Source organism: Bufo bufo, chromosome 1, assembly GCF_905171765.1.
Source record: "Bufo bufo chromosome 1, aBufBuf1.1, whole genome shotgun sequence".
In the NCBI taxonomy this organism is placed as follows: Eukaryota; Metazoa; Chordata; class Amphibia; order Anura; family Bufonidae; genus Bufo; species Bufo bufo.
In genome coordinates this window covers 709,159,856-709,302,432 of record NC_053389.1, presented here as the reverse complement: position 1 = coordinate 709,302,432, position 142,577 = coordinate 709,159,856, and the positions used below count along the sequence as shown (strand labels likewise).

At 44.1% G+C, this 142,577-nt stretch overlaps 1 protein-coding gene across 2 annotated transcripts; it reads left to right on the top strand.

Moving 5' to 3' along the window:
- The first annotated feature begins 24,935 nt into the window (after window positions 1–24,935).
- On the top strand, window positions 24,936–115,340 carry LOC120985976 (protein FAM169B-like). Of its 2 annotated transcripts, none has more exons than XM_040414221.1 (8): window positions 24,936–24,991; window positions 49,711–49,847; window positions 55,280–55,379; window positions 55,767–55,852; window positions 81,528–81,705; window positions 110,539–110,718; window positions 113,130–113,254; window positions 114,762–115,340. In XM_040414221.1, exons 1-8 carry the CDS (start codon window positions 24,976–24,978, stop codon window positions 114,927–114,929), a joined length of 990 nt encoding a protein of 329 aa, XP_040270155.1. In that variant the 5' UTR covers window positions 24,936–24,975; the 3' UTR covers window positions 114,930–115,340. The 2 variants fall into 2 exon arrangements, with proteins under 2 accessions (XP_040270155.1, XP_040270154.1); XM_040414220.1 differs by lacking the exon at window positions 24,936–24,991 and adding an exon at window positions 46,415–46,521.
- Window positions 115,341–142,577: the final 27,237 nt, after the last annotated feature.

Genomic DNA, 142,577 nt, shown 5'->3' with positions numbered 1-142,577 from the left:
AAAACATTATGGATCTTCCAAGTCTGAGGAAGATCAAGACGGTAGGCAACAGGATTGATGACGGACAAGATTTTGTAAGGCCCAATAAACTTGGGACCCAACTTCCAGGAGGGAACCTTCAATTTGATATTCTTAGTAGACAACCACACCAGATCACCAACATTCAGGTCCGGACCAGGCACACGTCTCTTATCCGCCACACGCTTATAGCTCTCACTCATGCTCTTTAGATTATCCTGAATCTTTTGCCAAATCGATGACAAAGACGAGGAGAATCTGTCCTCATCAGGTAAACCAGAAGACCCCTCTCCAGAGAATGTCCCAAACTGCGGATGAAACCCATATGCACCAAAAAATGGTGACTTATCAGAGGACTCCTGACAACGATTATTTAAAGCAAACCCAGCTGCATGGGCTCCTGCTCAGAAGGGATTGAGAGCGACTGAGACCCCTGTGCACTGAATGAGACCGCCGCACTGTCCTTGGACTGAGTATGACAGGAAGGAGTGATCTCTCCTCTCTCTCTAAGACGCCTGTCAATACGAACGGCCCGAGACATGGCAGAGTCCAAGGAGGTAGGTCTCTCATGAAAGACAAATGCATCTTTCAATCCCTCTGAAAGACCATGGCAAAATTGACTTCGGAGTGCAGCATCATTCCAACCAGTATCAGCTGCCCATCTCCGAAATTCTGAACAATATATCTCTGCGGACTGTTTACCCTGGCATAAAAGACGTAATCTAGACTCAGCCAGAGCAATACGATCCGGATCATCATATATCTGACCCAGGGCTAAAAAAAATTCATCCACTGAACAGAGGGGCCCTGCCCCCACCGGCAGCGAAAAAGCCCAGGACTGAGCGTTATCCCTGAGCAGCGAGATGATGATCCCCACCCTCTGCTCCTCATCACCAGAGGAATGGGGAAGTAGGCGAAAATGGAGTTTGCAAGCCTCTCTAAAACGAACAAAATTCTCACTACCCCCGGAGAACGTATCCGGGAGCGAGATCTTAGGCTCAGAACAAACTCCATGAACGCAAGCTGAACCGGTCACCTGAAACTGCGAAACAGTTTTACGGAGATCTGCTACCTCGAATGAAAGACCCTGCATGTGTTCATTCAAAAGTGAAACCGGATCCATGCTTGAGACGGTTTTGGCGGTTTATAATGTCACGGAAGGTGTACAGCAAACTAGAAGACACAAAAGGAAGATCCGGCTGACTGGATCCAAAACTAAGGAACCAAAGGGATAGCCCTGCAACAGACCTGGCTCTCTCCCTAAACTGCTCAGCCTATGCAAAATTCTCAATGGTAGAAGATCGCATATCCTCGTACCTTGACTGAATAACCCCTGAACACCCTATAATAGTGAGGGGACACGACCACCGGCTCCCTACACTTGATATGGAGGGAGTCAGGGTCTCCTGGGATCCAGCAAACAGGAAAATACAAATGAATAAACAAAACTTATCTGTAGAAGACTCAGTAGTAGCATCCAGCATGCATATACTCCAGGAAGTTGTATAAACCGCAAAGTGATGCAGTATGGGAAGGGATTTAAAGGGATGCAATCAGTGCAACTACATGACAGCTGAGAGAGGCTATCGAGATGAGAAAATGAAAGCAAAACAAAAGGAACCTCAAGGAGGAGGTTCTGAAGGACGTCTGTCAGAGCTTCTCAGATGTCTGGTGGTGACACACGTCTGGCATATAGAATATGTGGAAGAAGTCGTGTGGAGGCTAATATCCAGTCTATCCTGGTGTAATGTTGGTGTGCAGGTGAAAAGTACAGATGTAGCAGGGTTAACACACAAACGCAACTCAAATTTCTTAACTCAAGTGTTATCTTGAAACAAAAGCCATTAAAAAGCAATTGAAGGTGTTTGCTTAACGCATTTAGTTTAGATAACACGTCTCATAAAGCATGTGTGTTAACTCTACTACATCTGGTAAGTGGAGCCACGTTGTGGTCTATTATGCTCCCTCTAACAGTCAGTGATGTCCAGCCCTTGCATAAACTGTCGTACTGTGACTTAGCAGATCATTTATACACCACAGGGGATGACCTGTCTAGTCGGGCATTGAATGTCATGTTAAAATCACTGCACCAGACAATTAATGAGGAGTAGTACTGTTCAAGTAATTTTCCCAGGGTGCAAAAGAAAGACAGGGGCATAAGAGTTAACTAAGCATAAAGGAGTATTGTATAAAGAGTCTACTACAAAAATATATCGCCCATTAGGGTCTATAATTGTGGACTCAATCTGGAAGGGCAAGGAGTTCCTAATAAAAATAGCAACGCCCCTGCTTTTAGTGGGGAATGGCGCATGAGTCAACAGGGTGTATCGGTTATGGAAGTACCTGGGACATGAGGTCGGAGTAAAGTAGGGCTGAAACGATTACTCGATTAAATCGAGTAATTCGACTAAGGCCGGGCGCCTGGAGTGCACAGCGTCGTAGAAACCAGTGACGCTGTGCAATCCGGGTGTCAGGAGGAGCATGGGGGGAGAGCTGATGGCACAATGGGGGGGAGAGCTGATGGCACAATGGGGGGGGAGAGCTGATGGCACAATGGGGGGGAGAGCTGATGGCACAATGGGGGGAGAGCTGATGGCACAATGGGGGCAGAGCTGATGGCACAATGGGGGCAGAGCTGATGGCACAATGGGGGCAGAGCTGATGGCACAATGGGGGAAAGGCTGATGGCTCAATGGGGGCAGAGCTGATGGCACTGGGGGAGCAGAGCTGATGGCACTGGGGTGGGGGGGAGCTGATGGCACTGGGGTGGGGGAGAGCTGATGGCACTGGGTGGGGAGAGCTGACGGCACTTGGTGGGAGAAAGCTGATTGCACTGGGGGATAGTGGAGCTGATGGCACTGGGGGGAACTGATGCACTTGGGCTGATCGCACAGTGGGGAACAAAGGGTGTTGGGGACTAATGGCAGGGGGTCTGATGAGTTTTTATAAAGGAAAACAGTCTATTATTTTTTTCTTATTAAATTACTCGATTAATCGTAAAAAATAATCGATAGAATACTCGATTACTAAAATAATCGTTTACTGCAGCCCTAGAGTAAAGTGAGATTCCTGAATACAGATAATATCGGGATTAAGAGGGTCATTTTGAAGGAAAGGCTTACGTCTCTTTTGTGGAGAATTAAATCCCCTGACATTATGGGATATGATTTTACATATGACTATTAAGTGTCAAGGTAGCGTCCAGAGCATAGCAAAAGAGAAAAAGGGGTGCAATAGGAGGGGAAAAAGAAGAAGACCAGGAGAGCCGATCGAGAGCCATGCAACACTTTCGTAAGAAACGAGTTAGTAACTCGCATACATAAACATAACAGAACCATTTGAACATTAACCCCTTAACCGCTTTACGTCCGCCCATAGGATATAAACGTCCTATGGGTGGACGTCTATTTCTGAAAGCACGTTTTAGAACGTCCTTTCAGAAATAGCAGCTGCACGCTAATCGTGCAGCTGCTGATCGGGTTGCCCGCTGTCAGTGACAGCAGGGCAACCCTAAGACAAGGCAGGGACAGTGCCCAGGTGTCCCTGCCTTCCTGATCGCTGCAGACACAGCGCTCACCGAGCGCTGTGCGCTTCCTGTTCCGGCCCGTCGTGTGCAGGAGCTGTGTGAGGTCTCTCAGAGACCTCGATCAGCCCTGCTCTGAGGCTGTACAGCGCTGGATTGCTGCTGTACAGCCTCTCTAGGGGTGTATTTGTCCTGTAACTGGGGCTACTATGTCAGCCCCAGTTACAGCAGAAATCAACAGTGAAAAAAAAAAAAAAAAAAGTGAAGTAAATGTCCCCCAGAGGTCTTGTATGACCTTATGGGGGACGAAAAGTGTAAAAATAAATAAATAAAAAAAATAGGTTGAAAATAAAAAAATAAAAAAAAGTTTCACATGTAAAAAAAAAAAAGTCCCCAAGTAAGGAATGAAAAAAAAAAGTTAAAAATAGAAAAAATAAAAAAAAGTATACATATTAGGTATTGCCGCGTCCGTAAAAACCGGGTGAACACCGTAAATAAAAAAAATAAAAAAACTGTGTCAAAACAAGCAATTTTTGTCACCTTGCATCACAAAAGGTGCAACACCAAGTGATCAAAAACGCGTATGTCCCACAAAATAGTACCAATAAAACCGTCACCTCATCCCGCAAAAAAAATGAGCCCCTACATAAGAAAATCTCTCAAAAAATAAAAAAAACTATAGCTCTCAGAACATGGACACATTAAAACATAATTTTTTTGTTTCAAAAATGCTATTATTGTGTAAAATAAATGAGAAAAAGTATACATATTAGGTATCGCCACGTCCGTAACAATCTGCTCTATAAAAATGTCACTTGACTGAACCCCTCAGGTGAACGCTGTAAAAATAAATAAATAGAAACTGTGCTAAAACAACCAATTTTTTGTCACCTTGCCCCATAAAGTGTTATAATGAATGATCAAAAAATCATATGTACCCAAAAATAGTACTAATAAAACTGGCACCTTATCCCCTAGTTTCCAAAATGGGGTCACTTCTTGGGAGTTTCTACTGTAAGGGTGCATCAGGGGGCTTCAAATGGGACATGGCATCTAAAAACCATGTGGAGTTTCTTTTCTTCTGCGCCCTGCCATGTGCCCATACAGCAGTTTATGACCACATCTGGGGTGTTTCTGTAAACTGCAGAATCTGGGTAATAAATATTGAGTTTTGTTTGGCTGTTAACCATCGATGTGGTAAAGAAAAAATTTTATTAAAATGGAAAATCTGCCAAAAAAGTGAAATTTAAAAATTTGATCTCCATTTTCCTTTAATTCTTGTGGAACGCCTAAAGGGTTAACAAAGTTTGTAAAATCGGTTTTGAATACCTTGAGGGGTGTAGTTTCTACAATGGGGTCATTTATGGGGGTATCCACTATGTAGGCCCCACAAAGTGACTTCAGACCTGAACTGGTCCTTAAAAAGTGGGTTTTGGCAATTTTCTTAAAAATTTGAAGAATTGCTTCTAAACTTCTAAGCCTTCTAACGTCCTAAAAAAATAAAATGACATTTCCAAAATGATGCCAACATAAAGTAGACATATGGGGAATGTTAAATAATAAATATTTTATGAGGTATCACTTTCTGTTTTAAGAGCAGAGAAATTTAAATTTAGAAAATTGCGAATTTTTCAAATTTTTGGGTAAATTTGGGATTTTTTCATAAATAAAGGTGAAATATTTTGACTCAAATTTATGACTATCATGAAGTACAATGTGTCACGAGAAAACAATCTCTGAATGACTTGGATAAATAAAGGCGTTCCAAAGTTATTACCACATAAAGTGAGATATGTCAGTTTTGCAAAATTTGGCCTGGTCAGGAAGGGGGCAAATGGCCCAGATGGCAGGTGGTTAAGAACCCTGCCATTTTTCACTTTAAAAACCAGGCCATTTTTTGCAACTCTGACATGTGTCACTTTATGTGGTGATAACGTTAAAACGCTTTTACTCGTAAATTTGAGTCAAAATATTTTATTTTTATTTATAAAAAAAAATAATTTACCAAGAATTTGGAAAAATTAGCAATTTTCAAAATTTCTATTTCTCTGCTTTTAAAACAGATAGTGATATCTCCTAAAATAGTTATTACTTTACTTGTATAAAAATAGTATTAATATGGATACTAGCGCTGCAGTCTATTTTGAGGGGAGATGGGAGATCACCAGTACTGTAATGCGATTACAGAGGGGTGTGTCGCTGCAGGGTTCTGGTAAGGGGATAATTGCCAAAAAAAAACAGAAAATAGAACAAACTATTAGGAGAAACAGAAAAGAACCCGCGCTGACTAAGTATCCATTTGGGACAACGAAGTGTATCAGCAATAATGCCTCGTGTGGGATGAGAATACACACTGGCCTATTTTGCCATACACTGCGGAGATGTCGATGTTTAAATGGATCCCAAACTTTTGAATGATTGGAGTTAAACAAAAAACAGGATAGATGTAGAAAAAAAGTCAGCAGTTACTTACTGGTCGGCGTGCTTGAAGGTGGATGTGTTTATGCTGCTGGATTAATTCCCGCTTTGTCCGGTAATATTCTTGCGGTTGTTCACTTTAAATGTCAGTGTCTCTCCTGGTGCTATCTTCTGCTTTCCTCGTGGCACGCGCGTAACCCCGGCTGGTAGTTCGCGCGCGTACTCGGAAGCAATGCTTGGTTGTTGTCCTGGAAACCTAACGTGTGACGTCACACATGAAGCTACGGAAGCTTCACTGGTCCACAATACCTCCGACGCGTTTCGGAATAATCGTATTCCTTCCTCAGGGATAACTGTGGATCCTGCTGCATTGGTTAATATGCATGTTGGTTTCCATGGAAACAGCCATGGAAACAAATGACTGTTTCCATGGAAACCAACATGCATATAAACCAATGCAGCAGGATCCACAGTTATCCCTGAGGATATTACTTTACATTTCCCATATGTCTACTTCATGTTTGGATCATTTTGTAAATTACATTTTCTTTTTAGAATCAAAACCCACTTTTTAAGAACCAGTTCAGGTCTGAAGTCAATTTGTGAGGCTTACATAATAGAAACCACCCATAAATGGCCCCATTTTAGAAACTACACCCCTCAAGGTATTCAAAACAGATTTTTACAAACTTTGTAAAACCCTTTAGATGTTTCACAAGAATTAAATGAAAATGTAGATGAAATTTGAGAATTTAACTTTTTTGGAAGATTTTCCATTTTTTCCAGTAACAAAGCAAGGGTTAACAGCCAAACAAAACTCAATATTTATCATCCTGATGGTGTAGTTTACAGAAACACCCCATATGTGGTCGTAAACTGCTGTACGGACACACGGCAGGGCACAGAAGGAAAGGAACGCCATATAGTTTTTGGATGGCTGATTTCACTGGGATAATTTTAAGTTGCTATGTCACATTTGAAGATCCCCTGATGCACCCCTAGAGTAGAAACTCTAAAAAAATGACCCCATTTTGGAAACTACGGGAAAAGGTGGCAGTTTTGTTGGTACTATTTTAGGGTACATATGATTTTTGGTTGCTCTATATTACACTTTTTGTCAGGCAAGGTAACAAAAAATAGCTGTTTTGGCACAGTTTTTTTATTTTTTTATTTTATTTATTTACAATGTTCATCTGACAGGTTAGATCATGTGGTATTTTTATAGAGCAGGTTGTTATGGATGCGACAATACCAAATATTTTTTTGGTTCTTTGTTTCAGTTTTACATAATAAAGCATTTTTGAAAAAAAATATTTTTAGTGTCTCCATTAGTGATGGCTTTGCGGTTCGCCCGGCGGTCGGTTCACAGCGAGATGTCCACGCACGCCATATTCTTTTGCATTGAGCCAAACTTTGACCCATGACACATCCATCAGGTGGGACAGGACAGCTAATTGAGACATTTTAGCACATGGGCACCCCCGCAACCCTATTACAGAACCCGATATGGCAGCCATTTTACATTATGTGTTTCGCCAGTGTAGGGAGAGGTTGCATTTTGGAGCAGAGACAGGAGCAGAGACAGGAAAGTTAGGAACTTAGGGACACCAAACGCTAGCTAATAGGGCCACATAAGTCCTTCTAAGGACTGGTAACGTTGCGCTATCGATAGGTGTGGTACACAGAGGGGTGTGATATACTTATAATATACTTTCTAACATAGAAAGTATATTTATAGTGCATTTGTATGCATCCAGAAAATACTGATTGAGGGCTGCGATCCATCAGCTTCCACAAAATAGTGATTGAGGTTTGCCATATACCTGTATCTACAAAATACAGATTGCGGGTTTTGATATACCTGCTTTAACTAACAACTGATCGAGGCCTTCGATATATCAGCTTCCACAAAATAGTGATAGAGGTTTTCCATATACCTGCGTCCACAAAATTACTGCTTGAGGGTGATATACCAGATTCAACTAACAACTCATTGAGGCCTGCCATATATCAGCTTCCACAAATACTGTTCTTCTCTAGGGACTTTGGCACAGGGTCATTTTGAAAATGACAGGCAGAGGAAGAGGCAGGCGTTCCGCAGGGGTGCTAGGGGTCGGGCACTTGCCTAAGTGGAAAGTTGGAGAAGGTGCGTGCAATTATATCAAAGGACGCACCAGAGTTGGTTGAGTGGCTCACTCTGCCTTCCGCTTCTGCACCCTCCTCATCCTCTGTATCTGCACCCTCCTCACACTCTGCTGTGTGCACCCCCAAAGACACCACCACCACCATAGCCCCTCGACTCGAGTCAGAGGAATTATTTTCCCATCCATTTCCAGACCTTACCGATGCGCAGCCATTCTTGGCATCGGATGAGGAAGAGGAGGTGGCAATGGCCGCCACCCAGCGGTCTGACGACAGTACCCAGATCAGAGGGAGGGTGGTCTCTGCTGTTGCTGCCTACTCCAAGATCTCTAATGTCAGTGGTGGTGAAGGTGACGATGATGACATGTTGATGGACGTCACGTGGGTGCCCACAAAAGAGGAAGAGGAGGTGAGTTCAGAGGGAGAGACAGAGCAGCAGAATGGGAGGAGAAGGAGAAGAAGCAGGCAGAACTCCCAGGACGCCGGCACATGGCTCAACAGTGTGGGCTTTTTTTAACGTATCAGCTGCTGACAATAGTGTTGCCATCTGCAGCCTGTGCTGTCAACGTATAAGTCGCGGTAAACCCAAAACTCACCTAGGGACGACCGCCTTAAGAAGGCACCTCGCCTCCCATCACTGAGCCCAGTGGGAGCAACGTCATCAGAACCCACAAAGCCACACTCCCGGTGCTCTACGTCCTGCCTCTTCTCCTTCTCCTCTCATTTGTCCTCCACTCCACCTTCCACCGTGCAGTCGTCGCGTTCATCTGGCACAAGGCAGGCTTCCGTGGCCCAAATGTTTGAGCGTTAAAAAATTATGACGCCGTATAATCAATCCCCTTGCCCAACGGCTGACCGCTGACTTGTCGGAACTGCTAGCCCACCAACTACTGCCATATAAATTGGTGGACTTGGAGGCCTTTTGAAAATTTGTGGCCATTGGCACACCGCAATGGAAGGTCCCCGGAAGGAAATATTTCTCCCAGAAGGGCATCCCTGAACTATATGGCCACGTTCAGCGGCAGGTTAATATACAGCTGCAAGAAAAAGGTATGTGAACCCTTTCGAATTATATGAATTTCTGCCCAAATTGGTCATAAAATGTGATCTGATCTTCATCTAAGTCACAACAGTAGACAATCACAGTCTGCTTAAACTAATAACACACACAGAATTCAATGTTACCATGTTTTTATTGAACACACCATGTAAACATTCACAGTGCAGGTGGAAAAAGTATGTGAACCCCTAGACTAATGACATCTCCAAGAGCTATTTGGAGTGAGGTGTCAGCCAACTGGAGTCCAATCAATAAGATGAGATTGGAGGTGTTGGTTACCGCTGCCCTGCTCTGGGTTTGCTTTTCACAAGAAGCATTGCCTGATGTGAATGATGCCTCGCACAAAAGAGCTCTCAAAAGACCTACGATTAAGAATTGTTGACTTGCATAAAGCTGGAAAGGGTTATAAAAGTATCTCCAAAAGGCTTGTTTTTCATCAGTCCACGGTAAGACAAATTGTCTATAAATGGAGAAAGTTCAGCACTGCTGCTACTCTCCCTAGGAGTGGCCGTCCTGTAAAGATGACTGCAAGAGCACAGCGCAGACTGCTCAATGAGGTGAAGAAGAATCCTAGAGTGTCAGCTAAAGACTTACAGGGTTCACATACTTTTTCCACCTGCATTGTGAATGTTTACATGGTGTGTTCAATAAAAAACATGGTAACATTGAATTCTGTGTGTGTTATTAGTTTAAGCAGACTGTGTTTGTCTATTGTTGTGACTTAGATGAAGATCAGATCACATTTTATGACCCAATTTGTGCAGAAATCCATGTCATTCCAAAGGGTTCACATACTTTTTCTTCCAACCGTATCTCTGGCACACAGTGTCGGTGCCAAGATACATCTCACTACAGACACGTGGTCTAGCAAACACGGGCAGGGAAGGTACATAACTTTTACTGCCCACTGGGAGAACCTTCCGACGGCCGTCAAGCATGTAACCCGTGGCACCCGTGTGGATTTGGTGTTACCGCCACAGATTGCATGCAGGTCGGCCTCTTCGTCTCCTCCTCGGCTGACTCCTCCTTTTCCACTGCTACCGCCTCTTCCGCTGCACCCCCCAAGCTCCGCAGAACCTATTCGACGTGCCAGGTGAGACGTTGCCATGCTGTGCTGTGGCTGTTGTGCCTGGAAGCCAAGAGCTTTCAGCTCTGCGGTCACAGGCCGATCAGTGGCTAACCCCGCTCAATTTGACAGTTGGCAAAGTGGTGTGCGACAACGGTGCCAATCTGCTGAGCGCGCTGAAACAGGGCAAAAGGACACATCCTGAACATTGTCGTGCAGCAATTTGTTGCCGTTAACGACTATATGTAAGAACTCTGCAGCAGGACAAGTTCTGGGGAGCTTGGTTTCTTTTCACCGCGCCAGTGGCTGCTAATGCGCGACGCATGCAGACTTCTGTGGCCATTTGATGAGATCACCAAACTGGTCAGTTGCAGCCAGGGCGCCATCAGTGACATCGTACCTTACGCCTTCTTTCTGGAGCGTGCATTGCGTCGTATCATTGATCAAGCCATCTAGGAGCAGGAGCTGGAAGATGAGGAAGTTGCAATGCTGAATGAATTCCCAGGGGGGGCTACTCCATCTGAGACAAGGCAGCAGGAGTCTTAAGATGAGTCAGAGGAGGATTGTGGCTGGGGAGAGGAGGAGGAGCAAGAAGAGCAAGCTTTAAACTTTTTGGGGATCCCTGGTGTTGTCCATGGCTGGGGGGAGGAGACCGAGGACGACATTCTCCTGGGCCATGAGCAGGAGCCAGGGCGCTCCACCGCTTCCAATTTAGTGCAAATGGGGGCCTTCATGCTCCAGTGTTTGAAGAGGGACCCCCGTATAAAAAGCATAATGGACCTGTACTGGGTGGCAACGTAGTTAGACCCCGGTACAAACACAAAATGGCGGACGTTACCATCATCACAGAGGGCTGTCAGAATGCAGCATTTCCAGGCCTTGCTGCGAGAGATGCTGCATTCTGCTGTTGCAGGCACTGGCAGAGGAATTTCCACCCACAGCGAAATAGGTGCGAATACCAATCCTAGCGCGCCTGCAAAAAGAGGGCGGTTTGAAGATGTGTTGGTCGCTTCGGATATTAGATCATTCTTGCAGCCAACCCATCGACAGCCGCCCTCCAGATCCAGCCTCAGGGAACGCCTAGACCGACAGGTTTCCGACTACATCGGGTTAACGGCCGATGTGGACGCTCTGAGAAGATAGTAACCCCTTGACTACTGGGTGCGCAGGCTTGACCTGTAGCTAGAGCCGGCACAATTTGCCATAGAACTTTTGGCTTGCCCCTCGTCGAGTGTCCTGTCCGAAAGGACGTTCAGCGCAGCAGGGGGGATCGTGACCGATAAGCGCACTCGCCTAGTTCACGACTACCTAGTGGACTACCTCACATTTTTTAAAATGAATGAGGCATGGATCTCGGAGGAATTAAACACCTGTGATAACCACGTGTAATTGAATTTCCTCATGCCAGCCCACACAAATCCGCCACCACCCAGGACAAAGAATGGTCCTTGCCTTATGTATATACAGCGGAGAAAAAGGCCTTTTATGTCAGGTGAATGCCTAATTTTTGGGGCCTGTACTGGCCGACAGTTACATATTTATCCTGTGACCGCCTAATGTACCTCCAGCCACAGAATCCAAAGTTCTTTGCTGTCAGGTGAATGCCTATTGCCTAATTTTTGGGGCCTGTACTGGCCGACAGTTAGATTTTTTTAGCTCTAGCAACATAATCACCCCCTTGTCTCCCTCCTCTGCCTCTCATTATGGTGGCGTATGAACCGCATTCACCATAAAGACCTTCTAATGTCACAGGGTCATGTGACTGTGCCCCCTTATACCCTGCATTGTGCCCTCTTACCACACCATATGCAGTGCCCCTAGTCATTCCCTGTACTGTGCCCTTTTATACCCTCTTATCCAGGTCACGGTATGGAGGTGTTATCCGGTCAATGTATGGCGGTGGTATCCAATAACTGGATGGCCATAACTGTATCCCTTTCCCTGCCCATGCCATCCTTTTTTAGACTTGGCATGAACAGGTCTAATATATCTATATTATATAGATTCTAGTGTATTATACTATGCCCTGTATTTCCCAGTAGAAAATGATCCTTGGAAAAACACAGTCCTCATCCCAGACTACCAGGACTAGGTAGCGCTCTGTGAGTGCATGGCGGCCTCCCCTCTCCGCCACGCTGGTCCGCTGTGTACTGGTGCTTATTCTTCTGACACTAGGGCTGGGTTCACATCCTATTTTTGCCATCCATTTAATGCATACCAAAAATGTATGCGTTAACAGATACCTCAGACCAGGCCCGGCGCTACCATAAGGCAGACCAAGCGGCTGTCTTAGGGCGCACCAGGCACAGAGATGGGGTGGGCAGAAAAATGAGCTTTAAAATTAAATAAATAATCAATTCACTTGCGTGCGACCGACGGTGCGACTACTCCGAGTAGTTATTGCACCGCAGCTGCGTGCGTGTGTGCGGCAGTTCACTCACAGAGCAGCACGTGAGTGAGCACGGCTGGTCACGGGGTCAGGGTGTGTGACTAGCGTGGCTCGCGGCGGCGGGCAGCAGCAGGGACTGAAGGAAGCTGGTGGTAAGAGTTTTTGAGAGTTTCCCTTTAAGACGCATAAAAATGGCCCATGATTAAAATACATATTTTTTGTGGGAATTTTTGCCTCTGGTATATTACTGTCCATGTTGTGGGACTATTTGTGTACTTCTAGTAAGTGTTTGCTGGTTGCAAATATGACCTGAAGGTTTTTCAGGTTCACCTACCATTAAAGTGAATGGGGCCCGCCGCGAATGCATGGTCCGAGAACATTTGATCGCGAACGTGCGTTCGGCAATCGTCCCGGCCGATGTTCGTCCATCACTAGTATCCATATCCTGAAAGCCATAGTTTTTTTTTTTTTTAATTGGGCGACTGTCCTATGTAGGGGCTCATTTTTTTCGGTATGAGATGACGGTTTGATTGGTATGATTTTGGGGTGCGTATGACTTTTTGATGGCTTGCGATTACACTTTTTGTGATTATAAGGTGACAAAAAAACTGTTTTTTTTACACCGTTTTTATTTATAATTTTTTTTTACGGTGTTCACTTGAGGGTCTAATTCATGTGATATTTTTTTACAACAGGTACTTATGGACGAGGCAATACTTAATATGTATACTTTATTTATTTAAGTTTTACACAATAACAGCATTTAGATAACAAATAAAGTCATGTTTTAGTGTCTCCATATTCCTAGAGCCATAGTTTTTTTTATTTTTTGGGCGATAGGGGCTAATTTTTTGCGGGATGAGGTGACAGTTAGATTGGTACTATTTTGGGGGGCATACGCCTTTTTGATAGCTTGGTGTTGCACTTTTAGGGATGCAAAGTTACAAAAAAATATATATTTTTTTTTGCACAGTTTTTATTTTATTTTTTTGACGGTGTTCATCTGAGGGGTTAGGTCATGTGATATTTTTATAGAGCCGGTCAATATGGACGCGGTGATACTTAATATGTCTACTTTTCTTTTTTTCCCTATTTAAAAAATATATAATTTTACTTTATTTTGGGAAGAGGGCGATTTTCTTTTTTGCTCGAAACTTTATTTTTTTTGTAAAACTACATTTTTTTAACTTCTTTTTTCACCTTATTTTTTGTCCCACTCTGGGACTTCATTTTTTCGGGGTCTGATCCCCTTTACAATGCATTACATTACTTCTGTATTGTAATGCATTGCCTGTAAGTGTATTACACACTGTAATACACTTACAGCTTCCTGCCTGTGAGATCCAGGGGGCTGGATCTCACCGGCTGTCACGGAAGGCAGCCCCGATGCCTAAGGAAGGAATCGGGCTGCTTTCTCTGCCACCGGGTCCCAGTCACAACAACACGGTTCTGCAGGGTAAACGTCCTCCTTGTAGCAGCGGGGGGGGGGGGGGGGGGGTTCACCTTCTCGTCTGATCATCCAGGACATTAAGCATGCCGGGGGAAGGGGTCCGGAGGTCGTCCAGGAGGTGCCGGTAGAGCAGGAGGGCGCTGTCTACGGACTTGCCACGATCTCGTTGGTCGTTGCGGTTGAGGAGCAGAAGCAGCAGGCTGATCGAATGGTATTCCCTCCCGTTGCAGCATTTCAAAACCTTCCTTGGTTTCTTGGGATCTCTGACCATGTAATCATGGTTTCCAATCTTGCAGGCTACATGGAAAGGAAATCCCCAGCAGTAGCGTGTTTGTGCTCTTTGAAGGGCCATAGTAACTGGTCGCATCGCTCTTCGCTTTTCCAATGTGACCGGGGCCAGATCAGCGAACAGTTGTACGGAAGAGTCAACCCCCGGAAGAGCTTGTAGGTTTGCGGGCCGCCGCTAGAAGTTGGTCACGAATCTCAGGGTAGTGCAGCTTTAATACGATGTCTCGAAGAACATTAGGTTGGACGTCCAAGAGCTCTATGAACACGATCCATCCTAAACATGTTAGAATCCACTTGGGGCAGTAATGCCTGGAATAGATTAAGAACTGTGGGCTGTAGAGCTGTGATTGACTCCAGCATACCTCTGATCCTGAGGTTGGCTCTAAGGATGAGCGAATTGACTTCGGATGAAACATCTGAAGTCGATTTGCATAAAACTTTGTTCCAATACTGTACAGAGCAAGCGCTCCGTACAGTATTAGAATGTATTGGGCACTATATTGCGGGGCTGACAACTTACACCTCCTCCGTCTCCTGAAGAGGGCTCCTAAGCTGGGGACCCGCAAGTGGCCGGCCGGGACTTGGCTGATCATGAGGCGGCCAGGCCGGAAGTAAGCAGGAGGCCGCACTGCTACTGCAGAGAAGGGCCACTCCACACCACTAGGCCTCACCCTGCCAGGGGCTGAAAACGGCGGACCGATGGCACAGGAGGTGCAGTACAGAGCCTCCAGGAGTCGCCACACCAGGAGGGGTCCGACGAGGGTGAGTCGGTGCTTGGATGGGTGAGGATGCGAGTCGCCAGCACTGAGCTCTCAGGAACTGTATCCTGCCGCCATGCCAGCTCGTCACGCCCCTCCTAGGGTGCAATTTTATTTTTCGGGGGCAAAAAAAACCCTTTCTAACTGTAACTTAAGGGTACTTCCATTGTGGAAGTGCTCATTAGCAACAGGAGGTTCAGGGAGACTTGACTATAGTGCCGCTAGAGTTGGCAGTACTTGCTATTCTATGGTCCTCTTCTCCAGCGCTGCCCTGGGTCCTGACATTGTACAGCTTTGGGGCATAGTGTGCGTAGGTGGGCACCATGACCGGACGCTGTGCGAGGTTAGTAGGCAGTGCAGCACTGACGCCAAGAGAGTGTGGATCCAGAGGAGTTAGAAGTGGTCTGAAGTCTACATTTAGGGCAGTGTTCCCCAACTCCAGTCCTCAGGCCCCACCTACCGGTCAGGATTGGAGAATATCTGTCATGCCCTGCTCAGGCTATGTGCGGAGGTCTGCCAGATTAGCAGCACGTGTCTAGCCTTTTCTTTTGTTTTGGAGTCAAGCTAGATCTGCCTCCCTTCAGGTGCACTGGGTGGGGTCGTTGGTTTCAGTTTAAATCACACCCACTCCCAATGTTCCCTGCGGGTTATAGCTTCTGTCTGGCTCTGTGTTTGCAAGGAAGGAAGGATTGGCTGTTCCTGCTCAAAAGATAAGTTGGTTTTTTGTTCTCTTGTGGTTTGCTGTCTAGGCTGTTAGAGAGACGCCTGCCCCTCCAGGTTCGGAGGGAGCAGGTTGCCTCTATTCCCCTTATATCATCTTAGGGATTTTTAGGGTATTCTCAACCCAGGCACGAGGACACGTTATTCCCACCATAAGGGTCTGAACGTGGGCTTAGCAATATAGGGAGAGCTGGTAGAGATTTATCAGGAGGTGACCTTGATCCCCAGCTTCTCCCCTAGAAACTTGTTTGTTTATTTATCTGTGTTTCTATGTCCTGTCCGCCGTGACATTATAACCCGCCAATACTTTGACTGCCATTGCTCAGCGGTTTTTGAGATGGAGTCAATTGATGCGCTGGTTGATCGCATGCTGGGATTGTCCCTGGAGGTTGCGGATCTGCGTAATTCGGTCACACGGTGTCAGAATGCTCTGGCATCAGGTGCAAGTCAAATTATGGGGAGCCTAAAGTCGCGCTCCCTGAAAGATTTGCAGGGGGTGTGGATGACTTTGTCCGCTTTAAAGAATCATGCAAGTTGTATTTTCGGCTGCGTCCATCTTCATCTGGTGATGAAAGTCAGAGGGTTGGTATAATCATTTCTCTGCTAAAAGGGGACGCGCAATCCGGGGCCTTTTCTCTGCCGCCCGGTTCTCTGGCCCTCCGGTCGGTGGAAGAATTTTTTAAAGCCTTGGGATTAATATATAATGATCCAGATCGGGTCTCGATGGCGGAATCTAAATTGTTCAATTTATTACAAAGTGAACATACCGCAGAGGCTTATTGCGTTGAGTTTAGGAGATGGGCTACCGAGTCAGAGTGGAATGACCCCGCGTTACGTAGTCAGTTTTGTCAGGGGTTATCTGAGAGATTGAAAGATGCCCTTGCCTTTCATGAGTACCCGGATACATTGGAGAATGCAATGTCTTTGGCAGTACGGTTAGATAGACGTATTAGAGAGAGGTGTAAGGCTCCCTCCGCGCAAGGGATCCCTTCTGTGAGTGGTTTCGTCTCACCTGCTCCCCAGGGTGATATTACATGTAACTCTGGGGTAGGGGAGGAACCCATGCAGCTGGGTCAGGTATCTTTCCGTTCTGGTCGTAGAGACTTTAGGAGGTTGCATAAACTATGTTATTACTGTGGAAAAAGTGGTTATTTTATTTTTGCTTGTCCTTTCGTTAAACCGCATGTTGATGAGAAAGAATCACCAAGAGGTTTACTTAAAGAAAAAAACATTCCTGACACTTGGTAGTGTGGATGGAGTGGTGGAGCAAGCAGGTATGCAAGCTCCCTGTAGTACTCATTTTCTCCTTCCAGCTATGGTGGCGCTAGACTCAAGAATTTTTTTTGTTGAAGTATTCATTGACTGTGGTGCTGGGGTAAACTTTATTGATTTTCTTTTTCTTCAAAATCTGGGTATAAGTACTTGCACTTTAGAAAGAGAGATTCTGGTTTTCGCAATTGATTCTTCCCCTCTTTCTCAAAGGAGTCTGACTCATATTGCTCATGATATTCTGTTAAGGGTGTGTGATTCACATGTTGAGATTATGTCTTGTTTTGTCATGAAGGACTTACCCGCTCCTATAGTCTTAGGATTACCATGGTTGACAAAACATAACCCAATTATAGATTGGCAAGCAAGACAGATCATTGGTTGGAGTGAGTTTTGTTCAGATAATTGTCTTGGCACATCTATCTCTGTGTCTACTACGGCTCTACCTCTGTACCTCTCAGATTTTGTGGATGTCTTTTCGGAGGGTGGGTGTCACGACCATGGTCATGGTCGTGACTCCTTGAGCCGCATGCAGTTGCCCACGGTCTGGTCTTGTGGTCAATGACAGGTTAAGGCTGTTAGTATGATGCCTCACATGTGGTTGCCGCTGGCAACATGATGTTATTTGGCAGTATAGCAGCCTGAGCTGGTTGCTAGGCAGCTTGTTGTCAAGTGCATGCGGTTGCACCTGGCAACCTGTCTTTGTAGGTGTGCACTTTGTATGTTTGGTGTGCACGGGATTTTAGTTATGTGTGTATTTCCCCTTTAAGTGACACTTACCTTCTTTGGTGTTGGAAGGGTTAATTCCTTTCCTAGTATGTCTGTGTGGGTGTGGCTACTTGGGCTATTTAGCCTCTGCTGGAAGCCTGTAGCTGAGGAGTACTCCAGGCATGTTATGCTGGAGTCATCCTCCTGGTATCCTGATGCCATCTATCCAGTGAGGGCCACCCTTGTAGTCATAAAACTAATGTATTGATGTTATGCTTATGTTTGTGTGGAGTCTCACCTTATTGCAGTTATGGATCTGGTTTCCTGTGTGAGTTATGTTGTGTGCTGTGTCCTTTTGTGTTTTGTGTGGATAGCAGCTTTTGAGCACGGGTTCCAGTCAGTGTGTCTGTGGCAGGTAGGTGTGGAAGTGGTTTCACTCGCCTGCCATATCCATATGCTGTTGATGTTCCCCTTTCCTTGCAGCTTGGCCAGGGAGACTCCTGTTCCTCCGTCTCTAGGAGGAACAGGTCGTCTTACCCTGCTCCTAGTCCAGGGATCTCTTGAGGGCTAGTAGGGACTCGAGGTTCCTGAGTATGAGCCCTCCTACCTTCTGGGTTGGCTCATACAGTTAGGAGTCAGGGTCAGAGTAAGGGACGCTTTAGGAGGTTACCTGCTCCCTAATTCTGTTGTCCAGGCCTAACAGCTTCCTTATCCTTAACATCGCACAGATGAGGGTTTCCCCCACTCTGGTCCGTGACAGTGGGGCTCAGGAATTTCCCCCTCATCGTGACTATGATTGTCCAGTTAATCTCATCCCAGGGGCTAAGTTGCCAAAGTCTCGGCTTTACAATCTTTCTCAACCTAAAAGAGAGGTAATGCGGAAGTATATTGCGGAGAGTTTGGCAAAAGGTCATATTAGGCCATCTAAGTCTCCAGTGGCAGTGGGTTTATTCTTTGTAAAGAAAAAGGATGGATTGCTAAGACCTTGTTTGGATTTCAGGGAATTGAACTGTATTACGGTCCGTGATCCGTATCCCCTTCCTTTGATCTCCGATCTTTTTGATCAGATTGTTGGAGCCAAGGTGTTCTCCAAGTTGGATTTAAGAGGGGCCTACAATCTGATCAGAATCAAGGAAGGGGATGAGTGGAAAACGGCCTTCAATACACGTGAGGGTCATTTCGAGAATCTGGTTATGCCTTTTGGGTTAACGAACGCGCCAGTGGTATTTCAGCGATTCGTCAATGACATTTTCCATCATTTTGTGGGGAGGTTTGTGGTTGTTTACTTGGATGACATTTTAATTTACTCTCCTGATCTGAAGACCCATCAGGATCACGTGAGACAGGTTTTGATGATCCTTCGGGAGAATAAATTATATGCCAAATTGGAGAAATGTGTGTTTTCTGTGCAGGAGATTCCGTTTCTGGGATATCTGCTTTCTGACTCTGGTTTTCGTATATGGACCCCGAAAAGGTCCGGGCGGTTCTGGAATGGGACCGACCGGAGAATCAGAAAGCTTTGATGCGGTTTCTGGGGTTTACTAATTATTATAGATTTTTTTTTTTTTAACTATTCTACCATTGTAAAACCTCTGACCGATATGACTAAGAAGGGCGCCGACGTCTCTGTCTGGTCGGATGAGGCATTGCAGGCCTTTTCGACTATTAAAGAATGTTTTGCGTCTGCTCCCATTCTGGTGCAGCCCGATGTGTCTCAGCCATTCGTGGTGGAGGTTGATGCATCAGAGGTGGGGGTTGGAGCAGTGCTGTCTCAGGGTTCATCTCCTGGCAAATGGGTTCCGTGTGCTTTTTTTCCCCAAGAAGCTCTCGGTCGCCGAGAGGAATTATGATGTAGGAGATAAAGAATTGCTGGCCATCAAATTGGCCTTTGAGGAATGGCGTCACTGGTTGGAGGGGGCGTCTCACCCCGTTACTGTATATACGGATCATAAGAATTTGGCTTACCTGCAATCTACCAAGCGTCTGAACCCTAGACAGGCCAGATGGTCACTGTTTTTTACCAGGTTCAATTTTGTAGTTACTTTTCGCCCGGGGGTTAAAAACGTTAAGGCAGATGCGTTGTCTAACAGTTTTCCTGGGGGATGTGATTCAGAGGATCCTGCTCCGATTTTGGCTGATGGGGTGGTGGTCTCCGCTCTGTATCCCGAATTCGAGATGGAGGTGTTGGGAGCCCAGGAGGGGGCTCCTGGTTCTGTCCCCCAGGGAGGTTGTTTGTTCCTGACGGACTGCGATACAAGGTGTTCAAGGAACATCACGATACTGTCCTTGCTGGACATCCTGGTGGTAAGTCCACCTTTGATCTTGTGTCCCGGAGGTTCTGGTGTCCCGGGTTACGTAAGAGCGTTGAGGATTACGTGGCAGCCTGTGAAACCTGTGCACGGTCAAAGGTTGCTCATACTCGACCTGCTGGTTCACTTCTTTCTTTGTCCATTCCGTCTCGTCCTTGGACGCACTTGTCTATGGACTTTATTACGGATCTGCCGAGTTCCTCTGGGAAGACAGTAATTTTGGTGGTTGTTGACCGTTTCAGTAAAATGGCTCACTTTATATCGTTAGCTAGTCTGCCTAATGCTAAGACTCTTGCGCAGATTTTTGCGTTCTGCTCTCGGCTTGGCATTCAACTTTCGTTCTCTTCGGCTTTTCATCCGCAGTCGAATGGGCAGACAGAGCGTACTAATCAAAACCTGGAGACCTACTTGAGGTGTTTTGTGGCTGAGAATCAGGAGGACTGGTCCTCATTCTTGTCCCTAGCAGAGTTTGCTTTGAATAACCGTAGGCAGGAGTCCACGGGTAAGTCGCCATTTTTTTCATCCTCAGTTTGGTACTTTTTCTGGGACTAATTCCTCTGGGATGCCAGAGGAGGAGAGATTTTCTTCTGCCTTGTCTTCTATCTGGCGGAGGATCCAAGTGAATTTGGAGAAGATGGGTGAGAGGTATAAGCGAATGGCTGACAAGAGCCGTGTGACTGGTCCGGACATGTGTGTGGGTGATCTGGTGTGGTTGTCTACTAAAAATATTAAACTGAGAGTACCATCTTGAAAACTGGGTCCAAGATTTATTGGACCATAAAAAATATCTGCGGTGGTCAAACCAGTGGCGTTTCGGCTGGATCTTCCGCAGACTTGGAGGATCCATGATGTGTTCCATATTTCTTTACTGAAAAAATATGTGAAACTGGTGGAACCATCGCCTTTGCCTCCTCCTCCTGTTCTGGTTGATGGAAATTTAGAGTTTGAGATCTCCAGGGTTCTTGACTCAAGAGTTCTTCGGGGTTCCCTTCAGTACCTGGTACACTGGAGGGGATACGGCCCTGAGGAAAGGATGTGGGTTCCAGCTCGGGATGTTAGTGCCAGCCGTCTGGTGAGGCCTTTTCACAGATCCCACCCGGATAAGGTTGGGCCAGGGTGTCCTGAGGTCACCCGTAGAAGGGGGGGTACTGTCATGCCCTGCTCAGGCTATGTGCGGAGGTCTGCCAGATTAGCAGCACGTGTCTAGCCTTTTGTTTTGTTTTGGAGTCAAGCTAGATCTGCCTCCCTTCAAGTGCACTGGGTGGGGTTGTTGGTTTCAGTTTAAATCACACCCACTCCCTGCGGGTTATAGCTTCTGTCTGGCTCTGTGTTTGCAAGGAAGGAAAGATTGGCTGTTTCTGCTCAAAAGATAAGTTGGTTTTTTGTTCTCTTGTGGTTTGCTGTCTAGGCTGTTAGAGAGACGCCTGCCCCTCCAGGTTTGGAGGGAGCAGGTTGCCTCTATTCCCCTTTCATCATCTTAGGGATTTTTAGGGTATTCTCAGCCCAGGCACGAGGACACGTTATTCCCACCATAAGGGTCTGAACGTGGGCTTAGCAGTATAGGGAGAGCTGGTAGAGATTTATCAGGAGGTGACCTTGATCCCCAGCTTCTCCCCTAGAAACTTGTTTGTTTATTTATCTGTGTTTCTATGTCCTGTCCGCCGTGACAATATCCCACAGAATGAACACCTGTGGTAAGTCCCGATGCATTGACACCAGGGGTGTAGCTATAGGGGATGCAAAGGTAGCAGTTGCTACCGGGCCCAGGAGCCTGAGGAGGCCCAAAGACCCCTGTGCTCAATACTAAGGAAATCCTGAAAACCTGATCGGCTGGTGGGCCCTGAAAACTGGAGGTGAGGACCACTGATTTAGGTTGCTTTCAGACGAGCGAGTGTCAGTTCTGGAATGTATTGGATAACACTGACATAATGCTGTCAGTGTTATCCTATACATTCTCGACATCTAAGGGTTACATAGCATCATAAATCAATATAATGCTATGTGACCCCGGCATTGCTGGGAGGTCAGGGTGGGAGCTGTGCTGCATGACACTCCCTCGCCTGAAAGCGGGGGGACAGAGGGGTGGGGGTTATTAAGTCTGTCCAGGATTACATGAAGAGATGGAAGGATCTGAGCAAGCCTACATCCACATCTGTGGTAATTCCCCAAGATATTTGGAACAATTGCCCTGCTGAGATCCTTCAAAAACTGTGTGCTATTGTATTGTACCTAAGAAGAACTGATGCTGTTTTAAAGGTAAAGGGTGGTCACACCAAATATTGATTTCATTTAAATGTTTCTTATTTATTCACTTTGTGTCTTGTTAATTGATAAAAATAAACTATTAACCCTTCTATATTTGAAAGCATTCTTAGTTTACAGCATTTTGAGCAGAGCTTAAGGGTCACATACAGGTAATTTACAAATTTTGACGCATCTTTTTTTACATAAAATTGTCGCACAACCCCTTCATTGGCCCCTTTTTTAATGCACGTGGGACAATATTTGTTAGACTGTGTTGTTACACCGCTTTCGACACGAGGGAGTGTCGGGAGCCACGGCCAATTTACTAATTTTACATCAGGAAAAAGGCCTAAGGCTCAGTTCAGACCTGAGCGTTTTACAGCGCGTTCCTACGCGCTGTAAAACGCTCAACAAGGAGAAACCAATGCTTCCCTATGGGAATGGTTCTCACCTGGGCGTTTTACAGCGCGTACGATCCCGCTGTAAAACGCCCGACGCTCAAACAAGTACAGGAGCGGTTTTTTGGGCGCTTGTCGCGCGTTCCCGTACATAGACTTTCAGGAACGCGCGACACTGTGTGTACGCTTGTCTCTGTATGCGCGATTGTAAACGCCCGTACAATCGCGCATACAGAGCGCTCCTTTCAGAACGCTCAGGTCTGAACTGAGCCTAAAAGTTGCTGAAAAACGACACAAGCCTGGGCCTGGCGTATATTTTCTAGCAGGTGCACAGGCTACCAAAGATGCGTCTTATTTATAATGAAGAGCATGCCCCATCAAAAATTAGGAGCATCTTCCAGCAGCAACTCTGGCATAAAACGTACAAAAAGACACACAAATTATAATTTTTTTTAAATGACAGTCTTAATAACCCCCGTCCCCCCCATAGTGACTGGGGCGGCTGCAGTTTCCACTGTGGGATAGGCCTCATGCACACGACAGTTGTTTTTTGCGTCCGCAAATTGTGCGTCCGCAAAAAAAACAAAACGTTGTTGAGTTCCGTTCCGCAAAATGGGGTTCCGTTGTTCCGTGATCCATTTCCGTCTGTCTTCCTTTATTTTTGGAGGACCACCAGACATAAAGGAATGTAAAAAAAAGTCTAAGACAGGTTTGCCATGCAAATTATAGGAAAAAAACGGACACGGATACGGATGACAATCTTGTGTGCCTTCGCGTTTTTTAGCGGTCCGATTGACTTGAAAGGGTCCGCGAACCGTTTTCCACAAAAATAATAGGACAGGTTATATTTTTTTGACGGACTGGAACCACGGATCACGTGCAAACGGTGCATTAGCCGAGTTTTCAACGGACCCATTGAAAATCAATGGGTCCGCAGAAAATCACGAAAAACGGTGCAACGGACACGGAATAAAACAACGGTCGTGTGCATGAGGCCTTTTTTGGAGGATCCGTTTTTTTCCACAGATCCCTTGTAACAAATGCCTATCCTTGTCTGGAAATGTGAAAAAAGTAGGACATGCACTATTTTTTTTGCTGAAGGGAAACACGGACAACGGACGCGGAACACAAACGGATGAACTATGAACTATCAGCATTTTTTTGCTGACCCATTGAAATGAATGGGTCCCCATCCTATCCGCAAAAAAAACGCAACGGAGGACGAGAAAAACAACTGCCGTGTGCATGAGGCTATACGCTGAGGATTTTGTCTGATGCATGAACATGCCCTAAGGCTAAATGCACACAATCAGGATTCCGTGTGGAAAATATGCACCATAGGTCATGTACATTGTAGTCTATGAGAATTTGAAATTCTCAATGCACATGATGCAGATTTTTTCCGCACGGATTTTGACCTGTGGTGCGGATTTTTAAATCCGCAGCATGTCAAGTTATTTTATTTTTCCTGACCGGATTTTTTTCATTCACTTAGTAAAATCCGCACGCAGATCCGCACCAATTGATGCTTATTGACCGCACAGATTTGCCTGCAAACACCTGCGGATATCAGTGCGGATTCTCCGCACATGAAAAAGGATTGGTGCGGATCATCATGCGGATTTTACTAAGTGAATGGAAAAAAATCTGTGTGGATTTTCCGCATGCAATCCTGATTGTGTGCATTTAACCTAAAAGTGGTGCAGGAGCTTCAGAAATGACATGCACAGTTGCCAACAGTCCTGGATTTGCGGGGCTGTCCCTTATTTTCAGACACAGTTTCTGCAAATTCGTGGCAACCCAGCCAGTGCCTGGGAGTGGGGGTCTTTTTGCCCCTAATTTACCAACTGTAAAGTGTACGTTCATACTGGCAAATTATAAGTGTACTGTCCCTGCCATTGGCTCTATAGTGCCATGCGTTTTGCCACTTGACCAAACATCCTAATGGCCATGTGCCCTGGTTATCTCCTGCTACACAGGGCATTGCTGAGCACAACCCACTGTACAGCAGCAACTTGAATTCTGGGTTGTGAAACTATAACCCTCAGCAAGTCCCACCACATGATGGCATAGTGAGGGTTGTAGTATTAGGAGGCAGCAGTCCCCGCCTCACGCTGCGGGCAGGGAGCAGCCTCGGCCTATGGCAGCTCCAGCTGAGCGGGGAGGGTCGGGGGAGGCCGCGGACAGGAGGCGGCGCGCTGTGCAGCAGGATGTGATGGAGCAGGCCGGAGGTATAGTGAGCGAGGGGCGGCAGCTGCGCTACCCTTCTAGCTGGCCTATGGCTTTCCTGCTGGGACTTGTGGGATATGTAACTGTGGCCCGGAACCTGTGTCACTCCACCTGCTGCAAAATCGTAATTCCCATCATGGCATGGCAGGCTGGCAGTGCATGCTGGGAGTTGTACTTTTGCAACACCTGAAGTGTCTCAAACTATAGTGGCCAGAGCAACCACTCCATGGTAGGAAATAATCTGGTTGCTATGGGCAACTGCTAGTTTTTGTGTCTGTTCATACTTCCTACCCTGCTGCTTCCTCTGCTTTATGCGGCAGCCTGTGCCCCACACATTTTTGACAGTGCCCTCTCATACCTCCCTATCTTTGAAAAACCCAATATCAGCAGCTCCTGTATTGTGCCACGTCTCTCTATTCACCCACCCAGTGCCCCTGTTCTGCCAAATCTCTATACCCTGCGAAAAGTCTATACTGGAAGTGACGCGGCCGCACAGGAATCAGCTGGAGGAGGGTGTGCGCGGCGCTGCGCAAGCGCACATCCACCGCCTTAGCAAAGAATTATTGCAGCGCCGTGATAGAAGCCCTTCGTACACTGCGCGTGCGCACTTCGGGGTATAGAGATTTTGCAGCGCAAAATGTTTCATCAGATCTCCTTACCCCTGAGTGCGCACAAATCATCAGTTGCAGTTCATCCTTACCGCAGAGATGAGTGCTGGATACCGAGGTCACCACATAGTAGCGCTGAACTGCAACTGATGATTTGTGGGCGCATGCGCACTCAGGGGTAGGGAGATCTGATGAAACATTTTGCGCTGCAAAATCTCTAGACCCCGAAGTGCGCACGCGCGGTGTACGAAGTACTTCTATCGCGGCACTGCAATAATTCTTTTCTAAGCCGGTGGATGTGTGCTTGCGCAGCGCCACGCACACCCTCCTCCAGCTGATTCCTGTGTGACCGCGTCACTTCCGGTGCAGCCGCCTCACTTCCGGTATAGACTTTTCAAAGGTATAGAGATTTGGCAGAACACCCCCACACATTAGTTATGACCCTTAAAGGGCCTCTGTCAGCAGATCTGTACCTATGACACTGGCTGACCTGTTACATGTGCGCTTGGCAGCTGAAGGCATCTGTGTTGGTCCCATGTTAATATGTGCCCGCATTGCTGAGAACAATGGAGTTGTAATATATGCACATGAGACTAGGAGCAATGGGGGCGTTACTGTTACACTTAGAGGCTGTGCTCCATGCCCGCGGCACTTTGATGGACAGGGCCAGGCATTGAAAACATCATCACACCTGGCCCTGTCAATCAAAGTGGAAAGGGCACAGAAGTTGCAAAGAAAGTGGAGCCTTTAGGTGTAACAGCAACGCCCCCATTGCTCCTAGAGGCTCACTTGCATATATTAAAACATTATTTTTCTAATTTTTTTTCAACATGGGACCAACACAGATGTCTTCAGCTGCCAAGCGCACAAGTAACAGGTCAACCAGTGTGATAGGTACAAATCTGCTGACAGAGGCCCTTTTAAGTTCACCCTCACAGTAAAGGCCCATGGTTTGGGTCCGCATACGATCTGTATATTTTGCGGGTCGGATGCGGACCCATTCATGTCAATGGGGCTGCAAATGTCCACATTCACACGTCTGTTCCGTGCTGTCCGCAAAATTATAGAACACGTCCTATTCTTGTCCTCATTACAGACAAGGATAGGACTGTTCTATTAGGGGCCGGGCATTCCATTCCGCAAAATGCAGAACGCACACGTTAGTATCTGTGTTTTGTGGTTTGCAAAACAGCCAACGGTCGTGTGCATGAGCCCTAAGGGAGAGTTCACATCACTGATCCATCAGAAGAACAGAAAAAAAAAAAAAACTGATCCTGTGCAAGTGGACAATGCACGGAAATAAAAGTCCTTGATTTTTCACAGGATGTTTTTTAGTTTATTTTTCTGTTCTGACGGATCAGCAAAACAGAAAAATAACATTGATGTAAACTCTCCTTAAAGGGAACCTGTCATCAACTTTATACTGACCTCACTGAGGGCAGCATAAAGTAGTGATAGAAATGCTGATTTCAGCGGTGTGTCACTTATGAGCTAAAAGTGAGGCTACTTTCACACTTGCGTTCGGGGTTCCGCTTCCGCTTGTGAGCTCCGTTTGAAGGCTCTCACCAGCGGCCCCGAACGGATCCGTACTGCCCCAATGCATTCTGAGTGGATGCGGATCGACTCAGAAGGCATCAGTCTGGCAGCGTTCAGCCTCCGTTCCGCTCAGCAGGCGGACACCCGAACGCAGCTTGCAGCATTCGGGTGTCCGCCTGGCCGTGCGGAGCCAAACGGATCCGTCCAGACTTACAATGTAAGTCAATGGGGACGGATCTGTTTGACGTTGACACAATATGGTGCAATTTCAAACGGATCCGTCCCCCATTGACTTTCAATGTAAAGTCTGGACGGATTTGTCTGACTAACTTTCACGCTTAGAATTTTTTCTGAACTATAATGCAGACGGATCCGTTCTGAACGGATCCTAACGTTTGCATTATAGGAGCAGATCCGTCTGTGCAGACACCAGATGGATCCGCTCTGAACGCAAGTGTGAAAGTAGCCTGAGTGGTTGCTGAGAACCAGCATCATAATCATTGCAGCACAGGCCTTGAAAAGAGTCAACTCTACATGAGAAGAGTCATGGTTATTCATAATCTCCTGCTCTCTCCCCCATCTGCTGATGATTGGCAGTTCTCTCCTAGAGAGATAGGGAGAAAACTAGGTAGGAGACAATCATCAGCAGGTGGGCAGGGAGAGCAGGAATTCATGAATAACCAGGACTCCTCTCAGGTGGCCGTGACATTGGTTCTCGGCAACCACTTACTTTAAACTTTTAACCCCTTACGGACATATGACGTACCTGTATGGCATGTTTCCCGAGTCATGTGTTGTTCCGATCACCGCCGCCCCGGCGGGCGGTGATCGGAACAAGGTGCCTGCTCAAATCATTGCGCGGGGGGGGGGGGGGGGGGTCCCGTGACCTTCCCCCCCGTGTCGGCGATATTCAGACCTGCGGTTTGCGGCTCTTTATGGTGCGGGCGGCGGCAGCAGCAGTGCCATCGAGTCCCCATGGGGCTGTGGGGTGGACCCGATGGCATGGAAGGCAGCGCGATGCCTTCCTGAGGCATCTGCGCTGCCTTCCGGTGAAGAGCCTGTGAGATCCAGAAGTATTGGAATGCATTGTAAAGGAATATACCCCCAAAAGTTCAAGTCCCAAAGTGGGACAAAAAATAAAGTGAAAAAAAAGTTTTGCCCAAAAAAAATTAAAAGTTTCAAGTAAAAATAAACAAAAACGTCATTTTCCCCAAATAAAGTAAAAAAAAATTGGTAAAAAATAGGAAAAAAAAAAAAAGTATACATATTAGGTATTGCCGCGTCGGTATCGACCGGCTCTATAAACATATCACTTGACCTAACCCCTCAGATGAACACCGTAAAAAATAAAAAATAAAAACTGTGCTAAATAAACAATTTTTTGTCACCTTACATCACAAAATGTGTAATAGCAAGCGATCAAAAAGTCACACGCACCCCAAAATAGTGCCAATAAAACCGTCATCTCATCCCGCAAAAATCATACCCTACCCAAGGTACGGCTACTTTCACACTTGCGTTGTTCTTTTCCGGCATAGAGTTCCGTCACAGGGGCTCTATACCGGAAAAGAACTGATCAGGTATGTCCCCATGCATTCTGAATGGAGAGTAATCCGTTCAGTTTGCATCAGGACGTCTTCAGTTCAGTCGTTTTGACTGATCAGGCAAAAGAGAAAACCGTAGCATGCTACGGTTTTATCTCCGGCTAAAAAAACTGAAGACTTGCCTGAATGCCGGATCAGGCATTTTTTCCCATGCGCAGACTGAAAAAAAGGTAAAAAAAATAAATGCCGGATCCGTTTTTGCCGGATGACACCGGAAAGACGGATCCGGCATTTCAATGCATTTTTTCGACTGATCAGGCATTTTTAAGACTGATCAGGATCCTGATCAGTCTTACTAATGCCATCAGTTAGCATACAGTTTGCCTGATCCGGCAGGCAGTTCCGGCGACGGAACTGCTTGCCGGATCTCTCTGCCGCAAGTGTGAAAGTAGCCGTAATCGCCCAAAAAATGATGGCTCTCAGACTATGGAAACACTAAAACATTTTTTTTGCTTCAAAAATGAAATCATTGTGTAAAACTTACATAAATAAAAAAAAAGTATACATATTAGGTATCGCCGCATCTGTGACAACTTGGTCTATAAAAATATCACATGATCTAACCTGTCAGATGAATGTTGTAATTAACAATATAAAAACTGTGCCAAAACAGCTATTTCTTGTTATCTTGCCTCACAAAAAGTGTAATATAGAGCAACCAAAAATCATATGTACCCTAAACTAGTACCAACAATACTGCCACCCTATCCCGTAGTTTCTAAAATGGGGCCACTTTTTTGGAGTTTCTACTCTAGGGGTGCAACAGGGGGGCTTCAAATGGGACATGGTGTCAAAAAAAAACAGTCCAGCAAAATCTGCCTTCCAAAAACCGTATGGCATTCCTTTCCTTCTGCGCCCTGCCGTGTGCCTGTACAGCTGTTTATAACCACATATGGGGTGTTTCTGTAAACTACAGAATCAGGGCCATAAATATTGAGTTTTGTTTGGCTGTTAACCCTTGCTTTGTTACTGGGAAAAATGGATTAAAATGGAAAATTTGCCCAAAAATTTTAATTCTGAAATTTCATCTCCATTTGCCAATAACTCTTGTGGAACACCTAAAGGGTTAACGACGTTTGTAAAATCAGTTTTGAATACCTTGAGGGGTGTAGTTTCTTAGATTGGGTCACTTTTATGGAGTTTCTACTCTAGGGGTGCATCAGGGGGCTTCAAATGGGACATGGTGTAAAAAAAAACAGTCCAGCAAAACCTGCCTTCCAAAAACCGTATGGCATTCCTTTCCTTCTGCGCCCTGCCGTGTGCCCGTACAGCGGTTTAGGACCACATATGAGGTGTTTCTGTAAACTACAGAATCAGGGCCATAAATATTGAGTTTGGTTTGGCTGTTAACCCTTGCTTTGTAACCGGAAAAAAATAATTAAAATGGAAAATCTGCCAAAAAAGTGAAATTTTGAAATTGTATCTCTATTTTCCATTAATTCTTGTGGAACACCTAAAGGGTTAACGACGTTTGTAAAATCAGTTTTGAATACCTTGAGGGGTGTAGTTTATAGAATGGGTGGTTTCTATTATGTAAGCCTCGCAAAATGACTTCAGACCTGAACTGATCCCTAAAAATTGGGTTTTTTAAAATTTCAGAAAAAGTTCAAGATTTGCTTCTAAACTTCTAAGCCTTGTAACATCCCCAAAAAATAAAATATCATTCCCAAAATGATCCAAACATGAAGTATACATATGGGGAATGTAAAGTAATAACTATTTTTGGAGATATTACTATGTATTATAGAAGTAGAGAAATTGAAACTTAGAAATTTGCAAGTTTTTACAAATTTTTTGTAAATTTGGTATTTTTTTATAAATAAAAATGATTTTTTTTTTACTTCATTTTACCAGTGTCATGAAGTACAATATGTGATGAAAAAACAATCTCAGAATGGCCTGGATAAGTCAAAGTTTTTAAAGTTATCAGCACTTAAAGTGACACTGGTCAGATTTACAAAAAATGGCCTGGTCCTTAAGGTGAAATAGGGCAGAGTCCTTAAGGGGTTAAATGACCGACTGCTGAAATCAACCTGCCTGTCTCTACTTTATACCTCCGTTAGTATGGGCAGCATAAAGTTGATGACAGGTACCCTTTAAGAATGACCAATTACAGTGCTCTAGACAAAAAAAAATACCTAGTAGCCATTGGCTCCTGAACTGAAAAATTTAGGAGCCAAATAAAATTTTTAGTCGCCAAATCGAAACCGAATCAACATTTTGGTATCGTGACAGCGACAATCAAATAGCCTGCACCCGACCTCTATGACAGGGAGCTGCGATACGCTGCTGTTAACCCTTCAGCTGCCGCATCTGAGGGGTTAACTGCAGCGGATTGCAGCTCCCTGTCATAGAGGTCGGGTGCCGGCTATTTGATTCCGGCACCCGCCTCCTGTATTTGTATTAACAGGTCAGTTTTCTTCATTAGTGGTGCAGTGGCCACAGCCCCTCCCCTCCTGCTCCTGTCTCTCTTCTTATTGGTGGCGGCGGCAGCACAGGGGGAGGGAGAGACTCCTTCTCCACTGCGCTGCTGAGAAGAACATCGGCAGCAGGGCAGAGAACTATCGTCTCCGGTGCCCAGCCGCTGTATTCAACTGCAGAGCTGCGGCGAGTCTAGTCGCAAATGGCAACAAGACTAAAAAGTCTTGTCGCCATTTGTAAATTCTAAGTCGCATTGGCGACCATTTTGGTCGCCATCTGGAGCCCTGAATTAGTGCCCCCACACACTATTTCTGCCCTCTTAGTGCCAGCTCACACTAGTGCAGCTCACATAGTTTAGAGAGGTTCTCCGGACTTTTACTATTGATGACCTATCCTCAGGATAGGTCATCAATATCAGATCAGTGGAGGTCCGGCACTCCTCCAATCAGCTGTATGAGGAGATGGCGCGTGAGGTGTACATGTGCTCTCTCCCGTCTCTCTTCCTGCTTCCTGATGCTGCTGTCTATGTCAAAGCAGCTGTGAACAGGAAGAACAGCTGATCATACAGCTGAACGGAGGGGGTGCTGGGTGTCGGACCTCCGCCGATCTAATATTGATGACCTATCCTTAGGATACTCACCTCGTCTAATGAACAGCGCACATTTTCCCCGGCCTATGCTCTCTCCTGCTCAGCTCAGTAGGTGCAATAGGGGAGGGCACAGGCCACAAAATGATGGAACCTTGAGCTGACGGCTTGCTTTACCATTGTGTTCAACTGTATCTGCATCTTCAGCTCACAGATACAGTTGAAATTGGGGAATGCTGCACCACTTCCAGGACCAAGAACTGTAAAGTTTGGTGGAGGAGGGATAATGCTTTGCCAGGGATCAGCAACCTTCGGCACTCCAGCTGCTGTGAAACTACAACTCCCAGCATACACACATACTTGGCTGTTCCTTTACCTTGCATAGAAGTGAAAGAGGATTCTGGGAGTTGTAGTTTGAGAACAGCTGGAGTGCCAGAGGTTACTGATCCCTGTGCTATGCCCAATCATTTTGGAAAATGATATGCTTCTATGCTGGTCTCTTCAAACTTGATTGGTTGGGGTGCTGGGAGTCAGAGCCCCACGATCTTATATTGATGATCTATCCTAAAGATAGATAATCAATATGCAAAACCAGACATTTAATTAAGGGCTCATGCATATGAACGTATTTTCTTTCCGTGACCGTTCCGTTTTTTTTTTTTGCGGATCGTATGAGGAACCATTCATTTCAATTGGTTCGCAAAAAAAAACAATTGAAATGAATGGTTCCTAAAAAAAAAAAAAAGTTACTCCATGTGCATTCCGTTTCTGTATGTCCGTTCTGCAAAAAAATAAAATAAAAATAGAACATGTCCTATTATTGTCCGCATTACGGACGTTCTATTAGGGGCCGGCTGTTCCGTTCCGCAAAATACAGAATGCACATGGACGTCATCCGTATATTTTGCAGATCCGTTTTTTGCGGACCACAAAATACATTCAGTCGTGTGCATGAGCCCTAATGCCTCTCTCATCATCATCATCATCTGAGAGGGGCATAAATAGATTCCTGCTCATTAGTGACATGTAGGTACCCGAGTCCTTTTGACTTTTCTTCCATGCCACGTGATGATTTCCCTTCTATCTCATTCAGTTTATTGTGCCTGCACAGGGTTTGTCATAAATTAGGTGCACCCCTTCCAGTCTGTGCACCTGGAGGCAAAACCATGCCAGCCCCTGACTGGAGTAGCGTTCACACCTCTTTTATGCCTGTTTCTAGGAGTAAATGTTAGTAAATTTGCTCGTGCAGATTCTCTGTTCCCGCCAATCCCAGGTGGTGAGGACCGCATTAAAACAATGGCTCTTGTGACTTTTTTACGCCACAATCTGGTGTAACTGTTAGTAAATGATCCCCCCATATGTGGTTCCAATTGCACAAATGCCTGCATGTGTATAGGGCCTCTCTGGTCACTGTGATTTTTTCGCAAAAATGGCATACATACATGACAGGCTTGACCTCCAGTGAAGCTGCAGGAAGTTTATAGGATGGCATGCAGCTTTTTAAGGGTACGTCTACGCCGCAATTTTGGGCACGTCACGTGTTGCTTGCCAGTTTTGTGTCAAAGTATGGCAGTGTATCAGGGCTGCCATAGGAAAGAATTGAGCCGCAGTGCAACTCTCATGTTTTCTGCCACAAAAAATCCAACGTTACTGATTCACGTGTCGCTGTAGCATCAAATATGCAATTCGCACTGTGACCTCATTCACTCCTACACTGTGATCTTTGGCTGCGTGACAGCTGTAGTAGCCACAGTCGCCATGTGGACGTACTCTAAGGCCACCTGCACACGTTCTGGAATATGTCGTTTTTCAGCGTGGATTCCCGTGCATAGTACAGTACCAGCAAAGTATATCAGATTACACAAATCTCCTGACGGATATGCGGCAGAAACGCATAGAACTCCGCACGAAAATTTGTGTTGATCTTATGTACATTCACCGCGCTTGTGCAGGTGGCCTAAGTTTTTTGCATCATTAGGGCATATGCACGCTGTGTGGATTTTATTGCAAAAAAATGCAATAAAAACCGCTCATAAATGTGTACTATTTATCACCTTTTTGGTGTGTCCTATCTGCAGATTTTCTGTGTATTTTAACAACCAAGTTACCCTGTAGAGGACGAGCACCATACATGTATGGCTCTCTGATCGGGTGGGCACAGGAGCTGTGCCTGCCCAATCAGTGCAGGGGCTGTCAGTCCTGCTGTATCTGCCGGCACCGCTGAAAATGCCAATGCTGTCAGATTAACCCCTCTGATTCCGTGGTCTCTGCTGATTATTGCATCTGAGTGGATTTCAGAGGATACTAGCTGCCTCTCTGAACACATGGGCTCCCCGGGCTGCGATGATAGGGAGCCGATGGTTGCCGTGACCGCTTCCAGGCCTGCCAGGTACAGAGGCCTGTGAAGCCAAACCCCCCTAGGCTGGGTCTCATAGGCACACTGTCAGTGTAATACAGCATCTATTGTGCTGCATTGAAACATGGATCAGACCCTTAAATGTTGAAGTCCCATAGTGGGACAAAAAAACAAAAAAAACATAGAAGTTTCAAGTAAAAAAAAAAGTGCCCCGTTCCCCCTCATCACGCCATTTTCAATAAAATAAAATACAGATATATTAGGTATTGACGCGTCTGTAATGACCGGCTCTATAAAAATATCCCACGATCTAACCTGTCCAGTGAACGCCGTTAAAAAAAATAAAAAATAATCCTGCCAAAGCCATTTTTTTTTCACCTTGCCTCACAAAATGTGTTATATCAAGCGATCAGAAGGTCATATGTACCCTAAAATGATACCAGTGAAAACCTCATCTCATCCTGCAAAAAGCAGTGGCAGAGTTGCTGCCTTTTCTTTATCCTGCTTCCCAAAAAGCAAAATAAAGTTATCAAAAAGTTATATGTACCCCAAAATAGAACTAATGATAATGACAACTCATCCTGTAAGAACATAAGCCCTCACACAGCTCCATAGAGAGAAAAAGAAATGTACGTTTCTTAGAAGACGGCTTTACTGGTCCCCATAGGCTATGAGAAAGCAACATGGCACCTGTAAACCAATCCATCTGCGCTGCAAAAGCCAAAGGTGTTTTTTTCCCTCTGAACCCTGCAGCGCACAGCAGTTTACATCCACATTTATGGCATTTCAGTACCTAGTACCCGCCTAACAATTTCAAGGACGTGGTGTGTTTTAGATGGCACCAGCTAGGCACAACATATTGGACACTGAAATACCATATCTGTGTAAAAATTGCAATTTTCACTTTGCACCGTCTGCTGTAAATTATTTTTTTCAAAACACCTGTGGGGTCAAAATGCTATCTACACCCATTATTAAATACTGCAAGGGGTGTGGTTCGCTAAAATGGGATCACTTCTTCTGTTTGTTTTTTAAAAATTTCATCCCAGAACCTCTACAGTTGTCAGCCAGTGCTGTATAAGTCACCAATCTAGGCCTCAAATGCACATGGCGCTGCTTCTCTTCTGAACCCTGTAGTGCGTCCAAGCAGCAGTTTATGACCACATACAGGTGTTGCCATATTCAGGAGAAAATGAGTAACAAATTGTTGGGGCTAAACCAACATTTTACTAGAATTTTTTTTTATTTTTTTTCACTTTCATGGCCAAGGGTTTCTAAATAGGCCAAAGTTCTCACTACACCCTTGAAATATTCCTTGGGGGTTGTAGTTTCCAAAAACTCAGGCACCCAAAAACCATTCCAGTTAAATCTACCCTCCAAATACCATATGGCGCTCCTTCCCTTCTAAGCACTGCGATGCACCCATACAGCAGTTTACGACCAAATATGTAGCGTTGCCATATTCAGAAGAAAATGGCTAACAATTTGTGGGGTGCTGTTTCTCCTGTTACCCCTTGTAAAACTGAAAAGTTTTGGCCTAAAGTGACATTTTCTTGTAAAACATGAAATTTTTCATTTTCACAGCCAAGTGTTTCTAAATTCTTTGAAACGTCTGTTGGGCCATTCGAGTTACTGCACCTTTTGAAATATTTCTTGGGGGGGTCACTTTTTGGGGGTTTCCACTGTAAGGGTAGCTCAGTGTCACGAATCAGCGGGTGTGAACCCACTGTGCCACATGTTCTACCTCCTATAAGGGCGTTGTCTAAGTGAACCCCTCTATCTTCACAGTACCCCTGATGGTGGGGATAGACTTTCCTGAGGGAAACACCAGGTCGCTACCTCTTGAAGTTGATAGGCACACGAGGCAGCTGGTCCAGGCGGACCAGGAGGTACCTGAGAAAGGTACTAGAGGTACAGGCGATGTCAGCAGGCTGAGTCGTTACCAGGAGCAACAGTGCAGGACTGAAGGATGATGCAGAGGCGAATTCAGACAGGCAATAGGTCAGGGCAGGCAATCCAGATCGGCAACAGGAGAGTCAAGGCAAGCAGCCAGGTATCAAACAGGTAGCAGAATCCAGGAACACAAGTATGAATCAGGAACACAGGCACACAAGCCGCTATCAGGAACCTTAGCAGGACACAAGGACCTTGACACTATGGCATCTGGGAAGGGGGCTGAGGCACTTATATATGTGCAGGAGGGCTAGGATTGGTCAGCGAGGTCATGTGATCTAACCCATAAAGCTCAGGAAATGACGCACGCCGGCCCTTAACCACCTCCGGACCGCCTAACGCAGGATCGCGTTCCGGAGGTGGCAGCCCTGCGCAGAGTCACGCATATATGCGTCATCTCGCGATGGGCGAGATTTCCTGTGAACGCGCGCACACAGGCGCGCGCGCTCACAGGAACGGAAGGTAAGAGAGTTGATCTCCAGCCTGCCAGCGGCGATCGTTCGCTGGCAGGCTGGAGATGTGTTTTTTTTAACCCCTAACAGGTATATTAGACGCTGTTTTGATAACAGCGTCTAATATACCTGCTACCTGGTCCTCTGGTGGTCCCCTTTGTTTGGATCGACCACCAGAGGACACAGGTAGCTCAGTAAAGTCCCACCAAGCACCACTACACTACACTACACCCCCCCCCCGTCACTTATTAACCCCTTATTAGCCCCTGATCACCCCTGATCACCCCATATAGACTCCCTGATCACCCCCCTGTCATTGATCACCCCCCTGTCATTGATTACCCCCCTGTAAAGCTCCATTCAGATGTCCGCATGATTTTTACGGATCCACTGATAGATGGATCGGATCCGCAAAACGCATCCGGACGTCTGAATGAAGCCTTACAGGGGCGTGATCAATGACTGTGGTTATCACCCCATATAGACTCCCTGATCACCCCCCCTGTCATTGATTACACCCCTGTCATTGATCAACCCCCTGTAAAGCTCCATTCAGATGTCCGCATGATTTTTACGGATGCACTGATAGATGGATCCGATCCGCAAAACGCATCCGGACGTCTGAATGAAGCCTTACAGGGGCGTGATCAATGACTGTGGTGATCACCCCATATAGACTCCCTGATCACCCCCCTGTAAAGCTCCATTCAGATGTCCGCATGATTTTTACGGATGCACTGATAGATGGATCCGATCCGCAAAACGCATCCGGACGTCTGAATGAAGCCTTACAGGGGCGTGATCAATGACTGTGGTGATCACCCCATATAGACTCCCTGATCACCCCCCTGTCATTGATCACCCCCCTGTAAAGCTCCATTCAGATGTCCGCATGATTTTTACGGATGCACTGATAGATGGATCCGATCCGCAAAACGCATCCGGACGTCTGAATGAAGCCTTACAGGGGCATGATCAATGACTGTGGTGATCACCCCATATAGACTCCCTGATCACCCCCCTGTCATTGATCACCCCCCTGTAAAGCTCCATTCAGATGTCCGCATGATTTTTACGGATCCACTGATAGATGGATCGGATCCGCAAAACGCATCCGGACGTCTGAATGAAGCCTTACAGGGGAGTGATCAATGACTGTGGTGATCACCCCATATAGACTCCCTGATCACCCCCCTGTCATTGATTACCCCCCTGTAAAGCTCCATTCAGATGTCCGCATGATTTTTACGGATGCACTGATAGATGGATCGGATCCGCAAAACGCATCCGGACGTCTGAATGAAGCCTTACAGGGGCGTGATCAATGACTGTGGTGATCACCCCATATAGACTCCCTGATCACCCCCCTGTCATTGATCAACCCCCCTGTCATTGATCACCCCCCCTGTCATTGATCACCCCCCTGTCATTGATCACCCCCCTGTCATTGATCACCCCTCTGTAAGGCTCCATTCAGATATTTTTTTGGCCCAAGTTAGCAGAATTTTTTTTTTTTTTCTTACAAAGTCTCATATTCCACTAACTTGTGTCAAAAAATAAAATCTCACATGAACTCACCATACCCCTCACGGAATCCAAATGCGTAAAATTTTTTAGACATTTATATTCCAGACTTCTTCTCACGCTTTAGGGCCCCTAGAATGCCAGGGCAGTATAAATACCCCACATGTGACCCCATTTCGGAAAGAAGACACCCCCAGGTATTCCGTGAGGGGCATATTGAGTCCATGAAAGATTGAAATTTTTGTCCCAAGTTAGCGGAACGGGAGACTTTGTGAGAAAAAAATTAAAAATATCAATTTCCGCTAACTTGTGCCAAAAAAAAAAAATTTCTATGAACTCGCCATGCCCCTCATTGAATACCTTGGGGTGTCTTCTTTCCAAAATGGGGTCACATGTGGGGTATTTATACTGCTCTGGCATTCTAGGGGCCCCAAAGCGTGAGAAGAAGTCTGGTATCCAAATGTCTAAAAATGCCCTCCTAAAAGGAATTTGGGCACCTTTGCGCATCTAGGCTGCAAAAAAGTGTCACACATCTGGTATCGCCGTACTCAGGAGAAGTTGGGGAATGTGTTTTGGGGTGTCATTTTACATATACCCATGCTGGGTGAGAGAAATATCTTGGTCAAATGCCAACTTTGTATAAAAAAATGGGAAAAGTTGTCTTTTGCCAAGATATTTCTCTCACCCAGCATGGGTATATGTAAAATGACACCCCAAAACACATTCCCCAACTTCTCCTGAATACGGCGATACCACATGTGTGACACTTTTTTGCAGCCTAGGTGGGCAAAGGGGCCCATATTCCAAAGAGCACCTTTAGGATTTCACAGGTCATTTACCTACTTACCACACATTAGGGCCCCTGGAAAATGCCAGGGCAGTATAACTACCCCACAAGTGACCCCATTTTGGAAAGAAGACACCCCAAGGTATTCCGTGAGGGGCATGGCGAGTTCCTAGAATTTTTTATTTTTTGTCACAAGTTAGTGGAAAATGATGATTTTTTTTTTTTTTTTTTCATACAAAGTCTCATATTCCACTAACTTGTGACAAAAAATAAAAAGTTCCATGAACTCACTATGCCCATCAGCGAATACCTTGGGGTCTCTTCTTTCCAAAATGGGGTCACTTGTGGGGTAGTTATACTGCCCTGGCATTCTAGGGGCCCAAATGTGTGGTAAGGAGTTTGAAATCAAATTCTGTAAAAAATGACCTGTGAAATCCGAAAGGTGCTCTTTTGAATATGGGCCCCTTTGCCCACCTAGGCTGCAAAAAAGTGTCACACATCTGGTATCTCCGTAATCGGGAGAAGTTGGGGAATGTGTTTTGGGGTGTCATTTTACATATACCCATGCTGGGTGAGAGAAATATCTTGGCAAAAGACAACTTTTCCCATTTTTTTATACAAAGTTGGCATTTGACCAAGATATTTATCTCACCCAGCATGGGTATATGTAAAAAGACACCCCAAAACACATTCCTCAACTTCTCCTGAATACAGAGATACCAGATGTGTGACACTTTTTTGCAGCCTAGGTGGGCAAAGGGGCCCACATTCCAAAGAGCACCTTTCGGATTTCACAGGTCATTTACCTACTTACCACACATTTGGGCCCCTAGAATGCCAGGGCAGTATAACTACCCCACAAGTGACCCCATTTTGGAAAGAAGAGACCCCAAGGTATTCGCTGATGGGCATAGTGAGTTCATGGAAGTTTTTATTTTTTGTCACAAGTTTGTGGAATATGAGACTTTGTATGAAAAAAAAAAAAAAAAAAAAAAAATCATCATTTTCCACTAACTTGTGACAAAAAATAAAAAATTCTAGGAACTCGCCATGCTCCTCACGGAATACCTTGGGGTGTCTTCTTTCCAAAATGGGGTCACTTGTGGGGTAGTTATACTGCCCTGGTATTCTAGGGGCCCAAATGTGTGGTAAGGAGTTTGAAATCAAATTCAGGAAAAAATGAGGAGTGAAATCCGAAAGGTGCTCTTTGGAATATGGGCCCCTTTGCCCACCTAGGCTGCAAAAAAGTGTCACACATCTGGTATCCCCGTACTCAGGAGAAGTTGAGGAATGTGTTTTGGGGTGTCTTTTTACATATACCCATGCTGGGTGAGATAAATATCTTGGTCAAATGACAACTTTGTATAAAAAAATGGGAAAAGTTGTCTTTTGCCAAGATATTTCTCTCACCCAGCATGGGTATATATAAAATGACACCCCAAAACACATTCCCCACCTTCTCCTGAGTACGGAGATACCAGATGTGTGACACTTTTTTGCAGCCTAGGTGGGCAAAGGGGCCCATATTCCAAAGAGCACCTTTCGGATTTCACTGGTCATTTTTTACAGAATTTGATTTCAAACTCCTTACCACACATTTGGGCCCCTAGAATGCCAGGGCAGTATAACTTCCCCACAAGTGACCCCATTTTGGAAAGAAGAGACCCCAAGGTATTCGCTGATGGGCATAGTGAGTTCATAGAACTTTTTATTTTTTGTCACAAGTTAGTGGAATATGAGACTTTGTAAGAAAAAAAAAAAAAAAAAAAAAAAATCATAATTTTCCGCTAACTTGTGACAAAAAATAAAAAGTTCTATGAACTCACTATGCCCATCAGTGAATACCTTAGTGTGTGTACTTTCAGAAATGGGGTCATTTGTGGGGTGTTTGTACTGTCTGGGCATTATAGAACCTCAGGAAACATGACAGGTGCTCAGAAAGTCAGAGCTGCTTCAAAAAGCGGAAATTCACATTTTTGTACCATAGTTTGTAAACGCTATAACTTTTACCCAAACCATTTTTTTTTTACCCAAACATTTTTTTTTTATCAAAGACATGTAGAACTATAAATTTAGAGCAAAATTTCTATATGGATGTCGTTTTTTTTGCAAAATTTTACAACTGAAAGTGAAAAATGTCATTTTTTTGCAAAAAAATCGTTAAATTTCGATTAATAACAAAAAAAGTAAAAATGTCAGCAGCAATGAAATACCACCAAATGAAAGCTCTATTAGTGAGAAGAAAAGGAGGTAAAATTCATTTGGGTGGTAAGTTGCATGACCGAGCAATAAATGGTGAAAGTAGTGTAGGTCAGAAGTGTAAAAAGTGGCCTGGTCTTTCAGGGTGTTTAAGCACTGGGGGCTGAGGTGGTTAAAGGGATTCTGTCACCTCGTTTTAGGTTATAGAGATGCGGACATGCACGGCTAGATAGCCGCTAGCATGTCCGCAATATACCGATCCTATAGGGCTGTGTCCTTTTATTTAGTTTACATTTTTTATTTTTTGATATGTAAATGAGCCTTGTAAGGTGCCCAAGGGGCTGTACTAACCTTCTTGGAGCCCAGCCACGCCCGCCTGTGAAGGAGCCCAGCACCGCCTGCGTCCTCCGAATCTCCTCCTTTCTTCACAGTTAGATTGCCGTAATCTAACTGTGAAGAAAGGAGGAGATTCGGAGGACACAGGCGGTGCTGGGCTCCTTCACAGGGGGGCGTGGCTGGGCTCCAAGAAGATTAGTACACAGCCCCTTGGACACCTTACAAGGCTCATTTACATATCTCTAAAATCATTTTTTAAACTAAATAAAAGGACACAGCTTTATGGGACAGGTATATTGCGGACATGCTAGTGGCGATCTACCTATGCATGTCCGCATCTCTATAACCTAAAACGAGGTGACAGAATCCCTTTAACCACCTCAGCCCTCCTAGCTTAAACACCCTTAATGACCAGACCACTTTTTACAATTCTGCACTACACTACTTTCACGGTTTATTGCTCGGTCATGCAACTTACCACCCAAATGAATTTTACCTCCTTTTCTTCTCACTAATAGAGCTTTCATTTGGTGGTATTTCATTGCTGCTGACATTTTTACTTTTTTTGTTATTAATCGAAACTTACCGATTTTTTTGCAAAAAAATGACATTTTTCGCTTTCAGTTGTAAAATTTTTCAAATAAAACTACATTTCTATTTAATTTTTTCTCTAAATTTATTGTTCTACATGTCTTTGATAAAAAAAAATGTTTGGGTAAAAAAAAATGGTTTGGGTAAAAGTTTTAGCGTTTCCAAACTATGGTACAAAAATGTGAATTTCCGCTTTTTGAAGCAGCTCTGACTTTCTGAGCACCTGTCATGTTTCCTGAGGTTCTACAATGCCCAGACAGCAGAAACACCCCACAAATGACCCCATTTCGGAAAGTAGACACCCTAAGGTTTTCGCTGATGGGCATAGTGAGTTCATAGAAGTTTTTATTTTTTGTCACAAGTTAGCGGAAAATGATGATTTTTTATTTTATTTCCTTACAAAGTCTCATTTTCCGCTAACTTGTGACAAAAAAAAAAAAATTCTAGGAACTCGCCATGCCCCTCACGGAATACCTTGGGGTGTCTTCTTTCCAAAATGAGGTCACTTGTGGGGTAGTTATACTGCCCTGGCTTTTTAGGGGCCCTAATGCGTGAGAAGTAGTTTGAAATCAAAATGTGTAAAAAATGCCCTGTGAAATCCTAAAGGTGCTCTTTGGAATGTGGGCCCCTTTGCCCACCTAGGCTGCAAAAAAGTGTCACACATGTGGTATCGCCGTACTCAGGAGAAGTTGGGTGATGTGTTTTGGGGTGTCTTTTTACATATACCCATGCTGGGTGAGAGAAATATCTCGGCAAAAGACAACTTTTCCCATTTTTTTATACAAAGTTGGCATTTGACCGAGATATTTATCTCACCCAGCATGGGTATATGTAAAATGACACCCCAAAACACATTGCCCAACTTCTCCTGAGTACGGCGATACCACATTTGTGACACTTTTTTGTAGCCTAGATTCGCAAAGGGGCCCAAATTCCTTTTAGGAGGGCATTTTTAGACATTTGGATCCCAGACTTCTTCTCACGCTTTAGGGCCCCTAAAATGCCAGGGCAGTATAAATACCACACATGTGACCCCATTTTGGAAAGAAGACACCCCAAGGTATTCCGTGAGGGGCATGGCGAGTTCATAGAAGTTTTTTTTTTTTTTTGGCACAAGTTAGCGGAAATTGTTTTTTTTTTTTTTTTCTCACAAAGTCTCCCTTTCCGCTAACTTGTGACAAAAAATAAAATTTTACATGAACTCGCCATGCCCCTCACAAAATACCTTGAGGTGTCTTCTTTCCAAAATGGGGTCACATGTGGGGTATTTATACTGCCCTGGCATTTTAGGGGCCCTAAAGCGTGAGAAGAAGTCTGGAATATAAATGTCTAAAAATTTTTACGCATTTGGATTCTGTGAGGGGTATGGTGAGTTCATGTGAGATTTTATTTTTTGTCACAAGTTAGTGGAATATGAGACTTTGTAAGAAAAAACAAAAAAAAATAATAAATAAAAAAATATAAATTTCCGCTGACTTGTGCCAAAAAAATGTCTGAATGGAGCCTTACAGGGGGGTGATCACCCCCCTGTAAGGCTCCATTCAGAGGTCCGTATGTGTTTTGCGGATCCACGGATCCATGGATCGGATCCGCAAAACGCATACGGACCTCTGAATGGAGCCAGCCTTACAAGGGGGTGATCAATGACAGGGGGTTATCAGGGAGTCTATATGGGGTGATCACCACCCTGTCATTGATCACCCCCCTGTCATTGATCACCCCCCTGTAAGGCTCCATTCAGACGTCCGTATGTGTTTTGCGGATCCGATCCATGGATCAGTGGATCCGCAAAACACATACGGACCTCTGAATGGAGCCAGCCTTACAAGGGGGTGATCAATGACAGGGGGTGATCAGGGAGTCTATATGGGGTGATCACCCCCCTGTAAGGTTCCATTCAGACGTCCGTATGTGTTTTGCGTATCCACGGATCCATGGATCGGATCCGCAAAACACATACGGACGTCTGAATGGAGCCTTACAGGGGGGTGATCAGGGAGTCTATATGGGGTGATCACCCCCCTGTCTTTGATCACCCCCCTGTAAGGCTCCATTCAGACGTCCGTATGTGTTTTGCGGATCCGATCCATGGATCCGTGGATACGCAAAACACATACGGACCTCTGAATGGAGCCAGCCTTACAAGGGGGTGATCAATGACAGGGGGTGATCAGGGAGTCTATGTGGGGTGATCACCTCCCTGTAAGGCTCCATTCAGACGTTCGTATGTGTTTTGCGGATCCGATCCATGGATCCGCAAAACACATACGGACCTCTGAATGGAGCCTGACAGGGGGGTGATCAGGGAGTCTAATATGGGGTGATCAGGGGTTAATAAGGGGTTAATAAGTGACAGGGGGGGGGTGTAGTGTAGTGGTGTTTGGTGCTACTTATTACAGAGCTGCCTGTGTCCTCTGGTGGTCGATCCAAGCAAAAGGGACCACCAGAGGACCAGGTAGCAGGTATATTAGACGCTGTTATCAAAACAGCGTCTAATATACCTTTTAGGGGTTAAAAAAAATCGCATCTACATCCTGCCAGCGGTAACCGCTGGCAGGCTGTAGATCCACTCGCTTACCTTCGGTTCCTGTGAACGCGCGCGAGTGGACGCGCCGGCGCGTCCACCCAGAACAACAGGGCCGCCTCCAGGACGCAATCCTGCGTACGGCGGTCCTGAGGTGGTTAAGGAAGTGCTGCAGGAAGCAAGCAGCAAGCATGCTGTGGCCAGGGCTGAGAGGAAACTGTGGAGCAGATCCCAGAACAGCAGTACCTAGACAGACAGAGCCCAGGACTGCAGCGGTGAATGGGAAGCAGTGGCCGCAGATCACCCCTGAACACGGCGCCCGGGACCACGGCGGTAAGCAGGGGAACAGCGGCGCACAGCACCCGCTGTTACACTCAGTGTCTCTTCATATGAGACATAACAAAAACAATTCCACCAAAATCTGCCCCCCAAAAAACATTTAGCGCTTCTTCCCTTCTGAGCCGTGCCGTGTGTCTATACAGCGGTTTACAACCACATGTGGGGTGTTTATGTAAACTGCAGAATCAGGGTAATAAATATTGAGTTGTTTTGGGGTGTTAACCCTTGCTGTGTTACAGGAAAGATGGATTAAAATGGAAAATCTGTAAAAAAGGGAAATTTTCGAATTTCACATCAATTTTCCTTTAATTCTTGTGGAACACCTACAGGGTTGCCAAAGTTTGTCAAATCAGTTTTTAATAAATTGTGGTGTGTAGTTTATAAAATGGAGTAATTTAACACATAGGGAATGTTGCATAACAACTATTTTATTAGGTATCACTTTCCATCTTAAAAGCAGAGAAATAAAAATTTTGGAAATAGTGAATCTTTCCACATTTTTGTTAAATTTATATTTATTTTTTTAAATAAAGATGAACCGTACCAACTCAAATTTATCACTACCATGAATTACAATGTGTCACAAGAAAATAAATTCAGAATGGATTGGATAAGTAAAAGCATTTCAAAGTTATTACCACATAAAGTGACACATGTCAGATTTGCAAAACTCGTCCTGGTCCTTAAAGGGGTTCTCCAGGGATCATTTAAAATAGCCACCAACAACCTGTCCTAGAATGTTAGCAGGACTAGTTGCCTCCACTTACAGAGCTGCCCGGGGCGGGTGAGGGGATAGAGCCTTACTACACTGCTCTACTATAGATGGTAATGATGTGATCCTTATCTACACAATGATGTGATCCTGCCTACGATATACCATCATGGCTGAGCAGCCTGACAGGAACACTCACCAGTGTGTAGTACTGTATATGCAACTACCAGAGGGTAGTGTGTAGTGAGGCCCTCCTTATCCCTGTAGGCAGCTCTGCAAGTGGAGGCAATCACATGCTAGGACTGGTTGCTGATGGCCATTTTAAATCTTTCCCGGAGAACCCCTTTAAGGTGAAAACTGGCTGTGTCCTGAAGGGGTTAAGCTGCAGTGGATCCGCACAATTGACACGCTGTGGATTTCAAAAGCCGCAAAGCATGTCAATTTCTGTGCATCCAAAATCTGCACCATGTACGTGGGATTGGGAAGATTTCATTAACTTTGCTGGTACTTTATTACGCTGTCCATGTGTAATAGCTGTGCATAATCCGCACCGTGCGCCTGTACCGTAACATCTCTGATCCCTTGTTGTAACCTTGACTTGTGTTCTGGGAAAGATTAGGTAATGGCTTTTGTTTCCTGTTGATCCCAGAAAGTGAGCGGCGATATCTGGTACATGTTATAATGCATTGTACATTTCCCTGTGACAGGGCGGATAAAATAACCAGCAAGTGCCATCTGATTTCTAACACTTCTAACGCCAGACTCTCTTATATTCCATCTCTTTATATAAGTACATTCCTTACGGTGGAGCTGAATTCCGCAGAAACAAATGGAAGGAAGCTGATATCCAAGCGGGACCCTCCAGTCTCCACTCGGGAGGGGGTTGTTTACCAGTTCTTCTCTGTTTAAGATGGGCTCAGTAATGCCCAGAATTCCCTCTGCACAGGGCAGCGCTTCTAAATTTACCCTCCTTGTGGTTATTTGGTATCTCCTGTCCAGTGACCGTAAGATGTTCATTTGCATTCATATTTCACATTCTTTTCCTAATTATTTTACTTTTAACCCTTGGTGGACTTGAATGCATGTATGTTTCCCCGTATCACGTATTTTAGTGTATGGAAGCGAGACACTTAATACCACAGAGATATTTTTCAGACATTAATAATGCATAATTATTAAAAAGGATTACCAGTGTTTAATAAGTGATGTTTAACAACTTTTTACATACTTTGAGGGTCATTTACATAGCGCACTTTGCCTGGTGTAAGCGTAAAAAAGTCATAAACCCCTTTTTGCGACTTTTTTGTAACGCCTGTGCGACAATATTTTGTCGCAAGAGCATTTTTGTGCCGTGCTCACCACTTGGGAGCGGTGGGGGCTGGGACTGTGTCCCCGACAAATTTGCTAATTTTACGCCTGTTTCCATGCGCGAAAGAGGAGTGAAAACGACTCCAGTCAGGGGCTGGAGAAGATTACACTCCAGGTGCACCTAATTTATGACGAGACGCACACCTTGTCCTAAATATGGCGATTCCTCTGGTAGCGCAGGGGGGAAACAAAGACCGATATAAAGTGCCTATGTTTGTAAATGACCCCCATTGTGTTTCAATTCACCACAATTTGCTAAATATCTTCTTGCTGTCAGTGAATGGGAAAATTAACATTTATATCCAAGGGCTAAAAACGTAAATCCTTCTGAAAGCTGAAGGCTGCAGTTGTATCCAGTCTTGACAGTTTTATGCCTTTTATAAAGATTTTCTTAGTTTTTATCTCGAATTTCATGAAACTATGGCAAAAATGTTGGTGTTTCACGAAAGCGCAACATTTATACCAATGCTTTGAGAAAATGGCAGCAAAAACTATGACAACCACAATGTGTGAATATAGCCTACAGTATGGAAAGTAAATAGTCAGGATGCCATGGTGATGCTTTTTATGTACAGTGATACGTTATAGCAAATCAAGGCAGGAGAGGGATTTTCTGATGCAGTTTTTGGCCTAAAACAAGGAGTGGATTCAAAACAGAAGTGAGGTAGTATTTGTCCTTTATGCTAACGTGCTGCCACATGTTGCCGCTGTGGTGCAGGGAAAAAAACATGCTGTTTTGCAACAATATACCTACATTTTTGGTGCATTTTCTTCCAGCAAATGGAAAACACACAGAAAAACTGAATTACATTCATTAGAAAATAGTTACCTTAAAGGGGTTGTCTCACTTCAGCAAATGGCATTTATCATGTAGAGAATATTAACACAAGGCACTTACTAATGTATTGTGATTGTCCATATTGCCTCCTTTGCCGGCTGGATTAATTTTTCCATCACATTTTATACTGCTTGCGACCACCCTTCTATCCAGCATCAGTGGCCATGCTTGCACACTATAGGAAAAAGCACCAGGCTATGTGAGCTCCCACGGTCCCGGCCACCAGAGAGGCTAGTGCTTTTTTCTGTAGTGTGCAAGCACGGCCACCATGGAAACGAGCAGTATATAATGTAATGTAAAAATGAGTCTAGCCAGCAAAGGAAGCAAATATGTACAGTCACAATACATTAGTAAGTGCCTTGTATTAGCTTTCTCTACATAATAAATACCACTTGCTGTAGTGAGACAACCCCTTTAAAGTAATTTAAGTCTGCTGTGTATTTTCTCTTTGCTGGAAGAAAGTGCACCAAAAATGCAGATATATTGTTGCAAAAACCGCATGTCTATTTTGGTGCATTTTCTTTTTTTTTGCCACATCCAAAATGCAGCACAGTCGCAATGTGTAGCAGCACTCTTAGGGCTAATGGCCACAAACGTAAGGGTTCTGTGCCAGTGCTGTGGACTGCAAATAGAGGTCTGCAATGCACAGGCACCGGCCGTGTGCCCTCTGTGCTGCGAACGTGGACACATTGATTTGATGCTGCAAAAGATAGGACATGTCTTATTTTTTGCGGTGCTGAGGCACGGACCTGAAAGCTTACAGAAGTGCTTTGTAGTGTTTCCATAGGCTTCCGATGGACATGCCCTATCTTTGGCCATATCTTTTGGATCCTGGACCCATTCAAGTAAATTCGCAGCATGGCGTGCACACGGCCAGTGTCCGTATATTGCAGACCCGCTTTTTGTGGTCTGCAATACAGGGAGGGAGCCCTTACGTTTGTGGGCATGAGCCCTTACTCTTCTTTTATAATTCACACCTGATTTTGGCTTTAAAAACTGCATGAAAAAAATTGCATGTGAAAACCCAGCCTTTAAAGGCCACTTTAGCATGGTAAGTATTGTTCATCAGTATTTGTAAGCCAGTATCAGGAATGGAACCTACAGAGAAAAGTATATGGCCTCCTGCACACGACTGTGTCTGTTTTGCGGTCCATTATCTTCAGTGGGTCCGAGGTCCACACAGATGATCCTTGTGCTTTTCACGTCCGTACATCCATTTCACAAAAAGACAGAACATGTCCTATACTTGGCTGCAAAACACAGACCAAGGACCCATTGAATTCAGTGGGTCAGCAAAAAAAAAAAATGCGGATTGCACACAGACCGCATCCGTATTTCGTGGATCCGCGATTTGCGGACAGCAAAACTGTTACCGCCGAGGGCATGAGGCCTAATGGAAAGATTTGTATATCTTCTGTGTTTTGGACCCATTGCTGGTTTTGATATATATATATATATATATATATATATATAATAAAAATAAACGCTTGTGTGTTCTGCATTTCATACTTCTCATAGACCTTCAGCTAACATCTTGAACTGCCGTTTTTTTTTTCTGTGAAACATGCACACAAAAAAAAAGCAACTAAAACTGCAGAAAAATGTCACTAAAAAACTAGGAGAGAAAACACCCTTGTAGAGGCGGCAGCAGCCCCTTGTCATGATGCTCCAAGTGTTTATTAGTGATATTTTTTTAACATTCTAGATTTTCATAATGTTCCCCTACTTTAGGAGATTTCCTAGACCATTACAGTGGATTGTTTCAGCAGAGAAAGCACTCTTACAGGGAATTTCAGCTGTTGTCCTCTAAGCCTCTTCATACCCTGCAGTCTGCTTTCTGCTAATGCATTCCAGTGATGAGTGACTACAATAATATTTTATTAGGCAACTGCTATTTTGTTTTTCTTTATGGTACAACAGAATTGCTGCTTTTCTTATAGAAACCTCATGTTGTGTGCTGTATCTAACACAAGCTGTCACTTTGTAGAACGTTGCTCCCCTATTGACAATATAACGTCGTCAGATTTGCGAGGCATCTTGGAGCGTTCAGCCCAGCACTACCTGCATATAAGACAGCATCATGGACCCTCTACTGAATTTTTTTCCTGTCCAGATGGAGAGAAGGTATGTGCGTGGAATAAGTGCATGTGGTTATTTCACTACTTGAATTGGGCCAGTATAGAGGTCTAAGGACTATATGGTCCACCAGTGGTCTTCAGCCTTTCTGTCTAGCCATAACTATGGCTCTCAGCCTGAATTTTCTTGCCTGCATTTTTATGTTGTTTCTTTTACTGATCTGTGTACCTAATTTCCAGTTGTGCAACCTTAAAATAACATGTTTGCCAGTAAAAGGCCCACCCAAACTGTCCAGCTCGTAACATCTACAGGCAGAGACCCCGTTTGAACCTAGATTTTTTTTTCTTTGCTTCCCTGTTTTAAAGTCCCCCCACGTCCCTCACATATTTTCAATGCCTCAACTATATTCCCCTCCTTCAGCCGAGAGCCTCTTCCTAAACTGAGCAGAAATTCTTATGAATCCTCAGCTGTTTTGCATGCTTCCAGCAGTAAAGGCTAAGGAAATACTTGTATTTCATTTGAGCACCCTCCACTGACTTTAACTGGAAAAGCAGAGTAGGAGTTGTCTTTCCATAGATGTAGAAAGTCTTATGTCTGTTCTGTAAAATAAAGACACAGTCAGGTTGTGTGATTTCTAGACACTTTCCAATGATAAAGATTTTTTCTAACTGGACACGTCCTTGCTTACAGGGGTTCTATACTTTTATGACCTTGTACCTGTATCTGAAGCTCTCCACTTAACCCACCTACGACTTGTCATTGTAGAATTAGCTTCATCACTGTGCTCTGTGGACCTCCTAAGGATTGGAGACTCAGCTACCTCAGCAACGACTCCTTTAGGCCTCATGCACACGACCGTTGTGTGCATCCGTGGCCGTTGTGCCGTTTTCATTTTTTTTTTGCGGACCCATTGACTTTCAATGGGTCCGTGGAAAAATCGGAAAATGCACCGTTTTACAGCCGAGACCGTGATCCGTGTATCCTGTCCGTCCAAAAAATATGACCTGTCCTATTTTTTTGACGGACAACGGTTCACGGACCCATTCAAGTCAATGGGTCCGTGAAAGAACACGGATGCACAAAAGATTGGCATCCGTGTCCGTGATCCGTGGCCGTAGGTTACTTTCATACAGACGGATCCGAAGATCCGTCTGCATAAAAGCTTTTTCATAGCTGAGTTTTCACTTGGTGAAAACTCAGAACCGACAGTATATTCTAAGACAGAGGCGTTCCCATGGTGATGGGGACGCTTCAGGTTAGAATATACTAAAAGAACTGTGTACATGACTGCCTCCTGCTGCCTGGCAGGTGCTGCCAGGCAGCAGGGGGCAGCCCCCCCCCTGTAGTTAACACATTGGTGGCCAGTGTGGCCGCCCCCCTCCCCTGTAGTTAACTCATTGGTGGCCAGTGGGCCTTCTCCCCTCCCTCCCCCTCCTAATTAAAATCTCCCCCCTATCATTGGTGGCAGCGGAGAGTACCGATCGGAGTCCCAGTTTAATCGCTGGGGCTCCGATCGGTAACCATGGCAACCAGGACGCTACTGCAGTCCCGGTTGCCATGGTTACTTAGCAATTTGTAGAACCATTATACTTACCTGCGAGCTGCGATGTTTGCGTCCGGCCGGGAGCTCCTCCTACTGGTGACAGGTCATGTCACTTACCAGTAGGAGGAGCTCCCGGCCGGACGCAAACATCGCAGCTCGCAGGTAAGTATAATGGTTCTACAAATTGCTAAGTAACCATGGCAACCGGGACTGCAGTAGCATCCTGGTTGCCATGGTTACCGATCGGAGCCCCAGCGATTAAACTGGGACTCCGATCGGTACTCTCCGCTGCCACCAATGATAGGGGGGAGATTTTAATTAGGAGGGGGAGGGAGGGGAGAAGGCCCACTGGCCACCAACGAGTTAACTACAGGGGAGGGGGGGGGGGGCACTGGCCACCAATGAGTTAACTACAGGAAAGGGGGGGCCCACTGGCCACCAATGAGTTAACTACAGGGGAGGGGGGGGGGGCGGCCACACTGGCCACCAATGTGTTAACTACAGGGGGGGGGGCTGCCCCCTGCTGCCTGGCAGCAACTGCCAGGCAGCAGGGGGCAGTCATGTACACAGTTATTTTAGTATATTCTAACCTGAAGCGTCCCCATCACCATGGGAACGCCTCTGTGTTAGAATATACTGTCGGTTCTGAAACTCAAATCCGACGGTATATTCTAACATAGAGGCGTTCCCATGGTGATGGGGACGCTTCAAGTTAAAATATACCATCGGATTGGAGAAAACTCCGATCCGATGGTATATTAACTCCTGACTTTACATTGAAAGTCAATGGGGGACGGATCCGTTTGAAATTGCACCATATTGTGTCAACGTCAAACGGATCAGTCCACATTGACTTGCATTGTAATTCAGGACGGGTCCGTTTGGCTCCGCACGGCCAGGCGGACACCAAAACGACTTTTTTTTCATGTCCGTGGATCCTCCAAAAATCAAGGAAGACCCACGGACGAAAAAACGGTCACGGATCACGGAAAAACGGAACCCTGTTTTGCGGACCGCAAAAAAATACGGTCGTGTGCATGAGGCCTTAAGTGGAGACCTCATACATTCCAGTATAGCAAAGCATTTATGGATGATGGTTTGGGTGTTGTGGACTCTTTAACTGAAAAATAGTGACCACACACACTGGAAGCAAAATGCTCTACCTAGGACCTTAAAGGGCACATACATATTGGCCTATATGCTCTCACATATGGCGACTAATTTCAGTGCTTATTTATGGCAGGATTTAGGCTAAGGCTACACGACAACATGTGTTGCACGACATTTTGTCGCACCAATGTCGCGCGACAATTTTTATAATGATAGTCTATGGTGTCGCACTGTGACATGCTGCAACTGACACGACAGTAGCAAAAAATACATCCATTTTTCTGCAACTGTCGCGTCACAGTCGCAGCATGTCGCAGTGCGACACCGTAGACTATCATTATAAAAATTGAACATCAATGTTGCGCGACACATGTTCCAGTGTAGTTGTGCCCTATGTGTCGCGCAACTTATTGTCGCCGTGTAGCTCTATCCTTAAAGTATTGAAAACCTGCAGTACAAATTGGCACACTATATAGAAAATGCAAGTCCAAGAGTGCCCCTAAAAACAGCTCCACCCAACAAGCAAACAGCATGCACGGTGAAATGACATATGAGCGACCACCTGGTGGTCACTCATATGTAACGGTCAACTCCCCTCGGTGCTAGGTAATTGAAAATGTCTTCTAAGGTTGAATTACACTGTTAAAATTGTATTTTCCTCCTTCCAGTCATACAGCGTGACATTGTGGCTCTCCAGAAAGTAAAAACAAATGTGTGCATGGCCCCATTGCCCCGTATGGGTCAGTGTGCTATCTGTTTTAAAAAGAGACGAGTACTGTCATGTGAATGAGGACTCGTGTTGTGGTTTTTCTTTTTTGTAATGTACAGTTATACACAAGTTTTTTTTAACAACATGTAGAAAGTCGAATATGACCAACCAGGGCTGGGTCCCCACTCTAAAATGCCCCATATCAGTTGCATGGTCTGCTTCTATGGTACATAAACTCTTGAATAGTCTGTCAAATAATTCTTACATACTCTTAAGAGAATGCCACACAGACTTAACTGGAATCCATTGCTAGTGCTAGTTTTTATGTCTTTGAAAGGTCAAACTGACCTTTTTGTCTGCAGCAAGAGCATGGGGATTCTCACAGGTCTTGCAAGTTCCAGAAATATCTTCAAGCTCCACATGCAAAACAGGATTTGCTCATTGTTTGACCTCTGTACTCCTAGTAGAAAAGGGGTTTCAAAGTCATTGAGTCTATGGATTGGTCTGAGAGATGAGAAAGGAGACTCTTGGCCCAGATGAGAGACTTTACAGTGACATTAGCAGTGAAATGTTATTTGGACCACCCAATATTGAGATCTTGGTAAATACAGGTGAAGCACCAGAGAATTAGGAGGATCATAGTCTGATAAGACAGATGTCCGGACTCTTAGGCCCCTTTCACACGGGCAATAATTCCGCGCGGGTGATATGCGTGAGGTGAACGCATTGCACCCGCACTGAATCCGGACACATTTACTTCAATGTGGCTGTTCACATGAGCGGTGATTTTCATGCATCACTTGTGCGTTGCGTGAAAATCGCAGCAAGCTCTATATTGTGCGTTTTTCAAGGAACTCAGGCCCCATGGAAGTGAATGGGGCTGCGTGAAAATCGCAAGTGCGGATGCGGTGCGATTTTCACGCATGGTTGCTAGGTGACGATGGGGATGGGGACCCAATCTTTATTATTTTCCGTTATAACATGGTTATAAGGGAAAATAATAGAATTCTTAATACATAATGCTAAGTAAATTAGGGATGAAGGGGTTAAAGATATAATTAAAATGTAACTCACGTCATCCACTTGTTCGCGCAGCCCGGCTTGTCTTCTTTCTTCTTCTTTGAGGACCTGGGAGAAAAGGACCTTTGGTGACGTCACTGCGCTCATCACATAGTCCATCACCATGGTGATGGACCATGTGATGAGCACAGTGACGTCACCAAAGGTCATTTTCTCCCAGGTCCTCAAAAAAGAAGAAAGACGACAAGCCGGGCTGGATGAGGTGAGTTTAATATTTTTTATTTTTTTATTTTAACCCCTCCATCCCTAATTTACTTAGCATTCTGTATTAAGAATGCTATTATTTTCCATTATAACCATGTTATAAGGGAAAATAATAAAATCTACAGAATACTTAACCCAAACCCGAACTTTAGTGAAGAAGTCCGGGTTTGGGTCTGGGTACCACATTCTGTTTTTTCTCACGCGCGTGCAAAATGCATTGCACTCGTGTGGAAAAAACTGAAGAACGTAACGCAATTGCATACAAAACTCACCCCACTCGCAGGCAAAATCGCACGATTTTCCCGCGATGCACCCGCATCCTATCCGAACCTCACACGCAACGCCCGTGTGAAAGAGGCCTAACAGCATGAACTTTCAGTACCAAATAGTAACCAGAAATGGTCAAGCAAAGCCAAGGAAGAAACTACTTCACTCAAGATCAGGCAGTAACAGATCATAATTGAGAAATAAAATAATTGGCTTCAATAACCCACCTCCATTGGATGGTGGCAGACACTTTGCCCAGGTGCAGGTGAGAATAGTGACCAGGGCCTGACACTGAAGAAAAGAGAACATGTTATAATCATGTAATTTTCCAGAGGGCAGTAGAGAACTGGCTGTGTCATTGATTTGCTTTTTCCCCAGATGAGTACAGCCACTTGGAGGACTTTGAAACTTCTTGAGATATTAGTCAACAAGTATAGCATGTTGGTTAAAGTTGGTGAGAGATCAATACAGATTCCACCCGAAACTAATTGGCTGGATGAAATTCTCTTTTAACCTTGGAATAGTTGGAATTTCATTAGACTAATTAAAACACTGTTACTTTTGCAGATAAAGGTCAATGGAAACTGTGTTCTTCATGCACCTTTGTATCGTGATGACGACTCTCTGAAAATGCTGCTCTTAATAAACCCAAAGAAAAGAGACTCAGGTGTGGGATAGTTTTGAGTAAGGGCATATACGGAAAGTATGGTAATATGGTGCACACTGACCTGATACAGTGTGGAATAAAGTAGTGAAGGTCTGCCCCGAAACCAACTAGAGTGTTGTTCATGGAATCGGTCAAAGTGGTAGGTGCAGTGTCCTAGAGCCATTGTCCCTCATGGGTGGCTTTACATGGTGATCTTCTTGATTGCTTGGAAGGGTTACTAAAGAATAGGTTATTGCTTTGTAGAGCCTGACAGTGTTCTTACTGTACCAGAAATACTGCACTACTAGCATTAGACGGACTCGTTAACGTAATTTTTTGTTAAAAACATGTCATGTTGTGGATGTCTTTTTTTTATATTTTAACTTATAACTTTTTGTGTCATCCCAGTTTTGGCTGTGTACTTCAATAACAAGTGGTGGTGTGTAGATGATATCTTACAATCATGTGTTCCAGTCCAACAAAGTCTGAAACAGGTGAGTATTTTTTATCAAAAAAACCTTTTTCTCGTCAGAGACTACTACTTATACAGGCACTGCAAGGGAAATGTAGTATAACATTGCGGCCATGCAAATGGATGCAGTGCTTTGAGTGCATCAGAGCAGGAATATGGAATGTGTTTAAATGTGACTCAGTCCGCATATGGTGTGTTTCTTTGTTACCCAAGTGATTTCTTATTTACCGCAGTGAATTGTAATATTATAGTATTTAATTGCACTTGGTTAATGGGGTTTTCCAGGATTATAGCCTTTATTAACAAGCCCCCAGAATGTGTGGTAACTAACGAAAAAATCATACTCACCTGCTCTCCTTTTATTTGTTCCTGCGTCCTAGCTTTGTTCGGCGACCTTCCAGTCCCTGGCCTTTTTACATCTGGCCAGGGTACAAGCGGGGTTAAGTGCAATACTGCCGTCAATGACTGGCAGTGACATGTCCCAAAGTTGCATGTGACCCCCAGTGAAATGCGGCTTGGGGACACCCCACCGATGAGGCCAGTCATTGGCTGCCGTGGCGCACTCAATCATTACCCTGGTCACAAGTAGAGTTGTTGCGATACCAAATTTTTGATTCGGTTTCGATACCATGAAAAAGTATTGCGATACTCGATACCATTCGATACCACGCGAAAAAAATAAACAAAAAAAGCCACGTGCATTCCTCATTTTTAAAAATGGCGAATCGCGCAGTTTTTATTTTATTTTTTCTGTTCCGGCATTCACCACCTAGATTTTTTTTTTATATTTTAATAGTTTGGACTTTTCTGACGTGGCGATGTAATATGTTTATTTATATATTTTATATGTGAAATTGGGAAAAGGGGGGTGATTTATACTTCATATTTTAGTTTTTTTTTTTTTTTCACTTTTTATTTAATAACTATTTCCCCCCTTAGGGGCTAGAACCTGGGATCTTTCATCCCTTTTCCTATTCACCCTGATAGATCTCTATCAGGGTGAATAGGACTCCACACTGTCCCTGCTGCTCTGTGCTTTGTGCACACAGCATCAGGGATGTTACCATGGCAACCAGGGCTTCCTGGCTGCCATGGTAACCGATCGGAGCCCCAGGCTTACACAGCTGGGGCTCCGATCAGAAGCTGCCACTGCACCACCAATGAGGGGGAGTGGAGAGGTCCCTGTGGCCACTGCCACCAATGATTTTAATACTGGAGGGTTGAGAGGGGCCGGCGCACTGTGCCACCAATGATTTTAATGGGATGGGGGGATTGAGGGGGGGGGGGGCACACTGCACCACCAATGATTTTACCCCTTTATACAGGAGGCGGGTACTAGCAGATCAGCGGCAGTTAACTGCCGCTGATCGCAGCTCCCTGTCAGGGGCAGGGTGCCGGCAATGCGATTCTGCTGCCGGCACCCGCCTCCTGTATGTGTTAAAGACTGACTACTGTATATGAGTCCAGACTTTCACTATTAGGCCACACAGAGCGGCGCCCAGCGATGTCTCAGCACTCACCATTTAGTCCTGGGCGCCGCTCCGTTCGCCCGCAGTGCCCCATTACTGTCTCCTCTCCTGCTCCACATGCTGCTGATTACTATCGGAGCGATGGGAGGAGACATCAGCTTCACTAGTGGGCGTTCCTTCTCCCTGGCTGTAGCGCTGTCCAATCGCAGCGCAGGGAAAAGGAACGCCCACTAGTGAAGCTGATGTCTCCTCCCATCGCTCCGATAGTAATCCTATCATTGGTGGCGCAGTGCGCCCGCCCCTCCTCCGCCCCTCTCTTCTCATTGCCGCCCCTCCTCCGCCCCTCTCTTCTCATTGCCGCCCCTCCTCCGCCCCCTCTCTTCTCATTGCCGCCCCTCCTCCGCCCCTCTCTTCTCATTGGTGGCAGCGGCAGCAGCACAGGGGGAGGGAGGACAGCTTCCTTCTCCCCGTGCTGCTGAGAGAGAACATGAGCGCGCCGATAGCAGCGCGCTCATGTTCAGAGATACTAGACTGCGCAGAAGCGCAGCCCAGTATCGAAAAAACGGAAATCCCGGTATCGTATCGATACCGGGACAAAAGTATCGATTGGGTATCGAAATTTCGATACCCGCAACAACCCTAGTCACAAGTAATCAGGCCAGGAACTGGAAGATTGCTGAATGGAGCCAAGTGAGTATGATTTTTTTTCAATAGGTGCTACACTCTCCTGAGGTTAGTTAATGAAGGCCATAAACCTGGAAAGCCTCTTTAAAGAGGACCTTTCACGACTCCTGACATGTCTGTTTTAATAGCTTCATGCATTCCCCATGTAATAACAATCCTGGAGCATCTATTCTTATGGCTCTATATTGTACCATTCCTTTATTATTTTTACTAGAAATTGTGAATGAATTGCAAGCAGTCTGCAGTACGGGTACAGAGGGGTGGGGTTACCTGCCCTCTGTACCCTTACTACAGACTGCTAGCAATTCACAACTTCTAGTAGAAATAATAAAGGAATGGCACAACATAGAGCCATAAGAATAGAGGCTCCAGAATTGTTATTACATGGGGAATGCATGAAACTATTAAAACAAACCTGTCAAGAGTGGTGAAAAGTCCTCTTTAACCGCTTCACGTCCACCCATAGGATATAAACGTCCTATGGGTGGACGTCTATTTCTGAACGGACGTTCCAGAACGTCCGTTCAGAAAGTGCAGCTGCACGCTAATCGTGCAGCTGCTGATCGGGTTGCCCGCTGTCAGTGACAGCAGGGCAACCCTAAGACAAGGCAGGGACAGTGCCCAGGTGTCCCTGCCTTCTAGATCGCTGCAGACACAGCGCTCACCGAGCGCTGTGTCTGCAGAGAAGGAAGCGCTATGCGCTTCCTGTTCCGGCCCGGCGGTCATGTGACCGGAGTGTGCAGGAGCTGTGTGAGGTCTCTCAGAGACCTCGATCAGCCCTGCTGTGAGGCTGTACAGCGCTGGATTGCTGCTGTACAGCCTCTATAGGGGTGTATTTGTCCTGTAACTGGGGCTACTATGTCAGCCCCAGTTACAGGAGAAATCAACTGTGAAAAAAAAAAAAGTGAAGTAAATGTCCCCCAGAGGTCTTGTATGACCTTATGGGGGACGAAAAGTGTAAAATAAAAAAAATAAAAATAAAAGGTTGAAAATAAAAAAATAAAAAAAAGTTTCACATGTAAAAAAAAAAAAGTCCCCAAGTAAGGAATGAAAAAAAAAAAAAAAAAATAGAAAAAATAAAAAAAAGTATACATATTAGGTATTGCCGCGTCCGTAAAAACCATCTCTATAAAAATATCACATGACCTAACCCCTCGGATGAACACCGTAAAAAAAAAAAAAAAAACTGTCAAAACAAGCAATTTTTGTCACCTTGCATCACAAAAAGTGCAACACCAAGTGATCAAAAATGCGTATGTCCCACAAAATAGTACCAATAAAACCGTCACCTCATCCCGCAAAAAATGAGCCCCTACATAAGAAAATCTCTCAAAAAATAAAAAAACTATAGCTCTTAGAACATGGAGACACTAAAACATAATTTTTTGGGTTTCAAAAATGCTATTATTGTGTTAAAGTGAAACAAATAAAAAAAAGTATACATATTAGGTATTGCCGCGTCCGTAAAAACCAGCTCTATAAAAATATCACATGACCTAACCCCTCGGGTGAACACCGTAAAAAAAAAAAAAAAAAAAACTGTGTCAAAACAAGCAATTTTTGTCACCTTGCATCACAAAAGGTGCAACACCAAGTGATCAAAAACGCGTATGTCCCACAAAATGGTACCAATAAAACCGTCACCTCATCCTGCAAAAAATGAGCCCCTACATAAGAAAATCTCTCAAAAAATAAAAAAACTATAGCTCTCAGAACATGGACACATTAAAACATAATTTTTTTGTTTCAAAAATGCTATTATTGTGTAAAACTTTAATAAATGAGAAAAAGTATACATATTAGGTATCGCCACGTCCGTAACGATCTGCTCTATAAAAATGTCACTTGACTGAACCCCTCAGGTGAACGCTGTAAAAATAAATAAATAGAAACTGTGCTAAAACAACCAATTTTTTGGTCACCTTGCCCCATAAAGTGTTATAATGAATGATCAAAAAATCATATGTACCCAAAAATAGTACTAATAAAACTGGCACCTTATCCCCTAGTTTCCAAAATGGGGTCACTTCTTGGGAGTTTCTACTGTAAGGGTGCATCAGGGGGCTTCAAATGGGACATGGCATCTAAAAACCATGTGGAGTTCCTTTTCTTCTGCGCCCCGCCGTGTGCCCATACAGCAGTTTATGACCACATGTGGGGTGTTTCTGTAAACCGCAGAATCTGGGTAATAAATATTGAGTTTTGTTTGGCTGTTAACCATCGATGTGTTAAAGAAAAAATTGGATTAAAATGGAAAATCTGCCCACAAAGTGAAATTTAAAAATTTGATCTCCATTTTCCTTTAATTCTTGTGGAACGCCTAAAGGGTTAACAAAGTTTGTAAAATCGGTTTTGAATACCTTGAGGGGTGTAGTTTCTACAATGGGGTCATTTATGGGGGTATCCACTATGTAGGCCCCACAAAGTGACTTCAGACCTGAACTGGTCCTTATAAAGTGGGTTTTGGCAATTTTCTTATAAATTTGAAGAATTGCTTCTAAACTTCTAAGCCTTCTAACGTCCTAAAAAAATAAAATGACATTTCCAAAATGATAAAAATAGGGGGTTGAGTCAGCACAACCTGCCTGTAGGTGCAGATCACTATGGCGAAATACATATACAAACGGAAAATGCAAATGTGATCGCACACTACATCCAGCACTCTGCCCTCCATGCTGGATGAGACATTGGTTTATATTTTGGCCAAAGCATAGTAAGCCACTCACCGCGTCAAGGCCGTCTCAATTGAGTGGTCCCTAACTCTTGTTCCTACCTGTTTATGGGCCATGACAGCCACATAAAATCCAGGGAATGCAGGTCAGCATGCAAGCCAAGTACACTTTGCTTGTAACCCCGTCCGGTGCCATTACAGCTTTCATCGGATCCAGGGATGCAAGTACCAACATGCATGCTGAACCCACCATATACTTCTCCTGGAGCCAGATGGCTAATGGTAGGTTCTATATCACTTTCCTTTAGTCCAAAGCAGCAGCACCCACGGCGATTTAGCAATTAATCCTAAGGGGAGGGCTCTCATTATACCGCAGACTTTATTACCGCTCTGACAAAAGCCGTCTCTCCCTTTTGCCGCATATCCAGTTTGTAGTTTTTCACAAACGTGTTGGAAGAGCTCCATGATGCTGTTTTACAGATCTGGTCTATGGGGACCGAATTTTTCTCCCCACGATGTAGCCATCGCACGAGTCGAATAAGCTTTTATAGGCTTAGGTACCTCAAGACCCTTCTGCTCATAATAAAAGTGATAGCCTCCCTTATCCATTTGGACAAGGAGGCTTTTGTCAGCTTTTCTCCTTTTGTTTTTCTTGAATGAGAAACAAACAGGTGGTCCGTTTTCCTGAACGTATTCGTTCTTTGGACATATATCTCTAAGGCTCTGCCCACGTCCAGTGAGTGAAGTGTACTTCCTCTGAAGACGGATTCGGGAAAAAAAAATTGGTAACTCAATTTGCTGATTTAGATTAGGGATTCTGTCACCAGATTTAACCCTATTAAGCTAGCTGACATTAGCGATGTGCTAATGTCAGCTAAACCTAACTAGCCTATTCCTACTTTTATCTATGCCCCCGTTACGCCAGAAATCTAACTGTTATAATATGCTAATTAGCCTCTAGGAGCAGGGGGGGCGTTGTTCCTGCTCCTAGAGGCTCCGTTCTCCCACCTTTGTTGCCTCTCTCCAAGTCCTGATTAACAGGGCCAGGCAGCGCTCGCATCTGTCTGCCAGCCCTGGTATTCTTTGAGTGGACATCTGCCCCCCAAGGTTTTTATCTATAAAGATCTTCTACTCGCCGTAGATAACGCCATGGACCGGGCTGCAAATCTGGCCTGCTGCACTGAGATATCACTGAGGAAATCGGAAGTCAGAGCAACCTTCTTAAAAGATAATAATATGTCATCTCTTGGTACACCTCTATCTATGTCTTCCTCCATCTGGAGAAGCCATGCAAGGAGGTTTTTAGAAACCGTATAAGAGGATAGAGCTACATTCACCTGGCCTGAGGCTGAAAGGTAACTTCTGCGCAAAGCATTATCCAACCTTCTATCCATCGGATCCGCAAAATTAGACCCATCCTCACTAGGGACCAAAGTGCGTCGAAATAATTTTGATATGGCAACATCTACTTTAGGGGGTTCTCCCCACTATTTTTTCTCTTCTTGCGTCGTCACACACATGGTTTTTAAACCACTTATTAAATATTGGTCCCTTATCTGGCTTATCTTCTACTCATTGACCATAAGCCTCTTTACCATAGGGTCTACCTTAAAGACTCTGGATTTATAGGGATACCTTCGTCCCCTATTATCTCAGTCTGTAATACGGCCTCGGGCTTCAAGGATTTAAAGAACCTTGACATTTTCTACAATGGAGATAGATTCAGTTCCTGATCACTACCTTCCAATTCAGAAGTCAATCTTGTCTATGACCTTGTCATGTCAGATTCCTTGGGGGATGAATATATTCTTTCAGAAATAGCACCTGGCCTTAACTCCATCTGAGAACTTTTGGCTTCATTATCTTTAGCTGGTGATTGTTTGAATTGTTTAAATGCATCATGGACAAAGTCCTTCATCCACAAAAATACATCCTTATTGGATAAGGGCTGATCCTCCACAGGAAAGTCGTTCGCTCTGCAGTCTGAGTCGAAATAGAACCATCCGGCAGGGGGGTGTTACACGATCTGCAGGACAAATGTTTGCGTTTCCCAGCAGACTTCCCTGCGGAGGAGTTTCTGTCTTCAGAACCCTGAGACATCTACAACAGAGCAAAGTAAGCATTATTATTTTTTATTTTTAAGAACCAGGGTTTCACAGTCTGACTCCAAAGCTGGTACTTGCCAGTTCCTAAGCTGTGCACCCCCTGCGATCTGACGAGTCACAGGTATATTCAGCCCAGAATAATCATTTATTCTGCCTTATTGTACTAGAGACTTAACGGCTAATACCACAAGTGAGAGATCTGACTAACAACCTCCACCTATAGAAGGAGCACCTACAGTGTAAACCTCACCGTGCAAAGAGAATCTAGGAATAAACATAAGAAAACTGCAAATGGAACAGAGAAAGATTGCCTTTCTCTCTATTCCCTCTCCTTCTTACCCAGGAGAGCACAACATACAGGCAGGTGTAATTTGAGAAGATTGAACAGAATCCAGCACCTGCAATATCCACTAGAAACCAAAGGAGAACACAGATATTAAATAAGCAGGAAGCCTAACACCTCTAGGATGCAGAAGCGTCTCTTACCTTCCCGGGAGTGTAGGAGCGCACCGCAGAGCGGCGTGGAAGATGGGCGCGGCCATCTTTTTATCCCTCCCTCCTCCCTCCTCCCTATCCAGGAAGGACAGAAAAAAACACAGTGGGAGGTTCTAAGCTAAGGAGTAATATAGGATCTGCTATTAATTGATTAATTGACATTTCCTGTCCTATGTTTCAGGAGGATTAGAAATCCCTGTGGGTGCTGCTGCTGAAGGACGACAAGATTTTAAAGAAAGTTTTTGTTGTGCAGAAGTAAAAAAAAAAAAATTCTAATTTGGTATTGGCATAATTGTACTGACCTGCAGAATAAAGTTATTCTGTAGAATGCAAAAAGTGAACATGGATGGCACTTCCACTTGTTATGCACTGATCTATTGCTTCTCAGCATCATTTATAAACTATATATTCGAGTCACTTCATATACTATTTGACAAAATACATAGGCCCACTCATCACGTCAAGGTGGTCTCTTTAGATTGGGTCCCTATTGTAATTGTTTGCACCACCATGTGGTGACCATGGCCCCCGCAATACAGCACACGCTGGTGGTGAGACCCAGCAGTTCAACAGCAACCCTGTGGTTAGGATAAGCCCCCAGGCACTGGGCCCTAACAATGCAGGGACACAGCATCAGAGCCACAGCAGCGACCACGCAGCACTGTAAACAGATCACAAAATCTCACCTTTCCATGTGGTCTCAGAAACTAAACTGAGATCAATTAGGCATTCACTGTTCTGCAGTCTCCTGCTAAAGATATTATGGCACTATAAGTAAATGCCATAAAAACAAAAAAACTGCTATGTTGAGAAAAAAACCTGAAAAGTTATTTCTTTGAAATTTGCAGCTGAAAAATGTCACAATGTTCTTAACCCCTTAAGGACTCGGCCCTATTTCACCTTACGGACTTGGCCATTTTTATGCAAATCTGACCAGTGTCAGTTTAAGTGCTGATAACTTTAAATCGCTTTGACTTATCCAGGCCATTCTGAGATTGTTTTTTCGTCACATATTGTACTTCATGACACTGGTAAAATGAAGTAAAAAAATTTCATTTTTATTTATAAAAAAAATACCAAATTTACCAATTTATTTTTAAAAATACCAAATTTCCAAGTTTCAATTTCTCTACTTCTATAATACATAATTTTTTTCCAGTTACAAAGCAAGGGTTAACAGCCAAACCAAACTCAATATTTATGGCCCTGATTCTGTAGTTTACAGAAACACCCCATATGTGGTCGTAAACAGCTGTACGGGCACACGGCAGGGCGCAGAAGAAAAGGAATGCCATACGGTTTTTGGAAGGCAGATTTTGCTGGACTGGTTTTTTGACACTATGTCCCTTTTGAAGCCCCCCTGATGCACCCCTAGAGTAGAAACTCCAAAAAAGTGGCCCCATTTTAGAAACTACGGGATAGGGTGGCAGTATTGTTGGTACTAGTTTAGGGTACATATGATTTTTGGTTGCTCTATATTACACTTTTTGTGAGGCAAGATAACAAGAAATAGCTGTTTTGGCACCGTTTTTCTTTTTTGTTATTTACAACATTCATCTGACAGGTTAGATCATGTGATATTTTTATACCGGGTTGTCACGGATGCGGCGATACCTAATATGTATACTTTTTTTTTATTTATGTAAGTTTTACACTATGATTTCATTTTTGAAGCAGAAAAAAAATCATGTTTTAGTGTTTCCATAGTCTGAGAGCCATAATTTTTTCAGTTTTTGGGCGATTACCTTGGGTAGGGTATGATTTTTTTGTGATGTAAGGTGACAAAAAATGGTTTATTTAGCACAGTTTTTATTTTAAATTTTTTACGGTGTTCATCTCAGGGGTTAGGTCATGTGATATTTTTATAGAGCCGGTCGATACGAACGTGGCGATACCAAATATGTATACTTTTTTTTATTTATGTAAGTTTTACACAATAACAGCTTTTTTAAAACAAAAAAAAAATCATGTTTTAGTGTCTCCATATTCTGAGCTATAGTTTTTTTTTTTTTTTTGGGCGATTGTCTCCGGTAGGGGCTCATTTTTTGCGGGATGAGGTGACGGTTAGATTGGTACTATTTTGGCGGGCAAACGCCTTTTTAATCGCTTGCTGTTGTACTTTTTGTGATGTAAGGTGACAAAAATATGGTTTATTTAGAACAGTTTTTTTTTTTTTTTTTTTACGGTGTTCCTCTGAGGGGTTAGGTCATGTGATATGTTTATAGAGCCGGTCGATACGGACGCGGCGATACCTAATATGTATACTCCCCCCCCCCCCCCCCCCCTATTTTTTATTTTTTTTTACTTTATTTGGGGAAAATGACGTTTTTGTTTATTTTTACTTGAAACTTGAAACTTTCTTTTTTAAACTTTTTTTTCCACTTTATTTTTTGTCCCACTTTGGGACTTGAACTTTTGGGGGTCTAATCCTTTACAATGCATTCCAATACTTCTGTATTGGAATGCATTAGCTGCTTGAGTAATACTGTGTGTATTACTCATACAGCTTCCGGCCTGTGAGATCCAGGGGGCTGGATCTCACAGGCTCGTCACCGGAAGGCAGCGCGATGCCTTCCTTAGACATCGTGCTGCCTTCCATGCCATCGGGTCCCCCCCACTGCCGCATGGGGACCCGATGGCACCGCTGACAACTGCCGCCGCACCAAGCCGCAAACCGCATGTCTGAATTGACCTGCGGTTTGCGGCGATCGCCGATACGGGGGGTCACATGACCCCCCCCCCCCCGGGATTGTGATTTCAGCAGGCATCCTGTCACAATTAACCCCCGCCGTGCCGCAATCTACTTTTAAACTTAGGACGTACCGGTACGTCCTGAGTCCTTATGGACTCGGGAAACAGGGCGTACCCGCCCTAAGTCCCTAGGGGATTAAAGGGCATCTGTCAGCAGATTTGTACCTATGAAACTGGCTGACCTGTTACATGTGCGCCTGGCAGCTGAAGACATCTGTATTGGTCCCATGTTGATATGTGCCTGCATTGCTGAGAAAAAGGAAGTTTTAATATATGTAAATTAAACTCTAGGCGCAGTGGGGGCCTTGCCTTAACACTTTGAGGCTCAGCTCTCTCTGCAACTGCTGCTCCCTCTGCACTTTGACAGGGCTGGGCGTGTTGACGCTTTCTCTGCTTGGTCTTGTCAGTCACAGTGGAGAAGGTGCGGCAGTTGCAGAGAGAACAGAGCCTCTAGGTGTAACGGCAACGCCCTCATTGCTCCTAGAGTCTCATTTGCATATATTAAAACATCATTTTTCTCAGCAATGCAGGCACATATGAACATGGGACCAACACAGATGCCTTCAGCTGCCAAGCGCACATGTAACAGGTCAGCCAGTTTCACAGGTAAAAGTCTGCTGACAGATGCCCTTTAACAGGTTGAAATGCAAAACTTCTATTTCCAGATACTTTTGAATGGGGACGCACCCTAAGTGTACCAAAGGTCCTTATTAGAAAATGCTTTTAATACACAACGTTTAGGGTCTATTCACACGTCTGCAAAATGGGTCCGCCTCCGTTTCGCAATTTTGCATAACATGTGTGGACCCATTCATTTTCAATGGGGCCAAAATGTGCTATCCGCATTTGCGGATCCGCACTTCCATTCCGCAAAAAAATAGAACATGTCCTATTCTTGTCCGCAATTGCTTGTCCGCAATTACTAAAATATGTAGAGAATAATAATAAAAAATAATAAATGCATTTATTTTTATTCTCTACATATTTTAGTTATATCTAAGCTATCACTACCTCCACCATTTTTATAATCCAGGATACCTTAACCACCTCAGCCCCCAGTGCTTAAACACCCTGAAAGACCAGGCCACTTTTTACACTTCTGACCTACACTACTTTCACCGTTTATTGCTCGGTCATGCAACTTACCACCCAAATGAATTTTGCCTCCTTTTCTTCTCACTAATAGAGCTTTCATTTGGTGGTATTTCATTGCTGCTGACATTTTTACTTTTTTTGTTATTAATCGAAATTTAACGATTTTTTTGCAAAAAAATGACATTTTTCACTTTCAGTTGTAAAATTTTGCAAAAAAAACGACATCCATATATAAATTTTGCTCTAAATTTATTGTTCTACATGTCTTTGATTAAAAAAAAATGTTTGGGTAAAAAAAAAATGGTTTGGGTAAAAGTTATAGCGTTTACAAACTATGGTACAAAAATGTGAATTTCCGCTTTTTGAAGCAGCTCTGACTTTCTGAGCACCTGTCATGTTTCCTGAGGTTCTACAATGGCCAGACAGTACAAACACCCCACAAATGACCCCATTTCGGAAAATACACACCCTAAGGTATTCGCTGATGGGCATAGTGAGTTCATAGAACTTTTTATTTTTTGTCACAAGTTAGCGGAAAATGATGATTTTTTTCTTTTTTTTTTTTTTTCTTACAAAGTCTCATATTCCACTAACTTGGGACAAAAAATAAAAACTTCCATGAACTCACTATGCCCATCAGCGAATACCCTGGGGTCTCTTCTTTCCAAAATGGGGTCACTTGTGGGGTAGTTATACTGCCCTGGCATTCTAGGGGCCCAAATGTGTGGTAAGGAGTTTGAAATCAAATTCTGTAAAAAATGACGAGTGAAATCCGAAAGGTGCTCTTTGGAATGTGGGCCCCTTTGCCCACCTAGGCTGCAAAAAAGTGTCACACATCTGGTATCTCCGTATTCAGTAGAAGTTGGGGAATGTGTTTTGGGGTGTCTTTTTACATATACCCATGCTGGGTGAGATAAATATCTTGGTCAAATGCCAACTTTGTATAAAAAAATGGAAAAAGTTGTCTTTTGCCAAGATATTTCTCTCACCCAGCATGGGTATATGTAAAAAGACACCCCAAAACACATTCCCCACCTTCTCCTGAGTACGGAGATACCAGATGTGTGACACTTTTTTGCAGCCTAGGTGGGCAAAGGGGCCCATATTCCAAAGAGCACCTTTCGGATTTCACTCGTCATTTTTTACAGAATTTGATTTCAAACTCCTTACCACACATTTGGGCCCCTAGAATGCCAGGGCAGTATAACTACCCCACAAGTGACCCCATTTTGGAAAGAAGAGACCCCAGGGTATTCGCTGATGGGCATAGTGAGTTCATGGAAGTTTTTATTTTTTGTCACAAGTTAGTGGAATATGAGACTTTGTATGAAAAAAAAAAAAAAAAAAAAATCATCATTTTCCACTAACTTGTGACAAAAAATAAAAAATTCTAGGAACTCGCCATGCCCCTCACGGAATACCTTGGGGTGTCTTCTTTCCAAAATGGGGTCACTTGTGGGGTAGTTATACTGCCCTGGCATTTTCCAGGGGCCCTAATGTGTGGTAAGTAGGTAAATGACCAGTGAAATCCGAAAGGTGCTCTTTGGAATGTGGGCCCCTTTGCCCACCTAGGCTGCAAAAAAGTGTCACACATCTGGTATCGCCGTATTCAGGAGACGTTGGGGAATGTGTTTTGGGGTGTCTTTTTACATATACCCATGCTGGGTGAGATAAATATCTTGGTCAAATGCCAACTTTGTATAAAAAAATGGGAAAAGTTGTCTTTTGCCAAGATATTTCTCTCACCCAGCATGGGTATATGTAAAAAGACACCCCAAAACACATTCCCCACCTTCTCCTGAGTACGGAGATACCAGATGTGTGACACTTTTTTGCAGCCTAGGTGGGCAAAGGGGCCCATATTCCAAAGAGCACCTTTCGGATTTCACTCGTCATTTTTTACAGAATTTGATTTCAAACTCCTTACCACACATTTGGGCCCCTAGAATGCCAGGGCAGTATAACTACCCCACAAGTGACCCCATTTTGGAAAGAAGAGACCCCAGGGTATTCGCTGATGGGCATAGTGAGTTCATGGAAGTTTTTATTTTTTGTCACAAGTTAGTGGAATATGAGACTTTGTATGAAAAAAAAAAAAAAATAAAAAAATCATCATTTTCCACTAACTTGTGACAAAAAATAAAAAATTCTAGGAACTCGCCATGCCCCTCACGGAATACCTTGGGGTGTCTTCTTTCCAAAATGGGGTCACTTGTGGGGTAGTTATACTGCCCTGGCATTTTCCAGGGGCCCTAATGTGTGGTAAGTAGGTAAATGACCAGTGAAATCCGAAAGGTGCTCTTTTGGAATGTGGGCCCCTTTGCCCACCTAGGCTGCAAAAAAGTGTCACACATCTGGTATCGCCGTATTCAGGAGACGTTGGGGAATGTGTTTTGGGGTGTCTTTTTACATATACCCATGCTGGGTGAGAGAAATATCTTGGCAAAAGACAACTTTTTCCATTTTTTTATACAAAGTTGGCATTTGACCAAGATATTTATCTCACCCAGCATGGGTATATGTAAAATGACACCCCAAAACACATTGCCCAACTTCTCCTGAGTACGGCGATACCAGATGTGTGACACTTTCTTGCAGCCTAGATGCGCAAAGGGGCCCAAATTCCTTTTAGGAGGGCATTTTTAGACATTTGGATACCAGACTTCTTCTCACGCTTTGGGGCCCCTAGAATGCCAGGGCAGTATAAATACCCCACATGTGACCCCATTTTGGAAAGAAGACACCCCAAGGTATTCAATGAGGGGCATGGCGAGTTCATAGAAATTTTTTTTTTTTGGCACAAGTTAGCGGAAATTGATATTTTTTATTTTTTTCTCACAAAGTCTCCCGTTCCGCTAACTTGGGACAAAAATTTCAATCTTTCATGGACTCAATATGCCCCTCACGGAATACCTGGGGGTGTCTTCTTTCCGAAATGGGGTCACATGTGGGGTATTTATACTGCCCTGGCATTCTAGGGGCCCTAAAGCGTGAGAAGAAGTCTGGAATATAAATGTCTAAAAAATTTTACACATTTGGATTCCGTGAGGGGTATGGTGAGTTCATGTGAGATTTTATTTTTTGTCACAAGTTAGTGGAATATGTGACTTTGTAAGAAAAAAAAAAAAATTCCGCTAACTTGGGCCAAAAAAAAGACTGAATGCAGCCTGACAGGGGGGTGATCAATGACAGGGGGGGTGATCAATGACAGGGGGGGTGATCAATGACAGGGGGGGTGATCAATGACAGGGGGGTGATCAGGGAGTCTATATGGGGTGATCACCCAACTGTCATTGATCACCCCCCTGTAAGGCTGCATTCAGACGTCCGTATGATTTTTACGGATCCGATCAGTCTATCAGTGGATCCGTAAAAATCATGCGGACATCTGAATGGAGCTTTACAGGGGGGTGATCAATGACAGAGGGGTAATCAATGACAGGGGGGTGATCAGGGAGTCTATATGGGGTGATCACCACAGTCATTGATCACTTCCCTGTAAGGCTGCATTCAGACGTCCGTATGATTTTTACGGATCCGATCAGTCTATCAGTGGATCCGTAAAAATCATGCGGACGTCTGAATGCAGCCTTACAGGGGAGTGATCAATGACTGTGGTGATCACCCCATATAGACTCCCTGATCACCCCCCTGTCATTGATTACCCCTCTGTCATTGATCACCCCCCTGTAAAGCTCCATTCAGATGTCCGCATGATTTTTACGGATCCACTGATAGACTGATCGGATCCGTAAAAATCATACGGACGTCTGAATGCAGCCTTACAGGGGAGTGATCAATGACGGAGGTGATCACCCCATATAGACTCCCTGATCACCCCCCTGTCATTGATTACCCCTCTGTCATTGATCACCCCCCTGTAAAGCTCCATTCAGATGTCCGCATGATTTTTACGGATCCACTGATAGACTGATCGGATCCGTAAAAATCATACGGACGTCTGAATGCAGCCTTACAGGGGAGTGATCAATGACTGTGGTGATCACCCCATATAGACTCCCTGATCACCCCCCTGTCATTGATTACCCCTCTGTCATTGATCACCCCCCTGTAAAGCTCCATTCAGATGTCCGCATGATTTTTACGGATCCACTGATAGACTGATCGGATCCGTAAAAATCATACGATCAGTGGATCCGTAAAAATCATGCGGACATCTGAATGGAGCTTTACAGGGGGGTGATCAATGACAGAGGGGTAATCAATGACAGGGGGGTGATCAGGGAGTCTATATGGGGTGATCACCACAGTCATTGATCACTCCCCTGTAAGGCTGCATTCAGACGTCCGTATGATTTTTACGGATCCGATCAGTCTATCAGTGGATCCGTAAAAATCATGCGGACATCTGAATGGAGCTTTACAGGGGGGTGATCAATGACAGAGGGGTAATCAATGACAGGGGGGTGATCAGGGAGTCTATATGGGGTGATCACCTCCGTCATTGATCACTCCCCTGTAAGGCTGCATTCAGACGTCCGTATGATTTTTACGGATCCGATCAGTCTATCAGTGGATCCGTAAAAATCATGCGGACATCTGAATGGAGCTTTACAGGGGGGTGATCAATGACAGAGGGGTAATCAATGACATGGGGGTGATCAGGGAGTCTATATGGGGTGATCACCACAGTCATTGATCACTCCCCTGTAAGGCTGCATTCAGACGTCCGTATGATTTTTACGGATCCGATCAGTCTATCAGTGGATCCGTAAAAATCATGCGGACATCTGAATGGAGCTTTACAGGGGGGTGATCAATGACAGGGGGGTAATCAATGACAGGGGGGTGATCAGGGAGTCTATATGGGGTGATCACCACAGTCATTGATCACTCCCCTGTAAGTCTGCATTCAGACGTCCGTATGATTTTTACGGATCCGATCAGTCTATCAGTGGATCCGTAAAAATCATGCGGACATCTGAATGGAGCTTTACAGGGGGGTGATCAATGACAGGGGGGTAATCAATGACAGGGGGGTGATCAGGGAGTCTATATGGGGTGATCAGGGAGGGGTGATCAAGGGCTAATAAGGGGTTAATAAGTGACGGGGGGGGGTGTAGTGTAGTGGTGCTTGGTGCAACATATTACTGAGCTGCCTGTGTCCTCTGGTGGTCGATCCAAACAAAGGGGACCACCAGAGGACCAGGTAGCAGGTATATTAGACGCTGTTATCAAAACAGCGTCTAATATACCTGTTAGGGGTTAAAAAAATCACATCTCCAGCCTGCCAGCGAACGATCGCCGCTGGCAGGCTGGAGATCCACTCGCTTACCTTCCGATCCTGTGAACGCGCGCGCCTGTGTGCGCGCGTTCACAGGAAATCTCGCGTCTCGCGAGAGGACGCACCGGCGCGTCCACCCAGAACAACAGGACCGCCGCAAAGACGCAATCCTGCGTACGGCGGTCCTGAGGAGGTTAAAAGAGATTGTCTATATTCTTTTCAGATCCCTTGGTAAAGGTCGCTACTCGACCAAAACGTTGGGGTTTCGTTTATGGCCTGTTACATTTATACTTCCTCTGGATGGAACAGAACGATGTAAATTAAATGTTATGTTATGTATTAAAAGCATTTTCTAGTAAGGACCTTTGGTGTGCCGTGGATTTCTCCTTGGAATAAATCCACGCATGTCCTCTATGAGCACCCACCACCTAGGGTGTGCAGATCTCATACTTCTCTTGCACCCTAAGTGTAGGCATGTATTTATGTGAGGCTGCACTAATACAGTGGAAGTTTACACAGTATACATTTATGGGGTAATTTATCAAACTGGTGTAAAGTAGAATTGACTTAGTTGCCCATAGCAACCAATCAGATTCCACCTTTCATTTTCCAAAAGAGCTGTCAAAAATGAAAGGTGAAATCTGATTGGTTACTATGGGCAACTGAGCCAGGTTTTCTTTACATCAGTTTAATAAATGACCCCATTAATCTTAAAAAGGCTCTTTGCTGGATGAGCCATCACTATATGATTAACAGCAGTCTGACACCATGAACACCTGGCCGATCCGCTGTTTCTGAGTGGTTATGGCAGCACTTCTCCCAATTAAATGAATACGAGCAGCACAACGGATACAGTTGTGTAGTTCCAGTGCTGACTTTGGGCACAAGCTACCCTGAAACAGGTGATTGGGGGTTCGAAATGTCTGACCCCAGCCAGAGATATTAATGGCCCATCCAGAGACCATCAATATTATTTTATTAATATTAAAGTCTTGAAAGACCTCTTTAAGCCTTACTGGCAGATGCATAGACATGCATGTACCAAGAGAGATGGGAATTTGAACATCCTTAACGGGGTTGTCCCACTCCAGCAAATATATATATATATATATATATATATACATATACATATACATTCTTGTACATGCCCTCATTATCTCCCGCCTAGACTACTGCAACATTCTCCTCTGTGGCCTTCCATCTAGCACTCTCGCACCCCTCCAATCTATCCTCAACTCTGCTGCCCGACTAATCCACCTCTCACCCTATTACTCCTCTGCCTCTCCCCTCTGCCAATCCCTTCACTGGCTCCCCATTGCCCAGCGAATTCACTTCAAAGTACTAACAAATACATACAAGGCCGTCCATAACCTGTCCCCTCCCTACATCTCTGAGCTGCTTTCCCGATACATCCCCACACGCACTCTCCGATCCTCACAAGACCTCCTTCTCTCATCTCCTCTTATCGCCTCTTCCCACAATGGACTCCAAGATTTCTCCCGTGCATCCCCCACACTCTGGAACTCGCTACCCCAACATATCAGACTCTCACCTACAGTGGAATCCTTCAAAAGAAACCTGAAAACTCACCTCTTCAGACAAGCCTACAACCAGTGACCCTGCTGCCTCTATACCGCCATGACCAACTTCACCCGCACTTAATGTGTCCTTCTCCCATACCATGTAGATTGTAAGCCCTCACGGGCAGGGCCCTCTCTCCTTCTGTACCAGTTTGTAACTTGTCTTGTTTATGATTAGTGCAATTGTCTGTATTATGTATGTGCACCGCTTATCATATGTACAGCGCTATGGAATGAATGGCGCATTAATAATAAATAATAATAAAAAAAAATAATATAAATATATATATATATATATATATACATACATACAGGGCTCACTCTGAATGGGCCCTGGTTTGGACCTTCGGGATATATACCAAAAAGAAAACTGCCGGTCAATGATCGGAAAATCTCTGTAGGGGTCCTACCTCTAACTTCAAAATAAATACTTTATTAATGCCATTAAAACACCACCTATACTAACTGAAATATTAAAACTATCAGGCTAGATATGGGAGATTAGCAATGCTCTGTTATCGATCACGGGGCCTTATTCAAGTATGCTCCTAGGGTTTTCCTTGCATGAGTGGGCAAGGATACTGTGTGGCTTGTTGCCACGAACGTGACCTAAATAGGTCTATCAGTATTTTAATGGCCGTGTATTGTACTCATATTATATTACTGGATGACCCTGTGTGTGTTAGATAGAAAGGAGCTTGTGCTTCCTATTATTGTTTCAGATCAACAATAATAGGAAACTAGCAATTCTGTCACAGACTCCAATGCTAGTGCATGGAACTATTAAAAAGTGTAAAAAAAAAAATATATAAAGTTTTTAAAAAAAAAAATTCAAATCACCCCCCTTTTCCCAAAATAAAAATAAAAGGACAAAAAAAATAAAAGAAATACACATCATGGGTGTCGATGTGCGAAAACGCCCATAGTATAAAAATATATTCCCCATACGGCAAGCAGCAAAACGGAAAAAAGCGTCAAAATTGCTGAATCGCCGTTTTTGGTTCCTTTATTTTCTATAAAAAAATAAATAAAAAGTGATCAAAAATTTATACACACCCCAGAATGGTATCAATGAAAAGTTCAGATCGCTCTGCAAAAAAATGAGCCCCCCACACAGCTCCGTACAGATAATTACAAAAAAGTTATAGAGGTCAAAATATGGCGACAAAAAAATAAAACGGATTTTTTTCCCCCCCACTTTTTTATTATTTTATCACTATCAAAATCGAAGAAAAACTATACATATAAGGTATCGCTGGATTTGTAGTGACCTGTAGAATAAAAGTACCGTATTTATCGGCGTATAACACGCACTTTTTTCCCCTGAAAATAGGGGGCAAATGATGTATGCGTGTTATACGCCGATATTCATTGCGGCCCGGCAAAGATGCAGCATCACAGACTGCGCTGTATGAGCCGGGAGAGAGGAGGGGCTGGAGTCCGTAACTAGGGGCGGGGCCCGGTGCAGTCACTGTACTCTTACACCGGGCCCCGCCGCTCACCAAAGTATTTATAAACTTGAATCCTTATCCTGTTATTAAGCTGCCCTCTCCCATGTTCCCATGTCCCCCCTGTATCCCCATAGCACTTACTTAAGCTTCAATAGCAGGCAGAGCAGACGGCAGCAGTAACGTCACTCACTGACGTCGAGCGCCTGCTCCGCCCCCTTTATGAATGAAGCAGGCGGAGCAGACGCGCGACGTCAGTGAGTGACGTTACTGGTGCCGTCCACCCTGCCTGCTATGGAAGCGTGTGAATCGTAAGTGCTGTGGGGATACAGGGGAACATGGGAGAGGGCAGCGTTAGTTCAACTTAATAACAGGATAAGGATTCACGTTTATAAATACTTCGGTGAGCGGCGGGGCCCGGTGTATTGGGGGACACTGTTATGAGGGGGATCTGTGGATGACATATAGCAGTGTCATCCACAGATCCCCCCCATAACAGTTCCATCCACAGATCCCCCCACCCCATAGCAGTACCATCCACAGATCTCCCACCCCATAGCAGTACCATCCACAGATATCCCACCCCATAACAATGCCATCCACAGATCTCCCACCCCATAACAATGCCATCCACAGATCTCCCACCCCATAACAATGCCATCCACAGATCCCCCATAACAGCACCATCCACAGATCCCCCACCCCATAACAGTGCCATCCACAGATCAACAGTTGCTTTTACTGCCCTTTTACATTATTTACCTTATAAGTGGTAATAATATTAATAAAAAAAAGTTCTGAGCTACCCTTATTTTGCTTCAAAGTTCTTTATTTGAAATTTATTTTTTTTCCCTGAAATTTCCCTTAAAATTAAGGTGCGTGTTATACGCCTGTGCGTGTTATACGCCGATAAATACGTTAACTGGTCAGTTTTATCGCAAATCAAACGTCGTAAATAAAAAACCTGTAAAACTGGTGGAATTGCTTTTTTATTTTTATTTTTATTTCACCCCATTTGGAATTTTTTTCCCGCTTACCACTACATCATATGCAATATTAAATGGTGGCGTTGGAAAGTACAACTTGTCCTGGAAAAATCAAGCCCTCATATGGCTTTGTGAACAGACAAATAAAAAAGTTATGGCTCTGGTAAGGCAGGGAGCACAAAACGAAAATTCAAAAACAAAAAAACCTCAGGGGTAGAAAGGGTTAAAGCAAGTACGTATTTTGCAATTGTAACACATGCTAAAAGGATATTCCTGTTTTGAATATCCTCATTTAGTGAAATTTTATTTAGTGTTTCCATTCATGGTCACACTTCCATTCCTTCCCACCTGACGGGGACCTATGGCACATACTGTTTGATTGGAAGTACACATGCAGGTGTTTGAGCCAAGCACTGAAGTGGATTAACAAGAAGGGAACATGTATGAAGAAAAGACTAATGCATCTCTCTTTTTGGATCCACGTCTGTGTTTGGCTCAAAAAAAGTGCATGAAAAACTGCTACAAAAACTGCGCCTGTAATTACAACTAAGGCTACTTTCATACTGGCGTTTCTGGGTCCGCTTGTGAGATCCGTTTCAGGGCTCTCACAAGCGGCCCAAAACGGATCAGTTCTGCCCAAAGCATTCTGAATGGATAAGGATCCGTTCAGAATGCATCAATTTGGCTGCGTTTGGTCTCCGTTACGTTTTTTTTAGACGGTCATTAAAACGCAGCTTGCAGCATTTTGGTGTCCGCCTGACGATGCAGAGCTTAACAGATCCGTCCTGACTTACAATGTAAGTCAATGGGGACGGATCAGTTTTTCACTGACACAATATGGTGCAATTGAAAACGGATCTGCCTCCCATTGACTTTCGTTGCCCGTTGCTAATGGCGATCCCCAGCAAAAATGCTTACAGTGGAGGATGCCCGCAGCGGACCAAAAGTACCACAATAAAAATCCTACACAAGATAGCAATTACGTGGATGTGATAACCAATATAACAATGTAATAATATTATTATATTATTATTATATTGGTTATCAAATCCACATAATTGCTATCTTGTGTAGGATGTTTATTGTGGTACTTGTGGTCCGCTGCGGGCATCCTCCACTGTATGCATTTTTTCTGGGGATCGTCATTAGCAACAGGCCACAAGTGCAGGATTTGCTCCCCTATATATATGCACAACTGCATGTGGGTTTGAGCACTTCCTGCCTGTTTAACACCATGCCATTTTTTCAGTTTGTTTTCACATTGGTTACTACCCGTGTAAGAAAGCCAGGTTTTATATTTTTTTGCCGGTTAGACATCTAAAAAGAGACCTGGGGACAAGACTGAACCCAAAGTGGGGGCCCTTCTAGCAGCAAATTTCACCTCTTCTGATAAAATGGTTCTCCAGCTGTCATCCTGGTATAATAGAGGAATGTAATTTTGCACTTTCTTTTGACTTCATAGTATTGTTTGCTGTAGTCTAATGCTGTAACAAAAACAGTGCCGTGTTCCTGTTTATCTTTTTAGAAAGGGACATAGCAGCACTTGATTAAAGCCTCCCTGTCCAGAGATTCTGCCCTGCGATACGCAGAATTCAAAATTAGACCAGAATAACCACAGGCTAGTAACCTGTTACATAAAGCAGATGACTCTCTGGAAAAATTCCTTTAGAGGAACAGTTCCTTCTGAGACAAACCTTTTCATCATAAGGAATATTGTTAATAACATGCTTAGGGTCACATGAGCTTGCCAAAAGAATAGAATTCCCTGCTGTATCCTTCCTAAATAGTTCAAAATGTACCCTATTATTGTGACCACTAAGTTATATGTCCAGGAAGCAAATAGTTTCCCTCGAAAAAAATTGGCTGTAAATTTAAAATTCATATGATTTGAATAAAGGTACATTACAAAATCATGGAAACTGGCCTCAGAATCCTGCCATATCACCAGAAGATTGTCTGAATTGGAAGGAGAAAATATGTAGCCAGCCTCCCAACTGGCCATATAATTGTTTGCAAATGAGGGAGAAAATTTCACCTCCATAGAGGCCCTCCTCATTTGCAAATAGAACCATCCATTGAAAGTGAAAAAATTATGTTGGAGTGAAAATTGGGTGGACATACACAAGAATTCCAGATTCTATGTGCTGTATTGGTCCAAATGATGTTGCAAAGACAGTAAGTCCAAGTCGTGCAAGACTGAAGAGTAAAGTGTGACCATATAACATGTTGCCCAACTGAACTCCTCCTCCCAAATATCATTATGCATGGGGCCCAATACATGCTTAGTATACCTTATGTAAGTGGGTCATTTTCAAACTAAAGGTAATTTATATTTATGCAAATAATGGTCAACCCATTCTCCCAGTTGATCCAGTACCCCCACAATCTGATCCATAGGGAATGGGAAGATAGGTTTATGGATTTTGGGAAGTCAATGGAAGACTGGGTTGACAGGAGAATCCACAAAGATAAATTCTGCTAGTTTCTTGTCTAAAACCTCCAATAGTCTATGCATCTTACGAAGAAAGCTAGGTGTGGGGTCTCTGGCTCATACTCAATATGTATCTGGATTACTCAAAATAGCTTTACTTAGTTTTTGGTGTAAACCTGCATTAAAGGGAACCTGTCACCGGGATTTTGGGTATAGAGCTGAGGACATGGGTTGCTAGATGGCCTCTAGCACATCCGCAATACCCAATCCCCATAGCTCTCTGTGCTTTTATTGTGTAAAAAAAAAACGATTTGATACATATGCAAATTAACATAAAAGAGTCATATCTTACTTGTGTGACCATAGAAGAGTCATATTTTCAAGCTCTGACTCATCTCATGTTAATTTGTATATGTATCAAATTGGTTTTTATACACAATAAAAGCACACAGAGCTATGGGGACTGGGTATTGCGCATGTGCTAGCGGCCATCTAGCAACCCATGTCCTCAGCTCTATACCCAAAATCCCGGTGACAGGTTCCCTTTAACCGCTTCACGTCCGCCCATAGGATATAAACGTCCTATGGGTGGACGTCTATTTCTGAAAGCACGTTTTAAAACGTCCTTTCAGAAATAGCAGCTGCACGCTAATCGGGTTGCCCGCTGTCAGTGACAGCAGGGCAACCCTAAGACAAGGCAGGGACAGTGCCCAGGTGTCCCTGCCTTCTAGATCGCTGCAGACACAGCGCTCACCGAGCGCTGTGTCTGCAGAGAAGGAAGTGCTATGCGCTTCCTGTTCCGGCCCGGCGGTCATGTGACCGCCGTGACCGGAGTGTGCAGGACCTGTGTGAGGTCTCTCAGAGACCTCGATTAGCCGTGCACTGAGGCTGTACAGTGCTGGATTGCTGCTGTACAGCCTCTCTAGGGGTGCATTTGTCCTGTAACTGGGGCTACTATGTCAGCCCCAGTTACAGGAGAAATCAACAGTGAAAATAAAAAGTGAAGCAAATGTCCCCCAGAGGTCTTGTATGACCTTATGGGGGACGAAAAGTGTAAAATAAAAAAAATAAAATAAAAGGTTGAAAATAAAAAAATAAAAAAAAGTTTCACATGTAAAAAAAAAAAAGTCCCCAAGTAAGGAATGAAAAAAAAAAGTTAAAAATAGAAAAAATAAAAAAAAGTATACATATTAGGTATTGCCGCGTCCGTAAAAACCAGCTGTATAAAAATATCACATGACCTAACCCCTCGGGTGAACACCGTAAAAAAAAAAAAAAAAAAACTGTGTCAAAACAAGCAATTTTTGTCACCTTGCATCACAAAAGGTGCAACACCAAGTGATCAAAAACGCGTATGTCCCACAAAATAGTACCAATAAAACCGTCACCTCATATCGCAAAAAATGAGCCCCTACATAAGAAAATCTCTCAAAAAATAAAAAAAACTATAGCTCTCAGAACATGGACACATTAAAACATCATTTTTTTGTTTCAAAAATGCTATTATTGTGTAAAACTTTAATAAATGAGAAAAAGTATACATATTAGGTATCGCCACGTCCGTAACGATCTGCTCTATAACAATGTCACTTGACTGAACCCCTCAGGTGAACGCTGTAAAAATAAATAGAAACTGTGCTAAAACAACCAATTTTTTGGTCACCTTGCCCCATAAAGTGTTATAATGAATGATCAAAAAATCATATGTACCCAAAAATAGTACTAATAAAACTGGCACCTTATCCCCTAGTTTCCAAAATGGGGTCACTTCTTGGGAGTTTCTACTGTAAGGGTGCATCAGGGGGCTTCAAATGGGACATGGCATCTAAAAACCATGTGGAGTTCCTTTTCTTCTGCGCCCCGCCGTGTGCCCATACAGCAGTTTATGACCACATGTGGGGTGTTTCTGTAAACCGCAGAATCTGGGTAATAAATATTGAGTTTTGTTTGGCTGTTAACCATCGATGTGTTAAAGAAAAAATTGATTAAAATGGAAAATCTGCCAAAAAAGTGAAATTTAAAAATTTGATCTCCATTTTCCTTTAATTCTTGTGGAACGCCTAAAGGGTTAACAAAGTTTGTAAAATCGGTTTTGAATACCTTGAGGGGTGTAGTTTCTACAATGGGGTCATTTATGGGGGTATCCACTATGTAGGCCCCACAAAGTGACTTCAGACCTGAACTGGTCCTTATAAAGTGGGTTTTGGCAATTTTCTTATAAATTTGAAGAATTGCTTCTAAACTTCTAAGCCTTCTAACGTCCTAAAAAAATAAAATGACATTTCCAAAATGATGCCAACATAAAGTAGACATATGGGGAATGTTAAATAATAAATATTTTATGAGGTATCACTTTCTGTTTTAAAAGCAGAGAAATTGAAATTTAGAAAATTGCAAATTTTTCAATTTTTTGGGTAAATTTGGGATTTTTTCATAAATAAAGGTGAAATATTTTGACTCAAATTTATGATTATCATGAAGTACAATGTGTCACGAGAAAACAATCTCTGAATGACTTGGATAAATAAAGGCGTTCCAAAGTTATTACCACATAAAGTGAGATATGTCAGTTTTGCAAAATTTGGCCTGGTCAGGAAGGGGCCAAATGGCCCAGATGGCAAGTGGTTAAGAACGATGATCGTCCAGTAGACTGAGAACTGATCTTGACAGCAGTCAAGTTTGTGATTCTTGAGAACTGGAAACTTCTGTTGAGTAATGAAGTTTTATCAATCCTCAGGTTCAGACATGTGAAGAAAGGATTGTCCTCTTTGTTCTCAATTGCCTGGTGTGTGGCTTTATGGAGAGCGGTGATTCAGAGAATGGAGTTTGCTTTCTTCCACACTCTGCAGGGGAGCTGGCCAAGATTTTCTGGCATCGCGGAGAGGCTGTGGCATTTTACACATACAAAAACAAAGGTGAATGCCCAAAACGTCATTCTGTCTGTATTTTATTGTCCTTCCACTCCAATGACATAATCAAGTTTCAGTCGAGTCATGTGCTTATACAGCTACAAAAGAAGGTTTAAGAACCAAGTGAGAGAAACGAAGAGAGGTTTTCGGGTTTTCTCATAATGTGAAATTGGAACCACGTTTTCAGTGCATCCCCGACATTGCGCGGTAGATTCTGTTTGGTAATCGACAGATGGATTTAATTGTCCTAAGGAAATGGGAATTAATATTTGTCAATGGCATAAACAGCATCTCCTCTCTCATGAATCCATAACTGCATCCTCTTAACTGCCTTATTAACAGTTTACTAGTTTTTTTCTTTAGTTAAAGGGGTATCCTAGTTAGATAAAATTATCCCCGATGCACCACCGATCACGAGAATGTGGGTCCCATACCCATGAAAAGAATGCTCTTTTCATCTCTATGGGACTGCCGTAAATAACCAAATGTTTGTACCTGGCTTTCTCCGGCAATCCCATACAGAATAAATGCATGACCTGCCACTCTATTCATTTTGGGTGTATGGGGCCCCCATTCTCGTGATCTAATAGCTATTACCCCCTATTATCCCTTTAATCATCAGTATCCCTATTAAACTCTGATATTTTCTAAGTATTAAATTATACCTCCAGTGAGAAAATACACAGTCGAGTCACATTATTATGACCACTTCCTAATTTCGACGTCAGCAGCGTGTAGCTCATGAAGGAAATCCTGTGTGGTGAGCTGGCTTGGTGGGTATATAAGGTGTGCAATAGGCTATCTGCCCACATATCCCTCATTAGTGTCATGGGTAAAAGGAACGATTTATCAGAGTTGCAAAAACAGATGATTATTGGCTTTTGGGCAAAAGGTGGCAGTATTTCTGAAACTGCACAGTTTGTGAAGTCACAAATTGGTATTGGGTCAGTGGCTACACCTGCTTGGAGGCTATGGGTTGGTGTTCACCCTGCGACTCACCCCTATGTCGCAAAGAGAAAATGTCTAAAGTAGTTTTGGATGTAGGGGGCACTCCTATATCTAGAGTTGTGTATGATGATGAAGGGATATCTTGGTACAATGTATATTTATTCATTAAGAAACTAAATGAAACTAAATAAAAAGTGCCGTGCGCGTATTATCAAAGAATACAATTGTAATTGTTATAAAGAATAAAATCTATTTATTTGGATGGTTAGCTTAGGATATAAAAAACAAAAAACAAATATAAGGACAAAAATTGTCAATGAGAATGTAATTAATTTGTGAAAAAAGTCATTTCATGAAGTGTCTGCTTCATAGGAATATTCATCCACTGATGTCTGTGGGGTAATAGACTTTTGACTTATATTCAGTAGATGGCGCTATTACTCTCAAATTAGAGAGTATAAAGCGATTGGAGTGAAATAACATCCAATCAAAGTATTAGTTCATATTCATCATTGGTTGTTTGGTATTAGTTCATATTAATCAATGATTGTTTGGTATTATATGATACAGTCCTCCTATATCAGCAAAATGAATTGATTGTCTCGTCAGCCGATCGCCGCTTAAACAGCAGGGAGGCACTGTATTAAGGTCATATATATTGAAAATATGTTAGTAGGTATGTCCAATATTCCTATGTCTGCCATTAAATACAGCCAGGTCCATAAATATTGGGACAATGACACAATTCTAACATTTCTGGCTCTATACACCACCACAATGGATTTGAAATTAAACAAACAAGATGTGCTTTAACTGCAGACTGTCAGCTTTAATTTGAGGTTATTTACATCCAAATCAGGTGAACGGTGTAGGAATTACAACAGTTTGCATATGTGCTTCCCACTTTTTAAGGGCCAAAAGTAATGGGACAATTGGTTTCTCAGCTGTTCCATGGCCGGGTGTGTGTTATTCCCTCATTATCCCAATTACAATGAGCAGATAAAAGGTCCAGAGTTAATTTCAAGTGAGCTATTTGCATTTGGAATCTGTTGCTGTCAACTCTCAAGATGAGATCCAAAGAGCTGTCACTATCAGTGAAGCAAGCCATCATTAGGCTGAAAAAACAAACCCATCAGAGAGATAGCAAAAACAAATGGGCATGGCCAAAATAACTGTTTAGAACATTCTTAAAAAGAAGGAACGCATCGGTGAGCTCAGTAACACCAAAAGACCCGGAAGACCACGGAAAACAACTGTGGTGGATGACCAAAGAATTATTTCCCTGTTGAAGAAAACACCATTCACAGCAGTTGGCCAGATCAAGAACCTCTCCAGGAGGTAGGTGTATGTGTGTCAAAGTCAACAATCAAGAGAAGACTTCACCAGAGTGAATACAGAGGGTTCACCACAAGATGGAAACCATTGGTGAGCCTCAAAAACAGGAAGGCCAGATTAGAGTTTGCCAAAAAAAGCCTGCACAGTTCTGGAACAACATCCTATGGACAGGTGAGACCAAGATCAACTTGTACCAGAGTGATGGGAAGAGAAGAATATGGAGAAGGAAAGGAACTGCTCATGATCCTAAGCATACCACCTCATCAGTGAAGCATGGTGGTGGTAGTGTCATGGCGTGGGCATGTATGGCTGCCAATGGAACTGGTTCTCTTGTATTTATTGATGATGTGACTGCTGACAAAAGCAGCAGGATGAATTCTGAAGTGTTTCGGGCAATATTATCTGCTCATATTCAGCCAAATGCTTCAGAACTCATTGGACGGCGTTTCACAGTGCAGATGGACAATGACTCAAAGCATACTGCAAAAGCATCCAAAGAGTTTTTCAAGGGAAAGAAGTGGAATGTTATGCAATGGCCAAGTCAATCACCTGACCTGAATCTGATTGAGCAGGCATTTCACTTGCTGAAGACAAAACTGAAGGGAAAATGCCCCAAGAACAAGCAGAAACTGAAGACAGTTGCAGTAGAGGCCTGGCAGAGCATCACCAGGGATGAAACCCAGTGTCTGGTGATGTCTATGCGTTCCAGACTTCAGGCTGTAATTGACTGCAAAGGATTTGCAACCAAGTATTAAAAATTGAAAGTTTGATCTATGATTATTATTATTAGGTCCCATTACTTTTGATCCCTTAACAAGTGGGAGGTACATATGCAAACTGTTGTAATTCCTACACCTTTCACCTGATGGATGTAAATACCCTCAAACTAAAGCTGACAGTCTGCAGTTAAAGAATATCTTGTTCATTTCATTTTAAATCCATTGTGGTGGTGTATAGAGCCAAAAATGTTAGATTTCTGTCGATGTCCCAATATTTATGGACCTGACTGTATATGTACCAGAAACAGCTCGACTTGATGTTCTAAAACTAATCCATGATTCTAAGCTGGCTGGACATTTGGGCATTAAAAAGACTCAAGAAATTCTATCTTGTTCTTTTTGGTGGCCAAGTTATAAGAAGGATGTCAAAAGATATGTTTCCTCATGCTTGATTTGTGCTCACAATAAGACTGCACCTTCTCCTTTAGGTTTGTTACAGCCACTTCTTGTTCCTTCTCGCCCTTGGTTCTCAGTCTCAATGGATTTTGTGGTCGATCTACCTCCTTCTAAGGGAATGAGCACCATTCTGGTTGTCGTTGACCGTCTTACAAAGAGAGCCCATTTTATTCCCACTAATGGAATACCCACTGCAAAACAAACTGCTGAACTTATGGTTCGGGAAGTATTTTGATTACATGGGATCCCTGACAACGTGGTATCGGATCGAGGTGTACAATTCACTTCTAAATTCTAAAGCTTTTGCTCTGCCTTGGGGATAGGAACTAACAGAAAAAAGTGGCCTAAACGGGTGAAAATGCTCCAAACCCAGACACTGTGGCGTGTCTATAACCGGGTGAGCAATTCCTCCGCATGCGGTCCGCAGACAATGGCAATCCCCAGCAAAAAATGCGTACAATGGAGGATGCCGGTGCAGACCGCATGCACCACAAGAACATGTTACACAAAATGATACATTGTGTAGATGAAAAAATATTCATACACAATTCACTGCAAAAAATGCACCAAAATGATACGCAACTGACAATACTCTAGCCAATTCCTCAGGCCGATGTTAAAAGCTGAGAACTTTGCCAATATCTTCCAGTCAGGAACATATCGGAGCCCCTCATGCACCTGCCTTGGAATAAATTTGTCATCTGCCTTTCATCCTCAATCTAATGGACAACCTGAAAGAACTAATCAAACTCTTGAACAATACCTTCGATGCTTCATAACTTATCTGCAAGATGATTGGATAGACTATCTCCCCAAGGCTGGGTTTGCATACAATAACTCTGAGCATAGCTCAACTTCTCATAGTCCTTTTTATGCTAATACAGGCCTTCATCCAGTTTTCATTCCAGATTTACCAATCTCAACTACTCTTCCCGCAGTAATCAAACGCTTGACAACATTACAAAAGGATCAAGAAAACATTGTTGAAAATTTGCACGATGCTCAAAGACGATTCAAACAAGCCGCAGATAAACATCGGAAATCAACTCCTGTTTTTCATATAGGAGACAAAGTATGGGTTTCCATAAAGAATCTAAAGTTGAAAGTACCTTCTCCAAAATTGGGCCAGAAATATATTGGACCATTTAAAATTTCTGCTCATATTAATTAAGTCACCTTTCGATTAAAACTCCGAGTCTATAAAGGTACATCCTGTTTTTTATTGTTCTCTCTTGAAACCATTTATTGAAAATACTTTTCCAGGCCGCCATTTGCCTCCTTCCCCACCAGTAGAAGTGCATAGTGAATAAGAATTTATAGTTGAAAAGATCTTGGACTCTAGGCTCCATCGGAATAAGCTACAGTATTTAATCAAGTGGAAGGGCTATGGCTCAGAAGAAAATTCTTGGGAACTAGAAGAAAATGTTCATGTTCCTAGACTCACCAAAGAATTTCATCGCCAATAGCCTGATAAACCAGTCTCTAGGATGCCCAAAGGTCATCCTGGAAGAGGGGGAGTACTGTCAGGAATCAAACCAGGAAACTCCTGTGTCCCAGGCGGTAGCCTTGCTCACTGAGCTACTGGCTAATCAGGACAGCTCCGCTCCTGAATCTAGTGAATAGTTTCCTAGTCTTGAACAATCCCTGCTCGTTTAGCCTAATCAGCCACACTGGAACTTCCTATATAAACCAGACCTTGTCACTTCCTCCTTGGCAGATTATTGTCTTTCCTGCCTCTATCTAGCTTCCTGAACCTTATCCTGAACTGCTGTGTTTACTTGTGTACCGAATTTGTATTGTTACCTGACCACGCTTCTGCCTTAGCCAACTGCTGCGTTTACTTGGTACAAACCCGAACTGTTATGCGACACTGTTTGCTTCCGCTACACCAGTGCTCCTGATTGTCTCAGCCATTGAACTCCTTACCTACCTTCCAGGCCTGGACGATTCCTCATTTCGGGTGAGCAATTGTGACATCATTACCATGGTGGTGGAAGCATTATGGTCTGGGCAATATTTTTGTGGCATTCTTTGGGCCTGTTCATCCATGTAGAAGGCTCTCTCAACAGATTTGGGTATAAATCCATCCTTACAGATCATGTACACCCATACATGATCTTCCCTGTAGCGGATAGGATCTTCCAGCAGAACAGTGCCACATGGTTAGAAATGTCTGACATTGGTTGGAAGAGCATGTCTAAGACTTCCATCTGTGGAACCACCTTGATCATCATGGTCTCTTTATGGATCCTCCCCCACACACCCTCTGGCAGTTGTGGGATGCACTGCAGGCAGCATGGCTTTAGATACCTGTGAAAACCAACCAGGACCTTTATTGAGACACTCTCAGCCCGTCTAGCTGCTGTCTGTGCTGCACATGGCAGTTACCCTAGATCTTAGCTGGTTTCTCAACTGTGTATAACTGCAGAATGTTCCTAGATCCTCAGTTACAGCCTGGTTAGCGGTCACTGTATGTAAAAACCTGCTAGGAAACATGACATTTGCCATTTTTTCCTATCCACAGTTTGTACACTTCTATCCTACACATGTCTTGACTCTAAAGCTGCATACTGCTTATTTTATTTAGCAGTATCTCTCTGGGTCTCTTTTACACAATGAAAGTAGCTGTGTACTGTAGTTCCAGCACCTACACTATGTGGACAAGTATTGGGGCACCTCAACAATACACCTACAGGAGCTTTTATGACATCTTTAAAGCTAAAACAACTTCTACTCTTCTGGGAAGGCTTTCTACAAGATTGTGTTTCTCTGTGGGAATTTTAGCCCACTCATCTAGAAGAACTTTTGTAAGGTCAGACACTGATGTTGAACGAGAGGGCCTGGCTCGCAATTTCTGTTCTAGTTCACCCCAAAGGTGTTTTGATGGTGTTGTGGTCAGGGTCCTGTGTGGGCCAGTCAAGTTCTTCCACACCAAACTCATCCTCTAACCATGTCTTCATGGACCTTGCTTTGTTCACTGAGGCACAGTCATGATAGAACAATAAAGGACCTTCTCCCACAAAATTGGAAGCATACAACAGTCCACAATGTCTTGGTATGCTGAAGCAGTAAGATTTCCCTTCACTGAAGCTAAGGAGTCTAAACTGACCTGCGAAAAACAACCCTAAACAACATCCCTCCTCTACCAAACTTTACAGTTGGCGTAGTACAGTCAAACAGGTAACATTCTGGTATTCGCCAAACCCAAACTTGCCCATCACACTGTCAGATAGAGAAGTCTGATTAGTCATTCCACAGAACACATTTCCACTGCTTCAGAGTCCAGTGGTAGTGTGAAGTTGATTAGAATACAGGATTATCACATATAATGTATGTGGATGGAATAATGGTGCTTTACACTGCTCCATCTGGTGTTTGGCATTGTGCTTAGTGATGTGAGGCTTGCATGTAGCTGTTCGGCCATGGAAACCCATGCCATGAAGTTCTCTACACACAGAGAAGGTTTTTATTCTGCAGTTATTGAGTCAGAAGACCACTGGTGATTTTTATGCACTATGCACCTCATCTCTCGATGACCCCGCTCAGTATCTTTACATGGTCTGCCACTTTGTGGTTGAGTTGCTATGGATCCTAAACGCTTCCACTTTGCAATAATACCACTCACAAATGGTCGTGGAATATCTAGAAGGGGAATTTTATGAACTGACTTGTTACATCTGTGTTATCCTATTACAGTACCATGCTTGACTTTAAATGAGCTCTTTAAAACAAACCATTCTTTCACAAATTGTTGTAAAAGCTGACTAGGTGCTGGATTTTATGCACCTGTGGCAATGAGACTGACCGCAAAACACGGATACTGCGGTGTGCATTCTCTGTGTTGTGGAATGGCCAGCCCTTAAAAGAACAGTCCTATCCTTGTCTGTAATTTGGACAATGATAGGATATGTTCTATTTTCTTGCGGAACGGCCATGCGGACATACGAAAACAGAATGCAGAAGAATGTTTTCATTTTTTTGTGGCCCCATTAAAGTGAACGGGCCACAAAAAAAGGAACCAATGCGGTAAAAAAATACATTCCAGTGGATGAGCCCTGAGTCCCACACCATTTTCAAGCAAGTCCCAAAAAATTGGAGAAACCCTTGTTGCACCAGATTGCCCCAATTTTCTGTACTTTTTAGAGAGATTCTAGGCACACATTACATGGCTAACCTACTGATTTCAAGGAGAACTGTGTAATGCCTCTTTTTCCCTCTGATGGACTTGCAGGTATATTGAAAAATTGAAAGTTTCTCCCAGCTGAACGTTAAGGGTTGCAACAGTGGAACACCCTGTGATCACCTTATTATTGGGGGATCTTACTTTTCTAACCTCTTGGGGACACATGACGTACCAGTACGTCATGATGTCCCGGTACTTAAGGACACATGGCGTACCGGTACGTCACGTGTAGTTCCGATCGTCGCCGTGCGGCGGTCGGTGATCGGAACTGGGTGCCTGCTGAAATCAATCAGCAGGCACCCTGGGACAATGCGCGGGGGGTCCTGTGACCCCCCCGTATCGGCGATCGCTGCAAACCGCAGGTCAATTCAGACCTGTGGTTTGCGCCGTTTACGGGTCGTTCCGGCGGGCAGTGGGCGGTGCCATTGGGTCCCCGTGCTGCTGTAATGGGGACCCGATGGCATGGAAGGCAGCATGACGCCTTCCTTAGGCATCGGCGCTGCCTTCCGATGAAGAGCCTGTGAGATCCAGCCCCCTGGATCTAACAGGCAGGAAGCTGTATTACTCTTACAGCCAATGCATTCCAATACAGAAGTATTGGAATGAATTGTAAAGGGGATCAGACCTCCAAAAGTTGAAGTCCCAAAGTGGGACAAAAAATAAAGTATCATTTAAAAAAATAAAAAAAAAAGTTTTCCCCCCCAAAAAATTTAAAGTTTCAAGTAAAAACAAAAACGTACAAACCGGATTCCAAAAAAGTTGGGACGCTAAACAAATTGTGAATAAAAACTGAATGCAATGATGTGGAGATGGCAAATGTCAATATTTTATTTGTAATAGAACGTAGATGACAGATCAAACGTTTAATCCGAGTAAATGTATCATTTTAAAGGAAAAATACGTTGATTCCAATTTTCACGGTGTCAACAAATCCCCAAAAAGTTGGGACAAGTAGCAATAGGAGGCTGGAAAAAGTAAATTTGAGCATAACGAAGAGCTGGAAGACCAATTAACACTAATTAGGTCAATTGGCAACATGATTAGGTATAAAAAGAGCTTCTCAGAGTGGCAGTGTCTCTCAGAAGCCAAGATGGGTAGAGGATCACTAATTCCCACAATGTTACGCAGAATGATAGTGGAGCAATATCAGAAAGGTGTTACCCAGCGAAAAATTGCAAAGACTTTGCATCTATCTTCATCAACTGTGCATAACATCATCCGAAGATTCAGAGAATCTGGAACAATCTCTGTGCATAAGGGTCAAGGCCGTAAAACCATACTGGATGCCCGTGATCTCCGGGCCCTTAAACGACACTGCACCACAAACAGGAATGCTACTGTAAAGGAAATCACAGAATGGGCTCAGAAATACTTCCAGAAACCATTGTCAGTGAACACAATCCACCGTGCCATCCGCCGTTGCCAGCTGAAACTCTACAGTGCAAAGAAGAAGCCATTTCTAAGCAAGATCCACAAGCTCAGGCGTTTTCACTGGGCCAGGGATCATTTAAAATGGAGTGTGGCAAAATGGAAGACTATACTGTGGTCAGACGAGTCACGATTCGAAGTTCTTTTTGGAAATCTGGTACGCCATGTCATCCGGACCAAAGAGGACAAGGACAACCCAAGTTGTTATCAACGCTCAGTTCAGAAGCCTGCATCTCTGATGGTATGGGGTTGCATGAGTGCGTGTGGCATGGGCAGCTTGCATGTCTGGAAAGGCACCATCAATGCAGAAAAATATATTCAGGTTCTAGAACAACATATGCTCCCATCCAGACGTCATCTCTTTCAGGGAAGACCCTGCATTTTTCAACAAGATAATGCCAGACCACATTCTGCATCAATCACAACATCATGGCTGCGTAGGAGAAGGATCCGGGTACTGAAATGGCCAGTCTGCAGTCCAGATCTTTCACCTATAGAGAACATTTGGCGCATCATAAAGAGGAAGGTGCAACAAAGAAGGCCCAAGACGATTGAACAGTTAGAGGCCTGTATTAGACAAGAATGGGAGAGCATTCCTATTTCTAAACTTGAGAAACTGGTCTCCTCGGTCCTCAGATGTCTGTTGAGTGTTGTAAGAAGAAGGGGAGATGCCACACAGTGGTGAAAATGGCCTTGTCCCAACTTTTTTGGGATTTGTTGACACCATGAAATTCTGATTCAACATATTTTTCCCTTAAAATGGTACATTTTCTCAGTTTAAACTTTTGTTCCGTGATTTATGTTCTATTCTGAATAAAATATTAGAAGTTGGCACCTCCACATCATTGCATTCAGTTTTTATTCACGATTTGTATAGTGTCTCAACTTTTTTGGAATCCGGTTTGTAATTTCCCCCAAATAAAGTAAAAAATAGGAAAAAAAAAGTTGACATATCAGGTATCGCTGCGTTCGTATCGACCCTACCTAAGATAATCGCCCAAAAACTGAAAAAACTATGGCTCTCAGAATATGGAGACACTAAAACATGATTCTTTTTTTTGTTTCAAAAATATTATTGTGTAAAACTTACATAAATAAAAAAAAGTATACATATTATGTATCGCTGCGTCCGTAATAACCTGCTCTATTAAAATATCACATGACCTAACCCCTCAGGTGATTAACATAAAAAAATAAAAATAAAAACTGTGTAAAAAAAGCAATTTTTTGTCATTTTACATCACAAAAAGTGTAATAGAAAGCGGTCAAATGTCATACGCACCCCAAAATAGTGCCAATCAAACCGTCATCTCATCCCGAAATAAATAAGCCCCTACACAAGACAGTCGCCCAAAAACTGAAAAAACGATGGCTCTCAGACTATGGAGACACTAAAACATGATTTTTTTGTTTGTTTCAAAAATAAAATCATTGTGTAAAACTTACATAAATAAAAAAAGAATACATATTAGGTATCGCCGCGTCTGTAATAACCTGCTCTATAAAAATATCACATAACCTAACCCCTCAGGTGAATACCGTAAAAAAATTAAAATAAAAACGGTGTAAAAAAAGCCATTTTTTGTCACCTTACATCACAAAAAGTGTAATAGCAAGCGATCAAAAAGTCATACACACCCCAAAATAGTGCCAATCAAACCGTCATCTCATCCTGAAAAAAATGAGCCCCTATACAAGACAGTTGCCCAAAAAAGAAATAAAACTATGGCTTTCAGAATGTGGAGTCACTAAGGAATCATAAAAAAAAAAAATAATGCTTTGTTATGCAAAACTGAAACAAACAACCAAAAAAAGTAGTCATATTTGGTATTGTTGTGTCCGTGACAACCTGCTCTATAAAAATACAACATGATCTAACCTGTCAGATGAATGTTGTAAATAACAAAAAATAAAAACAGCTATTTCTATTTACCTTGCCTCACAAAAAGTGTAATATAGAGCAACCAAAAATCATATGTACCCTAAAATAGTACCAACAATACTGCCACCCTATCCCATAGTTTCTAAAATTGGGTAACTTTTTTGGAGTTTCTACTCTAGGGGTGCATCAGGGGGGCTTTAAATGGGACATAGTATCAAAAAACCAGTCCAGCAAAATCTGCCTTCCAAAAACCGTATGGAATTCCTCTCCTTCTGCGCCCTGCCGTGTGCCCGTACAGCAGTTTACGACCACATATGGGGTGTTTCAGTAAACTACAGAATCAGAGCCATACATATTGAGTTTGGTTTGGCTGTTAACCCTTGCTTTGTAACTGGAAAAAAATTATTAAAATGGAAAATCTGCCAAAAAATCTCGATTTTTCATTAATTCTTGTGGAATACCTAAAGGGTTAACGACGTTTGTAAAATCAGTTTTGAATACCTTGAGGGGTGTAGTTTCTTGAATTGGGGCATTTGTGGGTGGTTTCTATTATGTAAGCCTCACAAAATGACTTCAGACCTGAACTGCTCCTTAAAAAGATTTGCTTCTAAACTTCTAAGCCTTGTAACATCCCCAAAAAAGGAAATGTCATTCCCAAAATGATCCAAACATGAAGTAGACATATGGGGAATGTAAAGTAATAACTATTTTTGTAGGTATTACTATGCATTAGGCCGAATGCACACGGCTGGATTCCTGTTCAGAGCAGGAGCGCACGGCGTCATTGGTTGCTATGACGCCGTGCGCTTCATGCCGCCACTGCACTACAGTAATACACTATATGAGTGTATTACTGTAGTGCAGCGGCGGCATGAAGCGCACGGCGTCATAGCAACCAATGACGCCGTGCTCTCCTTCTCTCAACAGGAATCCAGCCCGGCATACCACGGACCGCTCTCGGCCGCGGAACACGGCTGTGTGCATTCGGCCTTATTGAAGTAAAGAAATTGAATCTTGGAAATTTGCTAATTTTTACGAAATTTTTGGTAAATTTGGTATTTTTTTATAAATAAAAAAGATTTTTTTTGACTCCATTTTACCACTGTTATGAAGTACAATATGTGACGAAAAAACAATCTCAGAATGGCCTGGATAAGTCAAAGAGTTTTAAAGTTATCACCACATAAAGTGACACAGGTCAGATTTGCAAAAAATGGCCTGGTCCTTAAGGTGAAAATGAGCCCGGTCCCTAAGGGGTTAAAGGGATTTTCCAAAGCAGACAACCCCTTTTAAAATACGCAACTGTGAACAGCATTTCCAGGAAACTTACCTTCTTTTGAGAAAAGCCTTAGCAATACCATTTTACCCATTCATGCTCCAGAAATATGCCATGGATTGGACAGTATATAGATTAATAGACTACTGCAAAAAAAATTATATCATAGGGGAAAAATGCCTGTTCTTCCCTTGAGCCAATGCAACTGATTGAACGGTGCCAGTACCTAATGATGCTTAAGTGACCCCTGTTGTCCAGTTTACCCGGGGCCTGTAGTGAGAGGTCAGCTTGCAGAACATTGTTTGTGAGCTGCCTGTGCTGCATTCTTTCCTGGTGGTGTCAGTGTTTTTAACAAACAGGGTAATTTTTTGGCAGCGAGGTCTCCTCTGGCCTCCCCTGTTCCAAAGCTAGCTTTAAAGCAGCAGAAATAATTACCTCCTGTTGACTGTCTCATCAGGCCGTAATGACAATATCCTCCGTGTATTTTGACAATATAATCGGTCTGCTGACTTGTTCAACCATAGAGAACATGGCCTGCTTGCCAGATCCATCCCACTTAACCCTATCCTTGGTTTATAGTAAGAAGGCATTGGTGTTAAAGGGGTTGTCAGAGTTATAACAAAACTTCTTCAGTGCCCCCAGATATAATAAAGTAACGTATACTCGCCACTTACTCTCCTGTCCGCTGTTCCCGTCTCTGCAGCTCCGGTCCTCACCACCAGTTTCTGTTTACTTTTTTTTTGTTTTTAACTCTGTTTTATTAAAGCTTATGCAACCAAACATAGTAAATAGAAAAAAAAAGTTATTACAATAAAATAGCAGATTAGCAGTCTTTAAAGCAACCGTAGGGTTAAGTGATGCGGTAACAAATTCAAGAAACACATAAAGGTCCAGACCAAAAGGATGTTGCAAGTGTATACATATATGTTTATAAACTATAGCAATCTCAAAAGCAATACAGGGGTATTGTTACCCTGGGGATGAAACAGTCAAGGTAATATTTCGAAATGTTCTACAGAGCATTTGACAAAATCTTGGGTGAGAGTACTGCATCTGCGACAAGCTACGCCGCCACCCCCAGATCTTAGGAAATTTAAGAGGGGATATATGATGCTGGACTACCAAAGCAATATATAATAGAAGCTGATTAATCTATAATTTTCATGCTCGGCCTAGAAATATTAGGACTGTACCATCTCAGGGCAATGCATTTGCAAGCTATAAACAAGGATTCTTGAAGAAAAATTGGCATGTAATGATTGCATGTCTCTTTGTCCAGGCCTCGCAAAGTTCAGGTGAACAGGGAATTGGGAGAGACAGTAGTGTGTCCAATTCCTGATACCTGGGGCATTCAGTAGTAGGCACCCTGCCCATCCTGTACAGCCTGGTTGGAGTGGGATATGTCTCCAAACCGTTTGAGTAACCCCATGCCGAGGGAGTAAGGGTTTAGGCCCCATTCACACGTCCGCAATTTCGTTCCACATTCTGCGGAATGGAATTGCGGACCCATTCATTTCTATGGGGCCGCATGATGTGCGACCCGGCTCCAGAAATGCGGAATCGCACTTCCGGGTCTGCATTTCCGTTCCTGAAATAAATAGAACATGTCCTATTCTTGTCCGCAATTGTGGACAAGAATAGGAATATTCTATTAGTGCCGGCGATGTGCGGTCCGCAAAATGCACGTAGCCGTTATCCATGTTTTGCGGGTCCGTGGATCCGCAAAACACGTTACGGACGTGTGAATGGAGCCTTAGAAAATGGGGCAGACTGCTCCAAAACTGACCACAGAGTTTGAAGATCCAAATAATATACCAAGTTATAACCAGAGGTAGGAAGTAAGACTTGAGTAACACAAGAGTATAGATAACGTTAGTTGACCAGCTAGGTAATTATACAGGGTGGCCCATAAAAAAGTAGCCTGCTTCTAGCGATAGTGTGACAAGATGATCGAGCAAGTGGATTGTTTTTTTTTTTATTACCCACAAGTCACAGAAGATGCTGAAAGTGGTCCCCGTTCACATCTATGCATCTTTAGGCATGTCAGATTATGTTGGCTGATACTATTTGTTATGCTGTGGCTAGTGTTTCTGATGGTTTCCTTGCGTTCATCCAGGGGATGTGGATTGGTAGTGGACACTTTCTGTTTTCCCCCACAGATAAAAATCACATGTGGATAAGTCTGGGGAACGTGGTGGCCATAACCCCTTGCTCACCTTTCGCTCCTCTGTAAACAGTTCGGGAACCTGCGCCGGTGAGATCCGTGAGGTGCGGCATGTTGTCCCATCTTGTTGGAAATCACTGTTGAAGAGCTGAAAGCAACATCAGCCAACATACTCCGACGTGCCCTGTTGAGGAGCGGTTGAGACGTATGCATATATATCCATGCATGCCTGCAAACACGTGCGGGCATGTATGGTATATATATGCATACATTAACCACCGCATCATGGGGTGATGTGCGCAGATGTGCCCAGCATCTGCGCACGTCTGCCCATGGTGATCCCCAGGGGCTCATGGTGGCCCCTGTGGGAAATATGTGGTCCCTGGAAGCTGTGCCCCCTTATATTAGTATATATATGTGCCCTCTTATATATGTCCCCTGTATGCCCCAGATATATGCGAGGGTGTGTGTATATATAGATATGTGTGTATGTATTTGCACACGTGTCTATGTATATACACTTATGTCAGCATGACAGTATGTATGTGGGCTTATTGCTGCCCATTCATACCCCCGGTTTTGTATGTGTTTATAGATGAGCCCCCAAGCATCTGTGGATATATATATGCATATATGCAATTCCAACTGTTATCTACAGAGTTGTTATAGCCTGTAGGATAACAGCTGATTAGCATCTAGTCCCCTTTTGTTCAGGCCCAAAGCAATCAGACGCTTTGGCACCGTTTGTGAGGGGACCTTCTAACCAGACATCAAGAACCTGAGAACCTGTTTTTCCACACCTCTGCCCATGGCTAAAACTCCATCCCACTACTCCCAGCATCTTTGGGACTAGGGGGGGGGGGGACTCTGGGGATTGTAGGCAGGCATACGTCACAGTGACACTATGATGTCACATCTCTGAGGAAGGAGGAGGGGGTTGCTTTTGGGCTATAAAACCCCGAACCGGCCAGAGGTGCGCGCTCTTGCAACCAGACTAGATTCAGAGACGCATAGGAGAGAGGAGCTCCATGATGACCTCCTGGATAAGGCCTAAGTATCACCCCTGGTCCTGTAACCCCTATATTTGTGTCCTTGATGTGATGTGACCCTGGGCCCTGATTTACCCTTGCCGTGTTACTGGACACCCTGATCCCTCAAACCCTTGCCTTATTGTATTCCCCTGTTGTACCCCTGATCCTGTGGCCCTATTAGTACCCCTGATTACCCCCACTCCCTGCTGTGTCCCTGATCCCTGCTGTACCCCTGGTAAACCTCAGCACTCACTTGCAAGTAACCCTTGCAGTGCTGAATCTATAGTGTCTGTGGCCTGCACTCCCTTGCAGTGCCACCGTTAACCCCGTAGGGACAGTGAGTACAGACACCCCTGGTCTCCCCTGGTTACCCCTGGTTCCCTGTGTGCCTGCTCTCCCCTGGTTCACCCCCATAGACCCCTGAACCCTGAATAACCCCTGTTTCCCTGCCTTGGTTCCTTTGTAGAGCATGCTTCTGCTCTGCAAACAAATCCTTATAACCCTTTGTCATACCCCGTAGGGACAGTGTACAGGACAGACGGGTGGGATTGTTATATACTTGTATGTGTGAATTGTCTAGTTAGTTTATGGGTGGAATATGGGAATGTGTTAGTGTAGTTAGTACCGTAATAGTGTATTGTTACTTATATTGTTGTGTGCTGCTATAAATATATATATCTATTCCATTGAAATAGATATATAATTATAAGCAAATATTAGACTGTGACATATAGTGTGTGAATAAATCCCTGCAGAGCATTAACCTCTACAATGCCCTGTCCCTGCAGAGTCCTGACCATTAACCCCTTCAATGCCTTATCCCTGCTACCACTGCCCTGATAACTCATAACCCTGTGTCCCTTGGCCTGCAGGTATTAATCCCCTGCAGAGCCACCCTTGTGTTTAACTCCTTGTAACCCATAGGGACAGTGATTAGTCAGGCGGGTAGGTTATTGATATTTGTGTGTATAAATGTATTATTGTATTATATAGATAGTGTGTGGGGTGGAATTTGGGAATGGGCTGTGTAGTGTATTGTTAGTAATAAATACTGTGTTTGGTTTATAACTATCTGTGTGGCGTGTGGTTATTGGCGATAGTTAGTTTAGTAAGGCGCATGCAGCTAGCATATTGATTAGTGTAAAGCATAGCAAAGGTATTATTATTATATAAAGGCATAAATGGGCGGAGTTATCACTAGGTGGCTCCTCCCATTTATGAATATTAATTATCGATATTTGCATAAATATTGGTGATTAATATTCCCCCTTTACATTAATGTAAAGGGGGAATATTAATCACCAATATTTATGCAAATATCGATAATTAATATTCATAAATGGGAGGAGCCACCTAGTGATAACTCCGCCCATTTATGCCTTTATATAATAATAATACCTTTGCTATGCTTTACACTAATCAATATGCTAGCTGCATGCGCCTTACTAAACTAACTATCGCCAATAACCACACGCCACACAGATAGTTATAAACCAAACACAGTATTTATTACTAACAATACACTACACAGCCCAATCCCAAATTCCACCCCACACACTATCTATATAATACAATAATACATTTATACACACAAATATCAATAACCTACCCGCCTGACTAATCACTGTCCCTATGGGTTACAAGGAGTTAAACACAAGGGTGGCTCTGCAGGGGATTAATACCTGCAGGCCAAGGGACACAGGGTTATGAGTTATCAGGGCAGTGGTAGCAGGGATAAGGCATTGAAGGGGTTAATGGTCAGGACTCTGCAGGGACAGGGCATTGTAGAGGTTAATGCTCTGCAGGGATTTATTCACACACTATATGTCACAGTCTAATATTTGCTTATAATTATATATCTATTTCAATGGAATAGATATATATATTTATAGCAGCACACAACAATATAAGTAACAATACACTATTACGGTACTAACTACACTAACACATTCCCATATTCCACCCATAAACTAACTAGACAATTCACACATACAAGTATATAACAATCCCACCCGTCTGTCCTGTACACTGTCCCTACGGGGTATGACAAAGGGTTATAAGGATTTGTTTGCAGAGCAGAAGCATGCTCTACAAAGGAACCAAGGCAGGGAAACAGGGGTTATTCAGGGTTCAGGGGTCTATGGGGGGTGAACCAGGGGAGAGCAGGCACACAGGGAACCAGGGGTAACAAGGGGAGACCAGGGGTGTCTGTACTCACTGTCCCTACGGGGTTAACGGTGGCACTGCAAGGGAGTGCAGGCCACAGACACTATAGATTCAGCACTGCAAGGGTTACTTGCAAGTGAGTGCTGAGGTTTACCAGGGGTACAGCAGGGATCAGGGACAAGGCAGGGAGTGGGGGTAATCAGGGGTACTAATAGGGCCACAGGATCAGGGGTACAACAGGGGAATACAATAAGGCAAGGGTTTGGGGGATCAGGGTGTCTAGTAACACGGCAAGGGTAAATCAGGGCCCAGGGTCACATCACATCAAGGACACAAATATAGGGGTTACAGGACCAGGGGTGATACTTAGGCCTTATCCAGGAGGTCATCATGGAGCTCCTCTCTCCTATGCGTCTCTGAATCTAGTCTGGTTGCAAGAGCGCGCACCTCTGGCCGGTTCGGGGTTTTATAGCCCAAAAGCAACCCCCTCCTCCTTCCTCAGGGATGTGACATCATAGTGTCACTGTGACGTATGCCTGCCTACAATCCCCAGAGTCCCCCCCCCCCCCCTAGTCCCAAAGATGCTGGGAGTAGTGGGATGGAGTTTTAGCCATGGGCAGAGGTGTGGAAAAACAGGTTCTCAGGTTCTTGATGTCTGGTTAGAAGGTCCCCTCACAAACGGTGCCAAAGCGTCTGATTGCTTTGGGCCTGAACAAAAGGGGACTAGATGCTAATCAGCTGTTATCCTACAGGCTATAACAACTCTGTAGATAACAGTTGGAATTGCATATATGCATATATATATCCACAGATGCTTGGGGGCTCATCTATAAACACATACAAAACCGGGGGTATGAATGGGCAGCAATAAGCCCACATACATACTGTCATGCTGACATAAGTGTATATACAGTACATAGACACGTGTGCAAATACATACACACATATCTATATATACACACACCCTCGCATATATCTGGGGCATACAGGGGACATATATAAGAGGGCACATATATATACTAATATAAGGGGGCACAGCTTCCAGGGACCACATATTTCCCACAGGGGCCACCATGAGCCCCTGGGGATCACCATGGGCAGACGTGCGCAGATGCTGGGCACATCTGCGCACATCACCCCATGATGCGGTGGTTAATGTATGCATATATATACCATACATGCCCGCACGTGTTTGCAGGCATGCATGGATATATATGCATACGTCTCAACCGCTCCTCAACAATCCCCCTGTTGTCGGAATATAATACGACAATATAATGGGGGAACGGGTTGAGATATGTTTGCCCCCCTTCAACCCCATCTTTGGTGGAAGTTCAGGAAGAACTGTAGTGCACACTGATCTTTAGGTACTTAGACATCCCCAATCCAGCTTCCTCCGACCTGCCCTTCTGTCTTCTTCATCTTTAGGATACCACACACCCACAGTCTCTTGGTTCCACTTGATGGGTGCGGTTCTCCCGTGGACAGATTAATAGGTCTTTACAAGGCAGGTCAGACTCTCAAGCGGCGATGTCACAGTACCTAAATTCTACTGCGGAGAACACCTCCGCCACACTACACCTCCAGCCCTTCCCTTAAGAACCTCACCGTTCCAGGGTTCAAGGTGGCAAATGAATGATGCCTGTCCCTATCGTGACCTAACCTTATCCCCATTCACACAAAACACATGTCACATCCCTCCCAACACCACCAAAATCATTATATGTATGTGTACCCATAGAGACTCATGCAACCTGGCATATCTCTACACCTCCAAAGACACAGGTAGGTCGCAGACCCCTGTGTCAATGGGAAACGACTATAGGATGCAAATGTGTACAGCCGAATATAGGCTGTCACACATTTGTACCTAGAGTGTCTATGGGTACACCATCGAACAATAAACACAATCAATCAATAAATACAATGTGCTATGGGGTTTCAGGGTAGTACAAGTTATACGTCCCGAACCCTCATAGGAAACAAAGTGTGTCCATACAATATTTGGCTTCAGGAACAATGTTAGCGTTATGTCCTGAGCCTCCTCCTCTGGATAGTTCTGTAAAGTTCTGTCTGGTTCTGGTGTATTTGGTCAATAAGTCCCTTGACCCTCCGATTACGATGACCAGAACCAGAAGAAGTTTCACTGGGTGAAACAAGTGATAAGTTCTTCCACCCGAACGTCTCCCAAGTCTTCCTCCAGAGCCTAAATAATGCTCCCGCTGGATTGTGGCACAGTCTTCATTGCTATAACACCTCTAGGCAGAGGTCGCTTTGTTGCCAAAATCCAGTGGGATCCTCTGGAGCTTCACAACAGTGTCAGGGGGAATAGCTGGTCTCTTCTGTGGCATCTCCTAGGTTTTTCTTCCGCTCCATATAAAATCACACCTATGGCAGAAGAAAACACCAGGCGCTCCCAGGGGAATTTCTCCCCTAACAGTGCAATTAATGTGAAAATTCCCAGCACCAATACCTTTGACCCATGGGTAGAGAAAGGTATTGGGCTGCCCTTTATCTCACAGGACCCCTCGTTATCCCAACACTGGTGTCTGAACACCCTACCTTCAGAGGATAGCGTCCTCTGCTGCACATCCCTCTGCACCAACAGATAAGGATGGCCGCCCTACTAGGTTAGGATAACTGGAGTTCTGTGGACAAAGCACCATCTTGTTATTGATGGCACCGCATCCCTGTCCACTCATGTGTACCCAGGCTGATTTCCCCCTGTGATCCCGCCTTGTGGAGGCCCGCAGAACCAATGGCATAGGCATGCCCTGGCTCCCCAGGACCCCACAACACAAGAACACAGTCCACATTCTGCTGCCAAACACTCTGCGTCCAATCCCTATCAGAGCTGTGCTACCTGACCGGACTAGAATTAAGTGTGCAGCACAACATTACACCAATGTTGTCTGTCCGCCCCAGTCCCCAGCGCAACACAGCCCTACCGAAAACCTGGAGCACAACAGTGCTATCTGTATCGATCTGAGACCCTGGTTGCCCAGAATAATATCACATCATCCTTTGTGTGCTGCATGGAGAAGGTCCTTATGCCTTCTCCCGACCAGCAGGATTTCCCGTGTGATATTATCTGCTCGCAAACCTATACGTTCTCGATCCACAGTATAACACTGTTCCACTCCAAGGGGACACAGAATGAAACAAAGACAGCAGACGGGACTTACAACACTACATAAATCAGCATGGTAGAACACATCCGCAGACAAGGACTACCACCATCAACATCAAGAAAAACTTACAAACAGATAACAAAAACACACAACATGGACATACACAGGGAACACACGGTGTAACAAATAGTACAGGGGTGTCAAATGTTGCCTAGCCTAGCTTGGCCACTCTGACCCCTCAGCAGCTGGTGATGCTGCCGAGAAGTAACCCCTTTATGGCCAAGCTGACTAGACCCCACTGCCCAATTTGTTACCTGGCTGATACTGTTGGACACATTGCAATTACTTGCACCAGGGCAATTCCTTGCAATGTGTCCTTTGTTCCCACACCTGAAACACGTGACTTGGTTTCCTGTCCTGTGTGTTATGTTCCTATCTGTTTTGCAGTGTCTCGCTATGTGACCTAGGCCACCACAAGCAAAACATCTGATGTTTGCTCTGCATGGCCCAGGTCCATCTACACTGCAGCCGTGCTCCCTTCTCCTGAATTGTTCCATCCTCAGGGACGCACTCTTCACCACAGTTCTTTTTCCCAAAGTCAGGGAAAAATCTCTGTTAGTCTGGACCGGCTTGACCTGATGATTAGACCGGTCACAGACTACTCTCACCCCTTGTGGCCCTGCACAGGGCAACATTTTGGGAGATTCCGACCCTGGCTTTATGGAAAAAGAAAGGGCAGGCACCAACTTGGTGATAACCTGTTGCATGCCAGACATTAGCTGGGACCTTACAGCAACCTGAGCCTTCAATTTGGCTACCGTCACGTCAGTAGAGGCAGTCCGCTCCTTGAAGGCTTTGACTTCAGTATAAGACTGAGTCAACTTAGCCTCAATTTCCTCCTTCTGCCTCTGCAGCTCTACCAACTGTGACTCTATCCTAGCCACCTGCGCATCTCGGTCAACAGTAGACTGCACATTCTCTGCCAGCTGCGCCTGCAATGTCGAAACCTGGTCCGAATTACTGGCATAGCACTGGCAGTGAATGGCCGGAGGAATTGTCTCCGTTGACCGAGACACCAGCGCAACTTCCTTTGGCTTACAGATGCTAGCCTCAAACGTATGAACGAGTTTGGCTAGCATCCGAAGCCGTTTGGTGGCCTTGTTCAAAACCGTCCGTTTGTTAACACAAAGCTTGTCGTAACTACAAGCCTGTGCTAACAAATCGGACCACAGCATTTCTGCTGACTTGTATGTAGTGGGGAGGATGGGGTTAAATGTGCTGTGTCTGCTCAAGTGTTGCAGTGTGGGGAAGTCCATACTCACCGTTTGATGAGTGTCCATCTTCTCCTTGGCGCCGTATTTCGCAGCTGCTTGGAAGAAGTCCATTTTCCCGGATCGCCTCTTCCCGACCAGCCTGACTTGTACGCCGCTCCCCCGAAGATGGATCTCCTTCAGTGATGTGTCTTCTCCCTTGCAATCACTTGAGCGATGCTTGTTGGTGCTGTACTTTTCCGTGTACCCCAGCGACGGTGACCGTGTAAAGCAAATACAAAAGTATTAATTCACAGAACAATTATAGATTCTCTGCAAAAGATTTTGTTTTAATTCTGGTACTGTAAGGGAGGTATCGCTTCTCCTGTACGAATTATCGGGTCCTAGACGCTCAGACACTCCGCTGACCGCGTCTCTCCTGCCCGCTAATTCACAGTACTAGCGACCCTCAACCTTAAGACCAAAAATAAGCGCAAAATCCACGCAGTGGGCCTGGCTCGCCAATGAAGAGGGGATTTTTGTCTCTTGGAAAATGGAGATTTATGTATATCTCCGTTTACCATCCCTTCTATTCTATTCCTAGTATATTGCCCTGTTTCCCATACAACCCGATTATCCTGTGTAAAATTACACCTCTTCCAGTCCTTCATATATCTCAGGAACAACACACAACCCTTGCAGATACTTATATATAAAAATAGTTTACTGATAACATGGAGATGACAAAGCAATAGACATTATACATAGAGATACAGATAACACAATACATAGAGGACACCACCACACACAGCCACCTCCGTTCCTGTCCACCCTGGATGCTAAGCAAATGTGGCTAATAATGTGTATGTATATACAGTATATCCAGAGTCCACCAATATACAGTCTCTTCTAACCAACTCACCTCCAGTACCTGACCATTAGTACATGTACATATAGAGACTCATGCATAAACAGCATATAATCAAACTGGTAATACAATTGCAGACTGCTAATATCTATATGTACACATATAAAGTCTACTGGGATATTATACTTATATACATACCCACATACGCACACATATAACTTAGCTTGCTCCTGCATCCATCGGTGTCCAGGAAGAGAAGCCCCCGCCTCACTCCCAACTTACACCTATATCTTGTTATGTCCCAGCCCCCCACCATAGACTCCACCCTGTGACCACCCAAATATCTCCCCCCATCTCTTGGTCAAGAGGATGTTGTTCAACTGCCTAGGATATGCTAACAAGGGACACAATGCTACTGGCCATACTGAATGGGTGAATACCACAGGGTCCAATTATTAGGCATATTTGTGTGGTCATCAGGATGAGGTTCTGGCTGAAAGCCATATTTCCCTTAACATGCCCAAAGATGTGAACGGGGACCACTTTCAGCATCTTTTGTGACTTGCTCGTTCATCTTGTCATACTATCGCTGGAGGCGGCTATTTTTTCATGGGCCACCCTGTATATTAATCTGGGAGGGCCATACCACCGCATTGCAATGACTCCAAACTCAGTTTTGACCAGTTTATGCTGCAGTGCTGAAGTATTTATTTATTTTATGCACTTACACTGAACAAAAATATAAACGCAACACTTTCGGTTTTGCTCCCATTTTGCATGAGCTGAACTCAAAGATCTGAAACATATTTTCTACATACACAAAAGACCCATTACTCTCAAATATTGTTCACAAATCTGTCTAAATCTGTGTTAGTGAACACTTCTCCTTTGCCGAGATAATCCATCCTACCTCACAGAGGTGGCATATCAAGGTGCTGATTAGACAGCATTAATATTGCACAGGTGTGCCTTAGACTGCCCACAACTCTGAAATGTGCAGTTTGATCACACAGCACAATGCCAAAGATGTCGCAACGTTTGAGGGAGCGTGCAATTGGCATGCTGACTGCAGGAATGTCTACCCGTGCAATGAATGTTAATTTCTCTACTATAAGCCGTCTCCAAAGGCGTTTCAGAGAATTTGGCAGTACATCCAACCGGCCTCACAACCGCAGACCACGTGTAACAACACCAGCCCAGGACCTCCACATACAGCATGTTCACCTCCATGATCGTCTGAGACCAGCCACCCGGACAGCTGCAGCAACAATCGGTTTGCATAACCAAAGAATTTCTGCACAAACTGTCAGAAAACTGGGAAATTCATCTGCATGCTCGTCGTCCTCATCGGGGTCTGGACCTGACTGCAATTCGTCTTCGTAACCGACTTGAGTGGGCAAATGCTCACATTCGATGGCGTCTGGCACATTGGAGAGGCGTTTTGTTCACGGATGAGTCCCGGTTTTTACTGTTCAGGGCAGATGGCAGACAGCAAGTGTAGCGTCGTGTGGGTGAGCGGTTTGCTGATGTCAACATTGTGGATCGAGTGGCCCATGGAGGCGGTGGGGTTATGGTATGGGCAGGCGTATGTTATGGACAACGAACAGAGGTGCATTTTATTGATGGCATTTTGAATGCACAGGGATACCAAGACGAGATCCTGAGGCCCATTGTTGTGCCATTCATCCACGACTATCACCTCATGTTGCAGCATGATAATGCACGGCCCCATATAGCAAGGATCTGTACACAATTCCTGGAAGCTGAAAACATCCCAGTTTTTGCATGGCCAGCATACTTACCGGACATGTCATCCATTGAGCATGTTTGAGATGCTCTGGATCGGCGTATACGACAGCGTGTTCCAGTTCCTGCCAATATTCTGCAACTTCGCACAGTTATTGAAGAGGAGTGGACCAACATTCCACAGGCCACAATCAATAACCTGATCAACTCTATGCGACGGAGATGTGTTGCACTGCGTGAGGCAAATGGTGGCCACACCAGATACTGACTGGTTTTCTGACCCCGCCCTCAGTAAGGCAAAATTGTGCACATTTCAGAGTTGTCTTTTATTGTGGGCACTCTAAGGCACACCTGTGCAATATTCATGCTGTCTAATCAGCACCTTGATATGCTACACCTGTGAGGTGGTACGGATTATCTCGGCAAAGGAGAAGTGCTCACTAACACAGATTTAGACATATTTGTGAACAATATTTGAGAGTAATGGGTCTTTTGTGTATGTAGAAAATATGTTTCAGATCTTTGAGTTCAGCTCATGCAAAATGGGAGCAAAACCGAAAGTGTTGCATTTATATTTTCTTTCAGTGTATATAGCGCTGACATATTCCACAGCGCTTTACAGACATTAGTATCAAGCTGTCCCCAGTGAAGCTCACAATCTAAGTTCCTTAGTATGTCTTTAGAGTGTGGGAGGAAACCCACACAAACATGGGGAGAACATACAAACTCCATGCAGATGTTGTCCTTGGTCGGATTCGAACCCAGGACCCCAGCACTGCAAGGCATCAGTGCTAACCACTGAGCCTCCGTGCTGCCCCTAATGTAATGAAACTGCCCCTGAAGTAGCAGTATATGGCATGTGACCACTGCAACCAGTCACTGTCCTCAGCGGTCTTGTGCCTTATATGGTGCTACATCGCTGCCTCAGCCTGTAAGCAGAAACCATAGGTTAGGATCGGAGAAGCAGCAAGGAAAATGGCAGCGGAAAAAAAGGGTTCTCCACTTTTGCTACTGTATATTGATGTAAAGGATCATGATAGGTCATCAATATCAGATTGAAGGGGGTTCGACTCCTGGCACCCCCAGCGATCAGCTGTTTGGAGAGAATGCAGCGCTTGTACAAGTGCTGTGTTTTCCTCACTGTTAGACCTCATGCACACGACCGTTGTGTGTTTTGCGGTCCGCAAATTGAGGATGGCGCGGACAGCCATTAATGTAACTGCCTATTCTTGTCCGCAAAACGGACCACGGAACAGAGCAACGGATGCGGAAAGCACACGGAGTGCTGTCCGCATCTTTTGCGGCCCCATTGAAGTGAATTTAGTATTTGCGTCTTGGATGCGGCCCAAAACACGGTCGTGTGCATGAGGCCTTAGGGATCATGCACACGAACATATTTTCTTTCCGCTTCCGTTCCTTTTTTTTGCGGACCGTATGAGGAACCATTCACTTCAATGGGGCCGTAGAAAATTCGGAATTTACGCCGTGTGCATTCCGTTTCCGTTTGTCCGCATGGCCGTTCCGCAAAAAAGTAGTGCATGTCCTATTATTGTCTGGAAATCATGGTCCGAGGCCCCATTCAAGTCAATGGGTCCGCAAAAAAATACGGAACACATCCGTATGTCATCTGTATTTCATCCGTATTTTGCGGATCCATACTGTAGAAATGCTATGCCCAGCCCATATTACTCATGTGTTTGGTGATTAATAAATTACTGTTTCCATTTCCGCAAAAAACTGATCAAATATGGAAACCATACGGATATGTTTTGTGCAATAACGGAACGGAAGAGGACTTAAATCACAAAAACAACACCTCAGATACAGAACAACGGATCTGTGAAAAACGGACCGCAAAACAACAACGGTCGTGTGCATGAGCCCTTAAGCTTCATTCACACATCAGTGTTTTGGTCAGTGATTTCCATAAGTGATTGTGAGCCAAAAGGTGCTGATCTAAACACAGAACAGGTGCAGATTTTTCCCTTATACCTTATGTCTGTGTAGGCTTCAATCCTTGTTTTGGCTCAAAATCACTGATGGAAATCACTGACCAAAACACTGACATGTGAACGAGGCTTTAACATGCTCGTTGTTGACATTGCAGCATTGAGCATGTGTAATTACAACTCCAACGCCCCATTCACTTAAAAGGGACGGCTCTGTCCTATAAATTGAATATGAGTTGTACCATTACATTTGGAGGCAGTAGGGGAGTTTTTTTTTTATAACTTGCACAGCCCTTTTAACCCCTTCCCGACACATTGCGGACTATTATGTCATGGAAGCCACTGCGTTCCCGCAATTTGATGTGCAGGAGTCCATCATCCTTGGTATCCAGGCCCCTGCTGTATCCGCCAGCATCGCTGTAAAAACCGATATGGTCGAATTAACCCCTTCTATGTCGCGGTCCGCGCTGACCGCGACATAGAAGGGGTTTGTGTCGGGTGAGGGAACGCATAGAGTCCCTACGCTGCTGTGGCGGGGACTCTGTGTGTCAGAAGGCAGCCCGATGCCTTGCATGGCATCGGTACGTGCCTTCTACAGGTGCCCAGGAGATCCAGCCTCAGGCTGGGTCTCCTAGGCAACCTGTTAGTGTACTACTCAGTGTAATATGCTAACAGGCAATGCATTACAATACAGAAAAAGGCAATGCATTACAATACCCCCAAAAGTGAACGTCGGAAATAAAGTAAAGAAAAAAAGTAAAAAAACAAATGAATAAAGTTTTTAATTAAAAAAAGGAAAAAAACGCCCCTTTCCCCTTATTTTATAATAAAAAAAAAAAAAAAACACACATACTAGGTATTGCCGCGTCCGTAATGATCGGCTCTATAAATATATCACATGATCCACCCTGTCCGATAAACACCATAAAAAGCCATTTTTGTCACCCTACATCACCAAACGTGCAACACCAAGCGATCAAAAAGGCGTATGTCCCACAAAATGGTATCAATAAAACTGTCACCTCATCCCGCAAAAAAGGAGCCCCTACCTAAGATAATCGCCCAAAAAAAAATATATATATATAGCTCTAAGACACTAAAACATCAATTTCTTGTTTCAAAACTGGTATTAATGTGCTAAAGTGAAATACATAAAGAAAATACATATTAGGTATCGCCACGTCCGTAACAACAAGCTCTATTAAAATATCACATGACCTACCCCTCAGATGAACACCGTAAAAAAAATTCTTTTTAAAGTGTAAAAAAAAAGCCTTTTTTGTCACCTTGCATCACAAAAATTGCAACAGCAAGCGATCAAAAAGGCATATGCCCTCCAAAATTGTACCAATCAAACCATCACCTCATCCCACAAAAAAATTATACCCTGCCTACGACAATCGGTCAAAAAATAAAAAAGCTATCACTCTCAGACAATGGAGACACTAAAATATGATTTTATTTATTTTTCTTCAAAACTGCTAATATTGTGTTCAAGTGAAATAAATAAAAAAAAGTAGACATAAGCCGTGTCTGTAACAACCTGCTCTATAAAAATATCACATGACCTAACCCCTCAGGAGAACACCATAAAAAAAAAAAGCCATTTTTGTCACCTTACATCACAAAAATTGCAACACCAAGCGATCAAAAAGGCATATACCCCCTAAAATAGTTCCAATCAAACTGCAAAAAATGAGATCTTACCTAAGACAATTGGTCAAAAAATAAAAAAGCTATGGCTCTCAGACTAAGGCCTCATGCACACGGCCGTTGTTTTGGTCCGCATCCGAGCCGCAGTTTTGGCAGCTCGGATGCAGACCCATTCACTTCAATGGGGCCGCAAAAGATGTGGACATCACTCCGTGTGCTGTCCATGAGCGTTGCTCCCTTCTGTGGCCCCGCAAAAAAAATATAACCTGTCCTATTCTTGTCCGCATCAAATAAACATAGGGAGTGATTTATTGTCTCCCTGCGCCTCCTTTTTGGCGTAAACAAAGTCGCAAACCTCATGTTTGCAATTTTTTGAAGGCCACTTGTGACAAATTTTGTGCTTTTATAAAGTAGCCTGTTTTCTGAGAATTTAATATTCTTGTTGTGTCTCTTTAATGGTCATCAGGACTAGAACGTTTAAACCAGTCCTCTCTGTGCCTACAGCTGAGTAGTATGGGACTGTGTATGTCCAGGCTCTGTGCCCATGGCTCAGCCCCGCAGTTAATTGTTGTGTGTTCTTTTCAGTGCAATAATTTGTTTATTAGAAAGTTCACAAAATAACTTTACTTTGTTAATGGATTGTTTGTGAACCAGGCAACCTGTGTGACAGGAGCGGCCAGTGTTACATGCTACCAGTGCTGGACACCATCTATGTGCGAAAGGAATGGCGGCGGCATGGTTTTGGAATTGCAATGTTGAAAGACTTTTGTCAGACTTTTTCACAAGAAGTTGCCCTTGGTATCAGCTCACCTATTTCTCCAAATATGTATCACGGTAAGAAAAACCTAACATAGGAACATGGTTTTACCTTGAGTGGATCTGGAACACTCATGATTCAGCAATATAACTTGTTTAGTCAATGGGTGGGTTTGAAACCTTTAACAGTACTCTGCTTGTGTAGTGGGCACTAACACCACTTTTTCTTTGGTACTATGACATGTGTTAAAAGGGGGTTCTGAGATTTTCATATTGATGGCCTATCCTCAGGAGCACTGCAGCCTACTCAAACAGCTAATCAGCGGGGATCAAAGATGCTCAACCTAGCCAATCTGAAATTGTTGACCTATCCTGAGAATGGGCCATTAATATTAACAATCCGGAAAACCACTTTAAATTGATTGATGAGTGGCATAAAAACAATGGTGGGATTATGTTTTTCATGCATTTCTCAGAAAAATGAATTTGATCAAAGTGGCACCTAATAAAATTCTACTAAGGGATGATTCACATGACTTGGTCAGGGAAACAGAGTTTGTGTGTTGGCCACATCTTCTGGAACGACCGCAGATCCCCTTACCCGAACTGAATGCATCATTGTAATTTCCTATCTGATTATGGGTCTGTTTTTTTATTTTTTTTGACTGGGTGACTAAAATAATAGACGGTTGAGGTGCAGTAGACATCGCATATCTAGATTTTAGTAAGGCTTTTGACACTGTCCCACATAGAAGAATTATCAATAAACTGCAGTCATTGAGCATGGACTCCCATATTGTTGAGTGGATTAGGCAGTGGCTGAGTGACAGACAGCAGAGGGTTGTAGTCAATGGAGAACATTCAAAACAAGGTCATGTTACCAGTGGGGTTCCACAGGGATCTGTACTGGGACCAATTTTGTTTAATATCTTCATAAGTGATATTGCAAAAGGCCTCGATGGTAAGGTTTGTCTTTTTGCTGATGACACAAAGATATGTAACAGGGTGGATGTTCCTGGAGGCAAACGACAAATGGAAAAGGATTTAGGAAAACTAGAAGAATGGTCAGAACTCTGGCAACTGAAATTTAATGTGGATAAGTGCAAGATAATGCACCTGGGGCGTAAAAACCCAAGTGCAGAATATAGAATATTTGACACAGTCCTGACCTCAGTATCTGAGGAAAGGGATTTAGGAGTAATTATTTCAGAAGACTTAAAGGTGGGAAGACAATGTAATAGAGCAGCACGAAATGCCAGCAGAATGCTTGGATGTATAGGGAGAGGTATAAGCAGTAGAAAGAGTGAAGTGCTTATGCCGCTGTACAGAACACTGGTGAGACCTCACTTGGAGTATTGTGCGCAGTACTGGAGGCCATATCTCCAGAAGGATATAGATACTCTAGAGAGAGTTCAGAGAAGAGCTACTAAACTAGTACATGGATTGCAGGATAAAACTTACCAGGAAAGGTTAAAGGACCTTAACATGTATAGCTTGGAAGAAAGAAGAGACAGAGGGGATATGATAGAAACTTTTAAATACATAAAGGGAATCAACTCGGTAAAGGAGGAGAGCATATTTAAAAGAAGAAAAACTACCACAAGAGGACACAGTTTTAAATTAGAGGGGCAAAGGTTTAAAAGTAATATAAGGAAGTATTACTTTACTGAGAGAGTAGTGGATGCATGGAATAGCCTTCCTGCAGAAGTGGTAGCTGCAAATACAGTGAAGGGGTTTAAGCATGCATGGGATAGGCATAAGGCTATCCTTCATATAAGATAGGGCCAGGGACTATTCATAGGATTCAGATATATTGGGCAGACTAGATGGGCCTAATGGTTCTTATCTGCCGACACATTCTATGTTTACTGTACTCGCATTATCACATCAGCACAGTACAAAAGACCATGGATTTGATAGGAACTGGCTGTATCACTCACTATGATGCAGTTCAGGTCAGGGGAATGGAGGTTAGTCCGGGCAATGTGGCCGACACACAGGCCATGTTTCTCGAACCGAGAACAGTCATGTTAATCAGCCCTAAGGCACTCTTTACGTATTGTTTCCCCCCCCCCCCTTCAGACAGAGGTCTACATCAGGAGTGTAGACATACAGTGACATATGGCAACCATTGACTCTGAAGTGATAAGATATATACCATGCACCTTTCATGTTTTTACTGTATCTCTCTTTATAGGAAATCTTTGCAAGCTATGCTTAACCAAACAGTAAAGAAAAAAAATGCTGGACCCATGTATGTTAAAGGGCCTAATGGATACATTTAGTGTATGCACCAGAAGCCTTCCCAGTACATATGACAAATGTGTTCACAGAACAAAATGTGATCTGAGCTCAAACAGAATAGTGAATCTGAAACCACAACATGTTAAAAAATGATTAAAAATGTATGCATTTAGAAAAGCTTAATTGACTGCATCAGGTAGCATGACTGAACTCCCCCCTGTGAGCATAATATTCTCTGTTCTTAGTCTGTGGCAGATTTCTAGCAGACAATCACAAGGAACAGGATCGTTTTTGGGAAGTGGATCCCCCAGGTGACTGGAGCCAGCGCACCAATATTTGGTTACAGATTCAGCTCGGTGAGACTCCAGTGGTAAGTTTTCTGATACACGTGCATTCCTAAGTTATGAAGAAATATAAAAAGGCATCTCCAGGAATCTGAAATTCAGTTTTGAAAAATGTTTGTAGCTGAAAAGACTTCTTGTAAATTACCCTGCCAGTAAGAAGCACAGAGATGGCCCATATGCCCACATGAGCATGCAGCATGGGTAATCTTTTTAAAGCCCTAAATGGCCCCTACTATATTCCGTGGTCTACCAGATCTTGCACTATTGTTGTATTTTCTGTATATTTTTTAAAAATTATTTTTGAGCTCCTATTTAAATTATTTTCTCTTGAATCTAGCCCTTTGTTCAGTATTTTAGATGATCATATATCATATATCATATATATTTTAGAAGAAAGTCTGTAGGGTGTGGTTCAGTTTGTGCATGCGATGTTAGTGTCTCCTCTTGAGTAACACAATGTCAGTGACATTCGTGGGAACACTTTTTTTTTGGGGGGGGGGGAAATAAATTGATGTAACTGGCCGTGGGATGGAAGAATGAAAGCGCTAACATGTAGGTTGGGCGCACAGACTCATGTAGGGGTTTGTTATCTGTCTGATAGATATGTTTACTGCTGGTTAACCACCAGTACTGGTCTCTACTGCATTGCGAAGGACACATCGGAAATCTGCAATATTCTGTGGATTTAAAATCCACACCGCAGGTCACTTTACGTGCAGATTCTTTGTGGGTTTTTTCACAGCGTGCAGGTGAGATTTGTTTAAATCTCTTCCACTTTGCTGCTACTGAAAAATGCTGCAGATTTTCCACACACAGTTCCTCTTTGGAAAATCCACAGCATGTATTCCCCTTGTTGATGTATCCAAAAGCTGCTTATAAATCTACAGCGCTCACAAACACTTCACTGTCAGCAAGTGCAAACGTCGCATTTCCTTAAAGGGGTTGGCTCATCTCAGACATTGATGGCTTGCCATGTTGCCATCAATGTCAGATAGATGCAGGTCTCACTTCTGTGACCTGGCTCATATCTTCAGAAGGGGCCCACACAGTGAACAAGAACACAATGCCAATGTGTGGCACTCCCTCCATCCATTGCAGTGGGAGTTCCAAAAATAGCTGAGCTATTTTCGGAAGTCGATAGCGGTGAATGGAGAGCACTCCACGCAAGCGTGGCCACTACTCCATTCACCGCTATGGGACTGCCGGAAATATTTGAGCTGGCGCTTGGCTATTTTTGGGACTCCCATAGCGGTGAACAGAGGGTGGCTGCTCATGCGCTGCTGCTGCTCTCCGTTCACTATGGGGCCCTATTATGGAGATAGGAGTGGGTCCTAGAAGTGAGACCTGCACCTATCTGACATTGATGGCATATCCTTGCAATATGCCATCAATGTGTGAGATGAACCAACCCCTTTAAGAATTAGGAATGTTAAGATCCATCAAGGCTGTATTTTTGTATGCAGTGAATCCAGTTGAATGCTGAACCCCCAGATGGTAGATGAATGTGAATATATATTATGCTTCTTATTGCAGATAAAGAATTGTTTTGGGGAGAGATTATCTGAAGACGCAGGAGGTCCAGGTCATACCGCTTCAGCAGAGGATGACCGGAATATTGGATCTCCAACTCATCAGCTCAGCAAGAAGAGGAAGAAGCAGGCCGAGAAAGTCTGTGAGACAAAGCAAAGTAAAATATGCTGATGTGACAGCGGCTCACATTATACAAAATGTTGGACAGAAGATGAATTATGAATTACAACCAACCATTCTGAATGCATGGTGCTAAAGTATTGCGCACTATACCTTAATTGGGCTTGGACTGCTTTGAATACACATTATAGCATATAGTGTGGAGCACAATTACACTGTGCACTATGTAAGTTGCGCTATGTCATTTGCATGTATGGAGGAGGCTTTTGAGCTGAGCCCACTCCGTAAGCGGCAGGTGTAATGCAGCTGGCACCTGGCTGCAATGACCAGGATCATAGATAACTCTGATTCCTGGTCACTTGACACCTCAGATGCCACGGTCAGTAGTGATTGCGGCATCTAAGGAGTTAGACAGAGGGAGGGGGCTTCCTCTGTCCCCTGATCGGAGCTCCCGCAGCAATTCCATTTCTATTATTATGGCAGCTTGGGGCCTTTTTAAGGCTCCCAGGCCTGTCATAGTAAACTGCATGTCAAGGCTTGCCTGTGCAGGGCTTAAACGGTTTATCTCACTTCAGCAAATGGCATTTATCATGTATACAAAGTTAAAGGGGTCGTCTCATTTCAGCAGATGGCGTTTATCATGTACCGAAAGTTAATACAAGGCAATCACTAATGTATTGTGATTGTCCATATTGCCTCCTTTGCTGGCTGGATTCATTTTTCCATTACATTATACACTGCTCGTTTCCAGGGATTAGGGCCTTTTATACTGTAGGAAAAAACGCTGCCCTCTCTGGAGGCTGGGTCCATGGGCGCATGCACATGCATTAAAAAATTAATCAAGCAAGCAAAGGAGGTAATATGGAAAATGACAATACATTAGTAAGTCATGACATGACAAATCCTTGTGCAGATGTGTGACATCTGCAAATGCAAATTTGTAGCAGAAATGTGAGGGCGAGCCAAGGACTTCTGCTGCCAATTCCGATGTGGATTTTCTTGATGGAGTTGACTGCTGTGTGAAAATCCCCTTGAAGGGTTTATCCCATGACTAATGTAAAAAATGAAAATTAGAGATCATATAGTACATGACAACCTCTTTCTAACAAAGCTAGGACCAGCCCTGTACCTCACCTGGATCCAGAGATCTCCCCATTCATTGCTCTGCTAGATTTATATCAAGCTGACAGCTCAAGGGAGTGTCTTCTCTGCTGCATCTCAGGGGGCGTGTCCATGCTCTACCTATCACAGCTCAGGAGGCGTGTCTCAGCTCTCCCTATCATAATTTAGGAGGCAGTTGAAGGATGAATGTAAACTATTTCCAGCCACCGGTGTTGGTAAAAATCCATTCAGTTTTAATTATTCTCCATTAAAAAGCTGTTACAAAATGGTGGGTACAAACCAGGCCTTATATCTCGGTGACGCGCTTCGGTACATGTTTTTAGCACCCTTAGTCATAGAGTCACTAGATGACTACATCAGTCAGGTTATATAGTGGAAAAGGTGGGAGGGAACACACTCAATAGGTGTGTTTGGCATTAGAGAATACAGACCACTCCCGAATTAACTCCTTAACCACCATAGGAAATCAGACTGTGTGTGAACAGGACCCTAAAGCAACAAAGCAAAATGAACACAAAAATATACAAAACATAAAATTTAAATTCATTGTACACTGTCACAACAATATACAGTTAGGTCCATAAATATTGGGACATCGACACAATTCTAACATTTTTGGCTCTATACACCACCACCATGTATTTGAAATGAAACTAACAAGATGTGCTTTAACTGCAGACTGTCGGCTTTAATTTGAGGGCATTTACATCCAAATCAGGTGACCTGTGTAGGAATTATAACAGTTTGCATATGTGCCTACCACTTGTTAAGGGACCAAAATTAATGGGACAGAATAATAATCATAAATCAAACTTTCACTTTTTAATACTTGGTTGCATATCCTTTGCAGTCAATTACAGCCTGAAGTCTGGAACGCATAGACATCACCAGACGCTGGGTTTCATCCCTGGTGATGCTCTGCCAGGCCTCTACTGCAACTGTCTTCAGTTCCTGCTTGTTCTTGGGGCATTTTCCCTTCAGTTTTGTCTTCAGCAAGTGAAATGCATGCTCAATCGGATTCAGGTCAGGTGATTGACTTGGCCATTGCATAACATTCCACTTCTTTCCCTTAAAAAACTCTTTGGTTGCTTTTGCAGTATGCTTTGGGTCATTGTCCATCTGCACTGTGAAGCGCAGTCCAATGAGTTCTGAAGCATTTGGCTGAATATGAGCAGATAATATTGCCCGAAACACTTCAGAATTCATCCTGCTGCTTTTGTCAGCAGTCACATCATCAATAAATACAAGAGAACCAGTTCCATTGGCAGCCATACATGCCCACGACATGACACTACCACCACCATGCTTCACTGATGAGGTGGTATGCTTAGGATCATGAGCAGTTCCTTTCCTTAGCCATACTCTTCTCTTCCCATCACTCTGGTACAAGTTGATCTTGGTCTCATCTGTCCATAGGGTGTTGTTCCAGAACTGTGAAGGCTTTTTTAGATGTTGTTTGGCAAACTCTAATCTGGCCTTCCTGTGTTTGAGGCTCACCAATGGTTTACATCTTGTGGTGAACCCTCTATTCACTCTGGTGAAGTCTTCTCTTGATTGTTGACTTTGACACTCATACACTTACCTCCTGGAGAGGTTCTTATCTGGCCAACTGCTGTGAATGGTGTTTTCTTCAACAGGGAAATAATTCTTCGGTCATCCACCACAGTTGTTTTCCGTGGTCTCCCGGGTCTTTTGGTGTTGCTGAGCTCACCGGTGCGTTCCTTCTTTTTAAGAATGTTCCAAACAGTTGTTTTGCAAATGCCTAATGTTTTTGCTATCTCTCTGATGGGTTTATTTTGTTTTTTCAGCCAAATGATGGCTTGCTTCACTGATAGTGACTGCTCTTTGGATCTCATCTTGAGAGATTCCAAATGCAAATAGCACACTTGAAAATAACTTTGGACCTTTTATCTGCTCATTGTAATTGGGATAATGAGGGAATAACACACACCTGGCCATGGAACAGCTGAGAAGCCAATTGTCCCATTACTTTTGGTTCCTTAACAAGTGGGAGGCACATATGCAAACTGTTGTAATTCCTACACCGTTCACCTGATTTGGATGTAAATACCCTCAAATTAAAGCTGACAGTCAACAGTTAAAGCACAACTTGTTTGTTTCATTTCAAATCCATTGTGGTGGTGTATAGAGCCAAAAATGTTACAATTGTCGATGTCCCAATATTTATGGACCTGACTGTACAGAAAAATCTCCAAACAGAAATTATTTAATAATATAAAATTAAATCCTGTTTTCTGTTTAATTCATGGGGGATACATAATTTAAGCTTGAACATCCAAAAAGCCTCTCGACTAAAAAGTTTCCTCTGTAGATCTCCACCCCTCTCAGGTAATCTTACTTTTTCAATGCCCTGTACCATAATGTGTTTCTGTTATCTTCTTTGATTGCATCTGACAAATGCCGTCTAATCCTAATTTTTAAATGTTGAAGGATGAAGCTGAGCTTGTGTGGCCTTCTCAGTGAGCAGGTCAAAGAAATAAGAAAAGAAAATAACAACAGGTGGCGCGGTACAGATACATTTTATTAAATAACTCTGTGGCTATGCTAAATTCTTAATTACATGTAATTACAAAAGTATTCAGATCCAGGTGCTGGTTTGAAAACTGTAGAATACTTTTTGTGGGATAACCCCTTTAAAGAGGCTCAGTCACCAGCATCAACCCTATTAAACCAGACATACTATAAACTATACCTTTCTTTTGTCTGTATGATAAACAGCTAGAACTTCGAGCACCAGGAGGCACGGCTGAACCCTTTGAGCACTGCCTTGTAACACCACCTGTGATCTGCACATGTTCCCCCTCCCCTTGATTGACAGGGCAGGACATGCTGTGGACAGAGCTGTGTCCAAGAGCTGTATGGTTGCATGTAAATATCATATATACTATATAATTTAGCTTCACCACAGTGAGATCTGCTCAGGAAGCTAATCTACATATTACTGCTTTATTCACAGGCACACTATATGATTATAAAGACACCAGTAATATGTTAGCTTATAAGCTTAGGAAAGACAAGCTTGTGTACATGGTAAAGTCATAGCTTGGTGGTATAGTGGTCTATCATGAATGTAGAGGTGTTAGGTTCAAATCCCAGGAGAGACTTATATACGTTTTTTCTGTAATTTTGTGTCGCAGTCGCACCATGTCACATGTCACAGTGCGACTCCATAGCCTATCATTATAAAAATTGTTGAAAAAAAATGTCATACAACACATGTCGTCATGTAGCCCTAGCAATAAAGGGGCAGGGTGCTGTGGCGGGCACTGTGGAGGTCACTGTTAAGGAGGCGTTCACTGTGTATGTTACTATTAAGGGGGCAGGCCGCTGTGGAGGTCACTGTTAAAGGGGCGGACACTATGGAGGTCACTGTTAATGGGGCAGGGGCCACTATTATAGGGGCAACTGCTGTGGAGGTCACTGTTAAGGCAGCAGGGTACTGTGAGGTCACTGTTAAGGCAGCGGGGTACTGTGGAGGTCACTGTTAAGGGGGAGGGCCCCTGAGGAGGTCACTGTCAAGGGAGTAGGGTGCTGTGAAACTCACTGTTAAAGGTGTGGTCTGCTGTGAAGGTCAAAGTTAAGGGGATGGGCTGCTGTGGAGGTCCCATTTTAAAGTGGCGGGGCAGTGTTAAGGGGTGGGGGACTCTGGATAGAGATGCTGTAGAGGTCACAGTTATGGGGGATACTGTCGATATCTTTTAACGACACACACAAACATTAAATGAAATAGATGTAATATACCGGTGCAAAGCCGGGTCCTTTTGCTAGTTAGCTTTCTAAAAAACAGTATTCTCAATATGATGAGGGTATTTTTATATGTGGAAGAAAAAAAACTTTGTTTCTCCCAAGATTCAAGCCTGGGATCCCTACATGCAAAATTATTCTCTTTACCACTAAACAATAACATTACCACGTAGATTAGGTTGTCTTTTTCCTATGTTTATAAGGTTACACACATCACTGGTGTCTTTATAATCATATATTGTACTTGTGAATAAAGCAGTAATATGTAGATTAGCTTTCCGAGCAGATCTCAGTGTGGTGAAGCTACAGTATATAGTTTATATAATATTGACATGCTAGCACACAGCTCTGCTATCAAGGGTAGGGTGGGTGTATAGAGCACAGGGGGTGTTACAAAGCAGTGCTCAAAGGCTTCAGCCCTGCCTTCTGGTGCTTGAACTTCTCATTGGCATTTGAATATAAACGCAGATTACTCTGCAGCTGTTTATCATACAGACAAAAGAAAGGTATAGTTTTAATAAGCATGATGATCCCTACCAGGCAGTATTTCTGGTTTAATAGGGTTGATCATGGTGACAGAGCCTCTTTAAGGGTTTGTTCCAAATTTTTAATTTATCCCCTATTCACAACAAATAGGATGTGTTTGATGACTGAGGGTCCGACCGTTGGCCCCCCCTGCCGATCATGAGAACAGGAGTCCAGTGTCCTTGATACTGCTGAATGGAGCAGTAGTCGAACATGCATGCTGCCACTGCATTAATTCCCTATGGGACTACCGGAGATAGCCGATGCTATAGAAATGCCGCACTATAGAGATTAAAGGAGCAGCAGCGTGCATGTTTAACTTCGCTTCATTCATACGGGGACACACAGGACCCTGGTTCTCATGATTGAAGTGTTCCCAGCAGTCAGATTATCACCAATCAGACACTTGCCACAGGCCGGTTAATTATGCAGTGATTCCAGTAATCCATTTATATGGCTGCATAACCAAACAGATTCACTATTCAGGGCTGGTGGATATATGGGTGATTACTTACAAGCTGCCTCGTTGGCTTTTGCTTAGCCTTCCTATAAGCAGGTATAAATAAGATATGGCTGGACGGGCTGAACAACTTATTTATATATTTTTATTTTTTAGGTAAAATCTGTGTAATGAACCCTTTGTTTGCACTGATACTGGTGATAGACCTGCAAGGTACAGTAGGTACTTAGTAAATGGTCAGTACACCAGGAGGTTAACCTGTCTCTATGTCTAGCACTGGAAAGCTAGCCTGGGAGAGCGGCTGTAGAAAACATTCAGATTGGTAATTTTACCATCGACAGAGGACATTTGAAAAGTGAAAACCTGATGTAGAATTTGTGACTGTGACTTGTGTGTTCCCTGTTAGGTCTTGTGGCGATGCTGCTACAATACTGATATATTGCACAATAATTTGCATTGATTTCTTTGTATATAATTGAATTTCATGTGATTGCCTTCTAAATGGGCAGATTTATATTGTGTGGATTTCTCTCTTGCAATTACAGTAACAATAAAGCTTTCCTGCTCTCACGCAACAGAGACATTCTCCTGTTCTCCTACTTGTGGCCAGTTTTGTATGAAGAATCTTGAAGAAAATCAGCCTAAGCGACCATGATGCAGACTAGCGATGAGCGAATCGACTTCTGATAAGCACTCCATACAGTATTAGAATGTATTGGCTCAGATGAGCTAAAATTTTTACGAGACTTCGCGTAATAACTTCATAAATTAATTTCTACTGTAAAAAACTTTTCCCGAACTTGGGTTTGGTTCCAAGTGGTACGCTCGCTCTGTACAGTATTTAAAAGAAGTATTATGCGAGTCGACTTCGGATGTTTCATCCGAAGTCGATTCGCTCATCCCTAATGCAGACCATAGACATGAAGTGTTGTCGGTGAATCCACTGATCGCCTTGTGGTAACTGGCAGACTATCCTCATACATGTTAAATAAGTACAAACACAGACAATGGGGAAGATTTATCATGAGAGGAATTCTTAAAGTCAGTTTTGCAGGAATCTGCGTTGCTGTAATTTGCAACACATTTGCAGCATCTTTAAGTCTAAGGCCTCTTTCACACGGGCGTCATGTTTTTTGCCCGAATAAGATGCGGGTGTGTTGCGGGAAAATGCCCGATTTTTCCGTGCGAGTGCAAAACATTGTAATGCGTTTTGTACGCGCGTGAGAAAAATTGCCATGTTTGGTACCCAGACCCGAACCCGAACTTCTTCACAGAAGTTCAGGTTTGGGTTAGGTGTTGTGTAGATTGTATTATTTTCCCTTATAACATGGTTATAAGGGAAAATAGCAGCATTCTTAATACAGAATGCATAGTACACTGCTCAAAAAAATAAAGGGAACACAAAAATAACACATCCTAGATCTGAATTAATTAAATATTCTTCTGAAATACTTTGTTCTTTACATAGTTGAATGTGCTGACAACAAAATCACACAAAAATAAAAAAATGGAAATCAAATTTTTCAACCCATGGAGGTCTGGATTTGGAGTCACACTCAAAATTAAAGTGGAAAAACACACTACAGGCTGATCCAACTTTGATGTAATGTCCTTTAAACAAATCAAAATGAGGCTCAGTAGTGTGTGTGGCCTCCACGTGCCTGTATGACCTCCCTACAACGCCTGTGCATGCTCCTGGTGAGGTGGGGGACGGTCTCCTGAGGGATCTCCTCCCAGACCTGGACTAAAGCATCTGCCAACTCCTGGACAGTCTGTGGTGCAACGTGACGTTGGTGGATAGAGCGAGACATGATGTCCCAGATGTGCTCAATTGGATTCAGGTCTGGGGAACGGGCGGGCCAGTCCATAGCATCAATGCCTTCGTCTTGCAGGAACTGCTGACACACTCCAGCCACATGAGGTCTAGCATTGTCTTGCATTAGGAGGAACCCAGGGCCAACCGCACCAGCATATGGTCTCACAAGGGGTCTGAGGATCTCATCTCGGTACCTAATGGCAGTCAGGCTACCTCTGGCGAGCACATGGAGGGCTGTGCGGCCCTCCAAAGAAATTCCACCCCACACCATTACTGACCCAATGCCAAACCGGTCATGCTGGAGGATGTTGCAGGTAGCAGAACGTTCTCCACGACGTCTCCAGACTCACGTCTGTCACATGTGCTCAGTGTGAACCTGCTTTCATCTGTGAAGAGCACAGGGCGCCAGTGGCGAATTTGCCAATCTTGGTGTTCTCTGGCAAATGCCAAACGTCCTGCACGGTGTTGGGCTGTAAGCACAGCCACCACCTGTGGACGTCGGGCCCTCATATCACCCTCATGGAGTCTGTTTCTGACCGTTTGAGCAGACACATGCACATTTGTGGCCTGCTGGAGGTCATTTTGCAGGGCTCTGGCAGTGCTCCTCCTGTTCCTCCTTGCACAAAGGCGGAGGTAGCGGTCCTGCTGCTGGGTTGTTGCCCTCCTACGGCCTCCTCCACGTCTCCTGATGTACTGGCCTGTCTCCTGGTAGCGCCTCCATGCTCTGGACACTACGCTGACAGACACAGCAAACCTTCTTGCCACAGCTCGCATTGATGTGCCATCCTGGATAAGCTGCACTATCTGAGCCACTTGTGTGGGTTGTAGACTCCGTCTCATGCTACCACTAGAGTGAAAGCACCGCCAGCATTCAAAAGTGACCAAAACATCAGCCAGGAAGCATAGGAACTGAGAAGTGGTCTTTGGTCACCACCTGCAGAACCACTCCTTTATTGGGGGTGTCTTGCTAATTGCCTATAATTTCCACCTGTTGTCTATCCTATTTGCACAACAGCATGTGAAATTGATTGTCACTCAGTGTTGCTTCCTAAGTGGACAGTTTTATTTCACAGAAGTGTGATTGACTTGGAGTTACATTGTGTTGTTTAAGTGTTCCCTTTATTTTTTTGAGCAGTGTACAATAGGGCTAGAGGGGTTAAAAATTAAAAAAAAATAAATAAACTCACCTTAATCCACTTGATCGCGCAGCCGGCATCTCTTCTGTCTTCTTCTTTGCTGTGCACAGGAATAGGACCTTTAATGACGTCACTGTGCTCATCACATGGTCCAATCACATGGTTCATCACCATGGTGAGGGACCATGTGATTGGATCATGTGATGTGACGTCACAACAGGTCCTTAGCCGGCAGCTCAACATTACAGAAGAAGACAGAGATCCGCAACTACGCGATCAAGTGGACTCGGTGAGTTAATTATTATTTTTTTTAACCCCTCCATCACTATTGTACTATGCATTCTGTATTCAGAATGCTATTTTTTTTCCCTTATAACGATGTTATAAGGGAAAATAATACAGATCGGGTCCCCAGCCCGCCCGATCGTCACCTAGCAACCATGCGTGAAAATTGCACCGCATCCGCACTTGCTTGCGGATGCTTGCGATTTTCACGCGGCCCTATTCACTTCTATGGGGCCTGCATTGCGTGAAAAACGCAGAATATAGAGCTTGCTGCGATTTTCACGCAAAGCACAAGTGATGCATGAAAATCACCACTCATGTGCACAGCCCCATAGAAGTGAATGGGTCCAGATTCAGTGCGGGTGCAATGCGTTCAACTCACGCATTGTACCCTTGCGGAATACTCGCCGGTGTGAAAGGGGCCTAAGACTTCCATATTGAGATGTTACTCCACTTTCTACACCATACCGTTACTAGAGTACAATCTTGACAACTTAATTTTTTTTTTTTCAAGTTGCAGCCTATAAATGGCTAAATCATTTGGGGGCAATAACCACATCTACTTTTTAAAAAGAAAAATTAAAAATGTCATAAAATTGCTTGCACAAATAAGCCACAAAAGTCACAACATCTTTCACACTAGCGGCACGGACCTCCAGCAGGCTGTTCCGTCGGGTGAACAGCGTGTCTGATCCATCCTGACGCTAGTGACCGTGTGCCCCCGGACTGCCGCTCTGTCCCCATTGACTATAATGGGGGCGGAGGCACGGCACCGGACGTCGAGAGGCTGTCGGAATAAAAGTACGACATGTCCGACATTTATTCCGGCAGCCTCTCGCCGTGCCTCTGCACCGCCCCCCGTTATAGTCAATGGGGACGGAGCGGCAGTCCGGGGGCACACGGTCACTAGCGGCAGGACGGATCCGACAGGCTGTTCACCAGACGGAACAGCCTGCCGGAGGTCTGTGCCGCTAGTGTGAAAGTAGCCTTAGGCCTCATGCACACGACCGTGCCGTTTTTTGTGGCCCACGGATCTGCAAAAAACGGAAGCCGCCCGTGTGCCTTACGCAATTTGCGGAACGGTACGGGCGGCCCATTGCAGAAATGCCTTTTCTTGTCCTCAAAACGGACAAGAATAGGACATGCTATATTTTTTTTTGCAGGGCCACAGAACGGTGCAACGGATGCGGACAGCACACGGAGTGTTTTCCGCATCTTTTTCGGCCCCATTGAAGTGAATGGGTCCGCACCTGAGCCGGAAAAAACGTTTGTGTGCATGAGGCCTTATTCTGCAACTTTTTGCAGATAAAATCCCCCGAAAAAGAATGTAGTTGTATCCCCTGTGAGCATCTTGAAGTCTCCTTGCAACAACTTTCCACATTTTCAGTGAAGACTGGCAGCATTCAGTGTAAAATCCTTCTTCATTTAGGTCCAGATAAACATTTTTGAGTTCAACTGACATGTTTCAGACCAGTATGGTCTTTGCTTATAGCTTCATGTTTCTGAACACACTGAAGGCTAGATAAAACCCGTATTCAGATTCCTACATCACCCAGTTTACCAACTATGTTTACAAATTACATTCCATCATCTACAATATCGGAACATGAAAAACAATACTGCCATTGAGCCTCGATTGACAAAGTATAAACTGCTGGTGGTGCTTGGTCAATGATCACACAACCAAGGTGGTGCATCCTTTTATTTTGAATTCTGCAGCAGGTTATATGATGAAGCAGGGTCACATTAATACTGGGTTTCATCTCCTCAGGTTATGATACAGACTGCCCCTCTGACATGGTAACGGTCATACAGATGATGGTTATCCTCCTGTGGTATGTCATTCCAACCTCTTTGAACTTGGAGCCGTAGTTCAGCTAAGGTGCTTGTTGGCTGCTGTGCATGGAAGATCCATCACCTCATCCAGTTCCAGACATTTTTAATGGGAAATGGATCTGGCAATCGAGCTAGCTGGTGATAACATGAAGAGCATGTTATGGGCAGGCAGTGTGTGGGTGGACATTATCTTGTTGGAACACCATGTCTCCTAACTGAGTCAAAAAAGACAGTAGGTTCCACATTGTCCTGCACATACTGAAGGCAAGTCAATGTTCCCTCTTTGAATACCAGGAGGAAAAGGCCATGGTAGCTGATGGCGCCCCACACCATGACACCTTATGTTTGCCCTGTGTGTCTCTGCACTATGCATAATGGCAGTAGGTGCTCTCCAGCCCTCCTGCAAACTCTGATGTGGCCATCATTAGTACCAAGGCAGAACCTCCTTTCATCACTGAACACTATTGTTTGCCATTCATGCCTCCAATGGGTTCTTTCACGGCATTAGTGACGGCGCCCTTTGGTGATGATGAGAGGTCAATGGCAAACGAGCTAGTGGAGCGCGTGTATGCAGTCCCGTTTCAAGTAGACCGTTTCATATGATACGGGCAATCAATGCAGGGGCTACTGGAGAACCAATTTTGATGTAGAGGCTGTCCTTTTAGATCCAGTAGCTCTTCTTATATGGTGATCTTGATGTGCTGTGTGTGTACTCTCCTCTGACCACTGTCGAAACCACTGATGCACTGCAGAAACTTGTCCAACTCTTTACGAAATTTGACCGATGAACCATCCAGCTTTTTGAAGTCCCACTAGTCAACTACTTTTATAGTCCATTAATTGCACCAATCATGAATTATTTTTTTTACTTTATAATACATTTTTTAAAAAATTTCAAATTCTCTTTTCACTTTCTCATTATGGGGTATTGAGTGCAGATTGATGTTTAAAAAGTGAAAGGTTCTGAAGACTTTCTAAATTCTCTTTCTTAATGGTTGTGTAGTTGCTTTTAGTTATAATATTTTTTCCTTGCTGTAAGTGAAAATATGTCAACATTCACTGACATTTCAGTGGGCTTGTACTGCATGGTACTATACGTACTATATGGTGCACACTGCACTTGTGGAGAGACTACACACCTCAGTGGCCTGAAAAAACAGCAGATCAAAATTTCAGAAGTCTTTTGATCCCCACCTACCATTCTTAGAATTATTAGAGCTACTTTTAAATTGACTTAATTATTGATACAGTCTCCTAAACCCTGTTCTTGTTGCAGTTTTGTAACCGCACGTTCTCTTGCTTGTTCATGTAATAGACAATGTCACTTAAAGGGAACCTGTCACCGGGATTTTGTGTATACAGCTGAGGACATGGGTTGCTAGATGGCCACTAGCACATCCGCAATACCCAGTCCCCATAGCTCTGTGTGCATTTATTGTGTAAAAAAAACTATTTGATACATATCCAAATTACCATAAAAGAGTCATATCTTGCTTGTGTGACCAGAGAAGAGTCATATTTTCAAGCTCTGACTCATCTCAGGTTAATTTGCATATGTATCAAATCGGTTTTTATACACAATAAAAGCACACAGAGCTATGGAGACTGGGTATTGCGGGTGTGCTAGCGGCCATCTAGCAGCCCATGTCCTCAGCTCTATACACAAAATCCCGGTGACAGGTTCCCTTTAAAGAGGACCTGTCACTGCTCCTGACATGCCTGTTTTAATAGCTACGAGCTTTCCCCGTGTCATAACAATTCTGGAGCATCTATTCTTATGTCTGTTGAGCCATTATTTTATTATTCCTGCTAGAAGTTATGAATAAATTGCTAGCAGTCTGTAGTAAGGGTCCAGAAAATGCAGAAGCAACACAGCCATGTAAGGCTACTTTCACACTAGCGTTCGGGTGTCCGCTCGTGCGCACCGTTTGAAGGGGCTCACGAGCGGCCCCGAACGCATCCGTCTGGCCCCAATGCATTCTCAGTGGAGGCGGATCCACTGAGAATGCATCCGCCTGCCAGTGCTCAGCCTCCGCTCCGCTCAGTGAGCGGACACCTGAACGGTGCTTGCACCGTTCGGGTGTCCGCCTGGCCGTGCGGAGGCGAGCGGATCCGTCCACACTTACAATGTAAGTCAATGGGGGCGGATCCGCTTGAAGATGACACAATATGGCTCAATCTTCAAGCGGATCCTTTCCCTATTGACTTTCAATGTAAAGTCTGAACGGATCCGCTCAGACAACTTTCACACTTAGAAAATTTTCTAAGTTTTAATGCAGACGCATCCGTTCTGAACGGATGCGAACATCTGCATTATCGGAGCGGATCCGTCTGATGAAACATCAGACGGATCCGCTCCGAACGCTAGTGTGAAAGTAGCCTAAGCTGGATACCAGGGATTTGGGCTATAAAGGATATTTTTCTTTTTAAAATATGCATATTTTTCATCTGCTAATTACACTGCAGATCTATGACCATTTGTGAAGCCTTGAAGGAGTTTGTTTTTTGTTTTCCCCATGTGTGCATTTCAAAAGCCATAACTATTAAATTTTTTTGTGGAAATAGCCGTACGAGGGTTTTGCTTTTGTGGACGAGTTGTGCTTTTTAATGCCACTATTTTGGGGTAGATTTAAAGTTTTATACATTTAGGGGGTCATTTATTAACAGAAATACGCCTAAATTAGTCATATTTCTGGCGCAGATTGCGGCACAAAGGTCCCGGAAGGCCCGTCTCATTTACCATTATCTATGTCTGTTTTAGTCGTAGAAAATGGTCTAAATGTAAGATTTAAATGCCTTAAATTTAGAAGTGGCGAAGGATCTGCCTCTTCATAACTCCGGCGGATCCACCACCAGAGCAGTGCCTTATTATGACCGGAGTCTAAAATGCCAGTCTTAATAAATGTGCCCCATAACTTTTATAAATTATTTGCGGTGACAGCAATTCCTCCACAGTTTTTTGAGTTTTGTTTTTATGGCGTTCACTGTGCAGTATTAATGACAGATAAAAAAGTTGCATGCATCCCAGTTATCATGTTTTATTGTACAGTATGTTTTAGGAGGTGGTGTGAACAAAAAGAAATGCAGTTTTGACTTTTTATTTTTGATAATGTTCACTGTATGGGATAAAAAATATGCTCATTTTATTTTATGTGAATTGTGTTACTGTCTGATATATGCAATGTTTTCTCGTGTGGTTAAGCAAAACTATGTTATTTATATGTTATGTTAACTTCTGGTTGGTGCATCGAGGGTTAGCCCATTGCTTAGCTAGAATCTCTAGGCAGGGGCGGGCCCAACCTCAGGTCTTGGTCTCCTTCTTGTAGTGTTGGAGTCATCCAATAACCCATCCACTTTGAGAGTACAGAAAGCAACTTCATTAAAGATTAAGCAGCCATGTTGGTCGGTATGAAAACTATTGCCTGTGAAGGCAACAGCATTTTGTCTAAGTGTAAAGGCCTAAGGTCCCTAGTCATATAAGAGAGAGACAGATTACAAGTCTGTTAAAGGTCTGCACCTGCAGTAGGCATTGTAGAATCACATTTTTAGGAGAATATTGCACCACCAGTCTGGATTAGAATGACGTACAGCAATACATAAAGAGTGCATCTGGATGGGGCTTGGAAAGTTAAGTCTCTTTGTTCAGCTGGAACAAGAACTGTGCCTACATTTACCTGTAAGTGTATGTGGATACTGCAGAAACTTTCAGAAAAGTACAGGGTAAAGGGGAACTAAAGCCAGAATCCAAATGCAAGAAAGAACAATCAAAATATACCACAATAATTTAATGTGTCTTTGTTATTTGCTCTTGTTTCATTAGATACTGTATCACTCTAATTGCCGACCATGAAAAATACAGTAGAAAAGCAGTGCATTTGCAGTAGCCCAGATCGGGGGGTATCTTCAAATATATAAAAAAAGAAAATAAATGAATAGCAGTGGCCCCCGTGCAGTACCGCACCATGTGAACAGTTGTCAAAGCTCACCTTACCTGAAGGTCTCAGAAACTCCATCTGAGAGCATGGTAGGTTCATTTAAACCCTCATGCAAAATACCTTGCTAATTAAAATCACCTGGCCGAATGGAAGGAGTGCTGATCCAGGGACAGAATCTCTGTACATATATAAAAAAAGAAAAGAAATGAATCGGAAATCCAGCTGCTATGCTTTGATCTAATCCCTGCTACTATAACAGAAAACAGCACTAAATAGCGCTTGTATACCGCCTCCTATGCTACATGCGGCATTAGTGTACATTTTTATCAAAAGGCATAAGCCCACTCACCACCCCAAGGTTGCCCCAATGAGTGGGTCCTACACTAAAATTGGCCCGGTGCTGCATAGGAGGCGGTACACATGCGCTATTTAGTGCTGTTTTCTGCAAAAGTAGCAAGGATTAGATCAATGCATAGCAGCTGGATGTGCGATTCATTTCTTTTCTTCTTTATATAGGCATCTTCAAATAGTCTTACTACATTGTCATGTATTGCACCCAGTATAGCTATGTATAGATGGCACAGCAAGGGTAAACTTGTAGTAGGCTAGGTGGTGGCTGGCTCCACCTCTAGTTTGAGGTTGTTCTAGGGAAAGTTGAGAGTGGGTGTTCAGAGAGGGAGGAAACAGAAATTTTGCTCCTTCCTCTTAGGCCCAAGAAGCTACAGAGACAAACCGATCTCTGCACGATCTACTGAAGGAGTTAAGGAGAAAGACAAAGGAAAGAATGGGAGAACTTAGAATCTCCTTGTTCGAACACTGGAGTCAGTAAGGTAACCCACTATCAAATTCTAAGACTTTACTGCTGTGAGAAACAAAATTAAGACAGTGAACACTACAGCCACCATAGAAAGAGTACTATTAACCACCATAGATTCTGCAGGAAGAGACTTGAGACAGAGACGAAAGATGGCCATAACTTCCATCCTTGCCTAAATCTATATATCGCTATCTGGGAGAGAAATGCACTGTGTACAGTTGGAAATGTGGCTGCTATAGTTGGATGTACTACTATTTTGCACTTGAGTAAAGAGACACATTTATTCTTCTAACTCTGGCCTGGTTTTCCGACTCCTACATCAAACACTGACCATTATACTCCCCTTGCACCCTCAGGCCTCATGCACATGAATGTATTTTCTTTTCATGTCCGTTCCGTTTTTTTTTGTGGACCGTATGTAGAACCATTCATTTCAATGGGTCTGCAAAAAAAACTGAAGGTAATCCCTGTGCATTCTGTTTCCGTATGTCCGTATTTCCGTTCCACAAAAAATATAGAGCATATCCTATTATTGTCCGCATTACGGACAAGGATAGTACTGTTCTGTTAGGGGACAGCTGTTCCGTTCCACAAAATACAGAATGCACACGGACGTCATCCGTGTTTTTTGCGGACTGCTAAATACATATGGTCATGTGCATGAGGCCTTACAGACACTTACCACAGGCACCTCAACTTCCATCAGGCAGGAGCCCCAGAACTAGAGTTTGCCCGGGAAAAAAAAAAACGCACGCCTTCCATTAAGGCCTCATGCACACGACCGGTTTTTTTTTTAGGTCCGCAAAACGGATTTCCGTTGTTCCGTGATCCGTGACCGTTTTTTCTTCCGTGGGTCTTCCTTGATTTTTGGAGGATCCACGGACATGAAAAAAAAGTCGTTTTGGTGTCCGCCTGGCCGTGCGGAGCCAAACGGATCCGTCCTGAATTACAATGCAAGTCAATGGGGACGGATCCGTTTGACGTTGACTCAATATGGTGCAATTTCAAACGGATCCGTCCTCCATTGACTTTCAATGTAAAGTCAGGAGTTAATATACCATAGGATCAGAGTTTTCTCCAATCCGATGGTATATTTTAACTTGAAGCGTCCCCATCACCATGGGAACGCCTCTATGTTAGAATATACCATCGGATTTGAGTTACATCGTGAAACTCAGATCCGACAGTATATTCTAACACAGAGGCGTTCCCATAGTGATGGGGACGCTTCTAGTTAGAATATACTGAGAACTGTGTAATAACTGCCCCCTGCTGCCTGGCAGCACCCGATCTCTTACAGGGGGCTGTGATCCGCACAATTAACCCCTGCCGCACCTGAGGGGTTAATTGTGCGTATCATAGCCCCCTGTAAGAGATCAGGTGCTGCCAGGCAGGAGGGGGCAGACCCCCTCCCTCCCCAGTTTTAAATTCATTGGTGGCCAGTGCGACCCCCCTCCCTCCCCAGTATTATATTCATTGGTGGCCAGTGCGGCCTCCCCTCTCCTTCCCCCTAATTAAAATCACCTTCCCCCATCATTGGTGGCCAGTGCCGCCTCCCCTCTCCCCCCCCTAATTAAAATCCCCCCCCCATTATTGGTGGCCAGTGCGGCCTCCCCTCTCCCCCCCCTAATTAAAATCACACCCCCATCATTGGTGGCCAGTGCGGCCTCCCCTCTCCCCCCCCCTAATTAAAATCACCTTCCCCCATCATTGGTGGCAGCGGAGAGTTCCGATCGAAGTCCCAGTTTAATCGCTGGGGCTCCGATCGGTTACCATGGCAGCCAAGACGCTACTGCAGTCCTGGCTGCCATGGTTACTTAGCAATAGAAGCATTATACTTACCTGTGATGTCTGTGACCGGCCGGGCGCTCCTCCTACTGGTAAGTGACAGGTCTGTGCGGCGCATTGCTTATAGCACAGACCTGTCACTTACCAGTAGGAGGAGCGCCCGGCCGGTCACAGACATCGCAGGTAAGTATAATGCTTCTATTGCTAAGTAACCATGGCAGCCAGGACTGCAGTAGCGTCTTGGCTGCCATGGTAACCGATCGGAACCCCAGCGATTAAACTGGGACTCCGATTGGAACTCTCCGCTGCCACCAATGATGGGGGAAGGTGATTTTAATTGGGTGGGGGAGGGGAGGCCGCACTGGCCACCAATGATGGGGGAAGGTGATTTTAATTAGGGGGGGGGGAGAGGGGAGGCTGCACTGGCCACCAATGAATATAATACTGGGGAGGGAGGGGGGCCGCACTGGCCACCAATGAGTTAAATACAGGGGAGGGAGGGAGGAGGGACGCACTGGCCACCAATGAATTTAAAACTGGGGAGGGAGGGGGTCTGCTGCCTGGCAGCACCTGATCTCTTACAGGGGGCTATGATACGCACAATTAACCCCTCAGGTGCAGCACCTGAGGGGTTAATTGTGCGGATCACAGCCCCCTGTAAGAGATCGGGTGCTGCCAGGCAGCAGGGGGCAGTCATGTACACAGTTCGTAGTATATTCTAACTTGAAGCATCCCCATCACCATGGGAACGCCTCTGTGTTAGTATATACTGTCGGATCTGAGTTTTCACGAAGTGAAAACTCAGATCTAAAAAGCTTTTATGCAGACGGATCAGCGGATCCGTCTGTGTGAAAGTAGCCTACGGATGACGGACGCGGATGACAATCTTGTGTGCATCCGTGTTTTTTCACGGACCCATTGACTTGAATGGGTCCGTGAACCGTTGTCCGTCAAAAAAATAGGACAGGTCCTATTTTTTTGACGGACAGGAAACATGGATCACGGATGCGGATGTACAACGGTGCATTTTCCGAGTATTCAACAGACTCATTGAAAGTCAATGGGTCCGCAGAAAATCACGGAAAACGGAACAAAGGACACGGATGCACACAACGGTCGTGTGCATGAGGCCTAACTGCACGGGTCTATGCTGCAACAGTGTGAGGAAAACCATCGATTGACTGTGACAGCCAAAGCCACTAACGCTCCCATCCTGCCCTCCAGCTGCCCCGGGGTTGCTGCACATTTTTCTCTCCGGCTGCAACCATATCTAAAACCCCTTCCTTCTCCCCTTTCTCATGCTAGTGCATTTGAGCCAGGAAGTATAGAAGGAGGGGGCTTTGTTTAGTCTGGATAACTTTTGTCTGCACAGCAAGAGTTGGCATTTTCACAAAGCTGGGTAAGGGTTACAACCATGTGGAACTATAATAGACTACAAAATATTAAATCAACCCAGATAAATCCCCCTCCCCTTTCAGTTATATACAAATATAACCCAATGGTATGTAGCAACAGTCAGAGATGGAAAGCTTTCTTATCTGACAGAAATCTATTACATTTTCCTGTCTAGTAATAGTCATTATTACTCAAAAGGAGTATTATAAGGCAGTAGTGGACATTAAAGGAAAAGGGGTATAAGAGGACAAAACTGCAATTCCCAGCATGTTCAGATTAATATGGATTAATATGGATATAATACACTGTAATACTTTTTTATTGTAGTGTATTATGTCAACCATCTAAGCCTTGTGCCTCCTGGCTGCCATAGGTACCTCTCATCACCCTGCAAACGCATCATGGGGAGAGTATGTGTGTGTGTGGGGTGCGAGAGGGAGCCCCCTCCTTTTCTCTAACCACCTACCGTATTTTTCGCTTTATAAGACGCACCCGATGATAAAGACACACCCCAGATTTTAGAGGAGGAAAATAGGAAAAAAATAATTTTCATCAGACCTCATATCAGATCCCCATAAATATCAGGACATCACATCAGACCCCCATATCAGAAGCCCAACAGACCTCAGAACAGCTGTTATGGCGTTCACCGCATTGGAGATTTTTTAAAATATTTTAATAGTTTGGTGTCACGGGGCGCCAAAGGTGCACTCGGTCTCACATCAGCCGCAGACCTGCTGATTAGCTTCGGGAGCGAGGGTCTGTGTTTGGCCTCGTTCCCAGGGCGGCTTTGCTAGCTGGGAGGCTCCCTGCTCCTAGGTCTGCCTTGAGTGCCGAGCTGATCACTCGGTGCTCGATTTGTCTGTCTGTCTGTCTGTCATGTGACGCTGGCCACGTCACATGACCCTCACTCCCCACTATAAATACAGGCAGCTTGCTGGCCACAGGTTGCCTGTTAATTTTAGGTATATGGTGATTGTTTTGTTCCTGCATACTTACCTGATCCTGTGTTCCCTGACGATTCTCTGCCTGCTCCTCCTGTACTGCGCATCTCTCCTGGTAACTTGACCCCGGCCTCCACCTGACGATTCTTTGCGGACTCCTGTTGTACTTTGTTTCTCTCCTGGTATTTGACCTTGGCTTTTCCTGACTATTCTCTGCTCATTCCTTAGTACTGCGTAGCTCTCTAGGTATTGACCTGGTCCGTTCACGTTCCGTTATTTGTCTTGTCTGTCTTCCCAGCACGTATACTAAGTTAGGGACTGCCGTCTAGTTGTCCCCTGTCATTAGGACTTGCGAGGCAAGTAGGCAGGGCCAGGGGTGAATGAATGAATAACTTATATAGCGCTACAATTGCGAACTAAATCGCCTCAAGGCGCTTTTTTTGCAGCCGTTTGCCGCCTGTGCCTTCAGAAGAGGTGGGTCTTGAGCTTCTTCCTGAGGGCCAGATGGTTTTCTTCTTAGCGGATCTCTGCGGGTAGAATGTTCCATAGCCGGGGTCCTAGGACTGCGAACCTTCGTTCGCCTTTTGATTTGTAGCGGGTCTTGGGGATATGGAGGAGATTCTGATTAGCTGACCGGAGGGGGCGACCTGGGGTGTAGTGTTTTATGTTGTCACAGAGGTATTGGGGTGCTTTCCCTTGTGTATATTTGTGTGTGAGGCAGAGGGTCTTAAATGTGATCCGATCCTTCACAGGTAGCCAATGGAGAGTCCTCAGGGATGGGGTGATAGATTCCCATTTTTTTTTTCCAGTTATCAGTCTGGCGGCTGCGTTCTGGACAACTTGTAGACGTGAAATTTGGTATTTGGGAAGTCAGATAGAGGGAGTTTGCGTAGTCAAGTCGGGAATTGATGGTTGTTCCAACTACTGCTGCTGCGTCTCCTTCAGGGATGAAGGGGATGAGTCTGCGCAGCAGGCGAAGAAGATGGTGGGATCCGCTGACTACTGATCCTATTTGTGCATCCATTGTCATGTCTGAGTCAAAGATGACTCCGAGGCTTTTAGCTTTGGTGCTGGGAGTGATGGTTTGTCCAAGGATGGTAAGTGGCGTGCATGTCATGCTAGGGTTTTTATTTCGGTTTGCATGGAGGAAAAGGAGTTCTGTTTTGGAACCGTTAAGTTTAAGAGAGCTCTCAGTCATCCAATCGTCGATCAATGAGAGGCAGATTTCCAGGGCGTGGTATTGGTCTTTTTTGTTGGTAATGCGTAGGTAAAGTTGGATGTCATTGGCGTAGGAATGATAGAGCAGGTCCTGGTTGCTGATTATTTTGAGGAGAGGTCGGAGGTAGATGTTGAAGAGCACGGGTGACAGGGGTGATCCTTGAGGGACTCCGCATGTGATTTTACGTGCTTCTGAAGTGAAGGCTCCTAGTTTCACTTTCTGGGTTCGGTTCTCCAGGAAGGATGCGAACCAGGATAGGTCCAAGTCTGCAACTCCGGCTACTTCTGTGAGACGAGTGAGCAGGGTTTGGTGGTCCACTGTGTCGAAAGCTGCGCTGAGGTCCAGCAGCACCAGGAGACATGATTCTCCTTCATCTGCTGCTTCGAGGGCATCATCCCAGACTTTGAGGAGCGCCGTTTCTGTCCCGTGGCCAGGGCGGAAACCAGATTGAAGTGGGTCCAAGAGTTTGTGGGTATCCAGATGGGGTTGTAGCTGTTGTACTACTGCTTTCTCGAAAATCTTGGAGATGGTGTTAAAGAGGACCTTTCACCAGAATAAAACATCTAAACTGACTATACAGACGTGTAAAGCGGCGCCCAGGGATCCCCCTGCACTTACTGTTATACCTGGGTGCCGCTCCATTCGCCCTGTATAGCCTCCGGTATCTTCATAGTTAGGCTCCACCCAGGGGAACCTGACAGCGTCTCTTTCTCCTATGCTGTAGCGCTGGCCAATCACAGCGCTCAGCTCATAGCCTGAGAGGTTTTTTTTTCTCTCAGGCTATGAGCTGAGCGCTGCGATTGGCCAGCACTACAGCATAGGAGAAAGACGCCGTCAGGTTCCCCTGGGTGGAGCCTAACTATGAAGATACCGAAGGCTATACCGGGCGAACGGAGCGGCGCCCAGGTATAACAGTAAGTGCAGTGGGATCCCTGGGCGCCGCTCTACACGTCTGTATAGTTAGTTTAGATGTTTTATTCTGGTGAAAGGTCCTCTTTAAGGCTTGTGACCGGTCTGCGGTAATTTGGGTCTTTGGGGTCGTGATTGGGCTTCTTTAGGAGGGGTTTGATTATGCCTTGCTTGAGGGAGATTGGGACTATTCCTCCTTTGAATGACTGGTTTATGAGGTGTGTTATGGTGGGTGCCAGAATGTCAGTGCATTCTTTCAAAAGTTTTGTGGGAATAATGTCATTTGGGGATGTGCTGTCTCGGAGGCTTCTGATAATGGTTTTAGTGTTGTCAATGGTGATTGGGACCAGAGAAAATCTCGGTGATTGTAGAGTATTTGTGTGGTTTTTTTCTTCTTGCCTTGGCCGAATGAGGTTGCTTGCTATGTTCTGTTGAACTATTTCTCGAATGTTTTTGATTTTGTCAATAAAAAAGTCAGATAGCTCATTGCAGAATTCTTGTGTTTCGTTTGCTGGAGGCTCTAGACAGTTTGGGTTCATAGTCTGAGCGACTAGTTTGAAGAGTTCACGGGGACGGTTTATGGCTTTTGAAATGGTTTTTGAGAAGTGTTCTTTTTTTGCTGTGAAGATGGCTTTGTGGTATTTTTTGGTAAGTGATTTGTAGTTTGTGTAGTATTCCATTGTTGGGTTCCTTCTCCAGGCTCCTTCGGCTCTTCTGCGTTCTTGTTTCAATGCAGTAAGGGAGTCGTTGAACCAACCTGAATTATTTTTGCGAGTGGGTGCTCTACGTATTGGTGTGACTGTGTCTGCTGTCTGTAATAGTGCTGTGTTGAGTGTGTCTTTAGTTGTGCAATTTTGTGTTCGCACAGCTATTTTGTTAGATAGTGTGGTTTTGAAAAGTTGTGAGTGTAATTTCTTTTGTGATCTTGTCCAGTGTGTAGTTTTTAAGTGTGTTGGTTTTTGACAAATTGTGTGAGTGGTTATTTTAAATTTGATGGCGTGGTGATCCGTCCATGGCAGTGGCATGTTGTCCAGTGTGTTAATGTCGATGTTTTGTTTAAAAATGAGGTCGAGAGTGTGGCCTGAAACGTGTGTGGGGGCCCTTATCAGTTGTTGCAAACCTAATGTTTTCAGTTGGCTAATGCAGGCGGTGGCGATGGGGTCCTGGGAGGAATTGGGCAGAGGTTGAAGTCCCCGAGTAGCAGGAGGTTTTTGGTTTTCAAAGTGAGTGAAGAGATGAATTCCGTGAGGGGTGTGAGGAGGTGTGTCTTTGGTCCCGGTGGTCTGTAGCATAGTAATATGTGGATGGTGTCCTGGGGTGTTGTTTGGAGTTGGAGTGTGAGTGTTTCCATAAATGGCAATGTGCTCTGTAGAGTTGGTTTGGTGAGAATAAGATGGGATTTGTAAATCACCGCTAGGCCGCCTCCTCTTTGACCGACTCTATGCTCAGTTAGGATGGAGTAGTTCTTCGACACTAGTTCTTCTAAGATGGTGTTACAGTCCGGCGTTAGCCAGCTTTCTGTGATAAAGAGACAGTCCGTATTGTGTTCAGTGATGAAGTCGTGGATTTCGTGTTTGTGCTTCACTGCTGATCTGGTGTTGATTAGGGCACATGATAGGTGTTGTACTGGAAGTGGTGTGGTCCTGTTTTGGGTCGGTAGTTGCAAGTTAGCTCTTAGAGGTTGTTATTTCCGTAGTATTGTTTGGGAGGTGGTTGGAAGTGGTGTAGTAGTATTCCTTAGGCTGAGGAGAGTGCTAGATGAGTATTTGATGGTGCGCATGATGGGTGAGCGCTCTGAAGCACCCGGCAAGAAGCGCACAGTGCCACAAAGAAGACCATCCACCCACCTCAAATGTATAGCAATATATGAGCGATATGGTTATAAAACCAATTTATAATTATAAAATCAATAGCAGTGTGGCTATAGTGGTCACGGTCCTTCCTTAAAATTAACATTAAAATTAAGCTGCGGAGTAGGGGTGGGCGATATGGCCTAAAATCTATATTGCGATATAATTTTAAGCATGTGCGATATGCGATATATATCGCGATATATTGTTTTCTATATTTGGGGGGGCGTGTTTAAACTTTTTTTTACATTTTATTTAATAACTATTAGTCTCCTTAAGGGCTAGAACGTAGAACCCTTGTCATATTCACCCTAATAGAGCTCTATTAGGGTGAATAGGACTTTACACTCTCCCTGCTGCCCTGTGCTTTGTGCACACAGCAGCAGGGAGCTCATCCCCCTCCCCTAAACGGTGCCATCCACAGATCCCCCCCTCCCCTAAACGGTGCCATCCCCAGATCCCCCCCTCCCCTAAACGGTGCCATCCCCAGATCCCCCCCCTCCCCTAAACGGTGCCATCCCCAGATCCCCCCCTCCCCTAAACGGTGCTATCCCCATATCCCCCCCTCCCCTAAACGATGCCATCCCCAGATCCCCCCCTCCCCTAAACGGTGCCATCCCCAGATCCCCCCTCCCCTAAACGGTGCCATCCCCAGATCCCCCCCTCCCCTAAATGGTGCCATCCGCAGATCCCCCCCCTCCCCTAAATGGTGCCATCCACAGATCCCCCCCCTCCCCTAAACGGTGCCATCCACAGATCCCCCTCCCCTAAACGGTGCCATCCACAGATCCCCCCCTAAACGGTGCCATCCACAGACACCCCCCCTCCCCTAAACGGTGCCATCCACAGATCCCCCCCCCCCCCCTAAACGGTGCCATCCACAGATCCCCCCCCCTCCCCGACTCTCACAGGAATACATTTAAAAACTAATCAGTAACTTTAACTTTATTCATTGGTGATCTCTTTACTGTATACCTTACTAGGTCTTAGCTCCGATAACAGCAGGCAGTGCGGGGGGCGGCGCTCACTCACTGACGTCACGTGCCTGCGCCGCCTAGTGGGAGGAGCAGGCGCGTGACGTCAGTGAGTGAGCGCCGCCCGCCCGCACTGCCTGCTGTTACCGGAGCTAAGACCTAGTAAGGTATACAGTAAAGAGATCACCAGTGAATAAAGTTAAAGTTACTGATTAGTTTTTAAATGTTCTACTGTCAGCGGCGTGGCCCTGTATAGTCTAACCCCCAGGCAAGCGTCCCTGTCACCATGGGAACGCCTGGGGGTTAGAATATACCATCGGATTTGAGTTTTCACACGCTCACTGAGATCGTGAAAACTCAATGATTTACAGTCAGTCCCTCCTCCTCTTTTGTCATTGGTGGTCAGCGGTAACCGCGCACAGTGGGGAGGGAGGGACTCTCTCCTTCCCCACTGTGCCCAGTGTGCCGGCTCAGGAGAAGATGGTGCGCGCAGAGAGCGCGATCATATTGCGGTCCGGCGATATAGGCGATATGCTCAAAATCCATATCGTGGCACAAATTTATATCGCATATCGCCTATATCGTCTATATCGCCCACCCCTACTGCGGAGCTCTCGCAGCTTATCATCCAATAAAATCAATGGGATTATTGTCCACAGAATTGCAGTGCAATACAAGAAAAAAAATATAAGAGAATAAAAGTGTAACGATACAGTGGTCACTATCCTCCCCCCTGTGTGTAGTGTACATTACCGTCACATTTGGACTTTTCAGACGTGGCGATATGTATTATGTTTATTTATTTATTGTTTATGTATTTTATATGTAAAATTGGGAAAAGGTGTGATTTATACTTAATATTTTGGCGTATTTTGTTTTACTTTTTTTTTTTTTACTTTTTATTTATTAACTATTTCCCCCCTTAGGGGCTAGAACCTGGGATCTTTTAATCCCTTGTCCTATTCACCCTAATAGAGCTCTATGAGGATGAATAGTATCTCACACTCTACCTGCTGCCCTGTGCATAGTACACACAGCAGCAGGGAGGTTACCATGGCAGCCAGGGCTTCAGTAGCGTCCTGGCTGCCATGGTAACCGATCGGAGCCCCAGGATTACACTGCTGGGGCTCCACTGCCACCAATAAATGAAGAGGAGGAGACCCTGTGGCCACTGCCACCAATGTTTTTAATATTGGGGGGGGGGGGGGGGGAGGGTGCACTGCGCCGCCAATGATAATTAACCTTTTTCTGGTGACCACAGTCCCTCCCATCCTTCGCCCCGTCTCTCCTCATTGGTGGTGGCAGCAGCAGCACAAGGAGAGGGAGAGACTGCTTCCTTCTCCCCTGTGCTGCTGAGAGAACATGGAGCGCGCCCACAGCAGCGCGCTCCATGTTCTGTGATACTAGGCTGCGCAACAAGGCAGCCTAGTATCGGTTAAAGGCAAATACCCAATGCAACCCTTTAATGCATACTAGTGAGCACTTCCATAAGGGAAGCGCTTAATAGTATTCTACTTTTGGGGGGGGGGGGGAAGTGCGTCTTATAAAGCAAAAAATAGTCAGCATTTACCACAGCATCTTAGGAGTTAAACATCCAGGCTCTGAGTTATCTCCAATCGTGGCAGTGAGAGCAGGTGCCATCAGTATAATACAGCTAGAGCCCTCAAGAAATGGTGTGGACACAGCTCCTGAACCTGCATCACCACAGCGCCGTAATAGTACATGACTAAGCATTAATTACTTTCCTTCAATGACGTACTATTACGGCGCTGAGTGGGAAGTGGTTAACTAGCTGTAAGCAGTAGGTCTTTCTGCAAAAGAAGATAATTGATTAATGCCAGAAAATTGGCTGAAATCTGATATTTTTGACAACTTTTAACTATTGTGTATAATGACCTTTAGACATTGTGCACAGTTTGCACTGTGGATACATTACAAAATGTACCTTTTTTTCAGTTGTATTTTACAGTTATGCTGGCTCATGGGGGTTCGTGATTGCTCAGAACTTATTTAACGCCTGAATATTTTCTACGTGAATACACACTGACCTCTAGTGGTAAAATTAAAGAATACACTTTATTATGATAAAATGTGCTAATTACATAGCTGCTGGGGTCTCTTTAGTGATAATGACACAATATTGCGTTACATATTATCTAAAAATATCACAGGACCTTGGTATCACTGTAATACCAAGCTATCAAAAAGTCATACGCATCCCAAAATCATAGCAATCAAACTGTCATCTCATCCCGCCAAAAATAATACCCTACCTAAGACAATAGCCCAAAAGATAAAAAAAAACTATGGCTCTCAGAATATGGAGACACTAAAACATGATTTTTTTGTTTAAAAAATGCTGTTATTGTGTAAAACTTAAATGAAAAAAAGTATACATATTAGGTATCTCCGCATCTGTAAGAACCTGCTGTATAAAAATATCACATGACCTAACCTCTCAGATGAACACCTTAAAAAAATACAAATAAAAAGTGTGTCAAAAAGCAATTTTTTGTCACCTTACATCACAAAAAACTTACATCACTCAATTATCAGGGCCACATGGACCATCAATCCATCAAAACAGATAAAGTTAATAAAAATTATATTTAATGTTATATAGACATAAAACGCCACACAATAAAATTGGAGTGAAGATAAAATACTGAAAAATAAATGAAAAATAAAAACAACAATAAATACGAATCAGCAGCAATATGAGTGAGCAATAATATATAAAATAACCAATAAATACGAATCTGCAGCAATATTCAAGCAGCAATGAAAAATAATAAATATGCGTTAGCAGCAATATATCAGCAGCAATGGAAATAATCTAAGAGCAGCAGCATAGATAGCAATAGATCAGTAGCAATCCTATGTGCAACAAGATAATGAGCCAGCAGCATCAAAGTGGCAGTAT

What these genes read in the sequence shown, in the direction of transcription:
- LOC120985976 (XM_040414220.1), top strand. Translation starts at nt 46,428, where the DNA reads ATGGGCTCAGTAATGCCCAGAATTCCCTCTGCACAGGGCAGCGCTTCT. An exon ending in CCCAAAGAAAAGAGACTCAG is followed by an intron (nt 55,380 to 55,766) that starts GTGTGGGATAGT and finishes GTGTCATCCCAG; the next exon opens with TTTTGGCTGTGTACTTCAAT. An exon ending in AGCTCGGTGAGACTCCAGTG is followed by an intron (nt 113,255 to 114,761) that starts GTAAGTTTTCTG and finishes TTCTTATTGCAG; the next exon opens with ATAAAGAATTGTTTTGGGGA.